Source organism: Centroberyx gerrardi, chromosome 3 (genome assembly GCF_048128805.1).
Source record: "Centroberyx gerrardi isolate f3 chromosome 3, fCenGer3.hap1.cur.20231027, whole genome shotgun sequence".
Lineage (NCBI taxonomy): Eukaryota > Metazoa > Chordata > Actinopteri > Beryciformes > Berycidae > Centroberyx > Centroberyx gerrardi.
In genome coordinates, this window is record NC_135999.1 from 2334396 (window position 1) to 2478574 (window position 144179).

At 42.2% G+C, this 144179-nt stretch overlaps 5 protein-coding genes and 2 non-coding genes across 7 annotated transcripts in view; 3 read left to right on the forward strand and 4 right to left on the reverse strand.

The window, feature by feature from the left end:
- Positions 1-8748: 8748 nt before the first annotated feature.
- Positions 8749-13196, reverse strand: LOC144538481 (CD5 antigen-like). Its single transcript, XM_078282609.1, has 5 exons — positions 13082-13196; positions 11240-11281; positions 10388-10690; positions 9507-9827; positions 8749-8768 (listed from the first exon to the last, which is right to left on the reverse strand). The coding sequence occupies exons 1-5, from the start codon at positions 13194-13196 to the stop codon at positions 8749-8751; spliced, it is 801 nt and encodes a 266-aa protein (XP_078138735.1).
- A 3999-nt stretch (positions 13197-17195) lies between these two features.
- Positions 17196-17268, reverse strand: trnak-uuu (transfer RNA lysine (anticodon UUU)). The gene has a single exon. It is a non-coding gene; the product is annotated as a tRNA-Lys (tRNA).
- Positions 17269-18009: 741 nt separating this feature from the next.
- trnar-ucu (transfer RNA arginine (anticodon UCU)) lies at positions 18010-18101 on the forward strand. Its single transcript is given in 2 exon segments — positions 18010-18046; positions 18066-18101. It is a non-coding gene; the product is annotated as a tRNA-Arg (tRNA).
- A 383-nt stretch (positions 18102-18484) lies between these two features.
- Positions 18485-36347, reverse strand: LOC139911785 (NACHT, LRR and PYD domains-containing protein 14-like). Its single transcript, XM_071899402.2, has 15 exons — positions 35996-36347; positions 35433-35477; positions 29656-31381; positions 29023-29184; positions 28589-28819; positions 28328-28498; positions 28006-28179; positions 26475-26524; positions 25801-26369; positions 25657-25712; positions 24093-24307; positions 23660-23925; positions 23338-23454; positions 22983-23124; positions 18485-19956 (listed from the first exon to the last, which is right to left on the reverse strand). Exons 1-15 carry the CDS (start codon positions 36246-36248, stop codon positions 19646-19648), a joined length of 4488 nt encoding a protein of 1495 aa, XP_071755503.2. The 5' UTR covers positions 36249-36347; the 3' UTR covers positions 18485-19645.
- A 7987-nt stretch (positions 36348-44334) lies between these two features.
- On the forward strand, positions 44335-50151 carry LOC139911787 (fibrinogen-like protein 1). The gene is made up of 7 exons (XM_071899405.2): positions 44335-44391; positions 45841-46009; positions 47311-47470; positions 47708-47805; positions 48042-48130; positions 49493-49710; positions 49917-50151. The coding sequence occupies exons 1-7, from the start codon at positions 44335-44337 to the stop codon at positions 50149-50151; spliced, it is 1026 nt and encodes a 341-aa protein (XP_071755506.2).
- A 1730-nt stretch (positions 50152-51881) lies between these two features.
- LOC139911788 (uncharacterized) lies at positions 51882-104268 on the reverse strand. The gene is made up of 15 exons (XM_078289813.1): positions 103938-104268; positions 97410-97637; positions 92189-92446; positions 90331-90498; positions 74676-74815; positions 73355-73717; positions 66977-67043; positions 60596-60719; positions 60266-60356; positions 58829-58934; positions 58506-58579; positions 55844-55942; positions 54836-54952; positions 54266-54363; positions 51882-53471 (listed from the first exon to the last, which is right to left on the reverse strand). Exons 1-15 carry the CDS (start codon positions 104260-104262, stop codon positions 53255-53257), a joined length of 2475 nt encoding a protein of 824 aa, XP_078145939.1. The 5' UTR covers positions 104263-104268; the 3' UTR covers positions 51882-53254.
- A 34701-nt stretch (positions 104269-138969) lies between these two features.
- Positions 138970-144179, forward strand: part of mtmr7b (myotubularin related protein 7b) — a 9335-nt gene continuing 4125 nt past the window's right edge. Inside the window, exons 1-7 of the mRNA XM_071899407.2 lie at positions 138970-138993; positions 140312-140437; positions 140836-140998; positions 141214-141371; positions 143133-143261; positions 143517-143651; positions 143899-144031. Of these exons, the coding sequence (XP_071755508.2) occupies positions 138970-138993; positions 140312-140437; positions 140836-140998; positions 141214-141371; positions 143133-143261; positions 143517-143651; positions 143899-144031 (868 nt within the window). The remainder of the gene's footprint in view (positions 138994-140311; positions 140438-140835; positions 140999-141213; positions 141372-143132; positions 143262-143516; positions 143652-143898; positions 144032-144179) is intronic.

A 144179-nucleotide genomic window follows, 5' to 3' on the forward strand; every position in this document is an offset into this window, starting at 1 on the left:
GCTACTTAAGTATTGTGACTAAAGTGCTAAGAGCATAGGCGAAGACTTCTAACAGCTTCACTATTGGTTCACCCATGGCGCGCTAGCAGCCTGCTTAACCTTTTTCTTCTACACTTTCATCCTATAAGGATGAGGGCCGGTGGACACACCCTCCTATATAAGGCCTACTCGCCCACTGCTGTGCTTCCATGGAAGGGTTTAGGGTTAGGGTTAGGGTCTTCAGCGAGACCCAGGGAGACAGCAGGGCCCGATGTTAGAAGGCTTCGCCTATGCTCATAGAACTTTAGTTACAATGCTTATAAATACCAAGCTGTGAATGAGTAGAGAAAGGTGTGTGAGGGGAAAAACAAAACACGTCACAGGTGTGTTGTGACAACCTTTATGATTATGGGTTGTGAGAGAAATCACTCCATAATAAAACCCTATTATGGCTCTCCGGCAGCCACACTAAGGGCTGGGTTAGGGAGCCTTGTGACACATCCATCAGATAGAAGCGGATGAAAGGATAGGGTGAGGACCAAGACGCCGCTGTACAGATGTTCTTTACTGAAACTCCCCCAAAAAGCGCCGTGGAGGCGGCTACACTCCGAGCTCTGATTGACGGGGGTGGTGTGCGTCCTGCATTCACATAGGCATGTGTGATGCCGTCACACAGCCAGTGTGACAGCTGCCGTTTAGAGGGCGGTCCCCACTGATGCGTCACTGTAATGCACAAACAGCTGTTGTGTTGATCTGACAGTGGCTGTGGCTCTCCGGCAGCGTACGCACTGGGCAAAGTCTGTGGAGACTCTCCTCTCTTTCCTCCCTGTGAGGGGGAAAAAGGCGCTCAGGGTAATAGTGTGAGACCTGAATGAACGGAAGAATGTAGGGTTGGGTTTCAGCACTGTGCTGCTTTCCCCCCTCATTAATAGTCAGAGAGCTTAGGTGTATGGAGAGCGCGCATAAATCACTCACCTGTTTTGTTGACATCAACGCCAGCAACAAGGCTGTCTTGATTGACATCCATTTCAGAGATATTTGAGCAATAGGCTCAAACAGCTGATTGCCCAGAGCTTACAGCACCAGAGGGAGATCCCACAGAGGTGCGACGATGTGCGCTACCGGATGCTTCCTGTTCGCGGCCTGTAAGAAGTGACGCACGGGAGGGTGACTGGACGGGAGATGGCTAAGGCATAAACCTTCAATGTAGAAGGTGCAAAGTTTCTGTCAAACAGCATTTAGAGAAATGAATGATTATGTCATTAACAGGGCATATGACAGGATCAATCCCTTTATCCTCACACCAGCGCTGAAAAGAAAGCCACTTTCCTGTGTAAAGGGCTGTAGTTGAAGCCGCTCAGGCGTCGGCAGCTGGCCAATCATCTCCCATCCGTGGGTCTGCCTGAGACAGAACTCCGATGCGCCACGGGATTGGCCACGGTGGGGCACTGAGACGCTGTGACATCTCTGGGAACTATAATGCGCTGATGTGCTCTGGAGCTATCAGAATTAAGACAGCTTCTCCGCTCTCACCCGAGATTATACCGGGGACCGGGGAAAATGCGTACAGCAGTGTTTGAGGCCCGGGGCGGTGAGCGAATGCATTGACGGCCAATGGCGGTTCATCCTGCGCCCTGAGGGAGAACCACAGGGGACAGTGTTTTCCCGAGAGGTGAACAGGTCCATCTCCGCTCTCTCGAACATGCTCCAGATCTGAATTCAGTGTTAATTGTCATTAGTCGCCTTTTGTGGCAACTGGGGTCGACACATAGGCGGACGAACCATCTCTGTATCAGCCGCACGTGAAGGAGACCAAGAGGCACAACCACGTGAGCTGCTGACATTAGTCCCAATAGGTGCATGACTGACAGCACTGTTAGTGACTGGAGAGCCTGGCAGCGCTGGAGGGCTGCGTGGATTGCGTCTTGCCAAAGCGCTGTGAGCTTGGAGGAATCCAGCTAGATGCCCAGACAGACAGCCTGCTGGCTGGGGGATTGGAGAGCTCTTTTTCCAGTTTATTGCAAAGCCCAGGAGGCTGAGATGTCTCACTAATTCCAACTCCACTGCAGGGGCCATTAAGATCAGGTCGTCCAGATAGAAAAGTATTCTCAGACCTCGCTGGTGGAGCAGCTCCAGAGCCATCTTGACGCATTTGGAAACATGCGGGGGGAGAGAGTAGCCTAAAGTGATTCTTTGGTATTTGATTCTATGCCTGCTGGACTTCACTACGTGAAGCACTCTCATTGAGCACAGATTGCGCACCTGGAAGGCAAAACGCAGGACTTTTCTGTATTTTGGGAGGATAGGCGTAGTTTAGATCCAGTACATAGAGTAGATCCAGTACAGGTCTCACCCCTCCTGTTTTCTTTTTACACATGAAAGTAACAGGAGTAGAATCCCTTTTCTACCTCCTCCGGGGGCACTCTGATTATGACCCCCTTCTCCAGCAGCTCCTCTATCTCTGCTGATAGGGCTTTCTCATGACTGTCTCTATTACTTCATTGAAGATGGGAGGGGCGCTCGAGAATTGGAGCACGTATGCTTGTTTCATTGTCTTGTCCATCCATTCTGACACACTGCAGTTCTGATGCCACTGAGTAATGCTCTGAGTGGGCGTGCATTCAGTTGTGGGGCATTTTGGAGAAATGTGCTGTAATCTGAGGGGGCCCTCGCCACCGCTGGCCGGTCTGTCATATGTGCCGGCATCAAAAGAGCGGGGGTGTTTGTTGGAATAATTGTACATAGAAGTTATCCTACATTTGCTTATATTGTTTGAGAGCTATATATGTGTGTGTGTGTCTGTGCAGGAGGATGTGTTAACTGTTTTTCAGAGATATCACGAAGCCTCACGGGCAGGCTCAGGGTCGAGGTGACCGCATTGAGGAGGCAGATAAGAAACACTCCTACAAGAAGGCGGAGGCCGCAACTATGCCTTTGATCTGAATGAAGACACCTGCTACAAACGAGGACTTCTTTGTAACCATGTTTAGAAAAAGATACGTAGAGAATTTCAGCCCGTGTGTCCCCCACCCTTTAGGGGCTGAAATCCTTTTGTAACTAGGAACCACCTTAAGGAAATAAAAAGAGAGGAGACGGCGGGACGGGTTCAGAGCGGGTTGGAAAGTGTAACTGAGCACGTTTCCGTCCGTTCTCCCTTGCAAGCAAGAAAACTCTAACTCTGTGTCTTCTCTCTTTGTGTGTGTTTTAATAATGTTCAGGTTGCTTGAACCCGACAGTGTTGCCATGCGTCTCATTACCAGCGCGACTGTGCTTGGCGTAACAGTGTGAACGAGACTGCGCCTCTTCTGCTGACATACTGTATATGGTACAGGCTGTTCTCTTGCGAGATAAAGCAGAGCTTCCATCTCCGTTCATACTAGCACACTCAGATATGGGCAACTTGGTCTCCACTGCGCGAGACATAGTGCGCACCGATGGAGGCACATTCACTGCTTTAGTCAGTGTGCGGAAGCCAAGCAAAGGGAGCCCTGCACGATCTGTCCTCTACCTCCTGGCCCCAGTATAACCGGCTGAGACCTGTTTCTGCTTATTTTGCTTAACCACTGCACTCGGCGAGTGGCCAACATCCATGAGAACCGTGTGGACTTAGCTGAGGGGAGACAGTGCATACTGTCTGTGAGGCTGGAGCATGCGGACCCATCTCCGCTCTACCATGAGAGTTGGGAGAGGGAGGAGAAAAACGGATCATCTGCCGAGGGCAGACGGCAACCGATTCTCCTTTATGGCCACAGCAGTGGACATGTTACTTTTTGTGTTATCACAGGAAAAACGCTCTTTCTGGGACCATGCAAGTCTGTTTATTACAAACAGTTTCAACCAACATGTCAGTGCAAGCATTGGTAACAACACAATCTCCCAGCTCGCCACACTCCTCATCCAGGAAATTGGCCAAACGGTCCTGCTTCTCCTGCTGAGGTAGGCTGGCGCAGCTTTGGCAGGGGATAAAGGCTTCCAGACCCCAGGGTGCATCCTGCTCGCCCAGACACTTGAAGCACTGAGGTAGCTAGGACAGGTGGGGCAGCAATGAGCTGGAGCGTCACTCATTTCGATCATTTAGTTGTCGTGTAGTTGAGTTCAGTCGAGCTGAAGAAAAATGGGAGCAGAACAGTGGTCGAGTACGCCTTATATAAGGGGGCGAGGCCGGCCCTCATCCTGATTGGATGAGGGTGTAGATGATTCTTTTTCTCCGCCTGCTGAACTTCTTCTACTTCTTCTTCTTCTCCTTTAGTTTTTTATGTCGGTAGGTTCCTCAAAGTTCGAACAATAACCAATTAAAACTATTTTAGCACAGTACCCTACTTCTGATGTGCACCTTTTATACATTTAAAGTCACTTATGCTATGTGTAAGTATTTTTAGATATTCAATAATTTCTTAACCCCTTTGGGCTAAAACTGGGCAATATGTATGCACACTGAGACACACAGATTCTGGGGTATGATATAGGCTAACTGAAAATGATTTGATGTTTGACAGAGCCATGGATTCTTCTCGTAAAACTCATGAATCTCCTGTAAGGACTGGGTAGGTATTAATTACTACATGATACCTAGGTGTAGCTATAACTCCAATTAACTCCTCTGAGGTTCTTCACTGGGAAATTATCCCTATGTTCTCTAAGGACCGGGTAGCCACTGATAATTATAGGGTCTACTGTAACTACTGTAACTACTGACTGTAACTACTGTCCAACTCCGACTAATGCGCACTAACCACCAGGTAACTTCTGCAAATTCTATTGACAGTGCTCGCATTCGTCTTGCAGTATCTGACAGCTACCCAGTTTTTTCAGCACTGTATGTTAAAGTTGTACTGCTTATTGTATAGTTTGTAGTCCTTTTCCAGGTTATGACTTATGCAAGGCAGGTTAAATTGATTTGAAAGTTCAAAATTGTAAAAACTGTTATCCTACCTGTGAGAGTGAGAGAGCAGGTCTGGCTCTCAGAGGAGAAGTTATGGTTAAAAACATAGACATGATAAACACAGCTGTAGTTCCCTTGGTGGGCATCTTCTGCCATGGGAAACAGGAAGTGGGCAGAGTGATTGACAGCCTGCTGGGTCTGGGTGAGGGTTTGGTTCAACATGAGGGTGAATTGACCTCCTGGATATTGAGGCTGGATGGAGCAGCTGATGGTGAAGCTCTGGCCCCTGAAAAGCTGCAGATCCCGGGGCTGGTCCTCAGAGAACCAAGCCATGGAGTCAACAGTCAGATTAGGCTGAAGCAGGAGATCTGCAAATGAAGGACAGAAAAGAGAGAAAAACGTACAACGTTTTCATATTTTAATAATTGACGGTAGTCACATTCATGCTGCTAGTGCTGGTAGTCTGAACGCTCAGCGAGCTCCACCGCCTAAAACACACTTTGTTACTATGCTTATGCTTTTACTGTTTTATGGTTCCCTCAGCTCTTAGTTTATTTTAGTGGCAACTTTTCCCACAGAGCAGATTTTAGCAATCAGAGCGTAAAACTGGAGAACTAATCAAGATATGTGCAGCTGCTTTCTACGGGCTGACGGGCTGCGGACCCTGGCTACACCAGCATCTGGAGTCTTTTCACCGCATAGGGCCCTTTCTTTGGGCCCATATCGGTATGTCCCAATCCGGTTTTGCTGGCCTCTTTGTGGCTTCTCGGACACCTGTACCCAATTGCCAACTAGCTATGCTAGCCTGGTCTCTCTGATCATCCTGAACACATGTGCTGCCGAAGTTGTCTTCCCTCTGTTACCTCTGCTACCCGGATCCATCATTGCTGTTTTCTGCTGATTACCCACCCATTCTGCCCTCTGGACTGCCAGCAAGCGTTGCTAACAGCCTATTAGCAATTAGCTATCGGGCCTCCCATCAACATTGATGGGAGGCCCGATCCCTGTGCTTGGACGTGGGGTTGGGCGTTTAAGCAGGATTCTTAGTCTCCACACGTGGCTGCAATCAGCATGCTGCTCCCTCAAGTTGCCTTTTATTGATAATTTTAACATTTTTTGGGAGCTCCGCCCCTTTTTCAGTCAAGACCAAGTTTACTGGGTTCTTGGTCACTTTCCACCAACATAATTTATGCAATTCATTCGGCCACTCGCAAGTGACTATTTTCTCCACTCCCATGGAGACAAACCTCTTCTTTGCCTCTGTTTCCACTGCCTACTACCATTCACGTGGACTCCCCCTGCTGGCGCAAAGTTCAATCGCCCCATATCAGTATTTTTCAAATGGATAATAGAACTCCCATGGTCATTAGCAATACCCCTAATTCTGTGACCCGACAACCACACATTGCATTTTAATATCCTCATCTGTTCCACTAATAGACATACACACCGTACACACCCCCTATGGAGACCTTCATACAGAACCTGTCCCGATTGAAACTTCTACTACCCAACCGCCACCAGTCTGTGCACCACCAGAGCTGTACCCTATTGTCCTGAATATTGGTCTCCTTAATGCTAGGTCTATGAGTAACAAATCCCACATTATCAACGATTTGATTTTGGCAAATGGTTTCGACCTATTGATGATGACTGGGTCTTGGCTGAACAACCGTGAACTTTCTTCCACTAAACGAGGCCACCTGTTGTGTAGTGCATATGAAGCATCAGACATTACACGGTAGCAAGTTACAGGGGATGTGTTTCTCTACTAGCCATTTTTCAACTCTTCCAATCATACATTGCACGCAGCTTTATAGTACTCTATATTATCAGTCCAACAGCGCCATCTAGTAACCATTATTCAGATAGCATGTACTGTAACTAACTTCACACATCACAACACATCAGACCTATGAGTAGTTCAACTGTTTGTTTCTTTTTCTTTTCTGACCCTACTCATTTATTCAATACATAGTCCTTAGTCCATGTAGGTGGATGTCTAGGCCTAACAGGTCTGGTTGGTGTACCAGGTAAGTTCTCAGTCTCTAACTGGGTCCCTTGCTGTGCTCTGTCAGAGTCCATATTTTTATATTTCAACTTTTGTTTTTGCTCCCATTTTTCATGAGTTGAAATAAAAGATCTAAGACTTTTTCTATGCACACAAAAGGCTTATTTCTCTCAAATTTTGTTCACAAATTTGTTTAAATCCGTGTTAGTGAGCACTTCTCCTTTGCCAAGATAATCCATCCACCTGACAGGTGTGGCATATCAAGATGCTGATTAAACAGCATGATTATTGCACAGGTGTGCCTTGGGCTGGTCACAATAAAAGGCCACTCTAAAATGGCCTTTTATTGAAAAATGGGAGCAAAAACAAAAGTGTTGCGTTTATATTTTTGTTCAGTATAAATTAGTAGACACAACACCACCCCGCCTGGTTTCTCGTATCTACACAAGTCCAGACTTACTGGTCGGGGAGGTGGTGTGACTTTTGGGGATTTTTACTCTTTTGATTTTTTATTTATATATATATATATACATATATATATATATATATATATATATATATATATATTAACAGGATGCAATCCATTTTATCTATTTTAATTTATCGCCCTGCCAAACCAAATAAGGACTTCATGTCAGAATTCTCTGAACTGCTATCTCAGGCTACAATCAAATATTAGAGGATTTTAATATTAGGGGATTTTAACATCCATGTGTGCTGTTCAGATAATAGTCTTGGTCAGGAATTTCTGGATCTGATTTCTTCTTTTAGTTTAATTCAACATGTTCAACACTGATCCCACGCACAAGCTTGGTCACACTCTAGATCTTGTCATGTCCTCTGGTGTCACCTTAAGCAAGTATTTTTCAGTGTCTGATAATCTCGGTCTTGTTTTTAATATCCCTGTCGCTCATAGGACAATTTCATCTTTTAGCTCTCGTCAGACTCGCCCGATCAAAAAAAATAATCTCGTACTCCAGTCTCTATTAGAGAACTTGAATTCAATTTTCCAAGCAGCTTTAAAACAACTAACAAATCTACTCACGATCCCTCTCTGTGGCTAAATGAGTACACGCGCACCATTAAAAGAAAGTGTAGGCAAGCCGAACGTATCTGAAAAAAAAATATACAACTCAATGTTCATCACCTACCGTGTCTCAATACAATGCTGCTGTCAAGACATGTAGGGAAAATTACTTTGCCCAGTTTATCGGTGACAATCACCACAATCCAAGAGTTTTATGTAATACCATAAATAGTCTCATAGTTTTATGTAATACCATAGTCTCATGAATGCCCCCCCATCTACCTGTCATTATTCCACGTCAGACTCAGAGAAATTCCTAGAGTTCTTTGTCAGTAAAATTTAGTATACAAAGTCAGATTTCATCCATCAATCAGGTCCTACATGTGGTCCCTACTTTACATTTCTCTTTTAGCTGTTTTGCCACAACCTCTGACCAAAATCTTTTAGAGATTGTAGCTCACATGAAAACCACTTCCTCACTGGATATCATTCCCACTAGGCTTCTGAAGGAGGTCATAGCTACACTCTACATTCTTACTATTGTCAACACCTCTCTCTCCTCTGGCCTTGTTCCATCTTATTTCAAGCAAGCACTGGTTCAACCCCTACTTAAAAAGCCCAGCTTAGTCCCATTCAACCCTAGCAACTTTCGGCCCATCTCAAAACTTTCTTTTCTCTTGAAAGCCCTGGAAAAAGCAGTTTATGTACAGATAATACATGAACAGACATGACCTTTTTGAAAAATTCTAATCTGGTTTCACGTCTAAACACAGCACCAAGACTTCTTTGCTTAAAGTATCAAATGATTTTCTTATGGCCACTGATGCTGGGCAATGTTCAATCCTAGTCCTACTTGATCTCAGTGCTGCCTTTGACACAGCTGATCACAAAATTCTTATCAAGCGTCTTAAGGATTGTGTGGAAATCAGAGCCACAGCTCTTAACTGGTTTGCATCCTATCTTATGGGTAGATATTTTTCTGTTAGCATGGGAGGTTCTGCCTCGTCTCTGGCTCCTCTCAACTGTGGTGTTCCTCGCGATCTAGTCTGGGTCCTATTGTTTTCCCTGTATATGCTCCCACTTGGCCAGATAATTAGGAATCATAACATCTCTTTCCACTGTTATGCTGATGATACTCAGCTTTATTTACCAGTTAACCCGGCTAACACTATTGGGCTTGACTCACTTTAGGACTGTCTGGCTGACATAAAGTGCTGGGTGTCTGAAAACTTCCTGCAGCTAAATGATACTAAATCTGAGGTCATTGTGCTCGTATCCCAAAGGATACTCCAAAAATGTTGCCAAGAGCGTTAAGCCCTCTGCCAAAAATTTGGGAATTATTTTTTATCCTGGCCTAAATTTTGAAAAGCAGATCTAGGGAGTAGTCCACTCAGGCTTCTATCAGCTGAGAAACATCTAAAAAATATGGACTTTTCTGTCAATCCACAAACTTGAGAGAATTACTCATGCCTTTATCTCCTCCCACCTGGACTACTGTAACTCTCTGTACCACCCTCAGTAGCAATGCCCTCATTTTCCAGGTTATGACTTATGCAAGGCAGGTTAAATTGATTTGAAAGTTGTAATTGTAAAAACTGTTATCCTACCTGTGAGAGTGAGAGAGAGGGTCTGGCTCTCAGAGGAGAAGTTATGGTTAAAAACATAGTTGTGATAAAGACAGCTGTAGTTCCCTTGGTGGGTGTCTTCTGCAATGGGAAACAGGAAGTGGGCAGAGTGATTGACAGCCTGTTGGGTCTGGGTGAGGGTTTGGTTCAACATGAGGGTGTATTGACCTCCTGGGTATTGAGGCTGGGTGGAGCAGCTGATGTTAAAGCTCTGGCCCCTGAAAAGCTGCAGACCCTGCTGCTGGCCCTCAGAGGGCCCAGCCATGAAGGAGTAAACAGTCACATTAGGCTGAAGCAGGAGATCTGCAAATGAAGGAGAGAAAAATGTACATTGTTTTAATATTTTACAATTCAACCCAATGCCAAATGCGCTTTGGTACCCTAAATGATGAAATGATTTACCGCACTTTTTCAGTAATGTTCTGCTAGAAACGTAGACACATTTACACCTTACAGCTATTACACCTACAAATACATGTATTATATTATTATTATAGTGATATTAATAGGGGTAGAAAAACATCAAGAGCTCAAGTTTCCTCACTGGTTTGATGATTCAGAACAGTAACTTTTTAATCACAAGTGTGCCTCTGTAATCTCAAGACTACTGTTGACCCCATGTTGAAATCAATGTCAATGTAACATGAACTTATGCTGCTAGTCTGACTGGACACTGGTATACTGCCTTTGACAGAATAAAAGTATTGGTCATAGTGTTCTGATTTTAAAGCTCCCCTGTAATGTCAGTTTGTGACAGGTGTTTGGTGTCGTTCATGTAAGCATTTTGTTTACTTCGTTTGGGGACACATTCATGCAAATAAAAGTGACCCATTGTGTATAGCTCTGCTGCTGGTATTCCTCACCTGAGCAGACCACCTCAACAGTGGAAGAGGAAGGCCACAGCTTCACTGCCCCACAGTCCATCAGCGCAGATTCAGAGCCGTCACACTCAGAGAAAAAGCGCCACGTGGGCAGCGGGTTAGCAAAGCTGTCATTTTTTGCAGTTGAAACAGCGGAGCCACAGTTGAGCTGTCTGCACGCCACAGCTGCATCCTTCAAACCCCAGGAATCCCAGTAGCTCACTGGTCTGAACTCTCGCTGATGCTCCACCTCCAGTCTCCCAGCACAACGGCTGCCTCCATCCACCAACCGCACATCAATGGGCTCTGGAATGAAAGGAGATAATAAATCACAAGCCAGTAACAATCTATAAGCACCCACGAGAAAAAAAAAAGTACAAAAGGTCATGAATGCTGGCAAAACAGTAGCTGCTCTTGTTATCCTTCCATTCTACCACAGAATTTGAATAAATCTAACCTAGCAAACGATTTGTCTCAAATACTCAGTTCTAGTCTACAGACAGCATCTTAACAGCTATGAATTGTAAATTAACTGTAAACTGGATGTTTTAACCACTGAATCGATGCATTCAAGTTTACCTTTCACAGTGACAAAGAAAGAATTCGGCTCAGAGAAAATGTCTGGAGCGTGATCATAGTTGTAAGCACATTCATATCTCCCTTCATGGGCATTGTCTGCAGCAGGAAACAGGAAGTAGGCAGAGTGATGGACAGCTGGCTGGGTCTGCTCGGTGCGGTTTTGGCTGTAACTTTTAAGGTGGAAAGACAGTATGGTGTGATGCATTCCAGCAGTGCAGGAGATGACGAACCTGTGGCCCTTGAAAATCTGTGATGTAACATCATTATCAACCTCACCCAGCGAGGAATACAGGATGACGGTAGGTGATTCCGGGCGTTCTGCAGACAGAAGTAGAAAGAGTTAAAGGGCTACAACGACTTTTTGGGAGTTTGGCCCTTGGGTCATCTTACCCAATATGTGACAAGAGGATTGGTGCCAAAGTCATCTCTGTGTCTCTGGTAAATAGTTCTATCCATCCATACAGTATGTTAAGTAATCGTTAAACTGAGATACCCAGAAGCTCTCGCGACGCAAAGCGAGAGGGTTGCACACATAGAGATATAACAGTAGAGGGGACCTGTCACAGAGAATTCCTATTCTGGAATGGGACCACATGGCAGCCATCTTACCTGGGTACACTTCTCAGCTGACTGTCATTGGAATCAATGGTGAAAGTGGCTTATGCTGCCATTACAATGCTAATATTTTTTTATTGAGACATCACTACTACTTTTTATTTAGCTCACTGTATGCAAGACAACTGTGACTGTCTAAAATGGAACCAAGCATGAGCATTTTTTGTAGTCTGTAGATAAAAATAGCTAAACTATGTTAAGTAATTATGTTTTAAATCATAAAGATTATCTTCTGGAAGTATTTTAATGGTGCATTACTTTACAGAAACTATGAATCCTATTTTCAAGAAGACTTTATAATTCTCAGATTTCTTTGGTACTCTTTGGTACTGTCGTATTAAGAGTATATATGAAAATCTGCTTATTTTTAATGTAAACCCCCCAAATGATCTGTTGTTGTAGCAATAGACAGATGTTGGCAACAATTAAATATCAACATCACTGAAACACAAACAATACACCCAGATAAAATATACAATAAAGGGCAAATGTAATGCCATTAAGTGGTTAGTGACAGCTCTAAGCCAATTTAAGCAGGTAATAATGGACATAGGCCCTCACTTTTTTTTTTACTTTATTGGCATGACATCTTAGCCTGCAATTAAGATTACAATCCATAAAGAAATAATTTATATAGATGCCATCATGTAAACAAGTAGGCTACTACAGTAAAAACAAACATCTCTACACTTGAATCAACTTAAAATCCACAGTAGCCTATACAGATATGCAAATGAACGTCCTCTCTGTCTGCCACCACGCGCCACTATGTGTCACTTCCGTCATTAAGGTGCGTCTTGGCAGAAATAGCCTGCAATTAATTTTTAAAAAATCGCCGCATTTTCAGCAGCGGTGCCGCTACTGAGTACTATACAAATACTATAGAAAACACTATAGAACGTATGTTTAGCATGGCGGGTCGCGACTTTACGGCGGCGACCTGCCACAGCAGAATATAAACACTGGTTGGACATAATGCTGAATGATGTGTGCTGATTGTTCTCAGAAACAACGTGTTTGTATGGCAGCAGAGAGCTAGCCAACTAACATACAGCTGAAATGTAAAGATTACATCTAACAGCTAACTAGCTAACACATACCGTTACAAACTGTTTCAAACACAACTCCAGTCTGTTGGCTACTACTAGCCAGAAATGTTGTGTTTTAAGTTGTGTCAGTTAAATTTAGCATATAAAACAGCCTCTATCTTCTACTCTACTGACGTGTGGAAGGTGCAGATCAGGACAACAGTGGCTGCTTCCCATAGACAGCTGTTGTAGTTACAGGTAAACTGGACCCAGGTAAGATGGCGGACGGTTATCCCACAGTCTGTGACGTAATGTCCTCTCTAGTGTTATATCTCTATGGTTGCACAGGCTTAAGTCATAAGCAGACAGATGCAGTGGGTTTAATACTCACTATATTATGATTTGACTTATTCAGACGTGCAACAATACTGATTCTCTTTTATATTAGTCACAAAAGTTGAGAGTAAATAACTACCCCTGCACATTAGAGTAGTCCGGCCAGATGAGCAGGTGTCTTTGGCCGAGTCTGAGGTGGGACAGTCCAGGAGGCGTTTCTCTCTGCCTTCACACTCGAGCTCTTTGCTCCACATGGTTCTGTGGTTAGACCTCCCATAGAACGTATAATGAAACCCACAGCCAAGCTCTGCACAGACAACTGCTGCATCCTGCCAGTCAAAGTCAGCCTCACACACTGGAACCCACGACTGATCAGACTTCACCTCCACTTCGCCAGAGCACCGACTCTCTCCATTCACAATCCTCACAGACTCTGGAGAAAGAGAGAGAGAGATATTAGCTACTTTGAGATTCTGTCGGGCAAATGTCAAGAGTTGGAGCAGTGTGATGGAGCTGGAGCTGTGCAAAGATGGACAATGCTACAAATGAGCAAATGTGCATATAATTACAGTCAGCTATAGATAGGTTTTTACACCGCTGAGCGTTGCGTTGTGTTGCATTGCAATGTGTTGTTTTAGTAATGATGGAATGGATGGAATGGAACAAGCTGAAGTCCAGCTGTTATTTCCTCTCTACTGAGGAAAACCAGAGGAGGTCATCATCAACAATACAGAGGAACAGGTTATCTGTCTGTCTGTGTGTGAGTGGATAGATAGATACATGCTAGGGATGGGACGATCTATCGAAATTCAATATATTGCAATACAAAAATGTAATGTGTATTGTGGGGCAGAAAAATGAATCTTGATATTTGCTTCATTTTAACAGCTTCATTGTAGTAATCATAAAAGAGATATATCAATATTACTGTATATCATACTTTTTAATGACATTTTTAAATTGTTGTTTACATTCTAGCAAGCCAGTGCCATTGCTAGAAAGATTTGTGTCTCAGAAACAAATATAATTCTTCACAGTCAGACTTTGTTGTCATTGAACTTTTAGTACATCGTATCATGGTTGTATTGAATCGTGAACCCCATATTGCGTATCGAATCGTATCGTGAGATAAGCATTTGGTCCCATCCCTAATACATACATACATACATACATACATAGATTTTGCATTACTGTACCTGAACAAGCCACAGTAAAGCTGGAGGATGAGGTACTTTCAGTCCATGAGTTACAAAAATCCTCTGAGGACTGATGCTCGTTGCAGCGATGTGAGAACTCCCATACGTGCTGACGCTTTGACAAAACACTCCTCGATGTTGAGATGATGCCACCACAGTCCAGCTTTCTACAAACCTTGGCAGCCTGGACCTGGTTCCAGTAACGTCCTGTATCAAACAGTGGTCTCCATTCTCCCTGGAACTTCCCTTCCAGTCTGCCCTCACAGCGGCTTCCTCCTCCCACCAGTCTCAAGTCATAAGGCTCTGGACAGAGACGAGAGAGTCTGTGAATTTTAGATATTTTATAGAGTACAGTAAAGACTCTTTCAAACATCTAAAACAGTGGCTGGCAACCTGCAGAGTAGACCAATCTACTAGTCACTTTCACTATTTTACCAGCCAACTAGATGTACGGAATAGAACAGGACTCCAAATGATAGCCAGTCACCTAAAGAGCAGACCGACTGATAATTATTAATTATTGAGACGAGAACCATTCTCAAGTTCATTTTTTGATGCAATATGATGATAGTGTGCTTTACAATTCTAAGTTCACAGCATCTGTTGTAACTAGTGTTCAAGTGATGCAGATGTTTTTAGATTGAAGCTGCAGATTGCTGATATTCAGTATCTTTAAATTTGACCATTTTCATGTCAAACAGAATTTAGACCATGGGACACTAAAACTCTCCATTGAAACTACTACTACTACTACTACTACTACTGCTGCTGCTACTACTACTACTACTACTGCTGCTGCTACTAATACTACTGCTACTACTACACCACTACTACTACTACTACTACTACAACTACTAAGAATAAGAATTGGTGGTATGATATATTGGAAGTATGACTGCTTTCTTTCAAATGGCTTATTGATGTGATATTTATTTTTAAATGTCTATTATAATGACATTGTACTTAAGGGCTCCAAATAAATCTAAACGCAAATCTGAGCATGTGCTTTAACAAGACATCCTAATGTGAACTGTCTGTCAAATTTCACACATCATCCTGCTTGTTCTGTCCATTGCATCATATATGAGTTTACATTTTAACTAGGATGGAAAAAAGGAGGTCATTGATGATCTATGAAGCTGCAAAGTACAAAGTACCATCAAACTAACTGATTAAATACATTGATTGCATCAGGGGAAGACAATTTTCTGAGTATGCTAGCCTGAGGCTAGTATTTGTTTTTTATCTGGACTAGCTCTAGAAAGAATTTGAACCAAGAATATCCCCTCCAAAGTCTGGTCTATCCTTGACTACATTGTTAAAAATTGCCACTGCACGTGTTGAAATCTTTTAGCAGACTCCCATGACCTAAATGGCCTCTGTGTCTTCTTCCTGCTGGTGTTTTAAAGGGTATGGGTGGACTGTTAGAATAGGTGAATCCAAGGATGAATATGGTGGATCCAAGTGCATTAAACAAAGACATGACCGTCATAAGATCAGCAGCTATGACAGCAAGAGAGCTCAGTCTGACAGATTGTCTTGTCAGTGTCCAACAGACTGGTGTTGACATGGTGAACTTCTCACCAACCCCACTTGTCCTAAATGGCTTACCTGCCTCTACATGCCATGTTTTTGAAGACGGACCCTGTCTGAACCAACTCTGAATCAGAGTGGCTGACTGGTGGAGGGGTCAAAAACACAAATATGTGCAGCCACGCCTCCCAGGCTCACAACCATTGCTTTCATAGCTGCTGGCTGGTTATAGTGAAACTACAGGTGGACCAAGCCATGCAGATAACATGAACAAGACAGTATTTGCCCATTTTTATACTCCATTCTGAAATATAGAACATATAGACATATCATCAGCACTTTGTAACTGTTTGGAAAGGTACTACACAAATACAGTGTAGGCCTATTATATAAAAATGAGTGCTTAAAATCCTTCATTCATTCATACAGATATAAAAATAAGCTTTAAATAAAATCTGTTTATTCATTATGTTTATTTCTTTTATTTGGGTCAGAAGTGGAAAGTATATAGTAACTAACAACTCAAGTTACTGTAACACAACTTTCCTGAGTATTTGTAAAATACTTATTACCTCGACTTCAGTCATTTTAAGTATTAACTCCAACTTTAAATTGAGTAAACTTTGTGATAAAGTGAGAAAAATAAAGTTATACAGTCATTCTGGACCTCACCTCCCATTACTGATACTAAAGCTGCACTATAGAGGAGTCATCCCCAAATCCTGGGCTGAGCATGACACATCATAAAGACCCCCTCAAAATGTGGAAGCCAATCCATTTGTTTTAGATGTATAGTCATACTTACTTACCGTCAGATTGTCCTGGATGTTTTGGTTGTGTTTTACGGCTGGACGTCTCTGTCATCAGCAGAGCAAAACACAGAAATAGCACCGACGGCCTGAAAACCAAAGTCTGCAGGTTTGAAAGCATTTTCATTTTGTTCTGGTTCCATGAAAACACAAACCTAAACCTACTCTTCAGTGTTGGTGCCTCACTCAGTAAACACAGCAGGACTGTACTCTGTACTTTAGTAGCCTACAGTCTAGTTTGCATAAGAGTTTCTCCAGCCTGCCTCACTGTCTCAGCAAAATGACTGATGTTCATATTGAATGTTTCTGTGACATTTTAAATTTTCTACTCGCTCAAGCCTGTACATATACATCAATATTCCTGTGTATCCAATTGTATTACCTTGTTTTTATGTGCCTAACTACTGTCGTTTACCACCTTTTAGGCTGATTGATGTACAAATTCATAGTATCCAAAGTCAGTAATTTCAGAGGACCATGAAGTGGCAATATTTCCTCTAAGCTGACAGTTTGGCAACCTGGGTCTAATCATTTATCACGTTGACCAGATAATATCATCAGTCATGGCTCCACTTTGTTCCCAGAAATTCTGTAGTCCATATACAGGTGGTTTGGCGATGTAAGATGTTTGATGCTTGATGCGGGGCCTTTGTCATTTATCAAGATTTAGAGTTACTACAGCAAAGACATTTTAAACACTTCCCAAAAGTACTACCGCCCGAACAGGGACTTGAACCCTGGACCCTCAGATTAAAAGTCTGATGCTCTACCGACTGAGCTATCCGGGCTCTAATCCGCAACTGTATGATATCACATTTTAACTACCACTATTACTACTACTTTTGTACATAGTAGATGAAACATAACGCCAGTTAATACAACTAGCCTTCAAAAACCTAGCGCAAAATAACAGCAAAATAAGTAAATATCGTCCCTGTGTCACTTTTACCTTCGACAAAGGAAGTAACGTTAGCCTGATTAAAAACAGTATCGCTAAGAATAAAAATAAAGGATATAGCGGGTTCTTTGTGTCTTCTGAAGGCGTTTTAACGCCAGTCAAGATGTTTCTTTCGATAGAGAAAGACAGGGTTGACGCGCTTTTGTTTAGGAAGCCTTTAGAAAGCCACACGTTAGCATTAGCTGGAACAGGCTAAAGGAAGATAGCAAACAGCTAACACGACCCAGCACGACGCGGACTTGGACAGTTCAGGATTTAGTACAGTTAGCTAACTTATCGTATCTCACTGTTCATAACCACAGACTTTAGTTATATAAAATGGCTGTGATACAAACTACAGTGTGCAAATATTCTGCCTCTTTAGGTCACGTCGTGTGTGTTTCTGCGCGGTTGTGTATTTTACTTGACGCTAGATGTAAGTATACAAAGGCAACATTAAGTAATCTTTATTACATTATTAGGTCGTTATTGTGTTATGTTAGCTAATCTACATACCTGATGAATCATACCTAGCGCCGAGTCTCAAACTGGAGACATGTTATATACAGTAAATCACCGTATAGCAACAGGTGGCTCCGTGGCGCAATGGATAGCGCATTGGACTTCTAGTCAAACACTTGAGATGTGATTCAAAGGTTGTGGGTTCGAGTCCCACCGGAGTCGCACTTTTGTCTTGAAGAATCGCAAATTGACTCGGCTTAATACCTGCAAAGAATCGCAAATTGAGTCGGCTTGCCCAATATACATGCAACGCACACCAATGTCCGAGGTTTCTCTTGGACAATCACCATACTTTTTAACACCACTGGATGACAGGATGAAGTATCTCGGTACTCACCTAACTGACGTGTATTAAACTCAAACAAATGAATAATTCAACCACAGCCGCACAGTATAGGCTATATTGTTTCTGAATCAATTAACAAAGAACATAACATCCAAGAAGAGCACCCAAAAAAAGTACACCATAGTATTCTCTGTATACAAACACAAGTAACTATATTGTTATATTTGATACTTTAAAATACAATACATTGCATATTAAATTGAAGTATGTTTACATCCTAAAATCGAAGAAAACGACATAGAAAAATATTTTTAAAAAATATAAAAAAGCAATTCATGTTGTTGTTCATGTCAAATATCTTCATATTAAAAATGGATAAACTCTTTGTGGCCTACAATAAAAATAATCCAGTTCTATATCCAAGAACATCCGTCACAAACAGTATTCTCTCTATACGAACACGGGTAACTATATTACTCTTCTGTTTGATACACTGATTACAGAAAAAACATGTCAATTAGAACGTGCCATCTGATATGAAAGGATGAACCATTACATAGTATATTGAAATATATGTTTACATCTTAGAACAACTAAAACATAAAGACAATTTAAAAAAAATAAATCGTATATCATTTAATAAAAAATCTCTGAAAAATATTACAGAAAAATGTCAAGAAAGATATCAGACAATTCTGTAGACATGTGACCAAAGCAATTCATGTGACCACACCAAATAACTTCATATTCAAAACAGATTATCTACAATAAAAAATAATCCAGTTCTACATCCAAGAAGAACATCTGACAAATAGTTCACAAATAATATTCTCTGTATACAAACACATTGCTCTTCTATTTGATACTTTCAAATACACTGAATACCGAAAAACCATGTAAATTAGAATTTGCCCTCTGATATGAAAGGATGAACCATTACAGATTATATTGAAGTCAGGCATTATATTTATGTTTACATTTTACAATAGAAAAAAGGAAGAAAAAAAAAGAAAAGTTATAGGCACTGTATAATACAGCACTTTAAGTGGATTGCTGGCTTGTGCTGTGTGGTATGATTCTGTGTGTTGTACATTATCAGCTGTTGTTTCTGCTTTAGCTGATGTCGTTATTGTTGTTGTTGCTGTTTATGTAACACCAAGACAAATTCCTAGCAACCATCTGTTGCATGGCAGTAAATGTTTTCTGAGTCTCTTTGGATAAACCGTTCTGTCATTTCATTGGCTTTAAGTTTTAATTAAATATCAGTTTTATTTCAGTGTTTGAAAACACAACTACTCCTCAAAATACATATAAAAATAAGGTTTAGCTGTTCCATAGCTTCTCACTTAAAGATGTGTTGATATACGACTGTCTCTGCTACCATGTTTCATCATTGCACTCAGTACAGTTTCTCATTTCTTCAGCTGAAGTTCAGCTCTTTGGAAAGGTAAGGGTCCCGCTCACAGAAGATGGCGATCATATTTGAACTGGCTTCTGTTCCTTTCCTTCGCACCATGTCGATCACTTCTCGTGCTTTGTCTGGCCTGGATTTTGTTCTGGCCGACTCCATTTCTTCATCATTTATTACCATCCGTCGCAGAAGTTCATCCAGCAAATTGTCTAGAACAGGTTCAGACACTCGCTTGATGAAATCTGGTCGAGCTGAGCCCAGCCTCTCCTCTGCTGAGAGACTCTGAGCCCTTGGTAGATTTTCCCTACCTCGAAGGCAAGCTGGAAAAAAACAGCAGTCACATTTTAACAGAGACCTGTTTGAAATTAGAAGAATTCCAAATTAAAATATAGCCGCAAGCGGCAATTGTGGGGTCCAAGCACTATTTGAAAAGACAAACAGATAGACAAAACATTACAGAAGGTAGAAAGACACACACAAAAACTGACGTGAAGATCGGACTGGTCTATTAGTTACGGCTTAAGACCTGCTTTTGTGTTGGCCCGTGACTTCCGTCAAGATAATCTTCTCATTGCTGAAGTTATTCACAACAGCCAAACATTCTATTACTTGTCCTTGACGACTTACAACTTCAGAAAGGACAAGCCTGGATTTAAACCCACAACCACATGAAAGGCTGATGCTTTACCTACTGAGCCAAACCACTGTTACAGGCTTACTGAGGAGAAACTAACTAAGGGAGAAGTAGTGTGGTTCTGCAGCCTATGATTGACAGATTGACAGTGCTAATCACTTTATAGAACATTGTAGTGATCTCCATTAACGAATAAAACAATACTAAGTCACATGGGCCAGAAAACTGCTGCTGATGAGTTTCCGAGCAACGTCACATAAAGTGTGCGCACGCATCTCAGGGGCAGAAAGGCTACCGGTGGCCACTCAGTTCACCTTAGTTAGTAATCTGATTTCCCAGAAGCGATAGCATTTTAGTTTAGTAAGTGCATGGCCATATATTTTAACATCATGCCTCGCAGTTGCTAGTTTCTAGTCACAGTTGCACCCTAAACTGGAGGGAATAAAAGCAACCCCCGAAATCAACAGTTACAGTAGGGTCCAGCTGCAGCCCCGGAATGGCTACCGTTAACGTTAATGGGTAAAGGCTGTTGCGTCCTCATATAGCGTCCGTGTTTTCCCGAGAAGACTCTGGAACGCATTTAGATTGGAGGTCGGTAATTCCAACTCAGAACTACCGACCTCCGACCATTAGGGTGAGTGTGCTATGCCAATTGGAAGTCGGAGGTCGGTAGTTCTGAGTTGGAATTACCGACCTCCAATCTAAATGCGTTCCAGAGTCTTCTCGGGAAAACACGGACGCAACAGCCTTTACCCATTAACGTTAACGGTAGCTATCTGACAGCTTTAGTAACATTAGCAGGCTAGTTCATATAGCAAAGACTTCCATAACCCCTATCCCTAACTCCGCCTAGCCTAGCCAGGGGCTTCTCCGGGTCTGCAGCTGGGTGCTATTGGAGTAGCAATCCAGCTAACTCAGTTCGCTAGCAATAGTGCCTGGTTGACACTTGTATGGCATGTATGGCATGTTGTCAGAATGTCGCCTTTTTCAGTATTCACACTTTGACGCTGGCTGGGCTCTTAACACACAAAACTCACCAGAGATGTAATGTCTAATTTGTTGCACATGCATGTGTGAAATGTGAATTTACAGCATCGAGAGATTTGTATGCTCGGAGACTGTCTTTTGTATACGCTAGGCTTGTATGGCCATTGGATGGGTGGCCACTTGGCTATGTCTACAAGCCATTCATCAACTGGATTGAATAAGGGTCCAGCAGTCGTTCACCAGTACTTAAAACAAGTTTTTCTAAATAATCTGCGCAATCGGAGTCTGACAAACTAGCCAGGTACGCCATTGTTATCCGTTTGTTCGCTTGTACCAGTGCGAAAATGATAGTCAAGTTGCTATAGCTACAATAGCCACAGCGGCTTTTCTGCCCCTGAGCTGCGCGCGCATCCTCGACTGTTTGTAAACGGGAAACGGGGTTGGACTATCACCTGTGACCTATCACTTGTCCCTTTGTTTTGTTTCCCCACTGTGGCACACCAAAGCGGAAGTTGGCAGAGTGGTTAAGCTCAGGTCTTTGAACCACAAAGTTGTGAGTTCAACTATGACCGTTTTGAAGTTTCATGAAAAGTACATCAATAAGTCACACACTGCAGACAACTCAAAGCAGGTGTTTGACATCATCTGTCAATGGCAAAACACCTGATTGGCATCACTGATTGGGGTGTGGCCAGATGTTTCAACCCATAGAGAGCAGTGCAGCATCAGGTTTCTGGCCAATGTGACTTACCGGTAGTATTGTTTCATTTGTTAATGGAGAGCACTACAATGTTCTATAAAGTGATTAGCACTGTCAATCTGTCAATCATAGGCTGCAGTATCACAATACTTCTCCCTTTAGTTATTTTCTCCTCAATCAGCTTGTAACGGGTTTGGCTCAGGAGGTAAAGTGTCTACCTTTCTGTGTGGAAGGTTGTGGGTTTAAGTCCAGGCTTGTCTTTTCTGAAGTCATTAGTTGTCAAGAACAAACGGTATGTGTTCTAACAGAAAGTTTGGCCATTGTGAATAACTTTAACAATGTGGTTGCAATGAAATGATGAACTTTACAGAAGTCACAGGCTAACACAAAAGCCGGTGGTAAGCCTTAACTAATATACTGTGTGTCTGATCTTCACATGTCAGTTTTTGTGTGTGTCTTTCTACATTCTGTAATGTTTTGTCTGTCTTTTCAAATTGTGCTTGGACCCCGCAATTGCCGCTTCCGGCTATATTATAGTATTTAAACTACAGAGTAACAGCATAACTAAACTGGAGCACTTCCATGGCTTAAAATGTTCTTCCAGCCTGGTTTGTTAATGTTGTTTTTCTAAAGAGATGAACAGTCTGTTTCCACTACAGTAGGTCTGAAAAACCATCTAATCCAATGAATGTGTGAAAAATGTTAGAAAATGCATTCTGCTATATTCCTATAAAGTCACCCATATGTAAAATTCCCTGAAACTGTGTGACTACCCTAGAAAACTTGCAGGCACTGTGGTGAAAAACTGGTACAAATGTGGATTGTGAATTGAATGCAGCCTGACTGAAGAATGATCTAACAGAGAGCGTTAAGGTCCCAGGTCTGTATCAATAACTGTGTGCACAAGACCCACCCACAAGCATGGCTGCACACACTATTCTATTCTATTCTTTTTTATTCTATTCTACCATCGACTTCTCCATCCTAACAGATTGAGTGATGCTGTAGGAGGATGAAGTCTTTACCAGTCAGATCAAGCTCATATTTCCAGACTTCTCTCTTCTCTTCTTCTTGGACCCTCAGAGTCACTTCCTCTGTGCTCGTATTCAGTTGAATGTCAAATGTTGGGTGATAATTTGGTCCATAATTTAAATAAAATAGTACACGCTGAAAACCAGGAGAAATGTGTCATTTTCAAAAATAGGTTTTTGTAATAACAATAACAAAAATAATAATAATAATAATAATAATTATAATAATGTTTGTGTTTTGCTTTTAAAACAACTTAATCTATATCCCAATTTCATGAATTGTGTCTGTATGTTACAGCACTAACAGAGACATTTTGAAGGCACTAGAAGTTGTATTTGACATACTCACCTCAGGCTGGACTTTATATTCCTCAGGATCACAGTGGAGACTGTAACTTTGGTCTTTGGTGAGATGACAGTCCGCAGTGGTCCCGATATACTCATCATTTTCTTGTTGCCCTTTCACCTTCAGCGATATCAGAACATTTTTATTAGAGAGATTATGTTCATATATAGACACTGTTTTCATTGCCCTGTTCATTAAGACATTATTCTGTTCAGCTTTACATCCTTCACATATGGAGACATTACAGTGACTCTCCACAAGAGGGAGTGAAGGAGTAACAAGTACAAATAACTGATGGTAAATTATTATGTGACAGGAGCTTTACCTCCTGGAGATGAACGTTGTTTGGCAGCAGAAACACGTTGAGTTTTCGTCTCTGCTTTCTGCCTGGTGGTCGAAGGAACAGCAGAACTTGGCCACGGATTGGCTTGGTGAAAGTCAGAAACCTCTTAATGTAATCCCACACTAGGCCAAAGGCAGAGAGGTGGGGGACTTTCACACCCACATGAGTTTCTGTAATCTCCAGTGGCTGGAGGATGCTCATTCCATCATCAGTGATGTGGACAACAGACAGGCTTTCAGGAAGCGGTGCTGTGAATACACAGAGCCATCCAAGATTTAGTTTCACTGGTGTGGACCCCATTACAGTTTCATGTTACGTCCATGTCAGTAACTCTAGCTCTTTTTCATCAAAATTCTTAATTAGTTTTTTGTTCAACAATAATCAATACATATTCATCACTGAATGATGTGCCTACCAGGGTGGATTTCACAGTGTGGGAGGTGGAGCTGACGGACAGAGTCCTGAGGACACTGGATGCTGAACAGCAGGCCTGCAGGCGTCTTGCCAGCTGATTGGAGGAGGCTCTCATCCCACTGGACGGTCCTGTACAGCACCTCCCCCTCCTCAGCCATAGTAAACACCAGACCAGTCAAAGTACACTGGAACACACCTGAACCAGGGGACTTGAACCTGTAGGACACACAATGGTTAAAGGAATACAGCAAGTTTCTAGGAGATTGTCTCCTTGGCCAGCCTGTTAAATGAGAACATAAACACCCAAATCATCCATGTGTCCCCGGTAAATTGTTTGCTCTGGTGCTCCATGCTAACACTGTAGCACACACTATGTTGAGTGATAGTAGGCGACTAGCATTATTCAAAGTAGGAAGACTGATCTTTTAGTAATAAAAAGTTGTGGTTTTTATTATATGGCCTGTAGATTCATTCATTTAAAAAATCAAACATCATTAACTCAATATAGCTCATGTTGTAAAGTTTATTATTGGTATTATTTCAGGTAAACACCCATGTATTCATCTGTTGTGCAGTGATTTTTAGCTGTACACAGTCTCCCATAGTCCACAATCTTCACTTAAACAGGGAAAGTAGTCCCTGGTAATTAAAATTTTGTATCATATTTATCATATATTTTCTGTAAATTTTACTAATCTATGACACAAAACTGCCAGATTTAGACACCTATCATTTAAGAATCCTGCTACAAATGTTCAATTTTCCCACTTTTGAGATAAAACGGCCTATTATCACTCAACATCATGTATGCTAAAAATGTTAGCATGAAGCACCGGAGCCAGTTATCTACCGGGGACACATGGATGATTTTGGTGTCTGTGTTCTCATAACTTAACAGTAAGTTGACCAATTGAAAAATCTACCAAAACTTGGGAAAGGATGAAATTCTATGAAATTCATAGTATGCACATTCGTAAGTAGTATCAAACTGATGTAAGTAAGGCTATATAAAGATTGGGTTGTTTAAGGAAAATCAAAGCATAAATGAATTCTATTGTAAAATAGAACAATTTTTTGTTCATATTGGTGATTGGTGACCAATCTTTTTATCCCCGCGACAGCAGGGGCTCTATGGATGGATATCTCCACTTTATGGGTCACGTGGCCCGCAGGGAGTTAGACTGCAGACTCTCAAGCGGGAGACCCGAGTTTGATTCCAGCACCATTATGATGAAAAATCCAAAATAGTTTTAGAAAAGCATTAATAGTTTTTTTTTTTCCTTACACCAGTTTGATACTACTTACTATGATATATACTATGAATTTTATATCAGCCTGAAAAAGTGGTAAACTCTATTCTGCAAATAAAAAGGTGGGTAAACTGAGTTCAGGAGGAGCTTACCCTCCACCACATCCCTACACTATTAATGTATTAATCAATGTTCTATATAACTGCTATTTGACCAATAACTGGTAAATAAAAAAACTAATTCTTATTTAGAATGATAGCTGAATAATCATCACAGCAGGGGAAATTACCTTTTGTCATTTTATGATATAATTACCTGTATAAAGTGTTTGCAGAATCAGGTAACAGTTCAGGTGTAAAGTTTGTTTGGAGCTAGAATGCAGAAAGGCACAAAATTAGTATTTTTTTCTACAGATACCAACTTGTAGTGGTGTGCTATAAAGTGACCATAAATACTCACACTATCCGTATTCAACTTAAGTACATTGGACAGGGTCAGAGAGGATCCCCAATCAATGCTGAACGCTGGATACAGAGGCTCAGTGAAAGTGGTGTGGAAGGTGTGAAGGAGAGTCTTTTTGTCAGAGGAAAGCCAGTAGAATGACAAGATGCCAGCCGGCCAGTCCAGATACACTCCTAGTCTCTGGGGTCTGGCCAGGAATGCCCTGGTGTCAATGATCGGGGCAGGTATAAAAGTCTCTCTACGTTTGTGTTGGAAAGAGAAACCACTCCACGCAAGAATACTGAAACACCAGGACTTGTCATTGAATCCAATTTTCACATCCCTCCGTCCTTTCCTCTCAGTACTCTTATATGCCAGTCCAACAGACACAATTCCTTGCAACTCCACCTCCCAGTAGCAGCGCCCAGTCAGACCCTCTCTACACAGCACCTGGTACTCCTCATCAAATCTCTCTGGGTGATCACAATATGGCTGCTTCTCTTTTATACACTCCACTCTCCTGTTCCTCTCTGAGAGGGCGAGGTGTTCATTTGCTGTGATGGGGTCCAGCGTGAGTTCACAGGCATCTGTAAAGAAACAGGTAATAACTCGTCAGTTATGCCAGTTTAACAGTCCAGTTTAACAATTTAGTGGATGAAGGGGCTGAGTGAGTCACATCTTCAGTAGCTTACACTTGTTCAGTAGCTGTGGGTTTACCCAGTGCTCCTCGTCTTGGTCCACACTGAGGCAGAGGAACAGACAGTGAAACAGTGATTTCAGCTTGGATGAAGAGAAGTCTGAGAAGCAGCTAGATTAATAAGCTCATCAAAAGTGTTAATAATAATAATAATAATTATTATTATTATTATTATTATGATTATTTATTTGTAGAGCCAAAAACCAAGTTACAAGGTGCTATAAAAGTGCAAACAAATTATTAAAATTAACATTTGCAGTATTCAAAAATAAATTGAACTGATAACACATAGAATTATTGCTAACACATTGATAATTAAATATTGTGTTCTCATTATTGTGTTCAAGGAAAGCATATGGAAAAAAAATGTCAGGGTTTCCCAAAATTCTAACAAAAGTCTATGTACGGGCAACTACCCTTTACGATGCTCGCATTTTCCCTCGCCTTAGGTTTTACTTCAGGGTAAGACAGTTCAGTCTATTGTTTGCTGATACAGTGCAGTGCTACTGCTAAGCAGGTTGTTTCAAGAGGGATCAGGCTTCTCTTTAGCCTAAGACTGCTAGTACATTATGGTTTCTGAACTGCTGAGGGGGCTGTTTTGAGCTAAAGGGGTTTCTGGCTCCATTTGTCGCTGATTGTTGGGACAATAGTTTCTGAATTGCTGAGCAGGCTATTTGAAGCCAGAAGGCTTTTTTGTTGTTGAGACTCATGGTAATGTTGGAAATATATACTTAATAACCTCAATGACATGATGCCCACTCTCAACCATCCTTCTTTTTTCTTTTCTCTAACTGTGGTGGAGTCAGTATTGTTGTAGAGCCTTTGCTGCCTCCTCGTGGTCGATTTGTGTAATTTAGCTCTAAAGGAAGTTGTGACTGTTAGACAGGAAGTGAGTCAGTTGCCATCTTTCCTAATCAAAAGCAGACCATAATATTGATGCTGGTCACTAACTAACAATAGCCCACAGTACGGCATCATCTGTAAGTTTTTTGATTACTTACCTGTCTGGTGATATTTTTATGTTGGTATTTGTAATACAAATATTTACCTTTAATGACCTTTTGACTTATGTAATACATGCAGCATCTCCCCTCCCAGCATACCCTTCAGTTGATATACCATGATGTGTATGTACAGTATACGTATGTTTGAGTGATACTTACGTCATACTTACTATTATCATTACTTTTGCTTCTGTATCCACAGTTTTATACTTTTCCCTAATTAAATCTGCCTACTACAACACCAGTCTGTTCCTTAGGTAATTGGCTGAGTACACCTTGATAGCAATCACACTGAGTGAGAATGCTGTCCATATCATATTATGCTTTGGCATTATGGTAAATTTATCTAATCATGTAACCTCCCCAACCATCCTCTGAGGTGCTCTATGAACTATAGTGGAAATTCAAATTTTCATACAGGGACTATGAACAAAGGTGTACAGTTTTTTTTTTTTTTTTTTCTGAAATATCCTGACAACAGTCATATCTGCACAGTTATCTTAAATTCTGCACCGTACTAACTTGAGTTTTTCCAGTCTACATGTTGGGTCCTCCAGTCTTTCAGACAGCAGCTTCACTCCTGAGTCTCCTGGGTGATTGTAGCTCAGGTCCAGCTCTCTCAGATGGGAGGGGTTGGAGCTCAGAGCTGAGGCCAGAGAAGCACAGCCTTCCTCTGAGACTCCACAGCCTGACAGCCTGCACAGAAAATGACACTTATTAAAAAAAAAGACGACTCAAGACCCTCTATTGCAGTGAACAGTTTGTAATTGTTACTGCAGATAGATATTGCACAATATTTGATCATGCTGAATCTATTATCTAATACCAGGGTGTGTATTAGTACCTCAGTATCTCCAGCCTACATTTAGGACTTCCCAGTCCAACAGAGAGCAGCTTCACTCCTAAATCCTGCAGGTTGTTGTGACTTAGATCGAGCTCTCTTAGGTGGGAATTTGAGCTGAGAACTGAGGCAAACACTTGACAGCATTTACTATTTAGGAGACAACCAGTCAACCTAAAAAATAGACAAAAATAAATAATGCAATAAATAAGACCAATATGTAAAGAAAATTGTGATGATTGTCCCATTACCAAACACACTTACCTGAATTCCACCAGTTTACAGTCTGGACTGATCAAGACAGAAAGGATAATAGTCAATGGGCTCTCATCATTTTCCTTCTTCTCCTTCTTTTTAAATAAATAACGATGGAAATCATATTTGTATTTACTTGGACAGTTTGTCAAGTCCAGCGCTCTTAGGGACAGTTGTTTTGATTGAAGGACAGAGGCCAGTGAGTGACAATGCTCAACATCTAGAGCAAACCCAGACAATCTGTAGAAACATGACAGCATATCGTTCATAAACAGTGAGGTGTAGTGCAAGTCTATCATGTTCTGATGTGCTGAGATGATGAGGATTAACTGCATTCCAGCCCAAGTTAAACATATAACATACTGTAGTTGAGAATATCTTTGTCTAATGCTCTAAAAGGTGAACGTCTGGAGAAACAGTTCAGACTTTGATCTACCACTGACCTCAGTGTCTCCAGTTTACAGTCAGGACTTCTCAGTGCAGCAAAGAGAAGGTGAGGGAGAGGAAAGTTGCAGTCAGCAACACACAACAGCTCTCTCAGAGATGAGTCCGTCGACTCAAGAATGGAGACTAGGCATTTATTATGTAAATGCTCACTCTTCAGTCTGTAAAAGTAGAAAAAGCAATAAAGCATCACACGCCAAAAAAATAAATAAAAAATAAAACAGTCAGGAGAATTACAATAGTATTGGTTATGAGCAATATTATTAACATATTATGTTAATGGGGAAAAACGGAAACTTTTATCTTTTGGATTTTTGCAATGAATTCAAAGTGACATTAGGGATTACTTCATTTTACACTCAAAATAATATATATGTGATTGTGATCATTTGGTTTCACTGCTATGGGTCACAAAGAAATATTTATTTTCAATAATCAGTGTAAGAAACCTTAAGGTGTCTCACTTTATATGACGTATATGACTTTTTGAGAGCACAGTAGAAGGGAATACCATATAAAAGCTGGCATCAGAGTTGACTCAGCATTTGCCACGTAGCTGTCATGGCGTTCTTGTTCAGATGTTATGAATGTGCTATATATTCATGTACTGTCTTTTCTAACGTGCTACTTACACTGCCCGTTTGCAGTTCTTTATTGACAGCAGAAGCTTCTCAGTCCCCATAAATGGTGTATGGCACTTTGTCAGATCAAGTTCATCAATCACTTCTTCTGACATCAGCAGCATGGTGGACAGAACTGAACAGTCAGTGAGTGAGAGCCTTACTCCTGACTGAAGAAACATTTGGATTTCATTCTGAACTCTGTGTTCTTTCAGCTCATACTTGCAGAGGAAAAGATTAATGCACCTCTCAGGTGGGATGTTCCCTGCGTTAAAATTTCGAAGGTATCTCTTCATCTCCTCCACAGTCTCCGAGCTGTTCTCTGTCTGTGGCAGTAAACCTTGTAACATAGTCTGATTGGACTCCAGTGAGATGCCGAGAAAGAAGCAGAGAAACAGGTCCAAGTGACCATTCTCACTCTGTAAGGCTTTATCCACGACCCTCTTCAGCAGGTCATGAAAGGCCAGATCAGTAGGGTCAACCTCCAGAAAAGACTTCAAAGCGCTGATGTTCTTGGTCACACAGCAGTGGAACATGTAAACAGCAGCAAGGAACTCCTGAAAGCTTAGGTGCACAAAGCTGAACATCTTCTTCTGGTACAGCCCGTACTCTTGCTTCAGGATTTCTGAGCAAAACACTGAAGCTTTGTCAACATCAATGCCACATTGCCTAAGGTCCTCTTCATAGAATAAGATGTTCCCTTTCTCCAGTTGTTCAAACGCCAACTTGGACAGTTTCAAAAGCATGGCATAATTCCTTGATTCCAACACCTCTTTTTGAGCCAAGTCACCTGGCCTATTCTCCTCATATTTCTTTGTTGTATGTTGTGTTTGATTTAGTAAGTAATGAATGTACAACTCTGTCACCGTTGTGATCATTCTGCTCTTCTGGTCGCTCCATCCTTTCTTAAAAACCTCAGCGGTGATCCAACAGAAGATTGGTATATGGCTCATGAAATATAAGCTTATCATCCCTTTGAGACAAGATATGACTTCTTTGGCCTGGTTAGCATCACTGAATCTCTTCATGAAGAACTCTTCCTTCTGTTGGTCAGTGAACCCTTGCACTTCTGTCATCTGGTCAATGTACTGAGGAGGAATCTGATTGGCTGCTGCAGGTCGGGAAGTGATCCAGAGGAGAGCATTGGGAAGTAGGTTCCCCTTGATGAGGTTTGTCAGCAACACATCCACTGTCGATGTCTGATCTATATCACTCACTCTCTTGTAATCAGCAAAATCCAGTGGAAACCTACTTTCGTCCAAACCATCAAAGATGAACAGAACTTGCTTGTTAACAAGTTTCTGTGTATCTTGTATCTGTTTCAGTTCAGGGTAGAAGTGAAGTAGAAGTTGGATCAGACTGTACTCACCCTCTTTGAGCATGTTCAGCTCTCTAAAAGGAAGCACAAAGATGAAATCAATGTGCTGGTTGGATTTTCCTTCTGCCCAGTGAAGGGTGAAGTTCTGGACAGCAACTGTCTTTCCAATTCCAGCGATGCCCTTCGTCATCACTTTTTTGACGGACCTGTTTTTGCCAGGTTGGAGTTTGGGGTTGAAAATATCAAGGCAGTCGATCTCTTGATTCCACAGACTTCTAATCCAGTTTAGTGAATGTAATGAAATCTCTTGAGTAACGTAGAGTCTTGTGTAGATCTCTTCAAGTCGAGATCCACTGGCTGCTGTACCTTCCCTCAGATGGGCTTTAAGCTCCTCTTTAACATTCTTCATGATCTCATCCACTGGGGAAAAAAAACAAAAAATTCTCTTAATTACAGTGTTTCTTTCATAACTGTTATTAACCAATATGGTTTCTGTTAAACTGAATATCTGTTACTTCCTCTCTGCCTGCTATTCTCACCTCACCTCACCTCTCTCTTTTTTTTTTTTTTAAATCTCTCAGCATTTCTTTATTGTTAGAGAATGAATTGTAGCATCCCTACGATATTTACCATGGAATGCTTCACTAAAAGAGGTATATTTTTCACATAAGAGGAAGTGCATTTCTATCTTAACTTTTCAAGTCAGTTAATCTGTTAATTTTTTGTCTCCTCATTCTTTTATTGCACATAGCCTGCATCCTTTATCATCTTGATGCTGCTCTTATCTTTACTCAAGAAGCATACCTACTGTACTGCAAACACATCCGCATGCACACACACACAAAACAGATTACGCATAAACACAAACATAAAGACATACAAAATACATACAATACAGAGTGTTGTGTTCTTGAGGAACACCTCTTGAGCTAAAGGTTCTCTAAGGGACCCTTTTCAATTAAAAGGTTCTTTGAGGAACTGTTCTTGAGCAAAAGGTTCTGCGGGACACACTTTCAAGTCAAAGGTTCCTTGACAAAAGTTTTTATTAATTCCATAATAATTTAATTAAATAATAATTATAATGAACATTGTTTGTATTAGTAAATTCATTTAAATGAATTATTTTAGAAGAAGTTGGGGCCAAGGTTCCTTTTGTCTAATCAAATTAAACTCAGATGATTTTCAGTCATGCATAAAATCCTGCTTTTGTGCTGACATTTGTATAGTATATTTCTGAAAATGTATGATTTATTATAGGATTATTTATTATGGGGTTTTTTTTATATAAGGGTGCGTAACAAGGTAACTACGCCCTGCTCTTCACAATGAAATTTGGACTGTGTATCAAATCTTTATGCTCATAGGTTGCAGACTTCAGGCTGCTTCCCTATCTTATGCTGCCTTCATGTACTGCTTGTAAGTGCCTACAGTAATTCCTCTAATATTGGCCCGGGCCTTTATTTACCTCAACTGCAGAGGGTACCAGGCCTTGGAAGCAGGCTTATATTAGAGACAGGCCTTTATTTCTAATTCCCTCTGTTTGATAAGTATATTTGCTCATATTTTAGTACGAAGCCTTTTTGTTTTCTGATCTGCTTCTGTTGGGGTTCGTTAGGTAGATGTTTTTTTGTTACTGCGATGCATTACGATAATTACGGTAATCGATGACGGCACGCTCCAGAGACTTCCGCCGGCCGAGCCGTCTTGTGGCACTTGTACGTTACTATAAACTACAGTTACATGTATAACAGGCGCCAGGAGTTTACCGGTATCCACCGTTGTTTGCATGTAAGCTGAAGCTAACTATAGAATCTATACAGTTATATCGCCGTTTATTTCGATGCATACGCGCGAGCTTATGCATCGGCTTGCATTTGGCTTACTGCCGACACTTCCCGGAGTTTCCCGGGGCACGGTTCTGGCCAGTGCCGATAGCTGGGTGCCGATGTGTTCCCGGTGATCCGGCCGAGATTTCGGCGGGGGTCCCGACGCCGATGCGTCACCGGGCGTCCGGGGCTTGGATCGGGAGGATCAATGCGGGCCGTGGGCGCGGTGGAGAGGACAGCGGCGGAGAGAGGAGACGGACACGGTCCAGCTATATACTAGGTTTTGACCTAGTCTTGTTTCCTTTGTTTTTTTCCCGGCCTGTATTTGAGACCGGCCTTTATTTGTTCGTGTCGACCACGCCCCCGGCCATTATCGGAGACCCGGCTTTTAATTGACTACCGGCCACTATTAAGAGGAAATACGGTACTTCAGAAGTCAGAAGTCAAATATAAAAGATGATGTTCTGTTATGTAATAATTACGGCACCCCTAAAGTCCTGAAAAGTGATATTTTAAGAGTTTGTTGATTTCTCAAGTAGCCTATGTTTGAAATGTACGGAGCCCCTAAAGTCCCGAAAAGTGATATTTTTTTTTATCTTGTGCGCACAAGTTAATTATCTTGTGGGAACAAGTTATTATCTTGTGGGAACAAGTTATTATCTTGTGGGAACAAGTTATTATCTTGTGGGAACAAGTTATTATCTTGTGGGAACAAGTTATTATCTTGTGCGCACAAGATAGGTGAGTGAGCGATGCCCCCACCCCTCGTGAACGGAGCGTCAGATGAGCCGATCAGCGCGATCAGACAGCAGTATTTTGGAGAAAAACGTAACAAAATGGAAAGGAATCCTTCCAAAAAAAGAAAAATTGAGGGATAAAAAAATAAAGGCCCGTGAAGCTGAGGCATCAAAATGCGCAAAAATTACTGAACTGGCCTCAGTGCCTCTCTCTCCACCTCCCCCTGTCCTGAAGGGAGGTAAAGGACGCTGGCCTCAGTGCCTCTTTCTACATGCCCACCCCTTTACTCCACCTTTTAATTGTTTACAGTTTATTGTTATTAGACAACGTTATAGTTTATTATCATTTATTGTTACCTGGTGTTGGTTAATTTAAATATTTATTGTTGAAAGTTACCAAATTAAAGTGATAAAAATGGCAATGGCAATCCCTGATCTGTAACGATATAGATTATATCGCCTTTTCAAATATAGCCCTTTATCATGATGCACTAAATGCACAATATAGCAGCCTGTATCTGTTGTGGTGTCCTCACAGTGGTCTGCTGGAGACAAACCGTATGTAGTACTATTTTATACTGTATAAGTAGTGACACTTGAGTCTTGCTGTATTCATGTATGCATCAATTGGGTGGGGATGGTGGAATATTCGCAGGCTGGATGTGGGCCGGTCTGGGTCAAAAAGTCCAGGGCCATTTTCTTGTCCCAGTCCGTCCTGGTTGTAGGCCTGCCTCTGAACAGCACATTTCGGCAACTCAGTATCATAGAAAATTCACTTTCCCAGTCGTAGCCCATTTACCACTTTGTTGGGTTGTTAATGTGGGTCACTTGAGTCTGGCATGAAAATGAATAGATTGCCTTTAATGTCCAATGCTAAAATTCACTTTTTTTGCAAGATGACAGTGTGTCAAATCCATGGTCAGGTCATGAAATATTGCAGTTGCCGCCGGCTCGAAATCAAAGCTAAACCACAGCTGCAATGGACTTTCTAATCCCAAGGAAACTTGTAGACATCTATTGGTGAGTAGGCAATTTTTGCTCAAATTGTGGTGTTACTGTGGTCTGCAGTGTATGTCATGTTGGCAGTGTTCCTGTTATTGGTATTACAGTGAAAGTATCCAGTATTAGAATTGATTTTGCAGATAAAAACTGCTTAGTCCATCTCACTCACTGCAAAATCAATGAGTGAGATGGATGGATCTGTCATGTTGGCAATAATTTCCTGCCTATGAGTCACTGTATTAATTTTTGAGTGTTTGAGATGGCAGTGCATAAGCTAAATCAATGCATAGCATGCTTGTAGTAGCTGATCTGTAACAACTAACTAGATAGCTTAAACATAATACATAGTAATGCAGCCTACATAGCACATGTGTGATAAGTAAGATAAGTGTCTGTGATAAGTGAGTATGTAAGTGAGTGACAGTACTCACATATGCATGTATATGTAATGTCATTTAATGTAAATGTGATGTAGTTTGTAAATGTGCAATAAAAAGAAACAAAAAAAAAACATATAAATACATACATACATAGTAGGTACAGGTATGCCAACGCTGATGATGGCTTATTGCTGAAACGCGTCCGTCGTTTGTGCTCTATAGCTGCCCATTCAAATATATGACAAAAGGACATTAAGAGTGCTGGCTTTTCTTTCTTCATGTATTAATCTTTGGCCGTGCACCTAAGGAGGATTTTCTTGACCGAGTTGTGCTCGCATTTGGCGGAGTTCGGACAGGGATGCCACACAACACCAGGCTCAGTTTAATGACGGGCCTAAGTTCAGCCCAGGAAAAAGATAATTTCCGGGCAGAATAGGTCAACTATAAATACCTTCATGTGAAATTCATAAACACTACAACTGTTTATCTGTAGTGCCCAATGTTTAGAAAACAGTAAACCACTCACTGTCACTGGAACCAGATGTCCAACATCCTTGACCTGTCTCTTTGGCTGAAAAAACACAGAGATAGAATAGCATTGAAGGAATTTGATAGACTTATTACACACACACCCCAACACACACACACACACACACACACACACACACACACACACACACACAAACTCACCCTTATGTTTATGTCTTTGCCTATGCCACTGTCGTTTTCTTGTAACCTTGTTTCCATGTCTTTTTTTAGTGTATAGCATAATTGTGAAGCATTTTGTAAACTTTTGTTTTAGAAACATTTATTGCCCTAGGCCACTACTAAAGTTATTCTTATTAGCCTATCTGACATAGGCATGGTCGATGTGAATACAGATGGGAGGAGCAATTTGCATATGCTCAAAAATGAAAGTAAAAAGAAGCGGGCAAGTATAGGCTCTTGTTTCTAGCTTCAGCTGTTTGAGCTCAAATCCATTCTTTTTTTTTCAGGTCATTACAGCCCATTATCACTAACTGATACGCAAACAAGCTTTAAGGTTCAGTGTGCTGCAGCCTATACATTTCCATTCCTGGATTAACTCACCGAGTCTCTCTGCCTCCTCGTTGCAGCCAATCTCTCTCAGTATCTCTAGAGACACTTTAAGAGCACCGGGCCCGGTGAAGGTTGAAACCAGGACGTCTGTGATGTGGTAGATATCTCTGCCCTCCACGGCTCTGCGTCTGACCCGCGGGTCTTCCCTGCGCTGCAGCAGCTGGGAGCAAAACCTCCTCAGCTGGGGCGGACCCAGGTCCTCCAGCATGTCTACTAAAACAAGTCTGATACTTTTGTGAGACATTTCTCATCATTCTCCGAGGAGTAAATTGCTGTCCCGTATGTCAACAGTCTTACTCTCAAGGCCACCTCACTGCGGAAGAGGTGAGGCGCACCCAGCAGCGCCTGTTTCCTGGGTTGGTAAAGTCCGGAGCTTCCTCAAGGTAGAGCTGTGTCTGCAGTGCTGCCTTCAAATACTGTTGGAAACATCGGAATTATAATCCTCTCAAGGGCCCGTTCGCCCCGCTGCACAGAGCGCTGTTCGCTTGTTTAGTCAATGTTTATTAATACTGGACGTGTCGCGTGTCCAAATCGCACCAAATCCGACTCTGCGCGTCCTCGGGTCCCAGCAACACACCCGCCAAGTGTGAAGTCGATCGGACGAACGGTTCTCGAGATATGCGAAGGATTTTGGGGATTTTTGGATTCCGTCTGCCAGTTATTAAAATGGGTGAAATAATGTAGAAGTAGAAATGACATATGACTGTTATTAGGCTACATATTTTAACACATTCATGATTTTTTAGAAACTATTTTGCTAACAACCGTGGTGTAGATGTTGTTATCCTCGCTCCACAAAGCCACCAAATGCTGTAGACCAGTACTGAGCCAAGTCTGGCTGGTGGCTCTCAGCTCTCCTGTTTCAGTCTCTCCGATTTGAATCCCGCCTGTCCATATGGAAAGGATCAGAAAACATAAATGTAAAATAAAAAATAAATAAAAATAATCAAATAGAATACAGCATAGCATATACTAACATGCTGACATGCATGCACACAGATGCATACGCACACACACACACACACACACACACACACGCACGCACACACACACACACACACACACACACACACACGCACGCACACACACACACACACACACACACACACACACACGTGCAGGTCACTCTACCTGGAAATAGCCGATAAGATATTTTCAAAAGCACATAACTTGATAGCATCAAGTGATATATCACTTTTGGAAACACAGATATGAAGCACTTTACCAAAGATAAAAAGTGATAAATATGCTACATGTAAAAAGGATAAACAACATGCATACGGTACAATACTGAGGCTGAAATCAGAGCAAAATAACAGTTTGTACTGATATCAAAGCTTGAAAGGGCTTTTCTGAAATTGTATAAATTTGGTTCCTCAGCAATCCAACTATACATCATTGTGTTAAATAACATGATATTCTGCCATGCCAATTATCTAGTAGGACTGAAGTCCTTTTTTTTTTTCTTGTCGAAAAAATTTATTGACTTTATCTATATATTTGGTTTTTTGATACATAATTTTTTTTTCACCATATGTACAACATATACAGCCATATATACCCAATACATGACACTACAGATACATAATATATATTAAAAAAAAATAATAATTTAATTTAAAAAAATATATAATAAAAATAAATAAATAAAAATTCCCCTTTATGAGCCGTTAAGAAAATAGAGGAAGATTTTCCATGTCTGTCTTGTTTCTTTATCATAATTCTCTAATCTTCTAATTAACATAATTTCATATGAAGTTGTTTTAATCAATAAATCCATCCATTCTGTGAAAAGTGGTGCTTTTATATTTCTCCAATATTGAAGGACCAACCTTAGTGTTGTTATAATGCCCAAACCCAATATTTGAAACTGTACTCTGTTGATTCCCTTAACTTCAGATTTGTCAGCTAAAAGGCAAAGTCTAGGCATCTTCAGAACAGAAAAACCAAGGCCCTCTTCCATAATCCTCAATGCTTTTTCCCATAGGGTGCACCACTGGACATTCCCACAAAGCATGCATTAATGTCCCTCTAGTTTTGTTACATCTCCAACATAAATCACTTGGTCAAAGACCCATCCTAGTCAGTCTACAAGGGGTAAAATAAAATCTATGAAAAACTTTAAATAGCATAGCTTTCTTTTAGCTTCCCTAATATTTTGACCAATATTTGAAATTATATTCATCCAAGTTCTCTTATCAGTTTCACATCCCAAATCCTTTTGCCACACAATTCTCAAATTTTCACTTTCAGCCTTTAACATAATTTTATAACATCTTGAAGCAGACTGTACTAACCTTGGTAAAACAAAAAAATCTTCAGTGACATTACTGCCCTTTAATTCCATATTACCTTTCATTACACACTTCTTAAACTGCATATATTTCCAGATATCCTTATAAACAAGGTTGTACTTTTTTCCCAATTTCTTCAAAGGATGAGTAAACTTCATTCTTATGCAAGTCACCAAGAGTATATATACCTTCTCTGACCCATTTTTCCCAAAATATCGATCGCCTACCAACACAAATACTGGGATTATTCCAGATAGATGAATATTTTTGCAGATATGGCGATTTTTTCATTCTTTTATGTACTGCTTTCCAAATTGTTATGAGTGGGCTAGTATTGGGTTTGTAGAATGATCTCCAATATTAGGTATTTTTTGTGATAATATATAGATAGGTTGGAAAGGGACAGCCATGCTCTGTTCTAACTTAACCCATCCCTCCTCCTCTTCTTCTGTTGCCCAATGGTTTGCCAGCCTAGATAGTTCAAAGGCTATATTATATAATTCAACATCAGGGAGTCCAAGTCCTATTTTCTGCATACTAATACAAGCTCTCTTCCCTTCCCATAAAAAACTTTAATAAGTTTATTATATTGTTTAAAGTAAGTTTGTGATATATTAACTGGGAGCATCACTGAGATATAATTAAACTTTGGAACCACCATTATTTTAATAGTATTAATCTTTTATTTTCTGCACAATTTCTGCACAACTGGCAGCATATTGATATCTATTATCTTGTCTAGCTCAGATGTTAATAAGATCCCAAGGTATTTCATATTTGTCTTGACCCATTTGAAATTAAAAGGAGTGACCATAGTTGGGTAACATACTTCAGAAATGGCCATAGCCTCTGATTTGTGCCAATGAACCATATACCCAGAAATCACAGAAAATGTCTTAACAGTCTCCAATAATGGTGGGATTGATACTAAAGGGTTTTGGATTAACATTAAAATGTCATCAGCATACATAAATAATTTATGTTCTATCCCCCCATATTCCACACCCTGAATCCTTTTGTTGGTTCTCACTGAAATGGCTAAAGGCTCCAGTGCAATCAAAAACAATAAGGGAGAAAGGGGACCACCTTGTTTGGTTGACCTAGTCAGAGGAAAAAAGGGAGAAATCAACCCATTTGTTTGAACTGCAGCTTTTATATCAGTATAAATTAAATCAATTCACTTCATGAAACCAGGACCAAAACCAAACCTATGCAACACATATCTAAGATACTTCATTCTGTCAAAAGCCTTCTCCGTGTCCAGCGACAAGGCTGTGACAGGGCAGGATGCAGATTTATTTATCCACATAAGATGCAATAATCTCCTGACACTGTTGATGGAAGTCCTGCTTTTAACAAAGCCCACTTGGTCATTATGAATGATGGTTGGGATTATTTTTTCTAATTTACTTGCCAATATCTTCGATAACACTTTAGAGTCTACATTACAAAGACTCAAGGGTCTATAGTTAGCAGGATCAGTGCTGTCTTTATCTTGCACAGTGCTTCTTTAAATGATACAGGCAGGCTAGTTACTGCTTCAGAAAAAACCTCTGTCAAAATAGGTGAAAGTATATCTATAAATGCTTTATAATATCCGACAGGCAGTCCATCCAGACCCGGTGATTTTCCATCACTAAGTGAGTTAATGGCCCTTCTCACCTCTGCCTCTGTAATTGGTGCATAACCTCTCACTCGATTCCCCAGATATTTTAGATAACTTCAAAGTATCAAAAAAAGAGATGTAGTCTTCGTCAGCTGAGCTGACATATCTTCTGACTGATGCAGCCTCTTATAAAAATGAAAAAAAAGCCTCATTAATATCTTTTGTGTCAGTGATGATCCCATTTTCATCCCTTACTGCAGATATGATATTATTAGCATCTCTTTTTTTAAGCTGATTCGCTAACAGTTTTCCTACTTTATCGCCTCCTAGCCTAAATAGTGCATATTCAGCCTTTGCATTGTATATCTCATGTAACTGGAGTTTCATATCACATATTCCTTTTAACAGTTCTGTTGAGTATTGTACAGCTGATGTTTTTTCTAACTGATCTATCTGAAATTCCAATTTCTCCATTTTCCCTTTACTCTCTCTCTTTAATTTGGATGAAAAGCTAATAGTCCCCCTAGCATAAGCTTTTGATGCATCCCATACTGTTCTTAATTTGGTGGAACCCATATTATCTTTAAAAAAAAAGATTTTAATTCTTCTCCAAGATATTTTCTAAAGTCATCCTGTTGGAACAAAAAGGTTTTAAATCGCCACCTACTTTTTTTTTTTGCCATATCTCTCCGTGTATCCATTTGCAATTCTACTATAGCGTGATCACTCAATGAGTTGGCACCAATATCACAACTTATTATTTTCTCAATATTAGAAAGAGGATGACGTTCATATTTTGCAAGCAGATTTTTCACAGAGCAACCAAATTTTTGGGGCAAAAATTTGAAAAATGAAAAACAAAATGCCCTTACATTATTTGCATTGATTCAAATACAATTTGACTTCAAACAGAAAACCTTCAGATGCATGCCTAACTGTATTGTTTACTGATAAAATGCTTATCTCAATTGATTATATCGCTATGATAACTCTTTTATGAACAAAATGATAAAACAATTTGTTTGCTAATTAATCTAATCACATTTATCAATCAACTTAACTACACTGCCTTATATATAATTATATTTCAATACAGCAAATATTACTTACCTCACAAGTCATGATTATTGATTAGAGTTGACCTTGATACATGAAGCATCAGTAAAGCTGTTGCCAGGAAGATTAGTTACTCCCAGACTGCAATTTTTGGTCAGTGAAATAACATAATGTAAAAAAGCAGAGTATGATGGATTTAGAAATCTGGAGAATGTCTGAATCGGCGAAACATGATAGGCCTTATGGCACAGTTTTTCTATTATTGATTAGTGAAATAATGAAAAATAATGAAAGCGGCTGGGAAATGTGCTCAGAAATGTGGAGAATGTTGGAGGCTAGACATGACTTAGTAGCCTGAAATATTCATATTCATATTGTGGTGTGTGCATGTACACATCTGCCAACTTCGATAACCTGGGTTCAAATCCCTGCTCAGATGTTTTCTACTGCAAGTTAAGTTTTCATTTAGAGAAAGCGTTTCTTATTTAACCATGACCAAAACTTTACCCTAACCTTAACAAAATTGTTTTAGTTATCTAACATTAACATTAACCAACGTTTCAGTTGCCTACCCTTACAAAAAAGTACCATGGTAATACTATAAAAAATATATGATGGTATTACCATGGTTTTTTGGTCACTACCTTGATAGTACAATGCCGTGATAAAACCATGCTATACCATGCCACTGTACTACCATGGTATACCTGTACCATGATATTGTAATGCCGCTAATGAATACGTAGTTACACATACATTACAGTTACACCCAATTTCAGAAATAGAAAAAAAAAAACAGAACTGCTGGCAGGATTATTACACAAACTTTGCCATGCCACTGACATAATGTTATTTTGTCCAAATAAAATAGAGCTCTTTTTGTTTAAATAAAATAACACTGCGCTCTTGCATAGCTGGTGAAAATGTATTAAAGTTTCGGTATTGAAACCTTCATCAGAATGACCCAGACACAGGAAACAATATATAGTCTACTGGTCCAATCTTTTTTTTTTTTTTTAGATTTTTGGCATTTTGCTTTTATTGGACAGAACACAGTAGAGAGAGACAGAAGGAGGGGAGGGGCATGGCGTGCGACAAAGATCCTGGGCCGGACCCGAACCCAGTTGCGGTCACATGGCACGCGCCCTAAACCACTGATCCACCAGGACGCCCTAGTGGTCCAATCTTAAACAAGTTCAAACTTCAAGTGATTAGGACATATAATTGACATACACAGTCTTCATGGAATATACAAATATACAACCATAGAGTGTAGAAAAAAGAAATATAATTTACACTATGCATTGCATAAATCAAATAAAAAACTGAAAATAAATTGTCCCATTAAAGTGCATTTTTGAAAGTGTTTTTTTTTTTTTTGTTGTCTGCACATAGCAGTACAGAATAGTTAGAATCATTTATATTTTTCTCTCCACAAGGAACTGTATTCATTTTCTCAATACTCACAGTGACAGATATAAAACCATGGCTAGAAGGAAACTGCATATCACACAGCAGTAACCTGTGCTGAATAAAAGTCTGCCTGACTGTAACACTTATTTTCCATTTGGCAAAGCATATTATTATTTTGGCTTTAAAATAAAATGTTTCATATTTATCTTATGAAAATAAATGATAGTCTTGCCTAGAACTGGTAAAGTTCTTATATTAACACTTAACCATGTACTATATCACATGTTTTCAGCTGCATGAATCTAACCTCTTAACCACCACAAAATAAATGGTAACTTCTACCTCACAGGGCAATGAGCATAGCTAAAAATTATATTTAGCAGGACATAATTGCATATCGGTAGAGCGCAATTAGCTTAGCTTAACATTACATTTAGCATGAACGCAAATGACACAAAATGCACCAAATGCAATATGGGAATATTTCACAATACTCCAACTGGTTTAAGTATCAGTATGTGATCACTAACACTCAAAATTTCCGGTAGAAATATCCCTTTCCCAGACGCTAGCAACAAGCTAGGCTAATGCTAGGCTAACGGATATATTCAGGCAATAGCCACTCACCAGAGCTCTCGGTAGAAAACAAATGCAACAAAAACAGGTTCCCAACGATGCAGTAGTTGAGTTACCAACAGAGACTTACTTTATCAACAAGTATTGGTATGATTTTACTGAATATCTAAAACGTTTCTCTATTTTTATATATTTTCACCAAAGCTCTCATCCTGAAACTTCCCAGTGGAAAGAATTCCTACTGAGCTATAGTGGCCCTCAACTGGATCTCATGAATTGGCGCTCATAGAATTAACCCTTTAGTAATAGTAGCCTATATTTCATATGGGTTCACCCTTCCCCCCTTAAATCAGCATGAGTCCCTTCATGCTCTCAAATATTGTAACTTATACCCTTATAACTGAATGATTTTCAGAGTAAGTGCTTGGTTAAAGCTCTAAAAGGATATAGGCAAAAATGAAGGTTTTACCAACTGTGGATAATGATGGCCAGGTAGGCTACTCACCAAGAGCTTGTTCACCATGAACTACCAGATGTGGATTGTTGTTTACCTGTGCTTCATTGACATCATGTGGATCACCAATTGTTTATACCATGGCCAGTACCATGGTTAAACTGAAAACACCATTCAGTACCATCATACCGCCATGCTACGTTTTTGTAAGGGTAACATTATCCAAAGTTTCAGTTGCCTAACCTTAATCAAAGTTGTTTTACTCACCTAAACTTAGTCATTAACCAACCTTTGCCTCTGATGAAAAAATGGCGTACCCAGTTTGTACTATTGTCGCATGATCCAATTTGTGGTGGAGGAAAGTAAAATTCACATTATTCTTGTCCACAACACATGGTTTTTCCACCATCCTTTCATGGTGGAAAAACTAATTGTCGCGCTTTTAATGCAGGGGGCATATATTTGCATCACCTCAATCAGTGATGTCCAGGCAAATGTTTTGCGATCAGAAAATGATCCCACCCCCAAGTAGAGATGGGTGATCCAGTATCACACCCCCAAGGTCAAGGACCCCTCCCTGGGGTCCTGGGCCCCACCTTGGGAACCTCTAGCCTTGCCCAATGACCTGCAGATGTGCAGTTTGTAAATGACCCAAGGACTGTTTCAAACCACTAGATGGAGACTCACTTACACTGCCTGAGACAATGAACAGTTTAATATCTCCAGGCCTGCAGAGTCACATTGAGAAAAAGCACTGAGATGATACCAGGGGCTCAAATTAGCAGAGAGTGGGTTAGAGGGGGGTAGACAGAAATTCAGTGAGACTCAGACAGACCAAAGCCAGCCAAGTGATTGTGTCGATTTGATTCCCTTCACAGTTTATCACTGAGTTTCATTCCCTCATCAGTGGATCAGACACTAGCCATCCATCATGGGAATGCTGAGGACATCAGTGGCCATTCTTCTTCATCTGGCTGCCTGTGTGGCGGTAAGAAATTTCTGCTAATTCTCACGCGTATGAAATTCAATACTATATCATGAGATTTCCAATCTTAGCAGCCTGGAGCAGATCGAGACAGGAAAGATTCTCTAAGGGGTTTAACAAAAGTTGTGAGGTGGATTTGAGCTCATGATGCTGCAATAATCCATTATCTTAAATCTCCACCTCATACTATAGGTTGTTTCATTTTATTCTGTAGATTTTTGTGTTTGTTTTACATCTGTGTGCCTCTCATTCTGCAAAGTTATATCTGTTGGGTGAAAACCTTATAAAATCTCAACTTTTCAGGAGTGAAGAAAAACAGCCTTGCTTTTAGCTTGACCACGATACATTCTTGAGTTTATCCAATGGGGTTTGAAATGATTTTATAAACCCAAGGATGGTAGAATTTTCTCAAATACTTAAGTTGAAATAAAAACATGGAAATCACTAAATGGGCATTGCAAGTTTTTCACATAACAACGACAATTTGCAATTTGCATCCAGAGCAACTTTGAGAAGTGCAACAGTATACAACTTTTTCTATAAAGCTTAATTTCCCCCCTCATGAAAAAGTCCATAGTAATTGTACAAACAATTTGGAGGGATACTATACAAATATCACAGTAAAACTTTAAAATATCACACAGCTACAATCCTACCACAGATACACCATGAGACCCTATAGGAATATTATAGCAGTTTGAGAACAAAATGTACTGTACTGATTTGTCATTATTGCTAAATTGCCAATATTACATGCACCCAATAGCAAAGAGTACAAAGGGTAAAAAAAAACAGACAAAACAAATAAGAATCATTCCTGTGATCCTAGAAAATTCATGTATAATAAAGTGCTAGATAAAGAAATACACTGGTGAGAATCCCTTTCCACCATAAATTCATACGTATGTAAGTAGTTTGTTAAAATTTAGTTTGTATAAATCCTCATCAAATTTTCTTTCTGACCACCTAAAGGAGCATTCAAACCCTAAAATCTTTACACTCAGGCTTCCCAACTGGTCATGAAATCTTTGAAATTTTTGTAATCCAGACAGGGAAAGTCAGGGAATTTGATCAAATCACTGGGGAAGTCCGCCCAGCAGTAGTGGAAACAGACTGTTCAACCCTTTAGAAAAACAACATTAACAAACCAGGAGGGAAGAACATTTTTAGGTCATGGAAGCGCTCCTACATAGTCAGTACAAAAAGTCATGGAAAATTCATAAAATTTTACATGAATGCCATGGTGGGAATCGGTGGAAATAGGTTCCATGTTTTGTCATTGGGTGTCTGATGACTGCTTGGAAAATTGTTGACTGGTTCTAGGAGAGTTTGCATCCTGGTACAAAACTCACCACACTGGTGGAGTAAACCTCTCTAAAAGCAGAGGGAAAACCTGCTTATACAGTGTTTATGATCAATACGCCCCCCCCCCCCCCCCCCCTCTCTGTCCAGGTCCCGGTACCATGTGAGGAGATAGTGGGCCGCCTGGAGGCAGAGATCCAGGAGCTGCTGGGAGTGATCAACAACCAGCACCGCTACATCCAGGAGCTCCACAGCAGCCAGGCCCAGCAGCTGGAGCACATCCCCAACACACACCTCGGCACTGGTAACCAGTACAGAGGTAGGTAGAGACGTATGTGTTAGGTGTGTGTGTGTGTGTGTGTGTGTGTGTGTGTGTGTTAGTAACACTTGTTCCTCCAGGCTCAGGTCATAGAGCTAGTATGGGAGTGTGAATGTGTTTTTCCTGTATGCCTACCTACCTACCTACCTACCTACCTACCTACACACCTACACACCTACACACCTACCAGGTGACCTACACACAGGAAAATAAAGGTGTGACCTGGAACTGAAAATGGTTCTTCGGAAAGACCCATTCTATAACCTTTTAATATCCCAATGAACCATATATGATTCTTTGGAATATTAAAAGGTTCTTAATTCTTAGTTATTGTATGGTGGGTGATGGCATAAAGGAGAAAATAAGCAAATCCCTCCATAAAACAATATACCATGGTACATCCATGGTAACAGTCATGGACTACCATGGTACTATCACTGTACTTAAATAACACCATGTATTAAATAATACCATTTTGGTCGCTATCATGATGATACAGTACCATGGTATAGCATGGTTTTACCACGGCATTGTACTATCAAGGTAGTGACCAAAAACCATGGTAATACCATCATGTTTTTTCTATAGTATTGCCATGGTACTTTTTTGTAAGGGTTGTGCAATTGCAAATGAGGCTACACAAAGGCAGATAAACAAAAACACAATACAAGTGTTTAAGCAAAGGAGTGCAGAAATGGTTCTGTAAAGAACCTTGGTCTGAAAGGTACTCTGTGGAACCAGAAATGGTTCTTCCATCACTCTGAAGAACCATTTTCAGCACCTTTATGTGTATCTACACACCTACCTAGCTACATACCTAGCTACTCACTTACCTACCTACCTACCTTGCTACCTAGCTGGCTATCTCCCTACCTACCTGGCTACTTAGCTACATACCTATACCTGCCCACCTAACATACCAGTGGCCAATTCCAGACCCACACTCTTTAAAGCAATTTCCAGTTTTTTAGTGTTTCCAGCTGGAAGGCAAGTGATGTGAAATCATATATGTTTGAGAAGCAAAATTGAAATTTATATCAAAGAGTATGTATGTCAGAATTGGAGATGGGTGACCGAAATTGGCCACCATTACATTACCGACTTGGCTATCTAGCCATCCACTTACGGTACTCACATTTTGAGTATTTAACCCTGTGTGTATATGTGTGTGTGTGTGTGTGTGTCTGTCCATGTGTGTTCCTGTATGTTGGCCTATACCGCATATCTACCTACCTGTGTATTTATTATTAACCCTGTGTGTATATGCTTGTGTGTGTGTGTGTGTGTGTGTGTGTGTGCAGACTGTTCAGAGGTGTTTGCGGACGGTAACGTGGCCAGTGGGCTGTACGTGGTGCGGCCGGACGGCTCTCCCACGGCGCTGAGCGTCTACTGCGACATGAACAACGGAGGAGGATGGACCATCTTCCAGAGGAGGAGAGACGGCAGAGAGACCTTCGACAGGTCTGACAGGGAGAGTGTGTGTGTGAGTGTGTGTGTGTGTGTGTGTGTGTGTGACAGCCTTGCACACATACAAGCTATGGATTTACATTCAGCATGTGCCAAGAAATTGGATGTGCATCTTATTTGTGTACGCATGTGCAACCAATGTGTGCACTGTATAGTGTCTGTGTGCTTGTATAACATGCGTGTGTGTGTGTGCGTGTGTGTGTGTGTGTGTGTGTGCGTGTGTGCTCACAGGGCGTGGGTGGAGTACAAGCATGGATTTGGAGACCTCTACTCCCCTGATGGAGAATTCTGGCTTGGCAATGACCCTTTACATTACCTCACCTCGCAAGGTGTGTTTATGAGTGTGTGTGTGTGTGTGTGTGTGTGTGTGCGTGTGTGTTTTGGGTGATTAGTCAGAAGTTATGGAATGGTGTGCAGGTCAATGGTTGCTTTCTCTCACCTTGTAGCTACTAAAGCTAGCAGTGCGTTGTGCAGCACAGGTATATCAAAAGTTGGTCTTGTTGGTATCGCAGCACATGGAGGCCATTTTGGCTCCTGGTTGCCTGTTTAACGCGGTGTTTTCTAGGTAACTACGACATGAGGGTCGACATGGAGGACTTTGAGGGTAATCAGCGCTATGCGGAGTACAAGAACTTTAAGGTGGATGACGAGAAGGTACTGCACACCGAGCCACACTGCAAAAAATAGTCATGTAGTCTCATAATCAGGCTTGAAGTCTTATTTTTCTTCAAGCAAGTGAAAACTTCTGTCATGTGAGATAATTCCTCTTTTTTCAGGCTTTTGTAAAGTGTCAGTATATCTGGAGGCAAGGCAGAATAAGGCAGAATAACTCTACTGGTATCAAGAAAATGACACTTGATTGAAGAAAACTTGAGACAAGTGGATTTGCATTGGAAACAAGTGACATTACCTCAACCCCATTGGCAGAATTTCTCGCTTTCTAAGAAAATTAAGGTTTTAAGACTCAATACTGGATTCAATGACTTGAATGTTAAGATGGATATTTAACGGTGTAGCTGTTAGAAAAACACTGCACTCCTTTTCTACCCTTGAGGTAATTCTCTTGACGTCTCCGTGTTTTTCTCTTATTTACTACAACCTTCTCTCCGTCTGTCTGTCTGTCTGTCTGTCTGTCTTCCACTCTCTCATTCTTTATCTGTCTTTTAACATCTCCCTCTCTTCTTTTCTCATAACAGTAGGTGGCTGTATTTAGACTACATGATGTTATTTTGTGTTTTCGAGAACTCTGCTATGATCACAGCAGCAAGGACGTCTGTCTCCCTGTTTCTACCTCCCTGACAGCTGTTCTCCATCTCTTCCTCTCCTCTCCATCTCTCCATCCCCTCTTCCTCTTCATCTCTTCTCTCTTTCCCCTCCTTTTGCATTGCCCTCTTCTCTTCCTCAACTCCCTATTGTCCCCTTTCTCTCCTCTCCATCTCTCTCTCGCCTCCCAAATCTATTACCTCCCCTCCCTCTTTCCCATCTTCCTACCTCCATTCCCTTATTATTCCATATTAGTGCAATATAATCTCTCTACTCCATCCATTTTCCACCTGGACCCTACTTTCCCCCCCATTTCCCATCACACTGATCGATTCCGACCAAAATCTCAACAGTTGCTTCACTATGGAGCTACTTACGTCTCTCTTGCCTCTCCAACACAGTCCTATTGGGTCAATGGACTCTCCAAAAATCAACCCCAAAAGCATCAAAGCATGTCTTTTTCGATTGCTTGCTCTGTAATGAGACATGGAAATTATCCTTTAAGCTCCTTTTTAATATCTTTTCCTAGCATTTCTCTCTTATATGATCAATCTGACCTTTGCACTTCTTCTTATTGGTTGTTTATGACGTTGGTCATGTAGGAAATTAAGTTTATTTTACTTTTGCACTCATTGTAAGTCACTCTAGATGCGAGTATCATCTAAATGGCTGCAAAGTAAATGTCCAAACGCTCTTTAGTCATATAAAAGTATTCTAAAAGCTCTTTGGTCCATCCGACCACTCTCCTCTCAGGACCAGTACCAGCTCCATTTGGGAGAGTACACTGGGAATGCGGGGGACGCTCTGGCCGAGGCCCACGGCCTGCCCTCTGCGGGGCAGAAATGGACAGGTCCGGGGTCGGGGTCAGGTGGGGTAAAATTCAGCACCTACGACCAGCCGAACGACGACGGCAGTGAAAACGGCGCCGCCAAGTGTATCAGACACGACAAGTCAGGCTGGTGGTTTAGCAGGTAATCAATGGATGGATGGCTTGAATTTTAGTCTGCCAGGCGCTTCCCATATTGTAGGAGCAAATGTTTTGTCTTCCAGCTAGTGGAGGAGAGATAAGGGAGCAAAATTCTAAACGCCTTAACAGCAGCTACCACAATAGGCCAGCCAGTTTGTCCTTTGTCTTCATGCCTTTTCTTTCCGTTCTCCTCCTCCTCTTTCGTCCCAGGTGTGAGTCGGGGAACCTGAACGGCCATTACTACAAGGGACCGTACCAAGCGATGACCGAGGACGGGGTGGTGTGGTACACATGGCACGGTTGGTGGTACTCCATCAAATCCGTGGTCATGATGGTGCGAGCTGCCGACCTCAAGCATCCGCCGCCGGTCATCGGCCCGTTACCGGGACAACATAACCAGGGTAAAACGGCGGGGGGCATCGTCGATCTCCCCCATGGGCGATAGGCAAAAAACAAGGGAAGCTGAGGGAATAATTACTTTCTTTACTGTAACTGAGCAGCTTTCTCACGTAATTTTGAAGTCGGTAATTTTACTTTTACTTAAGCATGTTTTGACTGAAGTATTCTACTTTGCATCCATTACGGAGACAATTTGTGAAACAAAGGTAAGGGAAAGTCAGTGAGTGACCAAGCTCTTGGTCTTAGTCCATTTAGATTTAGAGAAGACACCACCAACACATCGATAAATTGTTGATTCAAGCTTTAGTTTGTAGACACTTGATTATGTAAAGTTGTTTCTTTTGTAATAAAAAGAACCTAGTTTGAACTCTGTCTTCTCATTTTGCATTGCATGGAAAATATATCTAAATAACAAGGCAAGATTTTTATTTGTTTACACTGTGTTGGGTATGTACGCTTCTCCACCCAGAGGAAGTGATGAACCACAATTTAAGAGTGAAATCCAAACTGTCTCAGCAGCAGAGAAAGCTGCACTCACCGACATTAGATCTTTTCCTCTCTTGTCTCTTTGGTATCTTTGGTATAAAGCATGAAAGCGGCCGGGTTGGTAAACATGAGCGAGCTGTGTGCAGTTACAGGATTTCTGGGTGCTGAAAGTTCAAACAGTTACCTCTCACTGCCACTTAGAGCCGCCATTGTGCAAAGTTGTCTAGTGTAGCTGTAAGTAATTCAGTAGGTTTTACTCAGAGAACATTTTCAATGAGCCACTTTTTAATGTTCCCCAAGTAGATTTTTGCACCAGCACTTTTACTTCTACTCAAGCAAAATTTAAACAAAGAAACAGTTTTTAACAGATATTTTACTCTTTGCACCCATGCCTTAAAGCAGTGATTCTCAACCTTTTTCATATCAAGGACCCCTAATTTAGTACAGATTAGGGCCACAGACCCCCATTTGGTGTGAGATTTTTTCTCTCGCACCCAAATCTGATATTTGTATTTGCTAGATATGATTTTTTCCAGAATTCCATGACTATCTGTATATCTCTCTACTTATAGGTAGACAGATAACAGTGAAACTATGATCAAAACAGTCATTCCTCTACATTCTCTAATAGTGTTAACTTCCTGTAAATGAAATAATGGTGAAGTTTAATAATTCATCCATTTTCTGGGGACCCCCTGGAACCCCCTCAAGGACCCCTGGTGGTCCCCGGACCCCACGTTGAGAACCACTGGCTTAAAGGACCTGGTGTCATTTTATATTAAATTTAGACTTACCAAGCTTCCCCCCCCCCAGATATTTTTTGGTGAAACGGTTTTACGGCACTGCTAAATTATTGTGTATGTGGAGACAAATTGTACTAGTTTCACGATAATGCAAATTGTTTCAAGGTATTCATTTTGAAAAGTCTTTAAAGAAGCTTCTCGTTTCATGGTTATTTCTTGAACAAGTCGTACCAGCAAAAACAAGGAAATTTATTAGCCCATGCAATAAAATCACTCCGAGGGATCATGTCTCACACCCAGACCTCTCTATATACATTGTTGAAAGTGTACTTCATTTCATTTTATGCATTCTTCTCTACCAAACATTTGTTTTCATGTTGTATTTCTAATTTCTTGTAACATTTTCCATTCCCTCTCTGGCAAATTGTCCCAGACTTTCCCCAATATCTCTTAGTTTAGATGAACACAATCTTGGAACAACAAATTCAGAACTGCAGTTTAGAGCAACATTTTAATAATTGAAATAAAACACAATGTAGATATGATCTGAGCTCATATTGTGTTTATTCTATGTCCGAAATAAAACAGAACATGGTACGCTGAGGCATTCTGGGTACATCTGAGGTTTATCGGGATAAACAACAGACAAACTTTTTTTTTTCTGGATTCAGTAAATTCATAGAGGCCAGTTTCTATCAGGCGCAGATGACTCTTAGTTTTGGACTTCAGAACTTTCTGTGGAAATAATTGCAATCCTCCCTGGCATGTTTGTGTTTGCCTACATTTAACCCAAAAGCAAAAGCCAGATAATTCATTTGTTAGGACTTAAGTTGGTTTAGGAATCGAATTGATCAGTCACCAGGTAAGTATCTTTGGTGATTTCAGCGGGTGAGGAGAAGGGTGAACCCCTCTGTTAATCAGAGATTTCAGGGAAAAATGAACGGAAAACAATATTTCCTTGCACAAAACATCAAACTGCATTTTGGACACTGGGTCCTGGACTAAGATTTCATTTGTATCTGAACCGGCCTGCTCAGACTTAACATCCAAAGGTGATTACATTCCACATTGTTGATTAAGGTAGAAGTTGTCAGGAACTCACGAGGGGGAACAGATATAGGATTGACAGTTCATTAGTTCGTGACAGTTCACATATTCAGAATAACACACTCTGGACATTTGTTCCTCGTTTGCCCGTCGAGGACATGCAGTTCATCCACTTCCTCCAGAGGTCCGTAGCGGATCAGTGATTGAGCTTCGCTCTTTGGGAGAAAAAAAAAACCCCACGCTCTTTAAAAGAAGGGGGAAAAGGAGAAAGAATCCACGCTAATCCGCCAAGAAGTACCCGTCATTTTCGGATTTGCCAAACCCAAACACGTTTCTTTGAGTTCCTTCCCACAAGCCTGCGTGCCCCACATGTCCAAGGTCGTTTCTCACCCGTCTCTTTAGAAAGCGAGGGTGTTAAAGAACAGGATGAAAAACTATACAACAAAAGAAAAAAAAAAAAAGGTATGGATAGTCAAAATGAGAATGAGACGCTATGTACAGACCCTGAGGTGTGCCTGTTATTTTATCTTCCTTCAGAAAAAGGAGAAACGTTCATTGGAGAGCCAGGCGTTTGGTAGACAGACAGAGAGACTGATAGAGAGCGAGGCCAGTCCCACGCTCAGAAGTTAAGTGCATCGGTGGCACTGCAATGTCTTTTCGCTTTCAAAACAAGCGTCTTTAATGCGACCCGTTTTATTCAACATGTACAAGTTCGTCATGGGATTAACATCCAGAGCAGAGCGATACTGCAGTGACTGAAAGTCTCTCCGTCTCTGTATTTGGAATAGCTTTGATCCTTGAGAGGCTGGACAGGGAGGAGAGGAGGGGAGGAAGGGGGGACCCGGGGAGCGTCTGTAGGGGGATGCCGTGGGGCTATCTGGGCGATGCGGTGGCGGCGGCGGCGGGGAAGGAGGCGGAGTTCCGCGGCGAGGGGAAGGGCGAGGTGGGCGAGAGGCGGCGGGGGCTCGCCAGCAGGTCGCCGTTGTGCAGCTTCCACAGCAGCTCCTCGTTCTCCATGGACAGACGCTTGTTGACCTTGGACTCTTTCTGCAGCGTCTGCTGGAGCATGGCCTGCTCGCTGGACAGCTGCCTGCAGGGGGAGACGGAGAGCAGAGAGTGTGATGGGCTGCTAGGTGATGCAACACGCCCTCTGGCGGCCATATTGAATTGCCTTCTTGGCAACAATAGCTGAGAACAGCTGATTGCTAAACTTAAGACTTTTTTTGATTCAGAAACTGCTAGCTTGCTGCAGTATCTGGTCACCAAACTATCACTGATCATCGATGTTAACAACTCTTATTTGCTCAAGTTACTTAGCTACTAGCTAGTAGTTGCATATTGACATTAGCATGGTTGCTTTGCTAACTTATCTTGCTGGCCAATAATAAAACAAGTTAACCTGGATATGTCAACAGTTTCTAAAGGGGCTAAAGAAACAAATCCACTTTATCAGACTATTCACTTTTACTTAGAATGTTACTGAATGGAGCTACAGCCACACTACAATATCTTTTAAAGTATCTTTCTTTTTCTAGCCTGGTTGTTGTATATTTAGCCATTGTTATAAAACCCCACCCATGTGATAACTCAAGGAAGGTTAAACCAAATGCTTATAGAGCTATTTGGCCCAGGTCTGATGGAAATGCACAGAAACGGAGGCAGATAGAGGCAGATTGTCTTTGGATACTGATGGGAGAAGTCAGATGCAGAGAGAGAGGGAGAAATCCTGCTGCAAGAGCAGATGGCAAAACTGACGCCTCTGCAGAGCGATGAGTCACTTTCTCACTCACTCCCACACACACACACACACACACACACACACACACACACACACAGACACACACACACACACACACACACACACACAAACGCAGGAGCACGTACTTGGAGAGTGCAGCGTGTTTGTCCATCCTGGCTCTGTAGTCCTCGTTCTCCTGTTGGACCTTGTTCAGACACTCCTCTAGCTTCACATTACTCTCCACCTGGAACACACACACACACACACACACACACACACAAAATGCATTGGTTTGAAGTATTCAGTGTTTCTGTTCAGGGTGCAAAAGCCCCTGAAACACATTTAGACCATGGGACACTAAAACTCTGCATTGACACCCAGGATAATAAAATGTGATACTAACATATTCATACATACATGCGTGGAATCTGATCACAATGTTGCATTAGCATCGATTCAGGTTAAGGGCTTCCCATAGACAACCAGTGTACAATTGATCAATTCTACAATAAATATGTAATCAATCAAACTGCATCATCGGAGGTGGACCACACTGACTGGACCAGATCAGATCAATATCCTCCTATACAGCAGCCTAACCCTTGTGCATATGTGTATGCTTAGGCGTTGGTGTCTTTGTGAGATAAGCATCTATATATATATATATATATATATATATGTATATATGTGTGTGTTTGTCTGCTCCCCTCCCTCACCAGTTTGTCCATCTCCATGAGCTTCTTCTCCTTCTGGTGCAGCTGGTTGTTCTTGATCTCCAGCACCACCTTCAGACTCTCCAGCTCCTGCTCCAGGTAAACTGTGTGGGAGTCCTTCTGCCGACGGGGAGCAGGAAAGGGACAGAAAGTTAGATTAGGCCAGATGAAACTTTAATGATCCCTGCGGGGGAAACTGGGTCGCTGCAGCAGCAGAGGCAAGGACGCAGGATAATAGAATAAGTCATTATAACAACCGGACATACGGAAAATAATACAGCAGATAAATGAAGATGCAGCGTCTACACTGGCTGGATTACAGGCTGAAGGGAACATCATGGTCAACCTATGACTCCCCTGCCTGGGTCACTTGGTTCCTTACCAATTCAAATCACATGTATAGAAAATAAATATACATTCAAAACCCATCTGAAACAGCATCTTATGCAGCTAGCCAGCTGACAAGAAAACATGGATGTAACAAACCTTAATGTTTTAAATAATCTTATATTCTCCATCTTTTAAGTTTAACGATTGTGGATCATATTTATGAGACGTCTTATACTTGTATAATTTTTCAAAATGTTATTGTGTGGTTACATCTGTGTCTACTAATGTTTACCATGTTGTACTGTAAAAAAAATTAAGCAAAAAAGTCATATTTCTGCAGATGAAGCTGGTCCATATTTCTGGACACACCTCTGTACTGTATGTATGCTCCTTCCATCTGCTACATGCTACTTCCATAGATTTTTTCTAAGTGATATACACATTTTATTATTGCTCTTATTATCCATTTCCTTGCACATTTCTGATATGTGTCCTCAGTAGTGACAGTTCAGTTAGACTCTGTGTGATGCCATTCCAGACCAGCAGAGGGCAGCCATGTTCAGCAGAAGACCAAATCTGTCCATCTCCTCCATGACGGTTCACTGCTCTTCGGTTCTCATGCCGGTGGTTTTAGCTCACTGTGCATATTAGGGTAAGAATGATGATTTTCATATTACTCACCAGATTCTTGTCGGTGAGTATCCGCCGCCTCCTCTCCTCCTCTGCTCTCAGCTTCTCATTCAGGGCCTCCTTCTCCGATGACAGCTCTGCTATTTTCTCCTGGTGGGGAGGAAGGGAGGGAGGGAGAGAGGTATGGAGGGAAGAGGAGAGGGAGTTAATCTTCGGTGTTCAGTGTTCAACTAATGAAGTAGCTGCTTTTTTTCACAAGTGGGGTTTAACAAGGCCAGCACACAGTGAGATTAAAACCACTTTGTGTGGATCGCAAACTGTCGTTTTCTTGGCAATTGAACTTCATCGGCAGCAAAAAGAATCGGCAAAAGGGATCATGAATGGAGTTTTGGGGAAAATGCATTACAGAGGTGCGACCAAGTCAACTTTGCTCCATGTTAGCTCCTTGCTAACTGTAGAACAGCAAGTCAAGTCAGAACAAATCAAGAGTCCAGTCAATTTAATATCTTAAAGAAACCTAAATATCTAGGACTTTTCAATGCAATATGGTTTTAATAGGATAACAACTTGGTAAGAGCTTGATTTCTATAATCAGTTTCAACTTCAATAAATTCAATCATTCCATACAAATTCAGAAAACAGAATTTAAATTCAGTCGTCCGCTGGAACAAATCTCATCACTTTCAATCTAAGTCATTTACACAAACACAAGATCTCAAGTCAAGACTTTAGAAACCTTTTCAAGTCATCAAAGTACAAGTCAGAGTCAAGTCCCAAGTCACCAGAACCCAAGTCAAGTCAAGTCTCAAGTCTTCTCTTCATGCATCAAGTCAAGTCTCAAGCGATTAAAACTGTGACTCGAGTCCAAGTCATGTGATCTGATGCATTACATGTTTAAAAAGTGATTTTGTTGGCAATATGTGTATTCAAATGTAGGATGGGGGGGGGGGGTGTCTTTTTGGCTCCCAACATAACATTCTGACATACCGGACGACAGTATTTCATTCGACCGATGCTAAATTGCAGGGAGTTTTGGAATGCTATGGTATCACAGCAGAGCCAATAGATTCCTACTAAATTATAATTTTCCCGTCAAAAACCATCAGCGGTTTTTCCAGAATAATTTAGGGAGTCAATTTTAATCTTCTAACAAACCAACAGCCGGGGAAAAAAAAACACTGAACCTCTTAACTGCTCACTCATTGGATAAGAGTAGGGCTGCAGCTATCGATTATTTTAGTAATCGAGTATTCTACCGATTATTCCATCGATTAATCGAGTAATCGGATAAGAAATACTTTTGCTTTATTAAAGAGCAATAGCAAATATACGAAAGAGAAAAGCTGTCCGCACGAAGCTGTCCATACGACACTGTGATTTACTGAAAACGAGGTGAAATAATAATTATTATTGATATTTATTACTAGGCCTAAATATCATACAAGTTCATAAGACTGGCTAATGTACATTTATTTACTATGTTGAAGGGTTGCCCTACACCTGCTGACCCTACTCACTGCAATCAAACTAAACTGAATATACCTGCTGTATTGGACTGGTGCATTTTAGGCTCCAATTGCTACTTACACCACCTGATATTTTGCTTTCTGGGGTATTTTATGCATCACTGTGAGGGGAGTAGGTGTGTGTGTGTGTGTGTGTGTGTGTGGGGGGGGTGTATGTGTGTGTGACTATCATAATAATAACATGAATGAAGCTCAGGCTTTCACAAATTGACTGCAGCATTTTATTTTCTGTGGTTATTTTCTTGAGCAAAACTTAGCTAACTTAGGGACATCATAACTAGCCACCATATTGATTTACGTTCTTAACTAGCCATTACATATAGCCATAATTAACGTGCATTCTTTACTAGCCTTCATCTCATCCCGTTTTAATATTAAGTGCTGACTCCGCCCACCCGGGCCAGTTTCGGCGTACGCCGGTAGCAATTACAAGTGGACCCTATCCTACAGTCCCTGCTCTCAGCGGAGGGAGGGAGCTACGCTGTGATCGTCAGACCTCTCTGGATTAGACAAGCAAGTAGAGAAAACCGGCATCAGCCGAACCAATTTATTGCCAAATGCTTTGGGATTCAACACATTAACATTGCTTCCCATGGTCAGAAAAAGTCGGCAGATTTGTCGCTAGTCGCTTTTGAGAAATAAAGTCGCCAGGGGGGTCTGAAAAGTCGCTAAGTCTAGCGACAAAGTCGCCAAGTTGGCAACACTGGATCCGAAACTTTGGACACTTTCTGTCGTTTTCTCTGGCCTGTCTCTTCTCTTCGCCCCTCGCTATTTTCTCTTTCTCCAGCGCGTTGTGCAACAGTAATAATCATCCGTGCGAAACACTGAGTGTGTATATAGTTATATGGATTAAACGAAGCTTCGATGCAAAGAATTTGCATCGATGATTTTTAGTAATCGAGTTACTCGAGTTTCTCGAGGAATCGTTTCAGCCCTAGATAAGAGCATCGGTGACATTACTGAAATGCAAATATACTGTATATATATACTCAGTGTTTTAAAAGTAGGTATACGCATTTCCAGGTACATGCATTATTTATGGACTATTGGATGTTGAACTACTTTGTTAAAATGACTAGATAAGCTAAAAATGACAAAGATGATACAGCTAGTTTTATGTTTATTAAAAATGGTATATCTACTTTTGAAAACATACTGTATGTATTTAATACATGAGAGTCCCTTACAGAGAGAGAGGCTTCGGTCTCCTTCAGCGTTTTCTCCAGGTTCTGCAGGTCTGTCTGCTGGGTCATCTTCAGCTCTGGATGAACACACACACGCAAAGGTATTAGCACCAAGAATGATAACATTACATCTTTGCTTTAGGCCTGGAATTGGAAAATATTTCACTATAGTTGCTGCTATAAGAGGCTGAATAGTTTAAAGGAATATAAATCACGTAAATATAGAATTTGTTCAGTCGTTTCCACGCTCCTGACAAGTGTGCGGTGACAAACCTGGAAAATACACTTTAAAGTGCTTGCCATCTTTGTTGTTGTCCTTGACATACCTTGTACGGAGGTCTCATGCTGCTGTTTGAGCGACTCCATCTTCTGGCTGTGACTCGCTTCCTGGTTCTTCCTCTCTGCTTCCTGTCGGCTCCTCAGCTCCTCCACCTGAAGACCACAGCCACAGGTCAGGGCGCCGTGCAGATGGCTTTAATATTAAAGACTGCACTGATACCATTGCATCACTACTGATACTAGGGATGGAACGATATATCCAAATTGAATCCATCGCAATGCAAAAATGTGACAATACATATCGTGGGGCAGGAAAATGAATGGTGATATCAGCTCCATGTTATTCTGCTGTAGTAATCACAAATGAGACGCTTGACCATCACAATTTCACAAGCTCTCCATCCATATTATATTATTTGACATTTAATGACATTTTTAAATTGTTTACATTCTCGCAGCCAATGCCACTTCTAGACAGATTTGTGTCTCAGAAATAAACATAATTCTGCAGTCCGACTTTGTTGTCATTGAACAATATCCCCATATCACGTATTGAATCGTATTGTGAGATAAGCATATGGTCCCATCCCTAACCGATACTGAACTTAAACTACTCGAACTCACTGTACATTAAAAAGGCAGAAATGGATGAAAAGTACTGAAACCTCCAGTGTGATGATTGTGACTAGAAAATGACTTCAACCTCCCATCCGTGTTCTTCATGCTGCAGTGTGTTTGACTTCAATCAACGGCATCAGAGATGTAACCATGGCGATGGTCATAAATCTCCGGTAGAGATTTTTTTATGAGCAGCTGGGTGGTGTGTGCTAACGCCAGTGGGCGAGAGAATGAGTGTGTGTGTGTGTGTGACAGTGAAAGCCAGCGCAGGTTATGAGATCAGGGGGCTACTAAATCACAGCTTTTATGAGTCGCGCTATGGCATCACCGACTTCCCCTTAACCAATCACAGCTCAGGCTGAAGAGGGCGGGACAGCATCTCTGGAGGTGCCGCCGCCACGTTGAATACTAAACTCAAAGAACCTAATTAGACAGCGCAGACGTTCCCATTCAAGTCAACGCTCTCGACGGCGTCTTTGGCCGGTATGTTGAAATGATCTCAGATACAGCGCTGGAGATTCAGAAAGCCAAACATAAGACGATGCTCTTTTCTAAAGGCTCTCAGGCAGCCATCTTAGGTGTACAGCAGTAGATTATTCTATAATCAAATCCACGTATCAAATGTCATGCTGCATTGTGTGCGGCAATGCCGTCTTTGTTTGCTGTTCGTGTTCAACTCTGCAATTATTTCATAATAAAAGCTGATTTTATGGGAGAGACGTAAGAGGGAAAAAATTTTACGAGACAAGCGCGCAACAACTTGTTAAACGCACATCAGGAGTAATTGTAATAATGTGGAGAATGCATGACATTTGATAAAGTGTGTGTATGAGAGTGTGTGTGTGTGTGTCGGTATGTGCTCTGACCTGTTGCTCCATCAGCGTCCGACATTTGTCAGCCTCCTCTTGGTATGTCTGGTGGACTTTGTCCCACTCCGTTTGGTAAAAACTCCTCAATCTGAGACAAACAAGCCAAAACATTGGCACAATTATAGACACAGTGTACTTGCAGAGATTAAAAACAAATGGAATCAATGGCGGCGTTCATTTCCTGACCCTTCATCATCTCTACTGTCTCAAATGTAGAGCTTTTTATACGTCACAGTGAGGAATAGTTCAGACAAGTGAAGGAAAAACCTCATCCGTCTGTCAGAACCCTAACCCTAGCTCAAGGGCGCGTCGGCTAGAGGTCAATACCTGTTCTCCAGCTGCACCAGCTCCTCCCTGTGCTGCTCCTCCAGGCTCTTCAAGGCCTCCTCCAAGTTGACGCGCACCTCCTCCTTCTCCTTCTGCAGACGGTCGCAGCACTGGGACGACGAGACTGGGCAGAGAGAAGAGGAGGAGGAGAAAACAGTTATTCTGTTGCACTTTAGACCGGAGGTTCCCAAATGTTCTCGTGTCGAGTATCTCCAAAAAAAGATTGATAGGATTTTGCCCGAAAAACACAACCGTTGTCATGTGGGGACCCGTCAGAAGCAGGTCTGTGGCCCATTTTGGTAGCTCGACCCATAGTTTAAGAAACCAGGCTTTAGTGAATCTCTTGACACATTCCTACTGGCCTGATCCCTAATCCAAACACTAATACAAGGATAGACCAAGGTATGGAAAGCTGAAGTATGGTATTAGAGCATGGAGCTACAAAAAGCACTTTTTTTATACTGATGCACTGCAAAAATATACATCTGAAGTTATTTAGTGCAGTACTGAGCAAATGAGGTGTGATAATTTCACTTGTTTCCAAGGCAAGTCAACGAGATTCAAGAATATTCTTGACTCAAGTGTTAGTCTCTTGATAATAATAAGATGGGCCACCTCATTTTAAGAAAATGTTCAAAACAAGTGAAACTGCCCTGGAAAATTTTGAATTATTTCACATTTGACAGATTTTTTTCCCACTTGTTTTCAGGAAAATAAGGTTTTAAGACTCTATACTAGTCCAAATGACTTGTTGAAGAGTTTGGGAATTGGCTACTTATTACACAATGTATCAGTAGGAAATCCATGTGAGGGCAGGATTTGGATGGCTTGGGGACCAGATGAGGCCCAAAGACATCACTAAGCTACTTATTTCAATATTTTTGTTTTAAACCATCATCTACAGTGTGAGAGCCAGCGCACGCAGCAATACAACGCAACGGTCACATCGCATTATGTCAATGTGAAGACAAGAATGCAGATTGTGTTGAGATGGGACATGCCTCGAGGAGTCAGTGTTTCAACAGGTAATGAACAGCAGATTTTCTCTGTGCGTGTGTGTGTGAATGTGTGTGCGTTTGTGTCCTTCAGCATTCCCTGACAACCACATTCCAGTTTAATTACTCGTACGGCAGACGTGCGATCCAACCCCAAAAACATCTGCAAGTCAACTCAGAGGTATGCGGCAGGGTTCACTCCTCTCATGACTAATTTCTCCTCTCGCAAGCACATGCATGCTTCCCTCTTTGTTTCTACCTACCGTCACATGCCATATTGGTTTAAGACATTTGTGAATGTGAAATATCTGGGAAAATATCCACATAAACAATAAAACATCTGCCAACAATCTCTGTATTCACTGCTTATTAGTTATAGGTTGATACTTGCAAAAAAAAGCACTGCAAGTGAAACTCCTGTTCTGCTTAACTTATTGGGAGAGTTGGACATATTTTTGGACATGGTCTTAAGTTCTAACCATGCTTCTTAGCTTGTAACTGTGGATCTTAGCACTCACACAATGTGAAAGGGTTAAATACATTACATTTTTGGGAGATTGACCTGTTGGTCAAATTTACCCATTAAGTAATGACAACAAAGAAACCACAATCATTCGCGTGTCCATGGTAGATTGTTGGACCCAGTGCTCCATGCTAACACATCAGCATAGGCCTACACTGTTGAGTGATAGTAAGCTCCATGCAAAAAAAAAAAAAAAAAAAAAAAAAAAAATGCTAACACTTTAGCATACACTATGTTGAGTGACAGCAGGCTGCATGCTAACACTTTAGCGTACACTATGTTGAGTGACAGCAGGCTGCATGCTAACACTTTAGCGTACACTATGTTGAGTGACAGTAGGCTGCATGCTAACACTTCAGCATAGGCCTACACTGTTGAGTGATAGTAAGCTCCATGCTAAAAAAATAGCATACACTATGTTGAGTGATAGTAAGCTCCATGCTAAAAAAAAAAAAAAAAAAAAAAAAAAAAAATGCTAACACTTTAGCATACACTATGTTGAGTGACAGCAGGCTGCATGCTAACACTTTAGCGTACACTATGTTGAGTGACAGTAGGCTGCATGCTAACACTTTAGCATACACTATGTTGAGTGATAGTAGCGCCATGCTAACACTTTAGCATACACTATGTTGAGTGACAGCAGGCTGCATGCTAACACTTTAGCGTACACTATGTTGAGTGACAGTAGGCTGCATGCTAACACTTTAGCATACACTATGTTGAGTGATAGTAGCACCATGCTAACACTTTAGCATACACTATGTTGAGTGACAGTAGGCTGCATGCTAACACTTTAGCGTACACTATGTTGAGTGACAGTAGGCTGCATGCTAACACTTTAGCATACACTATGTTGAGTGATAGTAGCGCCATGCTAACACTTTAGCATACACTATGTTGAGTGACAGCAGGCTGCATGCTAACACTTTAGTGTACACTATGTTGAGTGACAGTAGGCTGCATGCTAACACTTTAGCATACACTATGTTGAGTGATAGTAGTGCCATGCTAACACTTTAGCGTACACTATGTTGAGTGACAGTAGGCTCCATGCTAACACTTTAGCGTACACTATGTTGAGTGACAGTAGGCTGCATGCTAACACTTTAGCATACACTATGTTGAGTGACAGCAGACTCCATGCTTCACAACACTTCAGCATGTTGAGTGACAGAAAGCTCCATGCTAACAAATTAGCATACACTATGTTGAGTGATAGTAACTCCATGCTAACACTTTAGCATACACTATGTTGAGTGATAGTAGCTCCACGCTAATACTTTAGCAGTGTTTTCCTTTAAAGTCCCTTAATGCACTTGGTGAACAAAGGTTGCCATTGCCATTCTGAATGTAGTAAAACATTCTAACTCATTATGATTATAACGCTATGTAGTAACAATTGGCTGTAGAGCGAGTGACAGTTGCCATTTCCCTCTGAATAGACCCCTATGGTATTAGTGTGAACGCCTGTCACTGTGGTGATGGAGACACAAAGCCAACAGCTGTGACCAGCTTAGACACAGGCCTGCTCTTTATCATAGAGCGGATAACACGTACTCCGTGTGTGTGTTTGTGTGTGTGTTTGTGTATGTGTGTGTGTGTGTGTGTGTGTGTGTGTGTGTGGCGGCAGGTGCTTGGCAGGTGGTGGTGTGGAATAATGACATCATTTCAGGAGGACCCCCCCCCCCCTTCTCCCCAATAACCCTAATAAAATGTCTGCCAACGGGGGGGTCTAGTATGGGGACATGAGGGAACAAGAGGACAAAGCAACTTCACCTTCAGACAGAACGCAAAAATAAAATTAGAGACAGCGTGAATGCATGCACAGTCCTCATTCCGTGGACCATTGCCCTGCTGCTTCTGTTGCTTGCACGTCTTTATGCCATTTTCGCAGCTTATTTTTCAAGTCAAAGTGATCAAACTCATGCAAATGCTTCCCGTTTGAATGTAGGATAAGAGTGTAAAAACTGAATTCAAATCCAGATCTTCCACCTTTATTTTTGGTTGTGGAGAGAATTTTTTTTTTTTTGCTCAAGGTTCATTTTACCTACAGCTCGTCACAGCTCTCTTCATCCTGTTGACAGGGTAGCAATAAAACTCCAACCGATAAAAAGGTCGAAGGTGTCAGTCAGCCAAGGTGAATCCCCTCCCCTAGCTATAGCGGACATGTTTAGGTTTACAGTGTCTCAGGAACAGCTAGTCTTTTACATAAGCACATGGCGATGATATAAGAAGTGACTTTAACCTGTTGAGGCAAACATTTTAACTCAGCAGTATTGGTCTAAACAGCATCGCTGACCTGGAGCTTCTGAAATGTTCTCAGCACATTTTTTCAGATTTTAGCATTTGTTTCATTAAAATCTACTTAAACTATTTATTAAATTTCACAGATTATTTCCCCCCTTATTACCCCTCAGAAAAGCATTACTTAATGCTTTTTTTCCCCCTTAACAGATGTTCTCATATGACTTACATCAGTGTGATCCTACTTCATATGGTGTACACTATGTATTTCTGTCATTGGATACAGGTAGTTTAGGTGGGTTTACCCTCCTCTACATCTCTGGCCCCCGAGCTACGGTTGTAGAAATGCTGCTCTAACCTGTTCTTAATGGTTCAAGTTACGATACAGTAACTCTACAGTAACTTCACAGGAAAACTATTAATCCACACAATAGACATTATTACCCAATGAAAAAAGGAAACTCGTCTTTCCCGTTCAGAGTTTGACTTGGAAAGCATGCAGGTTTAACAGACGCAGCTGTGTGTGTGTGTGTGTGTGTGTGGTGTGACAGCACAGGACCTATACATTGCTGACATTCCTCAGCCCCGTGTGTAAAGAGATGAGCCAAAGGTCAAACACGCAGTAAAAGAAAAGATTATAGTCACTGCTGCTCAATATGACGGATGGAGGGAAAGTGGAGAGAGAGAGAAAGAGAGAGGGAGAGAGAGTTTTGCTTTTGACTTTCAGAGAGCTACTCCTCCACTGTGTGTGTGTGTGTGTGTGCTATTTGGTGTGTTAGACAGTGCTGTGTTATATGTCATGTGGTCGAGGAGATGTGCCATATGTTGCGGTGCCTGGTTGGGCCTGTGTGTGTGTGTGTGTGTGTGTGTGTGTGTGTGTGTGTGTGTGTGCGCGTCTGGGCATGTTGGAGGGAAGTCTGAGAGTGCATATGGAAGCCAAAGAAAAGAAGCCATTCAGAGCAGATGTGCGTGTCTGCGTACACACACACTTAACCTTGTGTGTGTGTGTGTGTGTGTGTGTGTGTGTCAGTGCACATTTCTATGTACATTGTGTGTGTGTAAACGTCTATGTGTTATGTACATACGAGACAGCATGTGTGTGTACATATGTACTTTAAGTGTGTCTAGGTATGTGCGTGTGTTTCTATGGTGCATGTGTTTGTGTGGGTGTGTGTATAATCTCTTATTATTATTATTACATAAATAATAATGTTATATCATAATGTAATAAATATAATAATGATAATAGTGGTGAGAGTGATATCATTAGAATAGTAACTATTACATTGTCTAATTGCTAGTGGATTAAATCATAATGAATTCCTAAAACGTAATTATAAAGCACGGTATGCTCTTGCCCCATCTCCCGTAACCATCCTCCCTTCTTTCTCTGTAAACACACTGTGTGTAAGCATTAAGGCTGAAGCCATGCATTCTCTCACTGACAGTTAAATGGCGGGTTGCCACACACACGGCATAACTGTTGTATAACACACCTGAAAGGCAGACACGTAAAGCAGAGACACAAACTATTTTCTTAACTATTCCCTATTGCGCCAGCGGACACCTTGCATTATATGGGTGGATTATCTGGTGTTATTGCAGTCTTGCTCGTCTGCCAGTTAAGTGCTTTGACTTGAGTTGAGAGGATTTTGAAGATCAGTGGTTGAGTGACAGTGGTGAGCTCTAATCCAGTCTATTTGAAGTTGAAACACACTGGTATTAATACCGATGCCAGTAGACTGGTTCTTGGTGCTACGTGTAGCATTTTTTCAAACATGAATATGCCATTGTCAAATTCATTGTGATATCTTTGTATAATGAAACCATGGTGAAGATGATTGGTTGCCTCTATCTGACACCAGTGGTGTTGTTAGTGCTAGTGTTCCTCAAAATTAAGACCACATTTCCCATAAACCCTGTTGCGTCGCTACTTGCGTCGCTACTTGCGTCGCTACTTGCGTCGCTACTTGCGTCGCTACTTGCCCCCCTCCCCCCGCCTGTTTTAAAGAGCAAGAAGGATAATTCATAAATAATTAGGAATATTAATATAATATGAAACATCAATCGCTTTTCATCTTTAGCTGCGTTTGCACTGGAAGAACAACCCTCTTCCCGTTTTGTGCCGTAAAGCAGTCCAGCAGATTTCCCGCCAAAATCCGACCCGGTTCCCTCCGAATTCAACACCCGATGTAAAATGCAGAGTAGAGGCTGACAATCTTCTCGACGATGGTCTCATTTGTTTACCACAATTATACCAATATCTCAAAATGAACCTGGTAATGATTTATTGATGTTAAAATGATACGCTTAGCACTTTCAAACCCATTTACAAACCCATTTGTGCGTGCAAAGCCACAAAAAAAACACGGACGTATGCGCACACGTATGCACCGACGCACACATTTGGACACGTTATGGCCTGCGCTGTAGGCTTTACTCGCCTTGGACCTTTTGCTGAGAATGAAGAGCAGCCACGCCGCAACACAACAGCCACCAGATAATGTGTTTTGAATGGCAGTTGACCTCTCCTCGATAAGCCTCATATGCATGTGTCATATGCAAAAGGGAAAGAGAGAGGGGGAATGTGTGTCTGCTTTGAAAAGCGCCACTTACCCAGTTCATCTCTGAGGTTTGCCAACTCCAGCGACAACTGCTTCTTCTGCTTCAGGGCCTCCTCGCGCTGCGGAAAGAGAGAGATGTGGAGAAAAGATTCAGTGACTCGAAGTCGGCAGCATGAGCAGAGATTGCTGAAGGAAATGCAAAGAGGGAGATGTGAAAAAGGGGGTTGTGATCAGGAATGCAACCCTGCAGGAAGAGGAGCCAGTGGTTCCCTAATGGCTGGACTAGCAAGGGTCACAAATCAGATTTTTTCCAGACTTAATTTCTACATTTGAAGATTTTGGTGTTCAGTATGATTTACACAGATAGTCGTCTTTCCCCTACTGATTCTGCCACTCTCACTCTATAGAATATTATTCTTCACAGTGGCAAATATCAGAATATGTGAGATGGCAGGCGTCTAAACCCACAGAAAATGTGTAGTCATATGTAAATCGGGACAGCAAAACTATATTTTTCCATGCTTTTCCCAACTTTTTTGTGTAATGCCCCGTAAATCACCAAATTATTTTTCAGTACGTTCCCAGACCTGTATAGGACAACCTGTGAAAATGCTCAGCAAAAGCTCCCTGGGCAAACAATTAGGAATGAACAAACGAAAGAACCTGAAATATCACATCCCCGCTTCAGCAAACCAGCATCTGGGCAGGGAAACTGGAACCAACGCGCTGTTATGTTAAGCTAATGCAGACACTTGTTTTAAATACATGCCCAGAGACACTTAAAAAACACACACACGCACAGAGAAGAAAAGCCCATTGCATATTTCTCGCACTGCTCGACATTCTTTCGCATATAAACACCGTCTCGATGTCTCTGTACGACACAAGGCTACACCCTCCGGCACACACACACACACACACACACACACACACACACGTAGTCATGAACACGTGGACTACCAAACTTGATTAGCGTACCAAAGTGCACTGCTGCACTTCAAAACAGACTCCAGAACTGTCTCAACAGCAGGAATGGTGGAATTTACAATGGAAACCGGGTGCTTGTGCTCTCCCTTTCTCGCTTTCAAAAGACACACACACCACACACACACACACACACACACACACACACACAGAGTCATAAAGCCCATCTGTTGTCTGAAGGGTCAGTAAGTGAAAGAGCAGATAGAGGAGAGGCCACAAAGAGTGAGGAAAAACGAGAGAGGGGTAGAAAAAAGGAAAAAAAAGAAATACGGCTTGTGAAAAAGCATTCAACACTGGAGAAACATGAAAGAGAGCTACTTTGAAAGAGGGTGGGAAGAAGAAGACTGGACGACGAGCTGTAAAAACAGAGCGATAAGGAGAGAGATAAAGAAAAACGGATGAAAGAGTTCAGGCTTCCCACCGTTCCCCCGACTTTCCCTGGCTGGAATACTCTCTAAACTCTGTGATATTCCGGGAATTCCTGAACCAGGAGGAACCGACAAGACAAGCAGCAGCTGTTAGAAAGAGAGAGAGAGACCAGACAGAGCTACAGTATGAGGATAGTAAACACACACACACACACACACACACACACACACCTTGCGTTTCTTCTTGCGGCGGTGAGGGGGGGTCTTGAGACGGGCTTTGCTGGCCGAGGAGCCCATGCTGCGGTGAACCTGGCGCACACACTCATACACACACACGCATGCACGCCGCTAAAAACGTATTGTCCCTCCGCATTACTGGGACCGACACACACACACAGCAAATGTGTTTTCTCTCTCTCTCTCTCTCTCTCTCACTAATTCCCTCCCTCCCTCTGTCGCTTGTAGACGATACACACCGCAAAACTCTCTCTCTCTCTCTCTCTCACCACTTGCACTCCTCCCACTCTCTACTACCTGTTGACCACAGACCTCTCTTATCCTCCCTCTCTCCTCCTCCTTCTCTTTCACTCCTCCCTCCTCCGCCGGACTGCCTACAACGCCGTGCGGTGGAATGCGAGGGGCAGAGAGTTAATGTATTCACCTCCTTCATCCCTTTGGTTTCTTCTTTTCCCCCTCTGTTCTCTTTATACCTTTATGCATTTACACACAAAACTGGCGCATCTGCATTCTCTTCTTTACTCCCATCTCTTGTTTGTAGCATGCTGAAACGAACTTTGCAGGCTTTTCCCGTTCGCCAAGCGCTACTGGTTTCACAGCATGGGAGAGGAGAGGAAAATCTGGAATGTATTTTTGCAAATTCAGGGTAGCGTTTGTCTCGCGCCCGTTCTCCTTTCCCTTTCTGCCAAACTACACCGCAAAAACCGTGCCTGCTCTCTAAAAATGGATGTGTCATGTTTTAACATAACTCAGTGTGTCTAGCTTAGATATTAGACAGCAGAGAGAGAGAGAGAGAGAGAGAGAGAGAGAGAGAGAGAGAGAGAGAGAGAGAGAGAGAGAGAGAGAGAGAGAGAGAGATTGTTTACCGACGTCACCTTACAGGATTTCTGGGTACTGAAGTCCTACAAATTCAAGCGGGTAGCGCTCGCTGCCATTTGGGGCCGCCAAGGTGTGAAACACAGTGCAGCTTTAATATGTGGGGTTATATGTTGATAACCCCGCCCACCCCAAACCCCAGCCCCACCCCCTTTACTAAACCAAACACCCTCCAGCCACCCCCTCCCACCCCCAAGGGAAAGCAGCAGTTACGTTTCCCTTAATTGGATCACTCCAATGTTTGATATCCCTCCGCGTCACATAACCGTGGTTAACCCTCATACATTCAGTCGGTTTATATTCACCAGTCACCTCTGGCTTTCGAGTGCACAGGACAGCCCAGATAGCAGCGGCATTCAGGCTTTAGATAAAAACATGTTATCTCAGACATGCTCAAACACAAGCGCACACACACACACACAACCAAAGAGCTCCAGGGTCTCAGCTGCAGCTGCTGCATTCCTCGACCCCTCCCTCTCCTTCTATCCATCACTTTCCCTTCACCTCCGCTTTAACTCCCTCGTTCCACCAGTCCATCTATCTAATCAATAACCCAGTGACAGGGGATCCTACACTGTGAACCACTGTTGTGATTCTGGGTTACAATATGGAAACACGCTCTTTCAGACAATCTTTCACAAGTCACAATCCCGCGCTTTCACAATGTTCTGGAAAAAAAGGTCCATGGGGGCATTTGGGTTAATAGGCCTACTTTGTTGCACAAAAGCATTTTAATAAGTCCCATACTCAAAGAGCCGATGCTGGAGAGTTATGCAACACACACACACACACACATACAGACACACAGCGGCATGTGCGGGGTTGTTATCTCTGAGTGCTGATAACAGGTTATTCTAGAGATAATGGGTTACTTTCTCTCAGAGCGAGAAATGAAAGCAGATAACAGCTATCACATTCCTCTCACACACTCACTAAGGAGAGGTGTGTGTGTGTTTGTGTGTGAGTGACAGCTGTCTCTCTCTCTCTCTAGACAGCGTCAGGTCTTAAGATGAGGCAGCACAGGTGAAAATGGTTGCTCAATTTTGAGATATTATATTTTGCTATAATATATTTTGCTATATTTCTATACTGTAGTTTCATAAAAATATATAACAGTCATCAAAAACAACTATAAACAGTTACCTAATACATTTTTATATCAGCAGCGTCAAACAAAACAGCAACCAAAAAAAAAAAAAAAAAAAATTAATGGACATTTTCTCAAATTTACATATTCTCTGTGTATGCAAAACACGTTACAGCCACCAAAGATGCTGCTTCTTAACAAAAATAGCTGGTAATTTATGGAGGCTTTTTATATAGAGAGGAGTTAGATAAGTAGAATAAAAAACACTACATGCTACTACACACTTTGTAGGGCTTGGTGTGACTACAAGGGTCAAGTTATGAAATCTACAGCATTTACAGGAACTTGTTAGATTCACTGGAAGCTACAAGGAACAAGCCAAGCCTGTACGGTGACATAAACAACTGATGAGTGTGTGTGTGTGTGTGTGTGTGTGTGTGTGTGTGTGTGTGCATGTACAAAGTCACCTGGGGCCAAGGAAACACCTGTAGGCATCAATGCTATTCTCCCCATAAACCATTACCAGTTCAGTGGAAAGAGCCAATCAAAGAGTGAATAGATTTGTCGGAACTGTTGATTCACACAAGTTTGCAATGGAACAGAAAACACATGCACACATAAGTATTCAAAATGCACACACACTGAATCTTCTAACCTTTCGGAACTCTCCTTGGACCGAAGGCTGAAGCGCAAGTGCAAGAAACCATCATTCGTGCGTTTTGACGTGCCATTATGCACTGCAAACACAAAATCAGGAGTCCCGGTAACCAAAGAGCTAATATTTACTCAGTAGCCTATCCAAGTCCGGGATTCTGTGATTGACACATCCTGGTGTCTGGCTGGACCAGTCACTAACGCTCAGCCTCTGATCAAACGGCCCACCACACTAGAAACTGACTTGGGTATTATTTTTTAGACTGAGAATGTGCAAAGTTTTCCTCCTTTGATAAAACCCCCATTATAACGCCCATTTGCTCCATTCTAATATCCGATTTTTCTCTGCTGTATCCAAAATATTTATTATTATCAGCTGTGACAGCCCAGTTTCCCCTTGGAGATCATTAAAGTTTCAGCACACACACCCACACACACACACACACACACACACACACACCGCGACAAAGCAACATCAGCTTTAGCAAACAGCAGGCGGTAATGGTAGGTAAAGCTAACCACAATCAGACAGTTATTACATACCACACACACACACACTTGTGTTGCTAATACGTGCGAGGACATTTGGCTCTCACGCACACAGACTCACACACACCAGTCCATCAACACATCAGTCTCAGCAGCCTGACAGCAGCCTGTATCCGTGGCAGCGTGTGTTGTTGTTGTTAATGGGAGCTGGGTGTGGACTCAAGACGAGCCTCTCCCTGCTGCCGCGATGCTTCCTACTGAAAACAGCCGTTACTCCGCTCCGCCTCTCCGAGCATCTCGACCCATCTCAACCAACACCCTAAATAGCAACACTGCTATATCACCAACAACTGCTGATTGATGCTGTAATTATAGTATGTGGGTGTTTTGCTCAAATTAGCCAAAGGGAAAGGTTGGTGGGGAGATAAACGCTAATTTCCCCTTACTTACCCCCTTAAAGCTGCACTAGGCAACACTGTTATGTAAAAACACAGCCATCTTATCAGCCTAAATCACAAAGTGGGGCTGCAACAAAAAAAAAGAGTGTCCCATCCCCTCTAACTGAAACACTGTTGATTTGCCTTATTTGCCAAAATTATTATTTGTATGTCGTGGGTCTGGTCATTGGTGGGAAGTACAATATACATACAAAACTTTCTCCTCAACAGCAGTGAGCAGCAGTGAGAAGCTGGACTCAACAACAATGGCTGAACCTCTTCACCATCACACCACATACTAAGAAGAAACATTTAGTTTACTGATGTCTCCTTACAAGGTTTATCGGTATAGGGGCTTTGCAGTTATAGTACATCACTTTCCTAGCAACCACAGCTGGTGGCATCATGGAGGTCCAGTGGAGATAGCTGTGCACAAATAATGTCTAAACGTATAACAGCCAGGCATGAAAAATAGAGGTCAATTCACTATTGTTATAAGTGAATAGTCTGATTAAGGCAGATTTGTTTCCAAATGTAGGTTACTGTGACACAGTAAACTGTCTTGTCTTTAGCCCTAGTCTCTACTCCAAAACACTCTGAGTTGTAACTTGAGAAGAGTCAGCTCAGTTAACCTGAACAAACTGTTAGCTAGCTAACTAGCCAGCAGGCTCATTTAGCAAAGCAGCCAATGTCAATGTTAACATGCGACTACTAGCCACTGCTAATGTTAGCTTCTACTAGATACATTAGCTAATGTGCTCATCAGGTGTGTTAACAACAGGACAGTGATGGTTATTGGACCAGATACTATGGTTAGCTAGTTATCAAGCTGTGATTATCTAAACACAAAATCGATCAGATGTATCATTGGTAAAATGATAATTTCCCAGAAATGAACCATGACTATTGAATTCTGCTTAGACAACCAAGTCTTAAATTTAGAAACACAATCTGCCAATCACATATTGTTACCCAAGAGCTGAGGACCTAAAAGGCCACATATAGTGAAGTCTCAAAAATTGAAAGTTACCTCTCGTTGCATTTTGGTGCCACCAACGTGCAAAATTGCTTGCCATAGCTTAAAATCTAGAATTTGCAATTCATAATCTGTGCCAAGGACAGTGTCATCCCATTCATTCCCCCTAAAATCACTGCCTGACTCCTTGTGAATTTGCACAGCAGTCAATCACACATAGATGTAGAGTTTAGTCAGATGTGTAGTCAAGTCTACTTCATGGAAAGAGCAGATGGTGCTAACATTTTCTTCACTCAATGTAAGGTAGAAATAGCTCAAATACCTCAGTGAAGAGATGCTGGATGACCGTAGCCAGAGCCTCCACTCTCTTATTCCCCTGGACCAGCAGCCTCCTCAGCTGGTTGATGCCCTGGTTCTTCTTCTCTGCCTGCTCTTTCCTCTGGTTCTGTTTAGCCTGGACCGTCCCATCCGCTGCCGTCGGACTCCCGCTACCGGCCTCCACCGCGCCGGGCTTGGACCCGTTCTGCAGGCGGGATCCCGCTTTAGGGCTGGTTCGCGACCCGGTTCTTGCCCTGAACCCGAGACCGAAGGTTCCGGTGGTTCCCGACCCAGTGTGGGTGGTATCGGCGGGTGGCACCGGGAGAACTGGTGTTACCGGTCCATTTGCGTTCACCAGGTCCGGTACCTAAGGAGGAAAAACACTGCGTAAGTTCTTTGATAAAGTCTGCAGTTTCCTACGGTTTTGTTTCTTTTGCGTCTTTTCTAAAGTGGAACTCACCAGTCGGACCCCATAAACACAGAACCTGCTCCAGGTAAATATGAATTATTGCACTATTATTTTACTTTCTTGGCATTTAAAAAAAAAAAATGTTATGCTTTATTCGACAGAGTTAGTGAGAGAGAGACAGGAAGGCATGGGAGAGAGAGAGGGGAGGACATGCAGCAAATGACCGCGGGCCGGATTCGAACTCGGGTCGCTGCGGGAAGGACTGAGCCCCGGTGAGCCCCCGGGGCGCCCCTATTATTTTACTTTCTTTGCGTGTTATTTTTGATCCCTTGTGTCTGCCTGGAATCATTACTCAAGAAATCATCAATAGAGTAATTGTTCACAAAAATTGTTCATCAAAGTTAAAACTAAAAGAAAATAAAAAATAATTAGATTTTGGGATACTTTACTGATACCCCTGCAGGGTAAAGTGACCCATTGACAGTTGTTCATTCCCATGACAGTTGGGAACCCTTTAGTCTGTTACAAACTGCTCACAAGTCAGAATTATCACTGTATAAGAGTTGTACCTCCAATTCTGACTGGCTGTGATAATAATCTCCACCTGCACCTTATCTAGCTTAGTGAACACATCCCTAAGATATGAAGCAACATGTACAGATTCTGCACAGACCATGTGCAGAACTTGGTCTGTGCAGTACTACATTTACATTTGCTGCTCTAAACACCCGGTGTCTGGTAGGTCTTTCCCGGGAAAAATACTCTGGAGCACAGGAAGTGATGCGTTTCCGGTTTGTTTGGAATAAACAGAAGAAGAACTGGATAGTTAGCATGAGCAGTGATAGCCACCATGGCTGAACAGACAAAGAACAGAGCGCCACCTGCAGAAACAAAAGTAGAGAAGAAGAGGACATACCAGGTCTGGCGGAGGTTGTTGCTGGTTCTGGTTGTTTCCGCCTGTAGATGCTGGTACCAGTGCGGTGGTGGCGTTGGCATTGGCGTTGGCGTTGGCGTTGGCGCTTCTTGCCGGCGCCCCCCGAGGCTTGTTCTTGTCCACTGCAAGAGAACAGTTTCCGTTTAGTGTGGGGGCGGCAGCTACGACGTTCAACATGGCATCCGCACTCTCCCCACACACACACACACACTCAACTCTCGGACATGCTCAGCTCATTAACGCCACAGCATACAAACGCAAACGCTCATTCATCCTCTGAACACAAAAATACTTTCAAAATAACCAGATGCAATACATGTGTGCAAAAGAAAACTTGGAGAACAGAAGAAAGGACACGGACACACACACACACACACTCTCTCGGTCAGTCTAGGGTCTGGGTTCGACCACCACAACATCCAAACACATACAGTACAAAAAGCTCATGCACGCACACACGCTCGTCTCACACACTCCCTCTCTCTCGTCTGGCGAACGAGAGAATACGCCCTGCCGACTGTGTAGGCTGAGAGTGATGCATCATGGGATCGCGTGGTAATGATGGCCACGGTGTGTGTGTTTGTGTAGTAATGGGCAGAGGGAATATCCCTGGGTGTGCATTAAGGAGTGCATTACCAGAGACAGAGCAATTAGAGAGAGGGAGAGAGAGAGAGAGAGAGAGAGAGAGAGAGAGAGAGAGAGAGAGAGAGAGAGAGAGACTCATCATTTCAGTCTCCTCCTATTCCATCTTATTCGTGTTTCTTCCAGCTCTTCCTTCCCTACTCAGTCCATCTCATTATAGTATCTCTTCTCCTCTCTCTCTCTCTCCCTTTCCATCCATTTATCGGTTATGCCTCAGCTCCAAATGGACCAGAGTAGCTCCCTGACTGGAGATAAAGCTTCTTGTAGTTCAGTCTGTGGAGAAATAAATAGCCTAAACCTTAATACAACCAATCAAAGCCTATCATCGCCACCACTGTCACCGTCAGTTATCACACATTTGATAGATTTCATCGACAGCATATCAATGACGTCACACCTCAAAATCGTATGGATCGGCAAGGACATCCGACAGGCTTTTCTGACACAGACAGCCGCCTGGTCCCGAGAAATCACGCTTACTATGCATTAGTGAGGTGATAAAAGCCTGCAGAGACACCATCATGTCAACAAATAGGTTTTCTATGGCGGATTGCAGAAATATGGCCGATGGCGCGGTGCAACATACAGGGCCACGGAAGTGTTTTGGTCAAGGAAACTTACGAAGAGGCAAATTCAGGTCAGTCAGTCAGGGGTGAGACGCTTTTGCTACAAGTAATGTCTTTTCTTTATTGAATAAATTAAAGTTTTATTGTGGAAATTTAACCCTCGCTGTCAATTTTCACCTGCCACAATTATTCCTCTTGTAGTCAGAGTTAATTATATATCATCACAGCAAATGGGACTATATAGAATATGTATTTGTTCCAATTTGATTCAAATTCACTTGCCATTTTATGTTTGAAATCTGATCAAAATTTCAATTCACATTTATTTGACTCATATTTGGCTATATTCCATAACTCTGAGGTGACCACAGCCTTGTTGCTGGGAGGCTGGGTGAAGGAGGCCCTGGGGCTGCTGTTGGCTTCTCCTTCCCTCAGAGACACTGCCACCTACTGGCAACCACCAAGCAACACATGCTGCTCTGCATCATGGTGATCAGAAGAGGCGGGTGGAAAGGTTAGACTTTAACTTGACAAGTCATCGCTTGACCAATACTCATTTCAGTCTGAGAGTTACTAAAAAAGGAATTAGGAAATAGCAAAGCATTACTGGACTCTGACATTTGCAGATCACACTGTACAGTCATCGATCACACTGTAGAAACTCTACAGTTTCTGATTCGTCAGTGAAAACAGTTTCTCACTGAGGGCGATCGCTTCTGCTCAGCCTTTTAATTCTGGACCTACATTCACACTGACGGATCTGTTGACATATATACATACTGTATTTATTTATTAACATATTCAACAGCAATATTAGCAGAAGAGAATTTATTCATCATTAATTCAATATGTGGAAAATGTGGAAAATGAATAAAAGCAAACATACTCCAAATAAAAACCAATAAAGACAAGCAGGCACAGCAAGATAAAAAAACCCATCATAATAGAGGGTAAAAACAAATTTATTGTATTTGTAGTCTCATTTTCTGCTGAAATGTTTTTTTAAATGAGCATAGCCAACATATTTCTTACAGTATTTCTTGATCGATGCCCAATGTTGTTGTAGTGAGTGTTACTAGGATGTACAGTGATAAATAGAATTCAATGGATAATTGGGTGTTACTGGTCTTACTGCATGTCTGAAATTGACCTAAGGTCGCTCCAAAACGACATCATTACTCTCTAAGAAAAAGTCTAATTCATCAAACAGGATTAGAATAATTTCCTCCCTCCCTCTCTCTCTGTTTCTTTGTTCGACTGTGTGTATGTATATATATATATATATATATGTATATATGTGTGTGTGTGTGTGTGTGTGTGTGTTTTCTCTAATGAGTCACAGCTCTGAGGGAGTATAATGTATGACACTGACACACACACCTCTTTGATGTAGCGTACAAGGCTCACAGGCTGAGACAACCTTCTCCGCTAATCAGTGTGTCACTCAGTAGAACCATGTTGCATTCAATGACGTCAGTATTTCTCTAGGCCGGCTGGATTTCCATCCAAATCTGTTTTTTATAATGAATTGTGATGTATCGAATCAGAGAGGCTGAATGGAAAGGGCAAAGTACAGTAAAATTTCTTCAATATCGCAAAAAAGGTTTTGACGCTCAGTTGCAGCGGTTCTTTCATTTCAAAATTATGCAATGAATTGGGAAGCACATTTGTTGAATAAATAATGAGTAAATAATGAGTTCAAAAATGCATTTAAACTTTTTGAAATGTCTGTAAAATATCTGTCCACCACACCCTCGTCATATCTGCTGTCTCTCCCATGTATATGTTTTTTTGTCTTTTAGCTGACACTAAAGAACAATGAATACTAATCAATTGTTGAAAGACTCCTTAAATTTTCTCTTGGATGTTTTTTTTTTGTTTTTTTTACATTCAAGGAGCTTATTTATTCTCTTCAACCCAGCTGTGGAATTTCCCCTAATTCACATTTAATGTTTTTGCGACATTTCAAAATTTTGTATAAAATTTGCTTGACAGTTGGATGGAAACACAGCTAGAGATATTTTCAGGCTAGGACCTAAATCTTGTACACCTACAGCTGTTTTAAACATACTGATGCTTGTCATGAGAGGATCCAGAGTAAAAACAGACCTCAGACCAGTTTCGGATACTGGCGCATTGTGGAGGAAATGCAGGATGCATGGATGACAAACTGATTATACTGAGCTAGTGTGTGTGTCTGTGAGACACGGAGTTAATTACAAGCCTGTCACTGAGTCTCCTCTCCTAATTACAGTATAAAAAACGACCGACTGCACACACACACACACGCACACACAGCTATGCTTCCATGTTCATTTAGGGCCCGGATGTGTCCATGCATGGCTGACGCAGAAAGAAAGAACAAGGCAATACTGGGTTTTTTGATCCTGGGTTTACGCAGGCTGACACACACACACACACACACAAGCCTGCGGGCAACCACCAGATAGCTTAATCTTTTTAAAAAACACCAGGGAGACAAAACACAAACATCCTCTCCACACACACACACACACACACACACACACACACACACACACACACAGAGTAATTTTCTATGTCTTTATCATAAAGAAAGGAAATGTCGGAGCGGAACCCCAACAGAGGTGTGGGCCAGGTGTATGCAGATAACATCAGATCCTATCTACCTAGGTAGGTGCGTGTGTGTGTGTGTGTGTGTGTGCGAGAGAGAGAGCAAGAGAGAGAGAGCGAGAGAGAGAGAGAGAGAAAGAGAGAGAAAGAGAGAGAGAGCAAGAGAGAGAGAGAGAGAGAGAGATTGTGGCCTTATCTAACTTTCTGCAGTGGAGGGGAGATTAAGAGTGAAAGAGCCATTGAAACATTATTTACATCATGTATTACATTTATATATTTAGAGCTAGTATTATAGCTGTAACACTACCACCACACATTCTGACCACTGGCAACTACTAAGATCAGATGTGAATACATTATTGGCTGCAGCATCAAGGGTGTTGCAGCAGTGGGAGGGACCTACTGCATTATATATATGTGACATCTTACTGCATTGCTGGTGTGACATGCGACTGCACTGTTACAGCTGGATGGCGATACAGAAAGGGACAAGCTGGCAGTCAGGACTGTTTTGGGTGTTTGTACCTGGAGTCTGCCATGCAGTCAGACAGAGCTGCTGGGCCCAGACTGAGGGAGAAACCACACCGTTAGCATGCAGTGGACTTCAACACATCAATCCATAGAAGTAGAATGGATAGAAAGTACACGTACAGTAAGATGGCCGCCGTAACGTTTTGACCACATGGTCGTGGGAACGAGCGTTAAAGTAGAGCTGTGTGATTATTTGAACTGAAATAGAAATTTGATTTGACCTCGTTAGACTGATACTGTACACAGACTCTCTTCACAGAGTCAAATGTGTTCATGTTACACTGTGACACTCGTGTCATGTGACAGCTGCATTTTTCAGCAGTTGGGTGCTTCTAGCCAGTTACAGTAAATAAACTTCTGAAAATAGCCGAAATGGTTTCAGTTATTAGATCACTGAATATGTGCTTTTAGCCAAGGTTAAAATTGTAGAAGTTAAAATTTTAACTAAATAAATCATCTCTAAATAAATAATCTCAATATGAGTTTTTCCATATCATGCATGTGACATTCATGTGAACTCAGGAGGAGAGAATGCCACAGCTATTGGAATGTAGGTTAAATTCTGTTTTGTCCATAGTCACACAGCGTATCAACAATCAGAGCATTCACTATCATGTCAGCCATCTTATGTGTACCAACCGCATGAGCACTCAACAGGAATACCCGCTCCATCCATTCTACATGAGAGCATGAGCGACTCGAACCAGTAAGGGTTGGGGGACTGGTTTACATGTTGGGCGGGTGGGTGGAGGACAGGAGGGCCGGGTAGTGGAGGGGAGGGGCTTTGAGTGCAAGTGGAAAAGCAGAGTTTGACTTGGATCCAGTGAGCAAACTCCTTCCCCGGACATCTGAATTGGCCAATTTGAATACACCGAGTTTTTGTCTTTTTGGCCCATTGGTTGCTTTACCTGCTAAAGGATAATATCTCTATTAGGTTATTTTCAACCTGGGCTTTATTTTCCCAGTTTTTGCCACCATGGCGATTGATTGCGTTCACATTTTTTCTCCCTTACTTCACTGTAGAGCTTTATGTACCTCCAAGTCAATCTCCAATCTCCCAAAAACTTGGTGTATTTAACTCCTTCAAGGTAAAGATGGACCAAGTACTTTATTTTTGGAAGATAACAACCAGTCTACAATTAATAGGATGAAATCATCTCAAATCATTAACAGATCACAAGGTGAACCTGCCACAGCAAAGAACCTGGCTCTGACGGCGACATCAAGGCCTAATTAGATTAACAAATGTTGGTCCACCTTTAATGAGCTGCCTCACTGACACAGACTCACACAAATTCCCCTTCGTCAACAGAGTCAGCGGAGAGACAGTAAGAACGAGTGTGTTTACTGTACCGCCATGTTAAACCCCACCAATTCAGAGACAGATTAGCACTGGATTACTCTGTATGTGTATGAGTGTGTTTGCGGGACAAAATACCAGCAGTGGAAGTGTGCCAGCCTCGCGAAGCAGGAAGAACAGGAACAGCTCGCCACACACACACACACACACACACACACACACACTAACACCCCAAACTACAGTTTGGGGTGTTATCTCGTTAATCTGGTGTATTCAGATTACTCAAATGGAAAATAGAATCTAATCCGAAAGAGATGAAGAGCGAGATTCCAGCTGGATTATTCCAAAATGTTAGATTAGACAGATTTGGTGTGTTGAACTAGTATGTTGGGTTGGAGTTTTATCAGTGCTGGAGTCAGAATCATAATAATAACAGGCTGCTGAACACAGTTTTACAATAATCAGACGGAATACTCCAAAATAATCTGATTACATTTAGCCACTTTTCCATTACTTTGCAGAAAGTGAAGCTAACCAGGAGGCGTTGCATAACTGTGCTTTCATTACTTACAATGAAATAGGGTTACTATTATTGTAATGAGATTAATGTAATCCCATTAGAAGTTGTTAATCACTTCTCAACCCTACATACGTGTGTGCCAGCGGACGCAGGACCAACAGGGAAGACGTTATATTAAGAGTGACCAGCTTGTGTTATGTGTGTGTGGGTCCTAGTCATTTTCCTGTATTGTCATTGATCATATTTCTTCATATTATCATATTTCTGTCATCGGTTATGTATTGCATATATTGATTTTCTTAAATACTGCACAAATTTCACATTCTTTTTTCCTAAATTCTACTGCTACTACTGCTGACTATTCTGGTTACACACATAAGCATTTAAGTTTATGTATGAATTTGTTTCAATAGCAGTATAGAAGATGGCACATTAACAAAACTGACACTATTCCCAACATTCAGTTTTTAGTTAATAGTTACTTGCAGTAGTATTTAATAACGTTTTGTTAATGTTTTCAGACTTTCAGACATTCAGACTGTTCATCAACACAATGTTCACAAGGCAATGTTGTGACAGAGTTAAAAACTTCACACGTTCCCTAAAATCTAGCAGAGATTTTGCTAGTTGCTTAGTAACAGGTAACTGTGTGCCAGCGGAGTTTTAAAATGCTGGATCTCACCATGAGGGTGTCATGAAAGGCAGGGTGAGATAAGCCTCTAAATGCATTTTCACACCTCGGTTCATTTAATTTGGACAAATGGCGACACAGAAGTCGAACCCAGGTCCAGACCAGACCAAGCGGACAGAGGCTTTGTTGAGAGGGAGGTACGTTATGTGAATTATGGGTTAAGGATGAGTTTTAGAGAAGAAAGTCCTTTCCCGTGCCAAATTTCTGAACATTGAAGGAAATGACTGCTGCCATGCGGCTTCTGCTGGCTTGAAATTTTGCCTCGTGGAACATAACTGAACCAATGCGTAAATGCAATGAGTCACAAAGGAAACTGACTTCAGAATTGAAAACATCCTAAGAGTTTGTTCATGATCAGCTGTCAGCAGCAAGTCAGAGATTGTTACCGTCTCTACCCTGGAGATTCAGCTTTCACATGAATGTTGCCATAGAAACAAGCGTGCAGAGAGCATGTCAGTGTGGACAAGCGCGAGTGTGCGTGTCCACTATGTGACCCGTTTACATGAAAACTAGGCCATCTGGTTACCTAGCAACAACCTGGGACTGATTATATTTTCCAGCTGTCACTCATCTCACCCAGCATGATGACAGACAGAAGAGTTAACTGAATGCTTTCACTACTTTTCACTGTGATTTTCAGTTTCACAAAAAGATGTTTAGCAGAAACCAGAAAACCTCACTACTCTATGGAGACTCTGCACTGAGAGAGAGACAGACAGATGAGTTAACTGACAGTCTGTGGTCTTAGTAACAACAGCCGGGTTTCCATCCAAGTACTTTTATGCAAATTATGCGATAAATAGCCATGGAAACACATTTGTTGAATAAATAATGACGTAGGCTTGGCATGATCGTGTTCTGAAATGTTAAATGTTAAATATTCCTCCCAGAATTGTCATACCTGAAATGTCCCTACCATGTATGAGGTGCCCAAGTGCATTTTTGCATATTGCATTGGTTTTTTTGGTCTTCTAACATCATGAAATATGACCAATAGTAGCAGAAAACAAAGAACAATAACAATTTTCCTACTACTAATCAATTCTGGAAACACTTTCCATTCTTCTGGTGGATGTGTTATCATCATCATCGTCATCATCGTCATGTATGTAAACCAAACCAGTTCGGTAGCAAAGAAAAACTAAAGCATGTTTAAGATTCAAAACCAAAACGCAGAGTAGAAAAGGACTCAAACTGAAATTCCCAGTATGAAAATGAAATCCTACTACTCATTAACAAAGAAGTTAACCAATTGCTTTCATTATTAATACACAGATAATTCATTTTTCAGCCTCAGAAGTAGACATTGAGTGAAAAGACTGTTACCCCCTATCATAAGGTTTCTAGATCAGATGCATACAGATGTGGACAAAAAGACACCTGTCCCAGATCTCTACAGATTTACATGGACAGAACATCTCTACCTAGTTTTAGAAATATTAGAGAACACCGCAGCCCAAATCTAGAGCTCTGCTTAGCTTGATTAACATTGGGAGAGAATATTCCAGCCCGCATGCCAACAGATGTGACCTCTAAAGCCCTCGCCGGCCCCGCGTTCGGAAAAAAAACGGCAACCTCTACATCAGATTAACGTTCGCGGGATTGGACATCCTCAGCTGAACCGTTAGGCAGTGTGTGTGTGTCTGTGTGTGTGTGTGTGTCTATTCCCTGCATGTGTAGACACGCACATGTGGTGACTAAAGCTTGCCCTAACCTACATTTCTGGGCAGTCGGCAGCGGGGAAGTGGGTCTGTGGAGCTCCGGCGAGAGAGAGCATGCTGCAGCCAGACACGTGCGGCCGGGGCTCAGATAGGCCGGAGGAAAATAAACACTACGACTCCCGGAGGAACGCATCATCGCAAGGGGGAGCGTTCGCCAAAGAACAAGAAAGATTGTGTAGAGCAATTCGACGAAGGAGACGGCTCACGAAGGTTTGCCAGAGAACGTGGCAAGACGTGCAGACAATTCGCCACCAAAGAGGCTGAAAGGATCAAGGCGATTTGTCAGAGATGATGAGGGAATTAGTGAGTAATTTAGCCGAGGAACATGAAAGAAATGAACGCTACACAGGAAGCTTAATGATACTGGCAAATGCACAAATACAAATCCACGTGTGGATCCTGAACTGGGCAAATCTGCCTTTATAGAATCTCTGCTCCTTGTAAACAGAACAAACTGCGTAAACGTTCACCTCCCTGGCGCCCTTGCTGGATTATTTCAGCTCTGAATTTGAGAACTGCTCCTGCTTCAGTCAGTTTCATACATACATCCCGCATGTGTATATTCTGTACTGTGTTGAACAAACTTCTCTGATGATCAAAGAAAGGCCCGGCAATGGATTCGGTTTGTGTTTTTGGCCGCCAACATATCACGCCCACTGATAAAAACAGACTAAAGTGGCTTTACTGATTTAGTCGGATATCCAGCTCCGATTCACGGCCTTGTTTTGTGTTCAGCTGGGACCAAGTGGCAATAAAAGCGATGATAATATTGAGTGTTGGTGGCTTGGAAGGCTTAGGCGTGTACCACATCCTCACATCTCCAGTTGCTCAGAATGGGGCCATCAACTTGTTTGCATGATGTCCCTTCTGTCTCACCCAGTTGTCCTGTCACATGAAGCTATATAATACCCAACAAAAGCTGTGATGCCGCAAAAAAGCAGTTCTATAAGAGGGGAAACGCCATTAACAGTGAGCATGGATCCTCTGCCACGCTACTCAGAAGACGCGAACCCTCCAGAAATAGAGAGAATGCTTTTAATGGTTGACTAAGTAAAAGCCAGATGCGTCCTTGGCTATTTCTGGTGTGTGTGTGTGTGTGTGTCACGTGATCGCTGCCCCTCTAGGCACGGGTATCACGGCTAAAAGGAGCCCGCAGCACCGGCTATTCATCATGCCACTACTGAACCACTCGTGCTGACACACACACACACACACACACACACACACACACACGTACGTACACAGAGTCCCGGTGAGAAAAGACTGACGGCCCTATTGTATCCCTATACATCCATGGCGGCTGTGGTAGCCTGCGTGCACAATACTGAAAGCCCCCGCCGTGGAGGAGAGGGAGAGGCAACAATGGCTGCCAACGCCATGTGGGGAAAACAGGAGGAGAAGGAGGAGGAAATTCTGAGAGGGTGAAGTGGCCTTTGAGGCTGGTCTGGAGTCAGATTTGCCATTCCGCTACGAAAAATGAAGGTTTTAAAAAAGAAAGCTGATCCCCAACAGTATTCAAGGGCAACTTCACCCATTGTGGTTACAGTGGATTGGAATTGGGCCATAAAAATGTATATCAGATTAGGGTAAAGAGCTAACAGCACTAACACAACACAGGCCTACAGGGGCAACGGATACACATGGCACAGCTGGGTTCTGGTGTGGCACAGCTGGCCTACTGGTGACGCTACCGGCCTTTCTTTACGACAGGTAGCAATTAGAAATCATCTATTCTTAGTGTTCATAATGCGGACAGCTAAATCGAGTCGAAGAAGCCAACGTGACATCGTCAGCAATCTAGAAAACTGTGGTTAGTCTCAGAGTCTTAGAGCTATGAGTGAAATGAGAATATCCCCCTTTGTTGGGGCGTGGTTGCGCACTGTACGGTACATCCTGCTTAGACCCCACCCCGCCATGTGTATCTGTGGTGGATGAAAAGAGGTGTTGGGTATCAGTTTCAGGCCTGCGTGAGATGATCGTCCCGCACTCTAAAAGTAGATGGCAAGGAGAAAGGTGATGGGGAAATGGATGGATGGATGGATAGGATGAGAAAGAAGGACTGCAGCTTTCTTTTCACATTCTAAAGCAGCTAATGAGGAAAGGTTGGATGGACGTGCGTGGAACGTCACATGTTCAACCCGTTTGCGTTATACTCTTGTTGAGGGATGAGTGGGTGGATGGGTGGATGGATGGATGGATGGATGGATGGGGACAGCGGCGTCTCCAGACCTGCGTGGAAAACCACTGTGTTCTTCCTGCATCCCGACAGCAGCTGGAGGTTCCGGAAGAGTCCTTTGGCCGTCAGCTTCACGTGGAAGTTGGACAGCGACAGTCTGGGCGACCATAACATCCTCTCTGCTCGTTTGCCGCTAGCGCCGACGCTCTTCTTGTGATACGACTTCGCCTGGTTTTAAGACTTTTTGGTTTTTATTCCGGTGTTCCTAGTCTTTCTGCGTAGAAGATGCTCTCGCTCCTCTGGTCACTTCCAATGGTTTCTCTGGTCTCAAATAGTCCTGGTTTGTTGGAGATATTGAGCTGGGTTTTCTCTTGTGGTCCCAATTCCCAATAATGGCTGTCCGACCGGTCTACTGTCGTCTCCAACTTTGAGAAATGTTTTTTTATTTTTTATTATTATATTACCGTCTCCAATAGATTCTGTACAACACCATGCCAGTCCAAGACTCCAAGACTTTCTCCACTGGTTTTTCCAGTTTTTAGCCTTTCTACTGTCCGGTTATTTCGTTCTCCCAAAATATTAAAAGTATGGAAGTGTAGGATGAGATGTGCGGTAGTTACTCTCTGTAGAGTAAAAATGTTGCTCCTCTTTAAGTCCAGAAATTGGGGAAAAAGTCCAGAGGAAAAACAAAAACAAAAAAATCATAGAATGTTGCTGCCTCCCATCCTTAAAGAAAGCGATGTAATTTGATCAGGGGAAAAAAGAAGAAAACAGGAATTTGAATTAAAAAAAAATTCTCTGACTCGAGAATTAAAAAACAAAGAGGAAAAATAAGAGGAGGGTCCGCCACGCCGGCAGCTGCCCTTCAGATACAAGGCTGTAGCAGGAAATGAGTGTGTAGAGGAGTGTGTCGAGTCCCCACCACAAACCAACAAAAAAAACACAAAAAAAAAACAAAATGAAAAACGTTTCTGTAGTCCAGCCAATGGAAGAAGAAGAAGAGAAAATGGCGCCAAAAAGAGCTGCCTCTTTCACTGTTGTCCCGAGCTGCTCAGGTAGTAGTGAAGCATCGAGCGATAGAAGATGGAGAGAGAGAGAGAACGGGGGACAAAACGAGAGAAAGAGAGAGAGGTAGTGCGCGTGTGTGAGAGAGAGAGAAAACGAGCGAGGGAGGAGGGAGGAGAGAAAATCCTCAAAGCTGGTGATGATTAGTAGTCCGCCTTTGCTGTTACACACACACACCAATCCGTTCCATTGACGCACACCGTGGAGGTGTGTGTGTGTTGTGTGTGTGTGTGTGTGTGTGTGTGTGTGTGTGTGTTGTCGGAGAAAACGTAGCTCTCAAATACACAAACACACACACAGTTGGTGGTTGGACAAAGGCAAACATCTATGCACTCTCTCTCTCTCTCTCTCTCTCTCATTGGTTTTTCTGTTGCTCTGTGAACCCTGTATACACACACACACACACACACACACACACACACACACAGAGGGAGGGATGCTGCAAGGGAGAGAGGAGGAGGAGGGGGAGGGGGAGTGGGTGGGATTTGACTAATCTCCCGTCTCTCCCGGCCGTTCATTCGCTCCCTCCCTCCCTCACTCCTTTCGTCGTGCCATTTATTTTCTCAGTCTCTCGTCCTCTCTCTCTCTCCCTGCATTCACAATAGAGAGGGAGAGAGAGAGAGGGAGAGAGAGAGAGAGAGAACCTGCAGATGATTCATGTCAAGGTTAGATGTGATGGAAAGACAGAGATAAAGGAGACATACTGTAGAAGCCTTGGAGGTGGGAGGGGCGTCTCTCTTTCTCTCTCTCTCTCTCTCTCACACACTCACACACACACACATTCACTCCATGTCTGTTTATCTCTCAGTGGCAGGTGCCATGTTTAGGCTATTCACCCAAGACTGAGAAGCCTGGTGAAAAGATGCCTTTGTTTTACACACACACACACACACACACACACGTGCTGTTTGGCTGTTTGGTCAAGTTTAGCACATGGAATGATGGAGTAACAGGGAAACAGTTGTCTTTTCCCTTATATCTACAGTCAGTATAGAGGATGCTTTAATCTTTTAGTCTGTACTGAAAGAGACGGCCATCCACCTTCACCCTTCCTAAAATCTGACATTATCAAGTTCATATGATATCTACATCTGTGAACTGGATATATTTGATAAGGCGAATGTGTTTTTAAAACGCACATCTGCACAAGTAACATTCGGAATGCTTCAAAAACTTGGCTGTGTACAATTCCCTTAATTCCCCCAGTCAGTGAAATACCAAGGAGAGTCAGGAATTGTTCGGTAGACGTTATGAAGGAGACAAATTAAAAGAGTTGCATTCCTCTTTCTGAGAGGAAGCCTGCTCTTAGTGAAAGGCTAAGTAGCCTCTTGATACAGTATGAGGAGCACTAGAGAAACACTTGAGAAGAGGTTCCTCTGCTGTCCTCCAGCACAGCAACAGCTCATATTCATACTCGGCCATATTCCAAACACAGGGAGGGAACTGCGGGCTTTTTTCTTAATGCTATAGACATGTAAAATAATTGTGTTTTGGTCAAAAAATATGCAGTAACCATCTTTCTTGAAAATGATTATAACTGAGGTGAAAGGTTAACTTTTTTAGTGCTTTTGTTGTGATTTTATTCACTTTTCAGTCACTAAATAAAAGATATCCAATAATAATATTCCTAAAAAACATTTAACTAGAGCTATATCATGACCACTCTACTGCTGACTCAATCCAGTCAGCAGTAGACAAATTCTGTGCATGTCAGGATCAGAATCAAAATAAACTTAATTTGCCAGGTACATTTACACAGTACAGCTTTAATTTGTACAACGCTTGCGCTGTACAGTAAATGCAACACGAGAGAAATATATGACTGTACAACTTCAGATTAGCCTTCAAAAATTACAACTCAGCCATGACATATAAATAGTCCCCAGAGAGCCCTAGACGGCTTTTAGACAATAAAACCAGAGCCCAGCGAGTGTGTGTGTGTGTGTGTGTGTGTGTGTGTCAAAATCAATAAAGTCCATGTTGAATAGAGAGAGAAAGAGCTAAAGAAAGACACCGAGTGCTTTAAGAGCCCGCACTGCTAACCACTGTCGCCTGAGGGCTGTGAGAGAGGGAGAGAGAGAGAGAGAGAGAGAGAGAGAGAGAGGGAGAGAGAGAGAGAGCGAAAGAGAGAGATTGTACGCTTTGCATTTGAACATGCTCTTTGCGAGCGTGTATGAATCAAACGCATGTGTGTGGCTCGTAAAGTGTAAGTTGCCGGTGCGTCTGCACTGTGTGTGTGTGTGTGTGTGTGCGCGTGCGTGTGTGTGTGTGTGTGTGTGGTGGTTAAGCCATCATGGGGGTGACAGCATGTCTGTGACTGGCGGCTCCCCACAGGCCCCGGAGAGACTTCCAGGGCCGGCCGCAGAGGGGAGGCAGCCAGGCGCCCGGGCCCAGACCAGAGCCACCGCATGCGGGGGGGAGGCTGCGACCACAGGCCCGGGCTTCACAGGGCCTGCATGGACCAAACCACCAGACTGGAGATAGAGTAGAGCCATCTCAGGATGAGGTGACCAGTCGTTTTTTGTATAGGGGAATAATAATGACAATATGTAGGGACACACATGGGCTTTAAACTTGGGCTTCACAAGAGCTTTAAACTCTTTCCGGAGGTTTGGAGGCCGGCTGATCTTTACGCACCACGCAAAATCAGCTTTGCATTTTTACATGGACAAATGCGGATGCTTTCAAGACAGAAAGTCGACAGCTGTGTGATGCTTCTCAGCGAACATGTTGAATACCTGCACCAATGTTGAAAACCATGTAAATACAAAACCACAATCAAAGTTGAAACGATGTCTGCAGTCGTCTATAGCTGCTACCTGCATTGCTTTGTGAAATCAGGACCTAAATATCTTTCTGATATCAGTTCAAAACAGTTTCCAAAGCCATTTTAATATGAATTTTTATGTATTTTTTTGCCATGATATCACACGTTGCCGTCAAATGCTTGCTGGGTTATTCCTACTAGTCGACAAAGGACTCGTCTCAAAAATCTAAACAGCGCTAAAAGATTAAAACCAACCCGAGTATTTATCAATGAGATGCAAATGTGGTTCTACTTTAAATTCAAATAACATAATTAGCGTGTGTGTGTGTGTCATGGGCAGTACAGTAATTACAGACAGACTGCAGAGGGATGATAACTATCTGTATGTTTAGCCTTCCAGGGCATGAGCCTGAATCAGTCATGCCAAACGTGCGTGTGTGTGTGTGTGTGTACGCGCATGTGTGTGTTTACCCTTGCCATCCCTCAAGCAGAACATTCAGCATCCACCAGTGTGGTTAATGATCAAGGCACTGACCTCACATCACTAAAATAGCCGGACTACCAACTGATAGTTCTAGCATACAGAAGGCAGAATAAAGCTACAAAGCCTGTTAGTAACTATACAGAGTGACTGTTGTTGGCAGGAGCCTAGCGGGTCAAACTAGAACGCATGCTTCTCTGACTGCTAATGCCAAATGAATGGAAGGCAGAGGTGTGTCGGCGACATCTTTACAGCTTTGAGCAAAATCATCGTCATTTGGCACGAAACAAAGTTGTTGTTCTGCCAAAGTGGCTTCTGAAAACCTGATGAAAACCGGTTGCGTGTTTCGGGAGCTTCTCCGTCAACGCTGCTCACATGCACACGCGCATATTCGTCAACACGGGCCGATCAAGTTGCTGCGAAAACACTGGATGACTGCCATGGCGGCTGTTGCCAAGAATCTAATAACATGGGCTTGACTGAGACACCTGCAGCTTTGTTACACGCAAACATCCTTTCCTCGCAAACACACATGAGTACACAAGCAGAGACGGACGCATAAACACACACAACACCCTTCCTTACCTGTGGTGGCCGCGGTGTTGGGGCGGTTGAGTCTCGCGGAGCCGCTCCTTTGCAGAGGATAGTGGGACGGCTGCTTGGCCGGGCCCTGGTTGGCCGCCTTGGCTGCCGTCTGATTGGTGACCGCCGTCTTGGCTGCGGCGTGGCCGGTGACCGCCGGGGCCTTCAGACCTGCAGAAGGAGTCATGGTGCAGAAGGAATCAAAGCCCATGTTAGCACTTCTCTACTGGGGGGGCTTCGTCTTCGCTCTTGAGCAGGTAACTTGTCAGCTCTCTCTCTCTCTCTCTCTCTCTCTCTCTATCCCCGTCTCTCTCTTCCTCTTGTTCCCTCTCTAAGAGGATCACATGTATTATCCTGCGTCTGACCCAGACAGGACGCTCCGGCTGTCTATCTGCTTCTCTCCTCCGCTGTTAAAGGAAAGGGACTGACGTATTGATCGGCCCACAGTGGGGAGTGAGTGTGTTTTCAAGTTACTATCTGCTGACCAGTCCCTACTGCGGGTGGAGTTTCTGTGAGAGGGGGGGGGGGGGGGGGGGGGGGAGTCGCGGAGTCGTTCGCACATTTAACACACAATCCCCTACTCACACACACATAAAAGCACACACTTTTAGTAAGATAAGGCAGAGTGGTTCTATAATGGTGCCAGCCTTCACACACATCATCGACACTCAAAAAATTGAGATGGGGGATATAAATTTTAAGGTAAAAGTAAAGAAATTGCTCTTTTCAAAAGGATCCTTTGTAAAATATGAATATATTGTCCACGGTTTGCATGCCTCTTTTTGTATCCACCTTCTCTGTATTAACTAATACAATTATACAAATACTGAAAGGGGTTGGAATGTATACCTTCTTTAAAAATACATAAAAATCTATACATTTAAAACTTTTGTTACTCCAATTTAGTATTTTTTGTCTTCTTTGTCTTATTTTTTTACTCAGACTTAGAGGGGACAGCTGTTGAAATTGACACTGAGGTTGTCATTCTGCAAAAGTAGACATTTTCTTATTTATTGTTATATATAATATATATATTATTTTTATTATTTATTGGGGGTTTTCTGCTGCTTTATGGGTTTTGAATTATTTTCAAGATAAAGAATAATGCAATAGATGGTAGAAAGTGGAAACAGGGGATGTCACTGCTCAGTGGGCCTTGACCTGCTTACTTGTAAAAACAGGGTATTCTCACTGGGACCAGGCTCACTGAACCTCAGTGATACTCTTCTAATGAGGGAGCCCACATGAAACAGCCCCCCATGAGCCATTCTGGGTCCCAAACCATAAAACAAACACTACTACTTACACAAATCATTATACTGCCATCAAAACCCATCTGATTCTCATTGAACACGAGTAAACAACAGTTATCAGAGAATATGGGCTGATTAACGAGCTGCTAATGAGGCTAACAACTGATTAGAGGATTCAATTAGCAATGATAACAACTTAAACTTTACCTTTGTCTTTGATTGTATCAACTAACAATGCTGATTACAGTGTTAAGGTTGTGTATCTGCTACACATAGAAGTTAGGTTTAGACTGGTATCTGCCTTTTATTAAAAACCAGATCTGGTCCAGTCAGTGTGGTCCACCTCTGATATGATGCAGTTTGATTGATGACATATTTACGGTAGATTGAATTGTTTTTAATGCAACACTGATCATATTTAGTTATTATCATGATCCAGAGTTTCAACTGAGAGTTTTTGAGAGTGTCCCATGATGCTCTACATGCTGTTTCCGAGGCTTTTCCACCCTGTAATACATTTCTGGGGGAAATACTGAACAAAAAAAAAAATTAATATCCAATATCAAGAGAAAGTGTCTTAATCTCCATCCGCGTCTGCCTCTGCTCACCTGTAGCAGTCGACCTGCCCTGCAGGGACAGAGCTCTGCTTCTCATTGCTGGGGCCTTTGGAGCAGCGGCGGCACCGCTGCCGTTAGCACTGGTAACGGTGCTGCTGGGAGCGTTGGTGCTGCTGGGAGCGTTGGTGCTGCTAGTAGCTGCGCTGCTGGGAATGGGGGGCTTCGCTGTGCTCTGGCTGCCCACAGGGAGGGTGCTCCGGCTGGGCCGCTCCTCTGGCTTGGTGCCCGCCGCTCCTGGAGACGCTGGAGCTGGAGAAGAGAGGGCAGAGAAGATAATAAAATACTATGTCTATGATATATAGAAGGCTTTCAGGTGACATTACACCCTCTGCAGGCCTTATTGGAAGTCTACAGCTCTCGGCAACATGCTGTGAACAGCTGAATCCGTTTCAACTTGGCAGAATTCAATTGACATGGTTAACTTCTGTGCTGTTTTCGACTGGGAACTGATCATTTCACCACTGATGCATCTGATTGTTTTTAGATATTGTCAGCTTGTTAGCTATCTAACCATAGCATCTGGTCAGCTAACCATCACTGTCTTGTTGTAAACATATCTGATTAGCATAATAGCTAACGTATCTAGAAGTTAGCTAGAAGTTACAATTCGTAGTGGCTATAGTTGGGAATGAGAAATTGTAGTTGCATGTTAACATTAGTGTCTTAGCTAACTGTTAGCCAGCAGGCTCATTTAGCAAACAGTAGAGTAGAGACTAGGGCTAAAGACAAGACCGTTTACTGTGTCACAGTAACCTACATTTGGAAACAAATCCACCTTATCACATTAATCACTTTTACTTATAACATTACTGAGTAGATCTACACTCACAAAACAGATCTCTCAATTTCAAGCCTGGTTGTTAAGCCATTTGTGCTATGACCTCCAGTCATGGTTGCTAGGGAGATTTGTACGCAACAACAAAGCCTCTGTACTGGATACTATAATGCTATATCCAATTTGTGGGACACTTTGGTGCAATTTCATGCCATTTGGTAGACAGTCGCAAAAACGCAAAAACACCTTCAAATACAACAAGTCCAGAGATTTTTGGGTGTTTATGGGTGTTCAAAGTGGGAATGGAGCCCCTAACTTTGGCAGGATTAGTGCTTGGCTCTAACCATTGACTTCCAATAAGATGTAAAATGATGAGAGTTTGCTTTATTTTGCATAAAACTGCCTTGCATCCCAATCAGCTCCCTGAGAGAGAGAGAGTGGGAGGCAGATACATGGGAAGAAATGGAGGAAAGAGAGATGGACTGAGAAAACTGTTACGGATTAATTGGTGCATAAAAAACCCCCCACTATGAATTATGCATCATGAGAGAGTTTAGCTTTACATTATAAGACAAAGCCCGAATAAAAACAAAGCAATAAAAGCTCTTCTGCTTCCTATATTTTCCACCTGAGTATCTGAAACTCCTTTCCCTGAATCGAGTGGTGTGGGGGAGGGCGGTCAAACACAAAGCAGTACTTGGAAAACTATTTGTTAGAGTGTGTGTGTGGGGGCTCTACACTCTAAGCAATTTGGCTGCTGTAATTGCTCTCATTAAACATACACACAAAATACATCCTTGTTTAACACATATGTAAGCACGCACACGCTGCCAAAACACACACATATACACACACACACACACACAGCAATGTCAAGCAGGGAAAATCTGTAATTACTCATTGATTGTAATCATTTGGATGCAGATTATAAATCTCTTTCAGAGCAGGCCAGCATAAACAGTGTTATCTATCCAAGGGAGTTATCGCTCTGCTTGGACGAATGGGAGATCCATTATGTAGAGATGAAAGTATGTGGGCTTTATGAGGTGAGGGTGTGTGTGTGTGTGTGTGTGTGTGAAGGGGGTTGGGGGGGATGAAAGGGGATGGTATCTCATTTGTTGGAAGAAATTATTACACGCACCCCTCCTCCCCCCTCCCCTGTTTCGAGAGATTTCAGAGAAAACATCCTCCTTGTTAAATATGATCAAATTGGTCCCAGGTGGTGGGTGTAGGTGTGTGTGTGTGTGTGTGTGTGTGTGTGTGTGTGTGTGTGGGGGGGGGGGTGATGTTGGTCTATTGGTATGTATGGACATGTTTGCATCATGTGTTTACATCACCCTGTTTACACCTTACAACATGTGTTGTGGGCATTTAGATTTGATCGGGACGGAGATTAACAACATAAAAATGGAGTGCGTCTCCAATTCACATACAACAGCAGAAATAAACAACTTGCAGCAGTCATTTCTGTTGTTGTGTGCTGGATCACTTTAATGTGTCCGCCTCTACGATAAAAAAAAAAAAAAAAAAGAAAAAGATTCAGACTTGCAGGAGAACAACAACGTCCACGTGGCGTTGCTGGCTCGCTCAACAATAGCGGCAGTGAAACGCAGAGGAGCAGATGAAGCCTGCGGTGCACAGATTGGCGAAAACAAGCTTTGAAGCTGAAGGAACGGCACAAGCAGAGTTTCCACTGGGGTTGCTGGACTGATACTGTGTTTTTAGATTGCTTATTAGATTAGAGTCGCTGAGAGACAATATTTTACACCAATATTCAACATCATTTTTAAATGTGACGAGTTTTCATGCCAAAAAAAGTAAAATTGGTTTCCCCCAGAATTTTATTTTTGGCAGGGTGGGAAACAGCATTCAAACAATGGGAAACCCAGGACACTACTACCACTACTACCACTACCACTACTACCACTACCACTACTACCACTACTACTACTGCTACATAAAACTTGGGGAATCCATTCAAAATGTGACATTAGAATCAAATCATTTTAAGAGCTTCCCATAGACAATCAGTGTAGTATTGATCAATTCTACAATAAATATGTAATCAATCAAACTGTATCATATCCATCATATCAGAGGTGGACGACACTGACTGGCCAGTCTAACCCTGGTTTCCAAACACACTCTGAGCACCAGAAAGATTATGGTTAAACCGTCATTTTGCATTAGTTGCAACAGAAAGAAAGCAGGTTGGAAGTCTGTATTTGCATTTTACAAGTGAAAGAGCAATCTGATTGCATATGGATAGTGGAGACACATGCTTGATGTAAAAAAAAAAAAAAAATTGCAAAATGTGTTAACGCAAGTGTGTGGAGGATGCGGTACACTGACACCTCTCCTGGATACCACTATAAATAAAGAGCCTAACTATTACCATGGGAACTGGGCATCTCAGATGTAATCTGGTTACCATAACAACCTAGTGATCTGTAACCATCAGTCTGATGTGTGTTAGTGTGTGAGTGAGAGTGAGGGGAAACCTGTAGAGCGGTTCACTAATGCTGCATTGTTGCTCAGCAATGTGTCCAACTGTCACTTCCCTGTTCTTTTCTTGCTTTCCTTCGCTCTCTCTGTGTAACAAAGCAGAGCATTGACCAGACAGCGGCTGTATATGACTGAGGGTCATCATGTTGAGGCTGTAACCACATTATCTCAATAAGAAGCATCACTGTTCTCCCCCCACAAGATGTTTTTAGGTCGAGAAAAGGCATTCGGACCATGTGACACTGAAACCTTCCATTGAAACCAATACGAATGCAACTCTTTTAGGTGTTCCATTCAGTCGTAGGGGGGGAATAAGAGGTTCGGCACCTTACTGTGTGTATAATGTGTGTGAGTGTGAGTTGTATTCTTTTTTTAACTGGTAGATGTTTCCATAAGTATGCAGCCTGCGGTGTGCAATATGAAATAAACCCATTAAGAAAACAATGACGATTGTTATCCATCCAAATCTCAATATTGCATTACTTTTTCCATACAGCCCTGGTCATGGGTTCCTAGCATTATTCAGCCTTATTACATTAAAGGGGCCCGATCATAGGAATTCAAGATCTGCTCTATTTATATACATATATGATCAAAGATGTTAAATGAAGCCCTTGTCAAAATTTGATTTTGTTTAAGTGGTTGAATGTAAAAGTTATTACATTTTCAAAAGCCCATCCTTGTTTCCAGGCAGTTTCAGACCAACTCTAGGAAACGCATCACAACGGTTCTTGGTTCTGATTGGTTCTCCTCACTATTACTGAAATCCCTCCAATCAGGCCAGTTTGCAGCATTTGAATTCCACTTGAAGCCTCCACTCAGCAGGTTGACCTCATTTGAATTAGAGGAGCTGTTGTGTCGGCCAGTCAGGACCCAGCATTGTGACGTCTTTAAATGAGTTCAATAAATATCCTTTTAACTAAACCGCTTTCATCTGCAAAACAGCAGGAAGAACGTTAATAATATGGGACCTTTTATGTATGACGCCTAAGATCTGATTCACACACACACACTCACGTTGGTAATTTTACAATTATGAGGACATTCCACTGACTTACATTCATTCCTTGACCTCTTAACTGAATCCTTTACCAGTGAATATTTAACACCAACACTATCCTAATCTAATCTTGTTCCAAAACACATCCAGACTGTTATGGAATACATAAACCTAGCACAAAACCAGGGCAGAGATACGGCCTAGAGTCCACATGTCATCTGCTGCACCCAATGTAGATTAGGAAAACACACACACAGGTTTGTCTGTGTTCCTAAGCCTAACCAGATGTGCCCTTTGACTTCCATAGAGGAAGAAGGGATACTGCCGTACACACACACACACACACACACACAACTACATTCCCAGGGGCGAGCAGTGGTGATGACTAATGTATGTGTGTGTGTGTGTGAGAGAGAGAGAGAGAGAGAGAGAGAGAGAGAGAGAGAGAGAGAGAGAGAGAGAGAGAGAGAGAGAATATTTCACTTTAGGAGCCTATTTGTGTAAGTATCTTTATGATTGTATATGAGTGTGTGTATGAGATAGAGCTGGCCTGTGTGTCTCTATGTGTGTGTGTATGTGTCTGTGTTAATGTGTGTGTGTCAGAAAAACGAATTGTCCTCTCAAGTGTTTTTCATTTTTTCTACCTATGGCGAAAATGACATTTTTGGATCCAGTTTGCCAATCTTTCTGTTCTTAAAATGGGTGAAATAATGCAAGTAGAAATGACATGATGAAGTCATTACATATTTGAACATGTTACTGAATTTAAACAAATATTTTGCTAACAACCATTATCATCATTTTACACCCCTATTCATTTTCACATTAGACTGAAAGGGGGCGTGATCCGGAATCCCTTAAGGAAGGAGGTGAAGTTGTCATGATTAAAATGCACACACACACACACACACACACACACACACGTGCCTCACCTTTGCTCGTTGCTCCATTGCTCTCGCTGGTGCTGCTTCCCAGCGACGAGGAGCTGAGGCTTGTGGGTAATCCCTTGACGGGAAGTTTTGACGCGGCGGGCGCCGCGGGTCGTCCGGCCGGCCCCGATCCCGCCGGCTGATTGACTGTCGGTTTGGGGTGGGAGGTCAGGGAGCCTGGGGCAGCCAATCCGGACGCACGCTCGGCGGTGGTGCGAGGTTTGGGGATACCTGGGAGAGAGAGAGAGAGAGAGAGAGAGAGAGAGAGAGAGAGAGAGAGAGAGAGAGAGAGAGAGAGAGAGAGAGAGAGAGAGAGAGAGAGAGAGAGAGAGAGAGAGAGAGAGAGAGAGCAGCATTGGCTTATTGTTTATTTTCTGACAAATCATTTCTAAACACTCTACCCTGCCTTGAAATAAGGATCCTTGATTTGAATACAGAACTATTCTGACCATCAACATGGTTTCTTGTCCTTGTTTTTCATTACATTTGTTTGTCAGACATTCTAGCTTCTTCTATTCAGCTTGTTTGTTTCCCTTTGGTTTTTCCCTTTTCCTTCACTCGTATGCCTATCTGTATTGTGACTGTTGTGTTTTCTTTCAAAAAAAGGCAATAAAATAAACCATAAGAAAACATCCTAATCATCTCTCTACATGTTGAAGTCTGTTAGTGATGCCTCCCTCTGTTCCAGTTCCATGCCCACTTTACCATTAATTTGTGTTTATGCTTTCCTGCCAGCCCCGTTTTTAAATGAAAGTCAATGAGGAGCGGCTGCAATCGAAAGCTGCTGTTTTGGAAAAAGTGCTGTTGCCTGGCTTGTTTTTTGCAGAGCAAAGCACTTTCTAAAGTCTAGAAAAGTGTGACTTTTTAGAGGAGCGCAAACGACATCGACCACTGGTTTCGCGAGCTGACCAATCATAATAAATTAGAGGCAGGGTTTAACGCCATGTAGGCAGCCGATTGGCTCCTCTGTCTCCATCACCAAACCTAGTTCAGGCAATCTCCTCTTTCATTGGTCAAACAAAATACAAAAAAACACACACCACTTGTAGATGTAACATACACAGTATCTACTGATGGTTTATGTAACCTAAGTCTATTTTACAATGGAAACAAAGATTAGAGCGTCTGATGCTGTCACAAAGTGTATGTCATGCCGTTCTTCATATTATCAGCACAAAATGCATTGAGGTAGCCATTTTTCAACAAAAGGCAGAACAGAATAGAATAGAGTCATACATTCATCGTCATCCATCCACAGTAATGTCACACTTGATGTCTTTCATTGTAGAACGGCTGAATGCCTGTTCAGCTGCAGAGAGAAGCAATGGATCGGTAAGGAGAGGAGGAGGAGGACAGATGGGTGAAAGGAGGCTATAGAGCTTTCTGACAGAGAGAAGTACAGCACAGATGACACCGACTGGCTCATATGGGACATCAGCTACTCTAAGCTCAGCACAGTGTGTCAGCTCAATATTTACACTGCGACACCATCATTTATCACAACCACTGTGCTTGCTGTCTTTCTCTTTCCCTCTCACTGACCACAAACACACACACACACACACTCTCTCTCTAGTCATTTGGCTTCAGTCAGACGTGCGCAACATGTCTGACCTCCAAGCTACAGTTGGAGGTGATAGGTGGTCAGTGGCCACCAGCTAAGGTGTGTGTGTGTGTGTGTGTTGCTGCCTTGCTGACTCGGACAGGAACAGAATGTACCATCATGTCGCTGACGTCAATCAGAGCCGCTGCATATCAGCACTACATGTTCAATGACAGTTTCGCCTCCAATACCAACACTGATACACAACCAACACGCAACTGTCTTGACACGTCTTATGACAAGCACTTCTTACTACAAGTCAGAATAAGTTTATACTAATGAGTCTACTGTAATAGCCCCCCACATTATACCGACGTAAACTAATAGATCTTTAACATTGTTCAGGGTCAGTCTCAGAGAATAAAGGTAGACTTCAGAGCAACGCTTTGGCTCTAAAAAGGTAAAAGTGAAATGAATGGCTACACCGTTCACATTTAAGGCAAGTAGTTGACGTTCCTACCCAGAGCGACTTACAGTGGGCGATCAGAAAAAAAAAATACTATTGATCTTATTAGCTGGGTTTCCGTCCCGAGTATTTTTTGTGAATTGTTAAGTATCGAAATAGAAAAGCGGAATGGAAATGGCAAAATTTGCAAACATTTCCTCAATATGGCCAACACATTTGTCGATAAATAAATTATACGATAAGTAGAATGTGTTGCATTTGTTGAGTAAATAATGACCTATGCTTGGCATGATCGGCCTAATGAATGGTTCAATCTCATTACACAGCAGTCCAAAAGTGGCTTTGGACGTTCTGAAATGTCTGCAAAATATGTTATCCATGTCCTCAGAGAAATGTCAAACGCTCTGTCTCATCCATATACAAGTCTCCATCGTGGTTGTATGAACATTAGTTGGTACATTAAAATATTACCCAGTGCATTGTTTTGTCTTTGGATGAAAGCATGACTAGCATTTTCTAGTGGATGAGTTTTTTGATGTTCATAAAACCAATGCTTTGCTTCAATCCAACTAATGGAACCGCATCTCGCAGATTATCTTCTGCGACATTTCATTTGTGTAAGTCTGTGTAAACAACTGGATGGAAACATTGCTATTGGGACATTGCTATTCTATCATGCATATTACACCTCTCTCTCTCTCTGTCTTTGTCTCTCTCATCATTTTTCTGGACTGAATCACACATTCTTTCCTAAAACCAAAGGAGAAAGAAGTCCCCAGAGAGCCATGACGCCTTCCTCTTCACACCAAAGCAGGGACATTTGGACGCTTAGGAAGCGTGTGTGTGTGTGTGTGTGTGTGTGTGTGTGTGTGTGTGTGCAAGCAAACTAGTGAGTGAGCAAAAGTGGGTGAGGTAGGGACAAAAGAGAGGGACAGAGACACAAAGAAACAGCAGAAGGAGGGAGACAAAATGTCTAAGTGGAGGACAAATAGGAATAATAATAATAATCCATGTGTCCCCGGTAGATTGTTGGCATCAGTGCTCCATGCTAACACTTTAGCATATATTTAATATCATACATTTTTTATGCATTCATTCATTGTTGGTTGTGTGTTTAATGCCAACCACTTGCTCTATTATTATTTATATCCTATTTTTCTTTGCTGTATCCTATTCTTAACTTAATTTTTTCACAGATATCATTAAACAACTAATATAATCTAACCTTTATCTGACTGCTGGTGGCCTAGATGATGAACTCTTTGTGAGAAAGGAATGAGAGCAATAGAGACAGAGAGCACACACAAGAAACAAGAGAGAAAAGAAAGGTTGTCTAAAAGAGAGGGAACAAAGATTTACATGTGTTCTCCGCAAGTACATCACCACACACACACACACACACACATGCACACAGACTGCCTCTGCTGGTCAAATGAAGGTACTGCACCAGTAAACTGTGACGTGACTCAAGCCAGCAGGAAACATCTGGCTTCACTAGTTTTCAGTTCTGGTGAGGAGCCAGCCATAGGAAATCAACTGGATTCTGTTACAGACATAAATGTTAGGTAAGAGATGGCTCCCTATGGCTCTGCCTCGTGCTGACTGTTGATACAAACACACGCACATGTTTGTATTACTACACTTGACATGATCTTCCATTGACTACATTCAATGTGTAATCCTTAACCCTAACCTAAACCTAATTCTAATCTTAATAAACCAAAGCCCTAACCCTAATCTAACCTTAAAGGAATATAGCAAGTTTTGGGAAGATTGTCCCGTTCTTCAACTTACCCTTTTAAGTGATGAAAACAAAGACACCAAAATCATCTATATGTCCCTGGTAGATTGTTGGCTCCAGTGCTCCATGCTAACACTTTAGCATACACTATGTTGAGTGATAGTAGGCCACTAGCATTATCCAAAGCCAGCTTTATTTTTGGAACTATTTCAGGTGAGAAACCACATATTCATCCGCTATGCAGTGATTTTCTATCACAGTCTCCTATCACCCACCTTACTATGGGGGACAGGTAAACTAGTCCCTGGTAATTCAAAACAATTCGTTGTGCATCGTTTTTCTTTTACCAAATCTCCGACACAGAACTGCCAGACTTAGCCTCATATGTAAGATTAGTTTTAAAGCTGCTACAAGTTCTCATTTTCTCACTTTTTACATAATGCTAGTCACTCAACATAGTGTAAGCTTAAGTGTTAGCATGGAGTCTACTATCACTAGTGTATGCTAAAGTTTTGGAGCCTACTGTCACTCAACATAGTGTATGCTAAAGTGTTAGCATGGAGCCTACTGTCACTCAACATAGTGTATGCTAAAGTGTTAGCATGGAGCCTACTGTCACTCAACATAGTGTATGCTAAAGTGTTAGCATGGAGCCTACTGTCACTCAACATAGTGTATGCTAAAGTGTTAGCATGGAGCCTACTGTCACTCAACATAGTGTATGCTAAAGTGTTAGCATGGAGCCTGCTGTCACTCAACATAGTGTATGCTAAAGTGTTAGCATGGAGCCTGCTGTCACTCAACATAGTGTATGCACACACAAACAACATCAAAGTAAAGATAAAAACAAAAAAAGCACAGGAATAAATTTGCCAAACCTGTGCTGGAAAGATTTGTAATGAAGTAAAACGGGACACTGAGGGGCCAATTGTGATTACTGAATTACTCATATCAAGTGAGGGCCCAAATCAAAATGTCCCAATGCAGATACACACATACACACACACACACACACACTCAAAGGCGTCCATTGATGGCGACCTCAGACCGAGGTCAAGAGCTGTCCCGTTTGTTCCTGTGCATCAGTGAGGGAGACAGACAAGCTATTGTCCATCAGAATGTGACCTTTATAAGGAGAAAGATCTGGTTTTACACACACAACACATTTACTCCACGCACAAACACACATTATGCAGATAGACATTTTCCGCTATGCAAATCACACACTGCAGCTCAGTGATTATGGAAAACAAGGGTCGAGTTACACACACACACACACACACACACACACACACACACACAGGAGTGGAATTACAGGTCACTGGACACCAGACAGGGAACACCATGTTTAAGTTGAGACAACAATGTCCCATCAGTATACACTATATTTTACTGTCACGCAACACACACACACACACACACACACACACACACGCAGAGTGGAGGCTACAATGACAGGATGTGACCGACGTGACGCCAACTGCCCTCTTCATTTCACCATACGACACACACCGCTTTGTATGACACACTCACAGACACACACACACACACACACACACACACACACACACACACACACACAAAGCGACAGACAGGAAACAAATACAGGCCTGGAATTCCCTGGGGGAAAAGGGAGGGAAGACCCTGAAAGAGAGAAAAGAGAAAGGAGACCGGAGAAAGACACAAAGGGGATGACAGCCGACGCAAAGAGAGAAAAACAGAAGGAATGATTTATGAAGGAGAGAGAAAACAGTGTTACCCATGTGCTCTTTAACTTCCTCCGAAGACGAACGAGGAGGGAAGTAGTGGGTGAAATTAGTTCAGCGCACGCACACACACACACACACACACACACACACACACACACACACACACACACAGTCCAAGTGTCCTACTGTACTTTCAGAATCAGAAATATTTTATTGATCCCCGAGGGGATATTGGGTAATAGGCCTTTAACAGCTGTAGTGTAAATGCAAGAGTATCTGAGAGAAAGACAGACATATTTAAAGAGAGAGAGAGAACAAGAGAGAGAGAGGTGCTCTTATGCAACACTGCAGCTGAAACACACTCCAGTATGAAGGAGAATCTAATTCACCAGCTGTACACACACACACACACACACACACACAGAGTACATGCCCGTCCGTCAACAACTTGCTCACTGTATGTGACAAAGTGTGGAAATCACACAGCACAGTGTGCGTTGGGACATGCGAGGGAGTGTGTGTGTGTGTGTGTGTGTGTGTGTGTGTGTGGTGTAGTGGAATGTGGAAGGCATTTTAACTCGCAGCTCTGCAGTGTCAGCCTGCTCATTTCCTGAGTCTCCTGCGGAGACGCACCAGAGTTTTTCCTCACTCACACACACACACACACACACACACACACACACACAGACATACACTAACTGTCACAGGGTAAACAAGCTGCACATGCATCTGTGCCTGGCAGATACAGAAACTCTATCTGTGAAGTGAGAAGCAGAAGTGAGCTTAAGTAACATAGCACTGCAGAGGGAGAGAGAGAGAGAGAGAGAGAGAGAGAGAGAGAGAGAGAGAGAGAGAGAGAGAGAAGTCTATCTCCAACACTTGAGAAGTGTGTTGGTAAGCAGTGTAGCCATACATGCCATGTGGCTGCATGTACATGTGCAACGTGCCTTCCTGTGTTTACATTTCAGTTTTCATACAGTCTATATGCCTGTACTGAAATAGATCATGCCTGTCTGTCTGTCTATAGAAATGAGACTAGACTGACAGAGAATGAGAGACTATATTTACTCACCCAGGCTTTGACTTTGGCTCTGTCTTGGTCTCGTTGGAGATCCACCCCCGGCGCTCTGTCCGTCCTTCCCCGACGTGGAGCCATTGTTCTGGGCTTGCCTGGGCCCGGGGCTCCCCTGCCCCGGAGGTCCGGTCCCCGAGCCTGGAGGCGGAGCGGGTCCCGAGGCGCAGCTCGCTCCCGAGGCCCCCCTGTCCCCTCTGGCTCCTTTGCCCGGCGGCCTGGCGTTGGGCCCCAGCTTGGAGGAGACTTTCTGTAGGAAGAGCTGGCGTTTAGTGACAGCGTCCCAGCCGAGGGGCCCCAGCTCGGAGCTGCGCACCGAGACCATGGTGTTAGCCATTCCCCCGCTCCGAGTCAGAAATGTGGACTGGGGAAAGGCGAGGGGAGGCGGTGAAGGAACAGAGGGGAGGAGTGTGAGGGAGAGAGAGTGTGTTAAGACAGAGGGGGAGGAGGAAGAGAGAGAGAGAAGGAAAGAGAGGGAGGAGGGAAAATTGGGAGTGTGCTGCAACCAGAAGAGGGGTAAAGAAAAAAATTTTGCTATTGTGTTCTACATTCCCCTTGGGAGTCAATCCCCACCACCCCCCCCCCCCACCACCCCTCCCTCTCGTTCCTCCCTCTCTCCTGCTCTATAAACACTAGCACACATGGAGTGAGTTTGTGGACGAGGGTCTGGCGTCTGTCTCAGTCTTTTCAGGGAAAAGACTCAACTTTTAGAAACCATTCTCGCTTATGAATGCTCAGCTACTTGTGTTAGGAGAGCAGGCAGGGACTCTACAAAGTAAGGCAAAAATGTGTCATCTGTCAAACTTGTTCTGGTTTTTGGAACCAATTTAAGATGGATTTTTTTTTTCCTTTCTGAGTTTATGGAACTTTTTCCTCGACAGCATGTTCAAAAATCCATTCAACCTGCGTTAACAGCGCACATTCCCAGACAATTTCTGTACTTGATGCGCTTATGCTGTCATTCAAAATCACTTTGACCCTACCACCTTGACCTCCACCTCCTCACCCAAAAGCAGACAGCAGCAAACGCAGAGTTTATGCAGAAAAGGTGAAACGCTTCGGAGTGTTCTTGTAGCTAATAGCCTCCTTGACATTTCAGCCAAGCCAAAAGGCTGAGCCGGAGGATTACTGTAGCGTGCATACCAATACACACTCAATCATGGTTGACATGCTAGCTGGCAGCTCGACTGGGCCTAGCTGAAGCCACGCTCGACAAGATGAAATGTCACAGGATGGCAGCAGAGAAATTTTGAAAGTAGAAGTAAATCGTGGATTTTCTCGCAACAGCACATCAATCATGCAGAGATGCAGATTATGGTAGACTTTGAGGTAGATCTACATGTTAAATCTACACCTCATGACACACGTGCAACATATTGAGCCACTATAGACGAGAATATCGTATTCATCAAGGATGGGATTGACCCTGAATCACAGCCTTTACAGAATAAAGCCTGAAGGGAGAAAAACACAGCTTGTCATCCAAAAGCAGCTTCGCCCACATTTTTCTCTAATGTACATGTATAAGACACTGTATGTATGTAACACATGGTGACCTGTTTTAAACACACCCTGTGCTGAGACAAGCCCTGAGGCGGTCTATGAGAGAATACGCTGGGACAGGTTTTTAAACCTGTCACTTTACTGGATCTTTAAACACACATACCAAACACAGGCTGCTGTACCATACACCTACCACTCCCTCTGTTTAAAACACCGTGCACGCTACACATCACTGTCAGAAGGGAGATTTTGGTTTTGTTTCTCCTACGTATGTTAGTGATGGGTGAACAACAGCTCATCTTAAGGCATCAGCCAACTAAAGCTCACTGTCGGATGACAAAAGGCAGATTTGGGTCAGTCCATTATTCCAATATGTTACCAGTCTTGAACTGTACCTGGCAAATGTTGCATCCTACCTGCCTTTGACCTGCCATTGTTAATGATACCTGACGTTAAACTCCAGTATGCCCTGCTTGAGCACATACCGCGGTTGCAAAGCAGGAACTTAAAAGTCAATCTCAAAAGTTTTGTTACAACCTGAACTCTTACCAAGTAATAACCACACTGGAGATGATTTATGACTTTCACGATTGATTTACCATTGATTTCTTTGTGATACTGATCCGCAAAAGGGAAATTCTCCTTTCTCTTGCCCCTTCCACAGGGAGGTCAAAGGTCAGGCTCAGCAAGAGAACAGCACCAGGAGCTGGAAGGGATTCAGAGTCTTGCTTGAGGACACTTCAGCAGGGCAGATGCTTTTACTACTACTGGATGGACCTAATGCAACAGATATCTATTGAAAAATGCTTATGCTACAAAACCTAAATCTCAAGCTAGATCCATTTCTCTGTCCTCTCTGACAGTTGTATGCTACATGACATTAATCTCACACGTCAACTGTAACTTAACATGTAGGCCTGAAGGCAACGGTGCTCAGTTTAAACACACACAGGCAAACAATACTCACCGTGACATGATTCCTTGGTTTCTTCACAGCAGCCTCTGTCATTAAGCCCTCTCGAGAAGTGCCCTCCTTAGTACCGGCCCTACGGTCCTTCACAGGCTCCTCAGAAGCTCCTTCATTTGGATCTTTTGTACCACCTCCTGTAGCCGCGCCCCCTTCTCCTACTCCATCTACACCAGGCATCTCGTGGACAGCCTCTCTGGGTGTGTCCAGGGGTCCTTCCTCAGCCACTTCTGACCCTAGAGAGCTTGTGGAAGTAGAAAGTGTCCCATTAACGACCACACTCTTCCTCTTTTGCTCCGACTGGGCAGAGTCTTTGGCCTCTGGCTTCTGGCTGGTTTTGAGGTTGCTGGGGTTGGTGTTTCGGCTTCGGATGGGTTTCAGCACCGCGACTGTTTTGGCCTGACCTGCTGAAGACCTTTGCCTTTTGCCCCCATCCCCGGTCTGGACTTCCTCCTTCCTAGGAACAGCCCTCTTCCCATTGGCTGGAGCAGATTTGTTCTGCAGAGTAGAAGAGAGGTTCAGAAATTACAGCTATATAATACTATACATATGAGTAAATATAAGATTTTTAGTAACAGAGCACAGTACCTGGCTGGATGTTTTAGGTGTGGAAGGGGTGGGCCTTGATGCAATTTTAGCCTTGACGTTCTTTAGGTCCTGCTTGGGAACTCTCTTTGCCTCCAGACTGGATGGTTTGGTTGCTGTGGAGGCCACTGTCTTGGTAACAGCCAAATTAGCAGTGGTTGGCTTGGTTTTTGCTGCTCTGGATGGTTGACTGGTCTGGCATCTTTCTACTTCCCGAGGAGGAGATTTCAACTCCAACTCCTTGGCATCTGGAACTGGATCGGTGGAGGAGGAAGTAGATGATATCTGCGTGGTTTCGCTAATGTCTTCAGAAGCAGGAGGCTCTGTCATATTTTGGATGGTATGGTCGGTGATTACATCATTATTTACCACTGCATCTGGTTCTTGGCTTTCAGTAGGTGGATCCACGAGACAGGCCACCTCAGGCCCTTCCAACCTGAGCTCCGGCATCTCGTCATCGGGTACACTCGCTGGTTCAGCCCCTTCTCTCTGGAGCTCCATCGTCTGGGAAGCTCCACCAGGGCTCTGCCTCCCATCTAGCCCCAGACAGAAGTCTGGCAATGGGACGGCAGCAGTACTCTCGGTGGGTTTCATGATGAAGGTGGTGGTAGCACAAGGGGAGGTAGCATCAAAGCCACCCGGGATCGAGAGGCCTTCGCTGGGCTGACTGGTTGAGCTCGTTAGGGTCATGCTGGTTCTCCGCAGAGCCACGTCCGAGCTCACCGACAGAAACAGCGCTTCCTCGTCATCGTCGTCATCAGCAGGGATTTCCGTTGCGTCCGAGTCAGAAGCTGAGGAACCACGCCTTCTCCCAACGCTGCTTCCACTGCTGAGGTCATCGTTATTGCCACGGCTACCGCTGTTTGTGGTCAGGGAAAGGGCCAGCGTGAGGTTGTCATCGTTGTCATTCCAGGTGTCTTGGTGGTATTCACCGCTGTTGGCATCCAAATAAACCGACACAGAGTTGTCGTTGGATTCTGACAGTTCTGTCGCCGTTTCTAGCTTTCCCACCGAGGCATCGTCATCATTGTCATCCTCTTTATTCTCTTCTTCTGGCAGCCACTTTGAAATTGCTACGTCCATCATTTTGTCGGTTGTGGGCATCACTGTCGTCATCACGGTGACCTCAAACATGTCGTAATCCAGCGGGCTGTCGGTCCGGCCGCCACTGAGGCTGCTCAGACTCCGCAGCGAATCCGGAGACGACTCACCTAGACAGGAGGAGGAAGAGGAGGAGGAGGAGGAAGAGGAAACTGGGAAAGCGTTCCCATTCTGGTCTCCAGCACTGTGGAGAGGGAGCCTCATGGCGGACCCGCTCTTACCCCCGACAGGGAAGCTCTCGCTGGGCTGAGAAACACTCATCTCTGGGTGGGGAAGACGGAGTTGCTCCTGGAAAACTCCTCTATACAATGATGTAACTCTCTTCTGATATAATATACAGGTTTTTACTTATACTAATTATCCATTGTTGGCTTTCTGTGTTTGGTTGTTTGGTTGAAGGACAGAGGAACAATGAACGACACTCTTTACAGAACTATAATTTGAACTTTATCGCTCTCAGATAAACTAATTTGTGCAATGTTGTAGCTCCTTCATTCAATATAATGTCCTGATTGTTCCTATTACAAATCCATTCTCTGTAGGCCGGTTGTATGTCGTTTCACTATTTCTATGCCCTTCTATCCATGTTTAGATGATAGCTATGTAATAGAGCTGCTGTCCATCCAGTCATACACTTGGAACGTCATTGAACAAGTATGTTTCAGTATTTCCAAAAGGGTAGTCAGGGTAGTCGTGTCCTTAAGCGAGTACAGAAGTGCTCAGAATAGTACGCGCTTATAAGGGTCCTTCAACTGGTCCTTGTATCTTCCGTGAAGAGAAGAGGCCACATTTTCAGGACTCCGCTGTTGAAAACATCTGCAAAACAGCAAGAAGAAAGGAAGAAAAGTTTCAACTTCTACATTTAATAAAACACCCAACTTAACAGTGTCAATCAATGGGTTGATGTACAGGGCAATAAGAAGTAAAGGACATATTGTAATATACTGCATAATGATACTTTCCATAATGGTTATACTATTTCATACATTGATATTTTTAGATTTTAATAGCTCATATTCATATATATTCACATTCATACTTATATAGAATGTTTCATATTTAGTGATCCATATTTAAGTAAGCAGTAACACCTATAAAACACCTATAAGATTATCCACACGTCAATAATCAATACTTTTCCATACTTTCCACCCATACAGTCTTCTTAATGTGTGTTAAATTAGTGCATATGTTTATACAACAGCACAATTGTTTATATTCTATTTTATTGTTTTAATTGCTTATTTTATATTCTATTTTTCTGCTTGTGTTTGTTTTTTTCCTTTTTCCCTGCTGACTCATATTACTTTTGCTGCTGAAACAATCCAGTTTCCCCATGGGGATCAATAAAGCTTCATGTTATTTTATTAATCAAATATGGTTCTATGGTACAAGAGTCAAGAAATGCTGCCCCCTGCAGGATAAAATGAAGTGTTTCAATTTAGTGCATCACTGACTGGGGCTACAGGGATGAGCACTTTATACACCAATAACACAAACTAGGACAAACCCTTTGAGGTGTGTTTGATTTAAATAGCCTTGGAAATCCCTAGTGAAGTGATTGTAGTAAAGACCAGTCACATCAAGTCAAATTCCTTGCACAAGACTCCCAAATCAATCAGATCCCATACTCAGCACAGTGGGCCTCATCAAAACTGAACCAACACCACATGTTTCCATACAATCTAAATCTAATCACATTTTTCTATCAAACCACACATAAAGTACACACACACACACACACACACACACACACACACACACACACACACACACACACACACACACACACACACACTTCAGTGTAATGTGCAGGCTGCTCTTGGTTGATGATGTCACCCCACAACTGGGATTTTTAATCAGGGATTTTTAGTCAAAAAATTTTTCCTTTGGGTTTCTCCTTACATAGCTGAGGCAAACATGCTAATCTGCATCCAAAGTCAAAGTCATATTCTTCATTTACTGATTCCCACACTTCTATCCTGAATTGATATAATCAAAGAAAGACGACTTTTTTGTCATGGCAGCCATTGAAAAATTGGAATAAAAACGTATATTAGACGTGAGCCAGGTCGGGCAACTTTAATGTCAATAGTGTTTGCGCAGAAGCTCCACACTGTGGCATGCAATGAAGAAGACTGACACTTGCTGTATGTGTGTGGCTGCCCATGCATGCTTGCATTGTGTATGTATGTGTGTGTGTGTGAGAATGTGGGTCATGGAGAATGACAGGGAGAGGGGAAGCTATATAAAGGCGATGGGATCCAGGACAGCGCTCCGACTCCATTATCCAGTAATGACAACAGGCCCCTGGGCAATACAAGCAGAGCTGATGCACTTCCAGGTAGACGGACAGAGGAGGAGGCGCCGAGTGAAAGCCGACGCCTGCTCCGTATACTGTCATCTGTCCAAAACAGGGATATCTGGAGACTGGACGGACAGACACGCTCTCGCCTGTTATGTGATCCTGACTGTCTACCTCATTACTAATCCATAAGGTATGTAGTGTAATCAGAGACACATTATTAAACACAAATTGGTAGTGTCACCTTAGTTCCACTGGTTGATTACATGGGTTACGCAAGTATTGCACGCAATGACGTAAGGTGCAATTGCAAGGCAAAATGTGAAGGCCAAATTTTGTAATGCAATGTCATGCGTTTCAGGTAGAAACACTAAATACAAACACTACTAAATGAACAACTACAAACAAATAAGTTGTTTTTTTGGGGGGATTTTTTCCCGGTGTAAACTCACAAAATGGCAGTGGCACAGTCTGCAACGCAAATTTCATGCCAATATCTGAAAGTATTGCAAATGCCTCTCTTCATCTAAGTTCTGCATGGGCAAAACCAGAGAATAATATTCCCCGTCCTGCATTCTTGACCTAATTAAAGGATTCACATAGCATCTTCTTTTCAACTTTTTCTTTTGGGGATGAGTGGAAATGTCTAAAAGCAGACATTCCTCTACAGCAGCCATTTTTAAATACCCCTCTCACGTTGACTGGCCTGAGAAAATAAAAAGTGGCCTTCCCATATGTGTATTCTAAGGTAAAAGGCAGCCAGGCTGAGTCACCGGCTTAATCAAATATACATTAACGCTGTCACTCGACTCTGTCAGCTAAACCAGAAACACACAGACAGGCTTGCTGGTCTGTCAGTTTCACCTCCTGTCTGTTTGAGGCCGACCGGCCTGACTCACTGTCGTTATGAAATATGCAGCGGATTTGTCATGGTAGTTCTGGCCATGCAGAGAGACAGGCAGCAAGTCTGTCTGTCTTTCAGATGGACTCGGATACAGTGTAAGGGAGCTGGACTGGGAGTTAGGCCTTATCAAACATGCAGTACCTTCCTTTCCGGTCAACTCCACTGTCAGCAGTAGCAAACAGCGAGTGGGAGTTCAAGGAGAAATGTGCGCATTCATAGCATTTTCATTCACTTTTTCTAAGTTACGCTGGGCATATAGCAGCCACTTATAGAAACTGCATAAATAGAAAATCCAAGAAAGAAGACACACAGTCACAGTACTGGACACACTGTTTGATTGACAGGTGATCTCTGGGAAGTGCAGTGCAGAAACACCACAGCAATGAGCGCTGAGCACCAAAGATACCCCAAAACCTACAGACAGGCCCTCTGGCAGCTACTGGGCCACTTTAGACCAACTGTCTACCAGTGGCTCTATTCAAATCTATTCACATCCTAAAGAAAGGCCTTTACAGTCAAAATGTCATGATGGATTACATATTTCTTGAGGGCAGTGCACTCTCTTCTTCTCTTCTGGTTTTACTAACACACACATTTGCCCTAATGTGTGTCTGATACTATGAAATAAACCAAGACAAGGGAATAATCTTGTTGCCTTTCAGCTTCATGTGGATGAAACTCAGCGCTCCAAAGTGACTGAAGAGAGAGAGAGAGAGAGAGAAAGAAAGACGAAGTGAAAGACTGTCCTACATTACAGTAAGGCTGGCTGAGCAGCCCGTCTCCTTTGACACGAGGCCTCCAAAACAGAACCGACTTCCACTGGCTTACGCTGCTGAACTGCCCTCCACCAATCAAACGGCTCATCCATTCCTGTTATAATCAGTTTCACTTAGGCCTGCAGGGGCCTCAGTGTGTGTGCATGTGTGTGTGAGTGAAGCGAACAGGGCTAATCCACAAGTTTGATGACCATTGTTGAATGGTGGGACCCTGCTATGCATTAAGACACGCTTGTCAAGCAGGATAAAGGGCAGAGAGAGACAGAATGGAGGAGGAAAGAAGGGAAAAGAAAGAGAGAGAGACAGCGGTGAACACAAGATTATGATTAACAATTATTACAGGCTGCCTAATAACCGGTAGGCCTAGTCGACAACTCTCTTCAGAGTGATTGCCTTTGTTCAGTGAACTAACTAAACTTGTTTAACAGTTACTGGCGCTCCATCCAGATATTTTCACATGAATTTATGATGTGTCTAATTAAAAAAGCTGAATGGCAACAATAAATTTCATAAAGTTCAATATCGCAAAATTTTAAAAGTTTATTCAAATTTTACCAAGTTGATGGAAATGCACCCGATTCACTTTTATTTTGTGTGAAAGTTCACTTTAAATTCGTAGGGTAGAGCAGACCATGAATGCATATCCATCACCGTCATGCCATTGTTCTGTGCCTCTGTCTACATGTTCACTATATATATATATAAGCCAAATTTAACACTTTATGACCCATTTAATGTTACCTGCAATTGAATTTAAGACCAATCTGAAAACCAAAATACAGACAATATAAGCTGGAAAAACAGCCTAATTCTGTTTGAACATAGCTTATGCGAGTTTTTAAACTTGTTTACTAGTAAAACCTGTCAAACCTGACCTCTAATAACTGTATTTAAGACAATTTAATACTTTTTAAGGCCTCAAATTTAGACATTTTCAGACTTTTCAATGACCTACGGATACCATGTAGTTTAATACAGTTTAACCTTCAATTTCCCAGAGCAACCATACAGGTAAAGAGCTCATTTCATGCTTGGTGAACTTTCACCCTGCCACAGTACACACTCTGTCATTTGTACACAGTATAAATGATTAACTACCACTAACTTATACACAGTATAGATGACAGACAGTATTGGTGTTCTCTTAGACCGAACGCAATAAACAGGCTCATCTGGAGTAAAAGTGAGAGGATAATAGTTAAAGTTGATCCACATCTCTCCAAAAACCTCCATTTTCTCTCCATTTGCTCAAAGTTATGCAATCAACCCCCTGTAGATCTCCCATGACTTCATATGGCTCTGAAGGGGGGGGGGGTGTACGTTTAGTTCGACAGGGAGACGACCCCGGCGGGTGGAGCTTGCCTCTCTTGGCCGGTGGAGCGGATCATGATGTAACTTTATTTTGCGTGGCTCTGAATTCAAACAAGGGAATCGCTAGGTAAACAAAAGTAAAAAGGGAAACCTCGCGCTCCGACTCTCAACTCATCGTTCAGTGCCGTTACATAAGCGCGCGCGTGTGAAGATGATGGAATGGAAATCGACTGGAGAGCCCGGGGAGACTAATATCACAACAGTTTTAACATGTGAAGCTCTCTCCTTTCTCTCAGACTTCCAAACCTTCCTCTCGCTCTCATCCTCTCGCTCTTTCTTACAATCTCCACCGGCGCCGTGCCTCTCTTCTTACGACCAACTTTCCACTCCGCAATCAGTGCCGCTTCCTTTTCCCCACTGACCTTGAAAGACCAAGGCATTTTGGTTTTCCGACCTTTTTTAAATCCCTTCCTCCGCCCCCCCCTCTCTCTCTTCTATACCGCTGTTTTTCAAAGCCTCTGAATTATTCTGGAGGAATAATATCAGAAGTCATTCACAAGGCCTGCCAAAGCCCTTAGAATATATTGGCTATGCTAGTATTTTATTAAATTCACTTACACAACACACAATTACAAAACTTTTCATAATTTGAGCCCCTTGAGCAAAGGTTTTACAATCACTGTCCTTTGCTATGGCTTATCTACAGTTCAAGTAGTATTTCTCACCTTATACATCCTAATATATCCTCTCTAACCTAATATATCCATATCAGAATGGAAAAATGCTATTTTCTAGTGTTTTCTAGGCCAAGTGCAGACTGCAGGGCTACCTCTCTTCCTACATTGCTTTGAGCCATTCCTTCTCTCTCCTCTTTGTCTCCCATCTCTACCAGTCTTCTCTCTCGCTCCCCTCTTTTATTTCCTTTCCATTTTTCCTCTCGCTGCTTGTTTCTTCTCCTCCCTCAACGTAATCAGTGTGAATCCATTACCACGGCGAGAGGAATGAGCATTAGGGATGCACTGAAGAGGACTAATCGCTGCCTATCTCTGCATGTGCTTGAAAGATGGAGAGAAATGGAGAGAGAAACTCAGACAAAGTGACGCCATAACCACCATCAATTCCCAATGCCAGCTAGTCTGTATGTGTACAATAAACTGTGTGTGTGTGTGTGTGTGTGTGTGTGTGCTTACTTTTGCCAAAAGCCTCTCAGCCAGAACACTAGATGTCAACTAGTGTAATTAACCTGTGTGTGCGTGTGTGTTTGTGTGTGTGTTTAGGGGGCAGCATGTGTATGTGCATGGATGTGTGTGCATGTATGAATGCTGTGTGTTACCATGTCATGTGTGTGTGTGTTTTGTGTGCATGGATAGTGAAATGTATGTATGTATGCACCTTTGATGCAGCCGTGTGTGTGTGTGTGTGTGTGTGTGTGTGTGTGTAGTAAGGCAATAATCCGCCTCACTCTAGCCCGTGCCAACCACAGCTGACTGCACTAGAAGCCATTTGTGATGAATAACAGTCACTTCCATTGTTTTCAACTGATCATTATGGGATTTAGAGCTAGGCTGGAAGTTCAGTGCAATGGTTGGACCTACAGCAGTAGTGAAAGTTCAAAACATAATGATATGTAGCACCTTTAACATTTTAGATGATTGGACCGTCCTAGACTCTTATTAACGCTGTATAAATCTCTCACAGCTCTGAAACCTCCAGGTGTTTTTCAGTGAGAATGTTTGACGTGAGGGACACACACACACACACCACAGTGAAGGTTGGTGTTTGCCGACTGGAAAGTTCTCCGTTTATCAGATATAGGACTTCAGCCTAAGTCTTCAGTCAACAGATGTTTATGGCTCTTATTGATTGTCTTATCGGTCTCACCGGTAACAATATTTCATAACTACCATACGTCAGCATTGTAATACGCAAAGAGGCGTCAATGCTCAACTTACACTTCACAGTCAGTCAGTCTATAGTCAGACAGATAATGATACCCTCTTGGGAAATGGAGTTGCTTGGAAGTGAAGGTTAATTTCAGAGATATCTGACATGCATGCATTATCTCTACTGTCAGTTTAACTCGACAGAAAATAAACAGAGCTGAAAACGAGAGAACGGAGAGAAGACAAGAGAACACATGGTCTAAAATAAGTATTAGTGCAGAAATGGCCAACGAGAGACAGAATAGAGGGCCCGGTACTAATTTTGCATAACGACAGTGGGTTCCACAAGTACATCAACACTCTGCTCAGTGTTTTGGCTCCTACTCTTATTACTTTGCACGTGAAATGACACAATGACAGTGGGATTGATGTACAGACAGTACGCTGTAGTCAGAGTTGTATTTTCAGCAATATCAAATGGACAATTGAAGAGACACAGCACATGAGCTGTGACAAAACTTCGGGGAACGATGCGTGTCATTGCTCTAATCCAGTATTCTGAAAGTGACACCGACTGGCCTTAGGGGGTCGTTTACATGTTACTGATTGGCCCAAGGGGCGCCTGCATCATTCGTGGGGGACGACATGTTTACTGTTTGTCTATACTGTCATTCTTCACTGTGTGCTCTTCAAGGCCATGCAAAGAAGCAACGCTGCACCTTCACAATCCACTTCAATTCCAATTTCTTGCCGGCAACGAAGTGAGTAGTAGGTGGTGCAGTTGAAATGAAAAGAAAAAAAAAAAAAGTTAATCTCTAGTTACATTATTTGAAACTTAAATAATATGCTGTAATCTGATATTTTGTGCTGAGCAATTTAGGCTAAATATTTTCCTTGGTCGTATGCATGTGGCCTACAGTCATACAATACAAAACATTTGTAGGAACTGTATCGAGGGGAACTTAAAGATCACATGCTCCGTCCTCACCTCCGCCCTTCACCTGGCAGGAAAATGGATGAGCTACAACTGATAGCTGAAGCTGAGAAATATCCACAACACACAACATCCGGACTACATGGACGATCTGAGGAAAAGAGAAGTCCTGGAGCTGTGTTGGACGGGTCGGCCAGGCCTGAGACCTAGGAATGCCGTCCAACATGTTTAGATGGAATCTGAAGACATACTGTATGTTTTCAGCCTAGCTGTCATGAGGTCTTAATATCCAAGTAATCATTATGTTTTATGTTGTCATTTTATTGTATGCTTTAAATTATGTGTTGTGCTTTCATTTTTATTTATGATTATGATTTTTTTATTGCCTTAAGTTCATTGTTTTGCAGTCTTGCCATATGAATAAAGCCAATTCACATTCATTTCAGCTCATTTAAAATGCAAATAGAGTGGGAATTCATTTGCTAATGACAGTGCATTCATTCTTTATTTCTCAAGAGGCTGAGTATGGCATCCTACTTATTTTGATATTTAGATTTTGAAGGAAATCCACTCACGCTACCAGCTAAATTGGTTGTGAATGAACCCATTTGATTAATACAGTGTGTGGAGGAATCCAGGCTCTGTGTTAATCCTTAGTTTGTGTCTGCCAGGCTCACAGTCAGCCCAGCAGCTTGTTAACAAGCAGAAGGCAGCAAGCTCACCTTACTCTGATAGAAATACTTGGCAAGCCTCACTACTGCATCACATTACAGCAACACACACACACGCAGTAACGCAGTACGGATGCACACGGGTGCACATGCATCTCTGCAGCCACACACAGCATCAACAGACTTGACAGAAGTACCGAGTTAATGATGGACATGCAGAATGACACAAGCTAGTAGTTAAAATGCACACACACACACACACACACACTTCTGCGCTCCCTGCAGTGACAGGGCTGCATTCTCTCTCACACACACACACACTCGCAAAAGTGGTTGCCATAGAAATATACAGACTGCTTAGTCATCCCTCGAGAGAGGATGAGTGAGTGTGTGTGAGCGAGTTTCTAACTAGCTTGTGTCATTTTGTCATCACGATTTTGCAACCACGGCAAAAGTGTGTTTGTGTGTGCGTACACGTGTGTGTGTGTGTGTGTATGCATCACATCTGAGATTCATTGTATTCTGACGTAATGAACTGTGCCTGTGAGGTCGTGGCAGGAAATGTGACGTTCCTACTGACAGTGTGTGTGTGTGTGTGTGTGATGCAGTGTCAGAGGCAGACAGTGTTCAGGGTGCAGACGCAGTATCATTTACAATTGCGCATGCATGTGTATGTGTGTGTTCATATGATGTGAAAGACACACATGTACACACAATCGATACAATCTTTATAATTCCACAATGAGGATGGTAGAGCTGTGATAAATGATCAATGTCAAGGGAAACAACATAAAAACAATGGTGGTCACTCCAAAAACAGACAGGGACAGAAGAGGAAACGGCGTTGGAGCGATCATAACGGACTGTGAGAATAATGACGGCGGTGCAGGATGGAGATACAGAGCTGGTTGGCTGGCTGCCAGTCCAATCAGGTCCGGTCCTGAGGTTATACAGTGTAGTATGGATCTGGCTGTGATGTAACCATCTACCAGTCACTCTACAGCTCTGACTCCACCAGTATCTTAATGGATCAATACTGGGACACACAGCAACACTGGATAGTAATACGATTAATTCAGACTTTAGCATTACTAGCAGTGATGTAGTGGTAAATAAAAAAAGAGGGTGAACTATGACCTCCGCTCCGGTCGATTACCATTATAAGACAAAAAACACTTGAATTTTCAGATTTTTTTCCCTTAAAAACTCCAATCCTCATGTAACTTACATCAGTTTGATGCTACTTACTGTGATTTTTACTATGAATTTACAATTTATTCACCAATTTATTTTAATTTATTTACCAATTATTAGACTATATCACTGATTGATGATTGCACTAGTATTTCTTTACTTCATTCCATTACCAGATATTAGCCACCTTAACTAAAATGTGAACAGACAGCGCTAGTACAGCAGAGGTGTCGTTTTCCCAACACTGAAATACAACAGCAGAACACATGATCCATCCATACATGGTGAGAAATGGTCTGTAGCTGTACAGTAGTTAAACTGCATGAATCAGTACGGAGGTAGTAGCAATCGTGTTCTTTCCACGGGATCAATGATGTTTTTCACCGACTACTTCTCAAAGCCAATTCTACAAATCTGACTGTTAAGCGATCTTACTTGTGATTAAAAACTTAAACATTGAACTGCAAGAATGACACTTAATTCTAAAAAAAAATCCTGAAACAAGCGACACTGCATTGGAAACAAGTGGAATTATCTTGGCAGAGCTTTAAATTTTTTCATTTGTTTTAAAGTCGAGATGAAACGGCATTTGGAGAGTATCTAACTTCCGTATCGTGACGTATTTCCGAGTGAAACAGGAAAGACAGGCGGGACGTAACGTTGGGAGGAATTTGATTTGAACGTTGAAAAGTGGGCGTGTCATAACACCCGAAGACACACCGAAGTACCGTGCTGCTGCCAGCTAGCTAACTAATGAATCTTAGCCTCTTAGCTCTGTGCGCTAAAAGTTGAAGATTGATTGATGGGTGGATGTCATATTATTGGTTGAAATTAGTTACGGGCATGCTTACGTAAGCACACGGCATATTTTGTTTTACAGGAAGAAAACATGATTGAATTTTGATATAAGAATACAATGAAATTGATTTTTGGTATTTTTTTTGGCATATATTGTTAAATAGGTGCACAGTATGACCGGGGATGTGATCTAAAAGGGTTAAAAAGGCATTTTTCATTTCATCTCGTCTTTAAGAAAAATGAGATTTTAAGACTGAATATGCTCAAATGCAGTGTAGAATTATTTTAAAAACTCCCAGAAACTTGAAACTTTTCAAATACGTATCAAACTCCAAGCTTCTCATACAAGGCCCATTATCTCTAGCCCTGTGTGACCTGGCAGATGCATCGCTGCTTTCTAAACTGCTGTGATCCTGTTTACACAGACTCAAATTCCCCCCCGGGAACAGGGACGCCCGGGCTCCCGCTGCTCAGCTTCATCACTAACGGGTTATGTCATCACCGCATGATGTTAATCCATCACTTTTTCACAATTAGCAATACATGGGACCTGATGTAACTATGCCTGTTATCTAGGGTGAGTGGTTGTGTCATGTTGTGCTGTGTTATGGAAAAAGTACTGGCTTCCTACTCCGCTCACAAAACCAGTAAAGCACCAAACCCAAGACCGCCATCATTTACCATACAGTCACATGAACTCTAAACACATAATACTTCTAATACAGATGTATGCCAATGAGATGTTTGCTAAACTTAAGTCATTTTGCTGCTGACTTATCTGTAGTCCAGTATGTGTAATATAGATTTGACATCAAAAGCGATTGCCTATGGATCTTCATTGGCCTCCATGTTAAACCGCATTAAACCATGACAACTGCAAAACCGCCAACTTCAGCACACCAAAACAATACTCTAACTGTACGTTCACTGTAAAGGGACTTTGTTACATATGCAATCATCTCAACCGAGCATCTGGAACCCATCTACCTACCACCTTCAGTACAGAGCAGAGCTAAGACTATAGATGACTGGCTTGAGTCTTCGTCTTATTCTCATCAGAATACAAAATCACTGTGTTGTACTAAATATGATAAATGTAGAAGAATTTGTCCTGGACACAATGACATTTTACAGGGTTGCACATACTGCAACACATGATACATGAGGACAGCAGGACCTCACACAGTGCAAGTCATACCACTGGCAGAACACTGAATACTTAAAAACAAGATTTGACTCCGAATGTGCTCACAAGCCACAAAAAAACAGCCAAATTTACATTAGCCTTGTAAAGATTTAAAATTCATCAACAAAACGCTCTTAAATACGCTCTGCCTATTCATTATAATGGAATTTAGCTATGCACAATCATCTGAGCCAAGTAGCCGGAAATGATCTACTATGACACAAGTTAATGTTAAATGATTGACTTGCAGAGTATCAGTGCCAGCGAAGATCTCAAAGTGCGCCGACAATTTGCTTTCCAATAAACCTATGCCCTGGCATGTGCACACACACACACACACATACACACACACGTATGAAGTACAACACACACACACGTGCCTATCCCATACAGAAGTGTTGCCACAGCCGTAACTTACTCCGTTGTGTCCTTCTTCTCTGTCGACAAAATATGTATCCAGGAAAAATAATGGAAGCTCCCTCAGCTCTCACACACACACACAAACACACACACTCTTATCATTCCCCGCTTTGGACTGGCATGCACTTGGCTGTCTCTCTTCACACACACACACACACACTCGATCCTCCACACACACACACACACACACACGCGTACGTATACCCCCGCTGTGCTGCGCTGAGACGTTCATGTGTGTCGTATCTCATCCCATCACTGCTGTGTGTGTGTGTGTGTGTGTGTGTGTGTGCAGGGAGGGAAGACGACGCAGGCTGTGACGATGGTCGAGAGAGGGAGGGAGGAGACGGGGAGAGAGAGGGGGAGAGAGAGAGAGAGATACACCTCCCTTTTTGGTTCTGAAACATGAGCACGCCGCTCAGTGCTGCAGTAACAAGAACCAGTGTGTGTGTGTGTGTGTGTGTGTGTGTGTGTGTGTGTGTGTCACACACGCAGACTAAGCCGAGGCAAGCTGCTGTTTCTGGCACAGGAGGAGTATGGTAAGTATGGAAAACACATTCCTCAACTAACACACACACACACACACACACACACACACCTTCCTCAAGGTCTAGTGTGGGAGGGGATACTTCAGGCCCGTGTCTGTGTTTACAGAGCGCTGGTGTGTGTGTCTGTGTGCGTGTGTGTGTGTGTGTGTGTGTGTGTGTCTGTCAGGTAACCTTACCCTGGTCAGGGTCCACACCCCACCCACCCACCCCCAAAAAAAGTAGGAGGGGCCAGGCCTGTCAGATCAAACTGGGATTGGCTGTTGCTAAGCAGCGCTGGGCCCCCCCTTGTTATTGGTTGCAGGACTGTGAGGGAGAAGGGGAGAAAGAGGTTTTGGACAGAAGAAAAGAGAGGGAGTGAGAGTAATGGAAAAGAAACCCCATGTAATCTGATGGAGAGGAGAGAGGGAAGGCTGGTTATGGACGGGGGGAAAGAAGAAAGGAGAGAGTGAAAAAGGAAGAGAGAGAGATAAAAGGGTGGAAAAGACAGAAGTAAGCCAGTAAAGAGGGCCAATCCAAGTGAGATTACAGAAAGTTGGTCATGTGGGTCCTGCCAACAGACAGAATAATAACCCGACAAGTAGATTAGCAAGGGCCTGATGCAGGCATGAGACTGCTAATGGTGGTCTTTGCACACACACACTTATATCCTTATGAGGACCTTCCCTTGGTTGTATTCATCCCCAAACCTTAACCTAAAACGAAGTCCTAACCCTAAACTAGCCCCTCGTCGAATTGAGGATCTGCAAAAATGTCCCGTATGTATAAAACCGTACAGAAAGTTGCTTAAATTTGGTCTCAAACTAAGAGTTAGGAGTAAAAAAAAAAAGAAGTTTGTAGAGTAAGGGAAAGTTAAAAGTAAGCAGGATTCAGAGATATAGATCTAAAAAAAGGGATTTATGACACCTGTGAAAGCCATAAATTACAATAGACGACAACGACGTTTGAGTGAATTGACCTCTGCACTAGTGAGTAACCAATGGAATGTGAGACTATCAACAGCATTGCTCAATTTCTTTTAATAACTTTATGGCCTTTTTTGTTTTCCCAAATACGTGAGATACACAGTACATTTTAGAGAGAGAGAGAGAGAGAGAGAGAGAGAGAGAGAGAGAGAGAGAGAGAGAGAGAGAGAGAGAGAGAGAGAGAGAGAGAGAGAACTGGCCATCTGCTATTGGCTGATCTTTGGGGCCAGTTGACGTCACCTTCTATAGAGTACAACAAGTGGTGATATCACCTGGCACCAAAGACCAGCCAATAGCAGATGGCCAATTCAATACCCTACTTCTCACTTTTAGGTGTCTGGGGTTCAGTTACCGTTTCATCCCGGCGGCGAGGACCAAATTCTGTGTACTTTAGGTTACTGTGTCTCTCACTAAATCGGTGCCAAACAAAATACCCTCACGATCAAGACGCTACTGTTTTAAGAGCTCTGTGTCATCAGAAATGAAAACATCCTTCCATGCTTGAAATGTGCGGGCTCTCCGCCTGCACAAGTCCTGACCGAGTTAGGAGACCTCTCAAGTTCACTTCAATAATTCAGGAGTTCAGAGAATTCTTAACACATAAAAACAGCCTTATTTTTTTTTTTTTTTTTTTAAAAAGGTAGATTTGAATTTGCTTCACTTTCAGAATTTTCTTCAACCAAATTTTCCACTCTGAGCATTTTTATACATATAGGCCCGGGTTCTCACAAGGATAAAAGTACAAAGAACTCGCGCACACACACTCTGCCCCTGTTTCATGTACTAATTCTGTCAGTCTCCAAGGGCGTGAGGCTGCCAGGAGAACGCATTCTGTAGGAAAGAGGTCCTGTAGTGTCATATGAACCAGCACTTTGCCCTTTTTCGTTTTTTATTACCTTTGACACCAGCTCACTGCAAGGTCCAAGTGGGGTCACAGTGGCTGTGGGCAATTTGTTCAGTTTTAACCAGGGGGAATGATGGTGGGGGAAACCTTTTTTTACCTTCAAATGAATAGCAAGAAAAGGGGATGAGTCACATTTCTGAGACTGAGACTTTTGAAAAGCCGTAAAAAAATAAAATGTGAATTACGTGCGTTTCTATGAGCTGGGCTGAAGCAAGTATTAGGCTTCCTGAACTTAAGCTGCATCAGAAAAAAATAAATAAATAAATAAATCACAAATTAATCATGAATCATCAATGAGAAAAATAAAAAAAGTCTTTCAAGAATTGGGCAAATTGTTATTGTTCTTTAGGTTCATAATATATTTAAATTATGAAAACAAATAAATACACTTAGTAATATACTATGCACAAACTTATGGTCATATAACCATGATGGAGATTTGGACATACTATATTTCAGAGATTGTGGTGGACAGACATTGTGACAACAGATCACAAACACACATGTGCACACGTCCTTACCACCTATCCGCATCCAGCTAAGACGCATTTTAATTCAAAACATTTCCCTAAAACGTGGATGACTTTGAAATCACCATGGATTGCATAATGTGCACATGCATGCACACACACACCATTGAGCCTGCAGCACAAATTCCCCTTACTATAACTGTATCCAGTACACACACACACACACACACACACACACACACACACACAGGAGTGATTGAGCAATCCACTGGCCCAGTCAGGCTAATGAGACGACTTTCTGTCACTCAACATCACTCACCCTGGTATGTGTGTGTGAGAGAGAGTGAGAAAGAGAGAGAGAGACACAGATAGAGAGACAGAAGCCGAGTTTCTGTGAAAATGTCTGCCCACCACAACCGTCTATCCCATCCATCATACCTGCTGTCTCTGCCATGTATGAGTCTCTACAACTTGCACAGTAGTAAACAATTCTTGAAATACTCTTTCCATTATCTAATATTTTGTTTTTAGCGTTCAGAAAGCCGATTTATGCACGCCAAGCCAGCTAAGGGAAACACACCTAATTCTCATGATTTTGCAGCATTTCAAAAGTTCACTTAAAATTCACTTGAAACATAAAGAGTGACATTGCAAGAGCTACCAGTGGGCTGCAGGTAACTCTCAGCCAGCTGTATGATGGCTCCATTTAAAAAGAAAATAGAAAGCTGGCTGTATGAAATGTGCAAAAGAAGGAAAGAGGGCAAGTGAGAGTGTAGTAAAAAAAAAAACAGAGGTCAGATGGCTGTGAGGCCCCATGAACAAACACAGTAGACGTTCGACAAGAGTAAAAGTCCCACCAGTCATCACACAGCACATGCTAAAGCTTAGTGGAGAAAATACTGAACGCCTCTCGATTTGTGTGTGTGTGTTCTCAATAGAAACTAAAATGAGTGAGGTAGGCATTAATGTTTTTGTGCTGCCCAGTCTTTCCTACCTCGCCACAAGTCAAAAACCATGTGACTTTTGGCATGAAGCCCGACCATAATTACAAATTTGAAAAACACTTGCTCCAGTCCGGACATGTTAGCAGAGCAAATGGAATTCATTAACTGCACGATAATCTGATTAACTTTTGATCTAATCGAGAAAGGCATTGATGTCTTCCGCAAGCCGAGCTTACGCGGTCGCGTGTGCCGAATTATTAAGCGTTCGAGGTATGCAAAGTCGACTGGAGTGACGTAGAGGGTTAAGGGCTCACAAGACCGCAGAGGAAAATGCACAGGCCACACACACACACACACACACACACACACAAACACAGAGAAATGTTTGTTTTGATAAGACTGACAGAAGAGGAAACATGGAAGTGGATGATAGCCTATAGACTGGTTTGTCTAATATTACTTCCCAATGCTCTACTGTCCTGTTTCGCATGGAAATGACAGATGAAGGACGAGTGTGTGTGTGTGTGTGTGTGTGTCTATATGTGTCTGCTTCTTTAAACAAGAAATGGAGAGAGAGCAATCAAGAGTGCATGCATTTGAGAGAGTGACTTTGCACATTTCTGCACGTGTGTGTGTGCGAGTGTTAATGTATGTGACCATACGTCCTTGGCAACCTACGGAGCAGATTAAATGAAGTGCCTGGTCATCAATAATTCTACCGCCCAAAGAAAACTCAAGTGGCCAGTAGAGAGCAACTGGTCTGTAATGGTTCATTACCATACCAGCTGATTTGCTCCTCTCTGGTTTAAAGTGTGCTAATCAATCAATGAACGGAGCCGCTGTAGCGTTTGGTTGGAAATAAAACCTGGAGACTCTTGACCCTTGTATTCTATTGTAAAGCTGACTTTTTCTAACAGTGGCAGTAGGAGATAGTATTATCTCTTTGTCGCCGATCTTTCTGGAAACTCCACCACCGACTAAAATTAGACGCTCTAATCAATTCCTGCCCGTCTGACAGAACACAGAGGAAGTGTGAAGGAAAAGCTTTATCTGTGTGTGTGTGTGTGTGTGTGTGTATAGCAGATTACGACTTCACTGACGTGTCCCCGATGACCTTTGAAAGTGGGAGCTGTGTGTGTGTGTGTGTGTGTGTGTGTGTCCAGCTGTCATGATAAACACAGTCTCTTTAAGAGCGCCGTCTCCCATGGCTGCTCTGACACACACAGCCACTCAGGACATGGGACTTGTTTTTTCAGGTGGATTCTACTTGTTTTTTCCAAGTAGAAACATTGGCAACATTTACATGCACACTAACTTTTTGGGAGATTGTCCCATTATTCAACTTACCTGTTAAGTGATGAGAACATAGACACTGAAATCATCCATGTGTCTCTGGTAGATCATTTTCTTTAGTGTCCCATGCTACTACTTTAGCATATATTATGTTGAGTGATAGTAGGCCACTAGCATCACCTAAAATAAGAAAACTGACCTTAAATAATACAAAGTTGGCTTGCTGATTCATAATTTAAAAAAAATTAAGCATCATTTACTCAATATAGCTGATGCAGCCAGCTTTATTTCTGGAACTATTTTAGGTGAGCAACTATGTATTCATCTGCTCTGCAGTGATTTTTAGCGGTACAGTCTTCCCATCACTCACTACCTTCACTTCCTATGGAAACATCAAAAGTGTTCACTGCTAGTTCAAAACAGTATGTAACGTTCTAGGGCTGAACAATTAATCGAAATTTTATCGAAATCGCAATATGGCCTACTGCAATTTTCAAATCGCAGGAGGCGCAATATTTGTTAAAGGCGAAATGTGTCAAAATACCATTTTAAATTAAATATTGTCGTGCTGCAGAGATGTCCTGGCCTACACATCATATTCTACAGACTTAAGAAAACATCTTTGTTTGGTACAGATCCCCGCAAAAATCACACCATAATCATTTTAATACGTTTTTCAATGAAAATGAGAATAATGATGTAAAAAATTATCATTCCCTCTAATATTGCAAATCATATTGCAATTGCAATATCAGTCAAAATAATCGCAATTAGATATTTTTTCAAAATCGTTCAGCCCTACTACGTTCTCATCATTTAACAGGTAAGTTGACCAACTGGATAATCCCCCCAAAACTTACTGTATTTGTTTAATATTCGGGGTATTCCATTTATGAGCTGGCACATGTAAATGCCACAGCCAGTTTACAAGAACCCAGTTAAGGTCTTATGCTGGCTATGAAAAACCTACATGAAGTACCCGAGATATACCTGAGCCAGTATCCAGAATACTGTGCTGAGAAAGAACTGAAGTAAGAGCCAGTGGAACAAGTGGAAGAGGTGGTGTACTGTTGGTATACTATGACCCCAACATCCAAAATAAGTCAAAGGTGACAGGGTAGATTGGTCAGTTTGCTATAATCTGTCTCACCCAGAGAAAGACACCCTACACTGCTGCTGAGAACTGTGCTAGATCAACTACAGAGCGACAAACCCAAGAGAAACAGCACTATTAGCAGTAAACTGATGAATGCAGCTGCAGGGAATACATTCCAGCCAGTCTGTGTGTGACAAGTTAATTTATTTAACTGCTCTACCACACAGTCACACAAGCACCAACGAGTACATGCATATGCAAACACGAGGCACACAAACACACTTGCTCCCTTATGTGACATGCACATGTACACACACACACACACACACACACACAGGACCACCTACAGTAATAATTGGATCTCCCTAGTGGCCAGTGATTGGGCCTGACCATTACCACCTGCTTAAAGTCGAGATGAAATGAAAAATGCCTTTTTAACCCTTTTAGATCACATCCCCGGTCATACTGTGCACCTATTTAACAATATATGCCAAAAAAATACAAAAAAAATCAATTTCTTTGTATTCTTATATCAAAATTCAATCATGTTTTCTTCCTGTAAAACAAAATATGCCGTGTGCTTACATAAGCATGCCCATAACCAATTTCAACCAATAATATCATGACATCCACCCATCAATCAATCTTCAACTTTTAGCGCACAGAGCTAAGATTCATTAGTTAGCTAGCTAGCAACAGCACGGTACTTCGGTGTGTCTTCGGGTGTTATGACACACCCACTTTTCAACGTTCAAATCAAATTCCTCCCAACGTTACGTCCCGCCTGTCTTTCCTGTTTCACTCGGAAATACGTCACGATACGGAAGTTAGATACTCTCGAAATGCCGTTTCATCTCGACTTTAATGGAGGATGTAAACCAAGGCTAATGGCGTCTATATGATGTGAGGGAGGACTGTATCCTTCTAGTTAGCCTTTTGAAAAGCATCCCCCCCCCCTTGTTAACTAGAACTTTTTTAACAGAGGTTCTTGAACTTCTTCTGCCAGGGAAACCAAATTACAGTTTTACCATAGTTCAAAAAGGGAAACGCAAGGCATAAAGGGATCAGCTGATGGTAGTTTACAGTGGCAGGAAAATGTAATGGTATTTAATTGGAGTCAGGGAGAGTCATCTCATGAAGGGAAAGTGACAACTAGCGTCTCTCACCGGTTACGTTCATGGAGAAAAATCCTAATTTATTCTTTTTAGGAGTTGTTTAAATTCATTATTAACTTCATTAACTTTGCCGGAACAGCAACTTTTGAATAGATAGTTTGGACACTTAGTTTGAAATCTTATGAAGTCAACTTGCATACAAATATATTTTTTCCCCACCAAGTTTTGAATGCAGGTATGAGATGATGGCTTTTAAGAAACATTTGACTTAAAAAAAAAAAAAAAGGCCTAAAAAGTAGTGCTGCTTTAGAACTGGTATTGAATTTGCAGTCCTTGCCAAGAGCCACTTTGCACCGACAGCCTCCTCCTCTCTGGCATAGACCTGAGATACCTTCACACCGAGGCCTGGAAAGCTGTTAGGTGCGCTTGAAAGGCAGCAAAACAACCAAAAATAGACCAGAGCCAGAGACTGAGGAAAGCGTGCGTGCGTGTGTGTGTGTGTGTGTGTGTGTGTGTGTGTGTGTGTGTTGTCGAATTGTCGACGGGTGACATGGTCCTTTGTGTGCTACAAGTTGTATGACCTCAGGACTTATGAAAGCCCATTCAAAATCCATTGTATAATTTCAAATTTGCATGATTATCAGTCTGAAAATAAGTCTGTTTCTTCATTCGTGAAAAGTTGATTTAAAGCGCTTTTCTTCCTGCTGCAGCAAAGCAGATCCCCAACTTGCTATACTTGTATTCATGAACAAAAACCTGATCTCATAGCCAATTTTCACTGTGTGAGTCTCAGCATCACTTCAATGTATAATACTACAGGGGATTGCCTGACTGTTGAACCTGACAATAAAAAGTAATGTATTGACAAGGTCATAGCTGTTCACCAGTTGGTGGTACAGAAATAGGCCAAAAAGCAACATACACTATGTACCTTTAATATCTATAATATATTATCTATTAAGTCTCAACTCCGAGTATAGAATAACAGCAGCAGCAGGGGTTCTTGAACTCTCTGTACTGTGATATATAAACAGAGCCAGTCTTAAAGGACCTCTATTATAAGAATTCAACCTTTTCTGATTAAAGATGCTTAATTTAGACAGTGTTAAGTTTTCATTTGAGTGGTTAAATTTACTGCGTTTTCAAAAATCTTTTTTTTTTCCCCAGGCAGTTTCATACTACTATAACTCCAGTAAACACATTACACAGACCATAGAACTAGAATGGATAGAAAGGGGACTCTGATCTTTCTTTATCAAATGTACCAGCTATATTGCCCTACACAAGCAAACAGCAGTAACTCATTTTGGTGTGTTTTAAAAATCAAAAGGTTACGCCATGAAGCTATTAAATGATATAAAGTCCACATCTGTAGCGACAATGTTTGTCAGGACAAGACAGGAGACAAACTCAGAAGACATTTTCTCAGTTACATTTTCTCACTCAGGTACTTCTTTTGGGCTTTGTAGGGCAGAAAGATTCCCATGAGATGCAGATCTGACTGGTTTGAGCCGTCCTGATGCAACTTGACTTGACCGTTAGTGATTATTGTTGTGGTTAAAATTACAAGTTCAATTGCTGTGGAGGTTTAGGGCTGGGTTAGAAAAGTAAATAGCGCCGCGGAGAGACGTGCTGTTCTGTTAATCCCTCCTTTATGGATAATAGCTCCATCAATCACAACAGGTTACTATGTAATCACAAGGACAAGCCTGGGCAGAGGAGGGACTAGAACAACCACACACACATTCATACGCAAATGCACACAAAAATGCAAATCATGCGCACACACAAAAAAAATAACATGCACAGTTACATTCACACGCTTGAATAAAGGCGTGGTTGGGTTAGTAGACTTGCAGTAACTTGGCGCCTGATGAATTTGCAGCTCTACTGTCGACCGAAGGCAGCGCTCTGTAGTCGGAGGTGACACCACAACACTTCGCATGTATAAGCACACTAGACCCTCATGTAGATTAACATGAGGATGAGTTTTGATGATCAAAGCAAGGATCAAAGCAAGGCTTTAAAAGAGGTGGATTGCAGAATGAGTAACATCCAGCTGAGGAATCCTACTGTTGTCAAAAAGTTCTTATGATACTGCTGGTTTGGAGCATTTTGTGTATTGTAAAATGGTTCTTAATATCACCAAAAAGGGGTCTGCTATGGCTCAAGCCTAAAGAACCATTTTCTGGTACTATACAGAACCCTTTTTTTGTTAAGAGTGTAATGGAGAAACGTGGACTACAACTTGCTTTCACTCAGCAACCCCATAAAGCTGGTCTATGTCTATGCTGTGCAGTAAAAGTAATGAATTTGATTTACTTGGTATTGGCTGATGCTTAAAGGGGCATTAAGTAATTTATGACTTAACAACCTCCATTGGTGAGCAAGGAATCGCAACAACTCTGGCACAGCGTACGGTAGCCTGTACTGGACAGAAATAATAAAGTCACATTTTCACAATAGAGGCAAGATGTTTTGAAAGCCAAAAATCTCAGCACCTGATGAAGTAATCATGGAGTCACTGGTATTGATCAACAACCCCAGCAGATATATTATGGTTATTTTGTGCTATGGGGCAGGAAAAGTCTTTGTTAATGCAACCTTTAAAGCTTGGGGCTCGGACAGACTATTCAGCAATATTGGATGTGAAAAAGTGGTACTGGTGCATCCTTACATCACGCACATTAAGTGTTCTATTATGCCAAGGAGAAGCACCGAGTCCTTATTTAATCCTGGGCAGCCAGGCAGGGTGATGCGGAGGACAAGCTCTTATGCAACACCGAGGATGCTGCTGCAGCAGAAATGTCCATTACACACACACACACACACACACACACACATACAATCACATGGACACTCGCACACAATTGACACACAATGTCAAGCAGGGGCATGGACACACACACACTGACGTGACGTTATCACATTCACTCATTTGTACAGGCAAGTGCAGACACACATGCACATGCACACACACACAGCCAGTGATGCTGCTGCATTGGTGAAATGTCCACTTATGTTTTGCAAAGGGCAAACACACACACACACCTGTTCACACACAAAAACAGAGCTATATACATCCCTTGCACACTCAGCCTTTTCATTGCTCTGGGGCAAAATGCCTGTTACAGTAGATAGTTATGGTGAGTTGAGAGTGTAATGTTGAAGCAAGCGGCAACATAATGACAGATTCTGAGGAAAGGACTGAAGTCTACATGACAGTGGGGGGTCTGAAACTTTTTGTAAGCCTGGAAATAATTTTTCTGCCTAGAATTAAAAAGCCAAAACTGTGCTCACTGGCTGGAATTGTAGATATTCACTGGTTGGAAACACTGCTAAAGGTTATTGAACTTTGAATGGGGAAGCATCGGGAACTTTTGTAACATGTATCTTATATCTTCCCATGGCTCCCTATTACATATAAGGAGAAAAAATGACTAGCAAGTTTACAGTCCCCACTTCTTGCTACAGGACACATGTAGGCTAGTTACATGCATTCTGCCATTGACAGATTCATGACTACCCATTCTTAATAGCAGCGTATCAAAACAGAAACGACAACCTCACGTTTCAACACAGCCCTGATATGTGCAGTGTAGCCAAACTCCGTTCAAAAATCTGTCAGTTTAATGCCGCCTTCCATCTCGGCAAAGGTACATATCTGATAGAACACAACTTAAGACTTTTAACGAATTATCAGAAGCCAGTCTTCAATTCGGCATGCATTCAACACACCAAACACCGCGTATTTCAATAAAAATCCCCATTTTTCAGCATATTTTTCCCCAGTACAATACACAGTGGAGGGCGGTAGCGAGCAGCGCGAACATACATTTTTAAAGTTGACATTTTGTTGAAATAATCTGCTGCCTGGTGGATCACTTGTATGCCGACTTTGTCATAAGAGCCTAATAATTTGTAAAAGGTCTTAAAGCAGATTCTACGAGGTATGAATCGTTGCCGATAAGCAAGAAAACATTAAACTGCCACATTACTAATGGAGTTTGGCGTACGGTTCGTTCCGTACGACAGAACGGCTAGTTTCTCAACCAAACGCTAACATACTACGACGCCTGCTGCTGGTATGAACGGTGTCAACCATGCAAGTTTACATCTCAGTCACACATGCATTCCCAAACGCATATGTAGTGATAAATTGAAGGTTAGTAGACCAAACTCTTACCGTCATCCAGTAGCCTACCGTGGGGTTTACCAACCTGCTGTCCGTATCTTCACCTGGATACACTCTGACCACAGCAGAGATGCACTCCCATCACGTTTCGAACGCAGATTTTCTGAAGTCCAAAAAGGATATGTCCAAACTGCAATCACCGCGTTATGCTTTAATGATGACTACTTCATTTTTATATATTTATTTTCCAACACATAGCTGCTGTCCTCAGTTCCGATGGGCCGAGTCACGTTGGGACCGTTATAGAGTAGGCTACCTGATGACACACACCTGTGGCCACATGACAGTTAATTTAAAAAACCAAACCGAAATTCACCACTCACACCAGTAGCCTGCTTGTGTGTTGTTTATCTACCACTTTTCTTTTCTTTTTAGCTACTGTGCAAGAACTTTTTTTTATTGAACATTCGTGTTCTTTGTTTTTAATTACAATGGTGCGTTACCACTGTTTTATATAAGTGAAATGACTCAAGGCCATGCTTTACAGTGATTTTACAACAGTTGTTAATAACTAGTCTGCAATCACTGTGATGAATAACAGACTCTCTTGGCTTATTTTTAATTAGCTTATTATATGCTACAATAAATATGATTACAGTCTATTAATACAGCCTATTTTTCGATGAATTATAACATTTATTTTGTTTCATGCCAAACTTCTATGTTGTGCTGAATACTGACTGCAGCCTAGGAGCACATTAAGAAGGACGGTTACCTGCTGCACCAGCGGATATTTCATTGCCTGGACTGCCATCTAGTGATCAAATAAAGAATGATGCGACTGTGTATTAGATTTGGATTAGATGCAGTTCAGTGAACCGCGGGGGGGGGGGGGGGGGGGGGGGAGAGTTGGGTCATCACAACAGTAGAGAATAGGATATAGATATAGGAATAGAGCAAACAGACTAAGAACTACAACAAATAAGACCAAAGTGAGGATCAGTTAATCAATTAATCAATCAATCAATTGGTAATGATTGACAGATTTACATGTTAGCAGATTTATCAATTTGGCATAATCTAGTAGATGATAAAGTAGATATAGATATCTAATTGGCAAGTTTGTAAAATAGAAAGTTTAATTAAACTAAACACAACAAAACACTATGGGAACTATGTCTTTGTCCATCTATCTCTCTGTCAGGGTTTCTGTCCACCTCTCATCTCTATGTGAAATTACACATATCCTAACCATACTGTATTATCCCAGCTCTGAAGTTCTGATAGTTTTCAGTCTGACAGTGTAACAGTCTCATAGTATAACAATAACCATGGAATGGAAACATCTTACTCCTTTAACTCCTGTTGTTTACTGTCTGTGCAAACTCAGACTCACACAGTGTTTTAGGTACATTTTAAAAACTATAATTGTAACATCAGGTTATTTGTCAGGAGAGTCAATAAGATCACACAGATTACTATTGGGATCACGGGCAGCATTGTTATTTCCTCCCCATGTATTAGAAATAACCTACTATTGCTAAAGCGGTGGAGGTAGCTGGCAGACAGACCTTTCAATCTATGGGCAGGACACCACAGGTGGACAGGAATATTCTGTTACTTGGTTCATTCGTGTCAAAGGTTCATGTAAACAGCCTAACCCTAAGACCTTCACTGGAGTATGGCCAACAGCTGGGTTACTCTGTGCATGTAAACGCAGCCAGTCTAACACCCTTACAGTGTAAGTTTATCAGTATAAAAGTACAAAGTCTGACAGTCCCATAGTGTAACAGTGTAACAGTCTAGTTGTGTAACAGTATAACTGTCTCATAGTGTAACAATTTAACAATCTAGTTGTGTAACAGTGTAGTTGTGTAACAGCATAACTGTCTCATAGTACAATAGTGTAACAGTATCATAGTTACAGTGGAACAGCCTCATAGTGGAACAATGTAACAGCCTCATAGTGGAACAGTGGAACAGCATCATAGTGGAACAGTGGAACAGCATCATAGTGGAACAGTGGAACAGCATCATAGTGGAACAATGTAACAGCATCATAGTGGAACAATGTAACAGCCTCATAGTGGAACAGTGGAACAGCATCATAGTGGAACAATGGAACAGCATCATAGTTACTGTGTAACAGCATCATAGTGGAACAGTGGAACAGCATCATAGTTACTGTGTAACAGCATCATAGTGGAACAGTGGAACAGCATCATAGTGGAACAATGTAACAGCATCATAGTGGAACAATGTAACAGCCTCATAGTGGAACAGTGGAACAGCATCATAGTGGAACAATGGAACAGCATCATAGTTACTGTGTAACAGCATCATAGTGGAACAGTGGAACAGCATCATAGTTACTGTGTAACAGCATCATAGTGGAACAGTGGAACAGCATCATAGTGGAACAATGTAACAGCATCATAGTTACTGTGTAACAGCATCATAGTGGAACAGTGGAACAGCATCATAGTGGAACAATGTAACAGCATCATAGTGGAACAATGTAACAGCATCATAGTGGAACAGTGGAACAGCATCATAGTGGAACAATGTAACAGCATCATAGTGGAACAATGTAACAGCATCATAGTGGAACAGTGGAACAGCATCATAGTGGAACAGTGGAACAGCATCATAGTGGAACAGTGGAACAGCATCATAGTGGAACAGTGGAACAGCATCATAGTGGAACAGTGGAACAGCATCATAGTGGAACAATGTAACAGCATCATAGTTACTGTGTAACAATCTCATCGTCGAACAATGTATGGTGTATGTTGTGAGCTGAACCTATCCAATTTAACAACTCGCCCTAACTCTAAACATCCAAGTAAATCCATGCTCTTGGACTTAATTCTTACAAACAATCCTCATAAATTCTCTGCTGTCTGAGTTTTTGCAAATGATTTCAGTGACCACTGCGCTGTTGCGTGTGTCAGAGATGTCAGGTTCCCTAAAACAATCCCTCGAATTATTATAAAAAGAAATTATAAAAGGTTTATAGAACAGGCGTTTCTGCACGATATACATTGTGGTGACCTGGGAAGAATTGGTCAGATCCCAGACGTGGACACTGCGTGGAATTATTTTCATTCTGTTTTCCTAGCCACCAGAAATAAACACGCACCACTTAAAAAAATATAGAATCACGGGAAGAGATAACCCCTGGTTTTCCTCGGAGCTCTCTGATTTAATTCACGATTGTAATGTTGCATGGGCTAAAGCCAGAGAATCAAATTCTTCTTCTCTCTGGTCCAGATTTCGATATCTCCGCAATAAATGCACTACTTCCATAAGGAATTCTAAATCAGAATTTTATCTTAACTTGATCTCTGATAACTTAAATAACCCTTCCAAATTTTGGAAAACCATTAAGTCGCTTAATCCTACTGCCTCTGCTTCTCTCCCCCAACAAATTAATCATTATTCTCAGCCAATAACTGATAAGCAATGCATTGTTGACCTTTTTAATGAACATTTCATTTCTGCAGGGTATTTGTTTGACCGTATATATCCTGATTCGAAATCTAGTGTCTTGGTAAGCCCTCCTACTGCTGATGGCACTTCAGATTCTGGTTTTGTTTTTGAGTGTATTTCTACAGCTGATATCCTCAGGGCTCTTAAAGCTATAGACCCCAAAAAGCCCTCGGGTCCAGACGGCCTTGACCCTTATTTATTGAGACTTTCAGCAGAACTGATAGCTGAGCCCTTGGCCCACATTTTTAACATTTCCCTCTCTACAAATACCATCCCTAAAATTTGGAAGGAGGCCTATGTTTTGCCCTTTTTTAAAGAGGGGGATCCCACTGACCTTGGCAACTACCATCCTATTTCAAAGTTTTCGGTAGTTGCTAAGATCCTGGAATCAAATGGCCAGTTAAAGGATTTTTTTTACAGAAAAGTGGTTTGCTGAACTCTGTCCAGTCAGGTTTTAGATCAGGCCATAGCACAATAACTGCTGCCTCACAGGTGCTAAATGACATAATACAAGCTCTTGATAACAAAAAACATTGTGCAGCAGTATTTATTGACTTATCCAAAGCTTTGACACTGTCGACCACACAATTTTAATTAATAGGCTCCACAACATTGGATTGAGCTTCAAAGCAGTCAGTTGGTTTGAAAACTATCTATCAGACAGGTCGCAGAGAGTTCTTGCTGATGGTCAGAGATCGTCCTCCAGGTTAATGGCCTGGGGCGTACCCCAAGGGTCTGTTTTGGGTCCAGTCTTGTTCACTATTTACATAAACAGCATTGGCTCAGCTGTGAAAAACTCAAAAATCCATCTGTACGCAGATGACACAATTATTTACTCTTGTGCCGCCTCTCTGTCTAGTGCTGTCCAGGACCTCCAAGAATCGTTTAATTCCATTCAGGCTGATTTTAACAACCTCAAATTGGTCCTAAATTCTGGTAAAATGAAACTTATGTATTTTTCTAGATCACACTCCCAGCTTGTTGTTCCCAACGTCTCAACCCTTGATGGGAAGTGTATTGACCAAATGTCATCTTATAAATACCTTGGAGTCTGGCTTGATGCACAGCTTACGTTTAAAACACACATCGACAACCTTGTCAAAAAAATAAAGATCACATTGGGTTTCTATTTTAGAAACAAGACATGTTTTAATTTTGCCACAAGGAAAAGACTTGTCATAGCTACATTTCTCCCTATGATTGATTATGGTGATATTCTTTATATGCATGCCTCTGCTACCTCACTTCAGGCTGTAGACACAGTTTATCATGGAGCTTTATGTTTCATTCTGAATGCTAAATCACTCACTCATCGTTGTCACTTGTATGAAAGGACAGGTCTGACCTCATTATATTACCGCAGATGGCTTCATTGGCACATTTTTATCTACAAAGCCATCATAGGGCAACTCCCTGGCTATTTAAATCACCTTTTCATCCGCATCACAAGTTCTTACAACTTGCGCTCTCAGAATATACTACTTTTCACTGTCCCTCGCCCTTCCACGGAATTTGGAAAGGTGGCTTTTAGTTATTATGCTCCGTGGTCCTGGAATCAGCTCCAGAAAGATGCAAACCTGGATCACTTCATCCCTCTGGGTAATTTTAAAGTCTGTTGCAGTCTTTAAAAACTGAAGTTTGTAGCTGTTTTACTTGAGATTGTATACTGTGTAATTTGTATATTTGTATGTATTTCTTGTAATTTTTATATTGTGGTTTTGTGTTGTATTTTTGTAATCTGTTTGCTGCTCTCTTGGCCAGGGCTCCCTTGCAAAAGAGATGAACATCTCAATGGGACTCACCTGGTTAAATAAAGGAGAAATAAAAAAAATAAAAATGTAACAGCATCATAGTGGAACAATGTAACAGCATCATAGTGGACATATCCAGGAAAACAAATTTAGACAAGAAATAGAACAATCAAATCTCATATAAGGCCACAGCGTGTGTCAAACTCTGTTAGTCAGACAAATGAAATCATAATTTCTTCAGCCACGTCTTGGGACATGACATGACATAATGTTTCATAATCACCTCCACTGTATGTGTTTGTTTGTGTGTGTGTGTGTGTGTCACGCTACCACACTTCAATGTGACTTCCACTTCTGCCTTATTGCCACACAGCACACATCTTGTGACAAAATCGTTTTACATGAAGCCTATCCAAGTAATATAGCCAATAAAAAATGCTAATAAATTTGATTTGGAAGCAACTTTACAAAGTACAAAATAAATCCATAAATACATTAAAACAACTAATAAAACTAAAGTAAATAAAATAACTACAAGTGAATGGCAGCACTAGATAAAAGTAAAACATACAGACATGGGACACGGTTATCACTGTATAAACAATTGCATAAATGTAAGTTTATGAAAGTGCATTTTAAGATGTGATATAAAATGTACAAGGTCACTATAAACTCACTAATGAGTAACACAGACAACATTTTTTGTCCCTGTATGAATATTACAGTGATACCATAGGAGATAACAATACCATGAAGCAGCCTGTGGTAAGGCCACTATAAACTCACTATTGATTACACAGACAGTATGGCAGTATTATGTGATATTTCGTGTAATAGAATAGAATAGAATAGAATAGGGACATTAAGTGTATGTCTGCAATGAAAAAGCAACATTGACTATCTTGTAGTTCAAAAGGGGCGGAAGAAGGTGGAATTTGCGCAGGCGCAGTTTCGGGTAATCCTTGGACAATGCGAGCAGCACCAGTATCAAGTTTGCCAGAATAAATAATTAAACTTCCGGTAATAACTTTAAAAATAAAACCCTTATAGGCGAATGTATGTTGCAACCATGCCCCAAAAAATGAATAATTTGTATAAGGAAGAACATGTAGTAAATTCAAAATGTTTTTTATGAGATGTCATTTTCGATATGATACAATGCAACTTTATTAACTTCCTTGGAGCAATTCCATCTCAGGCTGCAGTTCAAAAGGACAAGACACGAGATAATGAATTAATCATTAAAAAAATATGAAAAAGCTATGGCTATGGAATAAGTTAAATTGAGAGATGAGTTTCGTGCCCAGGATGACAGGTGCTTGGTGTACTCATGAAAAATCCACAGACATAACCTCGGTAGGCAAACTGTTTTACTCAAAAAACGTTGAAACGTCGCGTTGGTCGATAGTGGTTTTATTTTGAAGGTTACAACCGGAAGTCCTTCTTTTTATTGTCGCTAGCTTGACACTAGTCTAGTTAGACGCAGCTGTTGTCAACGTCTCTACATCTACCGGAGAGAGAGGGAGAGAGGGACAGAGAGCTCGGTTACCGTTAACGAGGGCAACGGCAATAAACTCCCTTCTCTACCAGTTTAACTGAACAAGCCAAAGACAGAGGGAGGAGGAGAGACACCATGGAATATATCCCAGGACAGCCATGGAATAACGGCGGAAAATACAGCTGGCTTGTTGACGTGCTGACGAAACAGGGATTATAACCGTTGACGATAAAAACACAAAACACGTCGGGCTAGTATTTCTCCATCTCCACCATTTTGGTTGTCAGTGATGGAGCACATCCGGACGCCCAAGGTAACGGTTCGGCATTTCAGCCCTGTGACTTGATTCTTTCTATCGTCCTTTGTTTTTAACCCAGCGGTGCCCATTCATCCTCTCATCCCTCTGTCCTTCACACGGTACACTAGGTTCTCCCGCCCTCCCTCTCTCTATCTGTCCATCTACCTTCCTCCATCCATCTCTCCTCCTCTCACCCTGTCCCCGATGTTACAGAGCTGATTAATAGGCATTAATGTGAGCCGTCCCTCGCGCTGTCTATTATCGGACAGCTAGCAGGTAGACGTCCATTTGATCTCGCTAGCGCTGGACAGTTCCTTCTGTTTTCCCGGCTCCTTAAGCCTTGCATCAGTGTCGCTGCTGTAGCCCGGGGCATCGTTTGATTAACGAATAGTTAAGGAAGAGATGTTGTGAAAAGACCAAAACAATACCAGGCGTAAAGCATTACCCTGTCCGATAATGGACCTAGGGGTTCGATTTGGAGAGCGCTGCGTCGGCAATCGTGCATCACGCGAAAAATATACGTAGGTTGCATAAACGAACATTAGATACGCGGTTTTACAAGTATTTTGGCATCGCTAAGTAATGTTTTGTATGCGGGTATACTTACTAAATTGACCAAGTTATTTTTTGGAAAAGCTGAAATCTCGCCAGAGCTAACAAAATTGTGTCCGATAATGGACGCAGGGCCGTTACATTGTGAAACCACGTAGGTGTAACCACAACTGGTGCATCTGGCTGTTATGATGCACTTGTGCCCCTGCTGTTACAGACGTTCTATTAGTAATATCACGCAGGGCATATGAAACGACCCCATCTGCCCCAAATTACCTGCCCCCCTCCCTATCTGCCCAACCATGACGGTGCATTGTGATGGTAACCACCATTTTCCTCCTGTCTACCATTGTGGCAAAGGCAGACAGGTCCCCCTTTTACCACATCATCATGGTCTAATGGTGTATATTATAATAGGCCACAAATTAGTTAATAGGGCAGAGCATGCATAAGCCTACATACTGTCTGTGAGATTTATGATACATGCATTACATGTAACATGCATCTACACACATCTACATACATAACCAGATGCCTACACTAGACAAGAGGTTTGATGTTACACACACACACACAGACACACACACACACACACACACACACACATTGGCTCCATGCAAAACAATTAGTTACTGAATGACCTTGATTCTCAGACACACTTTAATTTGAACCCACTGAACATCATCACGGCAGAGATACTGTGTTATTAAACGCATGCTTATCGGCTTGCCTAACTACCTGTCACTGTGTGTGTATGTGTGTGTGTGTGTGCCTCCGATAGGTGGAAAACGTGCGTCTTCTGGACCGCTCGTCAGGCCAGAGGAAGGCCAGCGTCGGGACTCTCTACCTCTCCGCCACACACACCATCTTCGTGGAGAACAACCCCGAGACCCGCAAGGAGACCTGGGTAAGCTGAGATGGCACGTTATCCTTAGGAGTGTGTGTGTATTTAAGAGTTTCCGAGACAGAGGGCCGGAAGATGCCTCCCTTCCCCCGTCAAATCCCCCCTGGGAGGGAGGCAGGAGCCCGCCTCCTCCCTCTGGATCTGACTAGATAATAAAGGCATTCAGAGGTGTCGGATTTCACCTAACAGGCGACGAGTGCGTCTGGATTAGCAGGAGCGGAGAAGACGGATTCCAATTAGCTCGTGTAAATTGGCTGAGAAAGCATCCTCTTCTTCTTCTTCTTCCCCTTCTTCTTTCATTTTCTTTTTAGAGGGATTTGGGATTTAATGACAGTTAAGGTTAGGTCGTACTAGAATGTCCTGAGTGTGTAATAACGCAGGTGTGTGTGTGTGTGTGCCAGGTGTTACACAGCATGGTGAGCAGTGTGGAGAGGCCGCCCACCACCCCCGCGGGAAGTCAGCTGATCCTGCGCTGTAAGGACTTCCGGGTCATCCAGCTCCTCGTCCCGCAGGAGAGAGACTGTATGGACGTCCACGCCTCCCTGGGCAGGCTGTCACGACCAGGTGTGTGTGTGTGTGTGTGTGTGTGTGTGTGTGTGTAAGTGTGTTTGAGTGATTGTATGGGTGTACGCACCTCCTTGGCCAGGCTGTCAGGAGCAGGTGTGTATGTGTCTGTGTGTGTGAGTGTGTGTAAATGTGTGTGAAATGTCTTCATTGGGTCAATTCTCTTCTCTCCTCTCCTCTCCTCTCCTCTCCTCTCCTCATTCTCTCCATCCCAGAGAAGTACAGCGAGCTGTACTGCCTGTCCTTCAATCCCAATGTGAACAAAGAGGAGAGGGCGGAGTCGTGGAGCTTCATAGACCTCGCGGCCGACTACACGCGGATGGGCGTTCCCAACAACCTCTGGGTCACCACCGCAGCCAACAGCGAATACAGGGTCAGTCTGACTCTCCACATTTACCTTTTAGAGCGTAGGCAGACACTCGTATCCAGAGTAACATCCAACCAGAGCAACAGTAGATGAAGCTTCATTTCCTGGATCGCCAACCTTATAAGCCACGTAGAAAAAGTATCTTTTTCAGCAAGACAGGAACAAGATCAGGTGCAAGAAGAAGAAGAAGAAGATAGGTTAGAGGGGGGACTTGAAGTGTTTTTTTGAAGAGATGAGGTTTCAATTCATGGCGGAAGATAAGAGAGTGACTGTAGTCCTGATTAAGGTGGGCTTTGAAGTGACTTTTAAAGTGCTACTTGTAGGATTTTCTCAGTAATATATCATTCTCGAATAACCTTTGTCGAAAAAAGATTGTTTGTGAAGTTAAAGCAGCCCCTAGTGCTTTGACTCATTCTGTCACATGGAGTCATTTTGGAGTTTGCAAGCTTGATTTGCTGTTAAATCTTTGTAACTTGACGTTTTGACCTTTTCAAAGTAAGAGGGGAAACTACAAAATGTGCTGATAGAGAGCAGCTGTAGTGTGTAGCACCAACAGTCATTGTCCCTATTAATTAACATATTTAGAGAAAATCTGGCATGTGATATCATTGATTCACATTGCAGTATGGCTTTGGTCTGATCTGCATTAAGGTCATGACTGCAATTACTGCCTTGTATTGTTGCAATGTGGTGGTTAACTCTTGCCCAACACAGGAGGCAGGTTGGGAGTCAACTTTTACTACTGCTCTACCTCTACTAAAGACACTCCAGCTGTCCACCCATTCTTTATTGCTGAGTGTAGTGAGTTTGTCTTGTGCTCAGGACATTTACACGGTCATAGATAAGATAGTACACGCGTCCCTCCAGCCTCACGGACTGCTTATCAGCGACTAGCTCCTCCAACATGTGTAGCATGCTTCAGCTCTCCCAAGGCGAGGCCATAGAGCCGTAGAACTGGGTTTCAGCTCAACCATGCAGGCCTACAGCTTGCTCTATATCTGCAGATTTTGCACAGCCTTCATGATACTGATGCTCTGCATATAAAGTGCCTATTCAGTTTTTAAATACTAGATATTTCAGATGGGACTAATTGAAGGCAAAGACAGTTTTTCTACCATGTGTGGACAATAATAAAATATCATATGATATTGCAAAACCAACTCCAAATCATCTCCCATAGTCAGCCTTATGAAGAGATTATATTGTAAGTTGGAAATAGAATGACTGAATATTTTTCAGTTTCAGTTGTGTAATTGCCTGTTTTAGAATCTTTTTACTATTCACTTTGTTCCAGTCACACAGCTCAATGGATCATGGAAAAATATTTAAATGACTTTGCATTAGAATACAACGCCACAGTATTATAATGAATTGTATTACTAAGAGGACTATACAATGGTACGAGTGACAGTAGTAATAGTATAGGGTGGACCTTTTTTAAGCAGCAGGGTGGCCTACTGGTTAGATCAGTGGTTTTGAACCTGGGGTCCGGGACCCCCAGGGGTCCTTGAGGGGGTTCCAGGGGTCCCAAGGAAAATGAGGAATAGTTTAATGTCAATGTAGTTTAATTCACTAGAGATGATCCCAATAAGAGGATGCATAATAATGATATATATAATATTGTAATCATACATTTCACTCTCACCAGTTATCTCCCCACATACAGTGTAGACAGTTACACAGTTCAATACTAAATCAATAACAACAAAGTCTTCCTATGTGGGACAAAGTCTTAATATTAAACCCTCTCTCTCTCTCCTCTGCCAGGTGTGTGACACGTACCCGTCGGAGCTGTTCGTCCCAAAGTCGGCCACGCCCGCCGTCATCGTGGGCAGCTCCAGGTTCAGGAGTCGAGGACGCTTCCCCGCTCTGTCCTACTTCCACCAGGACACACTGGTCAGTGGCACACACACACACACACACGCACACACACACACACACAGGATACTGGGGGACGGGTAACAAGAGAGACAAGGTGTTTACTGACAATTTTAAAGGATAGGAATATTATGAGAGGGAGGGACGTGCATGGCAATCTGTATTTTACTCAAAAACTCTGTCTTGTGGTGGTGGTGATGATGATGATGATGATGATGATGATGATGATGATGATGATGATGATGATGCTGATGATGAGTTATTGTCATGCAGGCAACAGTGTGCCGGTGCAGTCAGCCACTGTCAGGGTTCAGTGGCCGCTGTCAGGAGGATGAGATGATGCTGCAGGCTGTGATGAAGTCCAACCCTGGTAGTGACTATATCTATGTGGTGGATACCAGGCCTAAGGTAACACACACACACACACACACACACACACACACACACACACACACGCACACACACACACACACACAATCAGGAGTATGCAAACATAGCCTACACATTGAACTGTTGCCTCAGTAAATGACTGCATTTGAACTACAATACTATCATATTTTCTTCTGTCTTCTGTGTTTGCCTATTTGTGTTTTTTGTTCTTGTGTGTGTGTGTGTGTGTGTGTGTGTGTGTGTGTGTGTGTGTGTGTGTGTCCAGCTGAATGCCATGGCTAACCGAGCAGCAGGTAAAGGCTATGAGAACGAGGACCATTACACCAACATCAAGCTGCAGTTCATCGGCATTGAAAACATTCACGTGATGAGGAGCAGCCAGCAGAAAATCATTGATGGTACGAACAGGAGAGTGTGTGTGTGTGTGTGTGTGTGTGTGTGTGTGTGTGTGTGTGCGTTGAGTAAATGAGGAACAGTGGAGAGGAGAGAGGGAAGTGAAAGTTGTAGAAGGAGACGGGGGGAGAGTGAAATGAAGAAGGAGAAATA

Excerpts from the sequence above, each read along its gene's own strand:
- LOC144538481 (XM_078282609.1), bottom strand. The coding sequence starts at position 13,196 with ATGTGGAGCAAAGAGCTCGAGTGTGAAGGCAGAGAGAAACGCCTCCTG. Across the intron at positions 10,691-11,239 it reads CATCCTGTATTCCTCGCTGG|AGCCCATTGATGTGCGGTTG; the intron begins GTGAGGTTGATA and ends CTTTCATTCCAG. Across the intron at positions 8,769-9,506 it reads CCTCTCTCTCACTCTCACAG|GCAGCACTGAGATCAAGTAG; the intron begins GTAGGATAACAG and ends GCTGTGTCAAAG.
- LOC139911787 (XM_071899405.2), top strand. The coding sequence starts at position 44,335 with ATGGGAATGCTGAGGACATCAGTGGCCATTCTTCTTCATCTGGCTGCC. Across the intron at positions 46,010-47,310 it reads CACTGGTAACCAGTACAGAG|ACTGTTCAGAGGTGTTTGCG; the intron begins GTAGGTAGAGAC and ends GTGTGTGTGCAG. Across the intron at positions 47,471-47,707 it reads GGCAGAGAGACCTTCGACAG|GGCGTGGGTGGAGTACAAGC; the intron begins GTCTGACAGGGA and ends GTGTGCTCACAG.
- LOC139911785 (XM_071899402.2), bottom strand. The coding sequence starts at position 36,248 with ATGTCTCACAAAAGTATCAGACTTGTTTTAGTAGACATGCTGGAGGAC. Across the intron at positions 23,926-24,092 it reads ACACTGTGAAATCCACCCTG|CACCGCTTCCTGAAAGCCTG; the intron begins GTAGGCACATCA and ends GTGTATTCACAG. Across the intron at positions 23,125-23,337 it reads AATATAAAGTCCAGCCTGAG|CGTGTACTATTTTATTTAAA; the intron begins GTGAGTATGTCA and ends CCTGGTTTTCAG.
- LOC139911788 (XM_078289813.1), bottom strand. The coding sequence starts at position 104,262 with ATGGTCTCGGTGCGCAGCTCCGAGCTGGGGCCCCTCGGCTGGGACGCT. Across the intron at positions 58,580-58,828 it reads GCATGAGACCTCCGTACAAG|AGCTGAAGATGACCCAGCAG; the intron begins GTATGTCAAGGA and ends GTGTTCATCCAG. Across the intron at positions 54,953-55,843 it reads TACTCACCGACAAGAATCTG|AAGGACTCCCACACAGTTTA; the intron begins GTGAGTAATATG and ends CCCCGTCGGCAG.